Source organism: Ranitomeya imitator, chromosome 6 (genome assembly GCF_032444005.1).
Source record: "Ranitomeya imitator isolate aRanImi1 chromosome 6, aRanImi1.pri, whole genome shotgun sequence".
In the NCBI taxonomy this organism is placed as follows: domain Eukaryota; kingdom Metazoa; phylum Chordata; class Amphibia; order Anura; family Dendrobatidae; genus Ranitomeya; species Ranitomeya imitator.
Genome location: NC_091287.1, coordinates 380,154,847 through 380,299,025, shown reverse-complemented (window position 1 = coordinate 380,299,025; position 144,179 = coordinate 380,154,847). Strand labels below are relative to the sequence as shown.

At 42.3% G+C, this 144,179-nt stretch overlaps 2 protein-coding genes across 2 annotated transcripts; both read right to left on the bottom strand.

Annotated features, from left to right (window-relative positions):
• Positions 1-23,458: 23,458 nt before the first annotated feature.
• APCDD1 (APC down-regulated 1) lies at positions 23,459-138,574 on the bottom strand. The gene is made up of 5 exons (XM_069731042.1): positions 138,327-138,574; positions 70,651-70,834; positions 60,736-61,267; positions 29,407-29,728; positions 23,459-24,453 (listed from the first exon to the last, which is right to left on the bottom strand). The coding sequence occupies exons 1-5, from the start codon at positions 138,388-138,390 to the stop codon at positions 24,005-24,007; spliced, it is 1,551 nt and encodes a 516-aa protein (XP_069587143.1). The 5' UTR covers positions 138,391-138,574; the 3' UTR covers positions 23,459-24,004.
• On the bottom strand, positions 126,354-128,450 carry LOC138641421 (piggyBac transposable element-derived protein 4-like). Its single transcript, XM_069728950.1, has 2 exons — positions 128,351-128,450; positions 126,354-128,273 (listed from the first exon to the last, which is right to left on the bottom strand). The coding sequence occupies exons 1-2, from the start codon at positions 128,407-128,409 to the stop codon at positions 126,455-126,457; spliced, it is 1,878 nt and encodes a 625-aa protein (XP_069585051.1). The 5' UTR covers positions 128,410-128,450; the 3' UTR covers positions 126,354-126,454.
• Positions 138,575-144,179: the final 5,605 nt, after the last annotated feature.

The following is a 144,179-nucleotide window of genomic DNA, read 5'->3' as shown; positions in this document are numbered from 1 at the left end:
GTGTTCAGCCGTCATGTGGTACCGCTCATTAAAGTAATGAATATGGACGCATATTCATTACTGTAATGAGCGGTACCACTTGACCGCTGAACACAGGAAGATGCTGCCGGCTCCCGGAGACCATCTGACAGTGAGACGCTGCCAGGGATCGAGCCGGGAGCAGATGAGTATATCGGGGGAGGTGAGCATTGCGTGATAGTCACCTTCCTCGTTCCACAGAGCAGCGTGCAGCGGTGGAACGAGGAAGGTGACTATCGCAAGTGAGCGAAGAGAGGTGAGTATGTGATTTTTTTTAATTTTAATCGCAGCAACAGCAAATGGGGCAAATGTGTGGAGCATCTCATGGGGCCACAATGTATAGAATATCTCATGGGGCCATAATGTATGTAGCATCTCATGGGGCCACAATGTATGGAGCATTGTATGGGGCCAGAATGTATGGAGCATCGTATGGGGCCAAAATGTATGGAGCATCGTATGGGGCCAGAATGTATGGAGCATCCTATGGAGCATCGTATAGGGCCACAATGTATGGAACATCTCATGGGGCCATAATGTATGGAGCATCTCAGGGGGCCACAATGTATGGAGCATCGTATGGGGCCAGAATGTATGGAGCATCGTATGGGGCCAGAATGTATGGAGCATCGTATGGGGCCACAATGTATGGAGCATCGTATGGGGCCACAATGTATGGAGCATCTCATGGGGCCATAATGTGTGGAGCATCTCATGGGGCCATAATGTATGGAGCATCTCATGGGGCCATAATGTGCGGAGCATCTCATGGGGCCATAATGTATGGAGCATCTCATGGGGCCATAATGTGTGGAGCATCTCATAGGGCCATAATGTATGGAGCATCTCATGGGGCCATAATGTATGGAGCATCTTATGGGGCCATAATGTGCGGAGCATCTTATTGGGCCATAAAGTGTGGAGCATCTTATGGGGCCATAATGTGTGGAGCATCTTATGGGGCCATAATGTGCGGAGCATCTTATGGGGCCATAATGTGCAGAGCATCTTATTGGGCCATAAAATGTGGAGCATCTTATGGGGCCATCAACCTTTATGCAGCATTGTATGGGGAAAATGTTTCTATGGAGCATCTTATGGGGCCATTATTAACCTTTGGGCAGCATTATATGGGGCATATTTTAATATGGAGCATTATATGGGGCATATTTTTTATGGAGCATCTTAGGGACCAATCATGAACTGTATGGAGCATTATATGGGGCTCCTGATTCAATATGGATATTCAAAAACACTTAGCCTGATGTCTCAATTAATTTTACTTTTATTGGTATCTATTTTTATTTTTGACATTTACCGGTAGCTGCTGCATTTTCCCCCCTAGGCCTATACTCGAGTCAATAAGTTTTCCCAGTTTTTCGTCACAAAATTAGGGGGGTCGGCTTATACTCTGGTCGGCTTATACTCGAGTATATATGGTAACCTGATTGATAAATGGCGTAAAGAGAAAAAAATTCAAAACGCCAGAATTATGTTTTTTTGGTTGCCACAACATTGCAATAAAATGCAATAACGGGTGATAAAAACATTATACATACACCAAAATTATATTAATAAAACCGCTAGCTCAGCAACCAAAAAATAAGCCCTCAACCAGCCACATATCACAAAAAATGGAGATGCTACATGTCCTAATATAACCTATACGTGTTTAGTGTCTGTGAACTCTTAATGATCTGGAAAATTATAATAGCCGATCAGTTTTAGTATTTAGTGAACATGGTAAAAAGAAAAAAACAACTGTAGAATTGCACTTTTTTATAATTTCACCGCACTTTGAATTTTTTTCCAGTGTTCCAGAACATGATATGTTAAATGCAATGGAGTCTTTCAAAACTACAACTTGTCCACAAAAAACAAGCCCTCACAAGTCCATATTGACTGAAAAATAAAAAAAGTTATGTTAAAAAGGGAAGCAAGAAATTAAAGGCAAAGAACAGAAAATGGCCCGTGGTTTAAGGGGTTAATGTAAATTGAAACAAGAGCACTTTGATTAGGAAAATTCTGCTATTAAAGAGTAGTGCAGCCAGTGTTCCAGCACCTGAAGATGTGTGGTCAGTTAGAAGGAGTTATTTGACCAGTTCATACTGGGTGGATTTACTCCTTTATGTGGTGAATATAATTATTTTCCACTATTCTTTGAAATTATAGTTCATTATTTATTAAAAGTGTATTTAGGTAACATTTTTTAAACACTTATTTTAATTAAAAAAATTGCATCCTTTTTTGCCCCACATTTTGGCGTCGGTATTTTATTTATTCAAGTAGCATTGAGTAATGGTGTTTGAGTAACCATGAAGCGCATGCTGTAAAGATAATCCTACCTACAGTTAAGCATGGTGGTTGTTTGATGATGCTCTTGGGCTGCTTTGCTTCCTTTGGCACTAAAGCCTTCAGAGTGTGGAGGGCAAGATGGGTTAAATCAAATATTATTAATAAATGTTAGAAAACATCTTACCTTCTGTGAGCAAGCTGAAACTTAGGCATCATTAGACCTTCCAAAAGAACAGTGATCCTAACCACAGTCCTCCAAGGCTTGTTTTCAGTACAAGTTCTGGAAGATTCTGGAGGGGCCATCACTGTCACGTCTTTAAAATCTTTGATGGGATTTGAAGAAGGAGGTTACAGCATAGAAACTCAATTATATTAGTGAACTGTAGATTATGCCACTAAGGCTGGAGTCACACTAGACCGTAATACGTACGAGTGCAATGCGATAAAAAATCGCATAGCACTCGGCCCAATGTTAATCTATGGGGCAGCTCCTATTATCCGTTGTTTTCTCGGCCGTATTCAGGATCCAAGTGAAATTGCAGCATGCTGCGATTGTCAGCGTATCTCGGCTGAAAATCGCCAATGCAAGTCTTTGGGTGCGAGAAAAAAACAAATTACACACAGACCATCAGTGTGACTTGCGAGAAATACGCACCGGTGTCCTATAGAAAAGCTGGCAATTCAGCACGGTGTACAGTAAAATCACACTGACAGGTTAGAATTGAACAGATTAAATTAATGTCTACACATAGTATAGGTATATATATATATATATATATATATATATATATATGTCATTGAGACACATATATATACATATATTTATATTTCATATAGTGCTAGATAGCAGAAAAGCCGGTAATTCAATTGCGTTACAATCAAGTCACACGATGTAAATCCATCAGAAGGGGTTAAATAATTTTACAAGCAGAAGCTCTGCTAATGCAGCTGTGCTCCGGCCTGTAAAAAGTGGGGAATGAATGGAATGCAGGGGAACATAGCATCGTAGACTTGCGGTGCTGTGCTCCCTGCTGGCATAACCTCATATGAACTCGAGTGTGAGAAAATATTCTGAAAAATTCCCACGCTTGATGGCATATGGGTTTATGCCAGCAGGGGGTGCAGCACCACAAGTCTAGGTAGCTATGTTCCCCTGCTTTCCATTCATTCACATGTAAAATTATTTAACCCCTTCTGATGGATTTACATCGTGGGACTTGACTGTAACGCCGGAGAGGTATGGGATATTGTTTTTTTTTTTTTTATTTTAGCTTTGTTTCAGGTGACGAGGGTCTTCAATTGGATTGAGCGTTTAATAAACTATTACAACACCCTGTATCTTTATTTCATTAAAATACTTTATTCCTAATGTGTGCATGTTTTTTTAACCCTTTATGAACATAGGATTATTAATGGATAGGTGTCTTATTGACACCTCACCATTATTAACCTGGCTTAAAGGGAAGGTACCGCGTTTGTAGGTCATTAATAAATCACTGTAATGTTGCATAACATGCTGCTATAAGCAAGTTTGAAATGCATGTGAAACAGATTTCATGTGTTATATGAGTTTAAAGAATGCCCTGGGGGCTGACATCTTGGTTTTGCATCAGTAGCAGGGCACTATCAGTGTCACATTACGGCACCCCATGGACATAGGAGATAATAGACCAGTGCTGACCCTATCTGTAACATTGCAGCAGCATTAGCTGGGCACGCCTCTGTGGGCTGCACAACTCACTGCTGTAGGTGTGACTAGCTGCCATTTTATTATAGCCCAGTGCCATCTGCCGAGCTCCACTTACTCTCTATCGCAGGACAGAAGAAGCCCTCACTGCTCCTCTGTACTCCAGGCAGGCACATCCTTGGCACACATCCTCTGCTCCTCACACGCTTCTCCTGCTCTGTCTCCGCCTCCCACTCACACACAGTCCCATGATCTCCTTCTCCTGCTGTGTCTCTGCTTCCCCCTCACACACAGTCCCTGTGATCTCGGGTAAGCTGCACTCACAGCCTGCAGAGAGGGAGGTGACACCTGGAGAGAGAGAGCAGGGCAGCTGACAGGACAGGGATTAAGGTGAGGGAAGGTGGATGGCAAGAATGTTATTCACAAAAATTGCTGCCGAGTCCACTGTGTTCTGCTCCTCTGTAAACAAGCTGTGCCTCTGATGCAGTAACTGCTGGTGATAGCAGGTCACAGGGCAGTCACACACAAAATGGTGCTGCCCTGTGATGCTGCTCTTCATTCTGCCCCAGGGATATTAGACCACCCAAAAGGGGAGGGAAATGGTGATGTCAGCAGTTACTGCCCCAATTTTCCAGCAAAGAGTAAGCTGCTAAATCTTACTATAGCTGCTTGAGGTCTAAAACGGAAAATGCTCCCCCTAGTGGTAAATATGTATATTTGTAGAAAAATATATAATATTTTTCATATAGAAATGTTTGCAAACAGTGCAAACATTGCATTAATACATTTTAATTACTATTTTAAGCATAATTTCACAAAAAAACAAAATACAAGAAAACTGATGGCACCTTCCCTTTAATGTCACCTTACAATAGCAAGGTGGCATTAACCCTTTATTACCCCATATCCCACCGCTGTCAATTATTCCTGTTTCATTGGTTTATTGCTAACAGCAGAGCTTTGTTGCTAGTAAACCTAAATTTAAAATGAGGTATGACTCATTTTGATTGCAGATATACATACTATACATTTGTAATTATGCATGCAATACTGTAGCAATTCCCAATTAGGAGGTAAAAATCTGTTGAGGGGAAATCTCAGCCTTCTCAAAGATGCTTGGCCTGAAGACAAAGAATACAGTTTTAGGGAGTATCTTATATATTTACATTGTAAACAACTTTACAAATAGTATTAGTTTTATTAACCCCTTCACGACATGCGCCGTACATGTATGGCTCATGTTGGGTCTCCCCCTTTGATGTGGGCTCCGGCGCTGAGCCCACATCTTTTTCGGCACATTTCAGCTGATTTCAACAGCTAACATGTGCCCTTAACAGCTGCGGCTATTGACCTTTTAAATGTGTGAGGAATCTCTGGTAAATAGGTGGACCCTCTGGACCGTGACGACGATCGCCATGGAAGCTGGAGAACAAAGGAGGTAGATGAAAAAGGAAAAATGGAGACAAAGGGCAGGAGAAGCAGAAGAGAGCCTGAACTCGGCGGGAAAGGCAAGGACACAGGACGGACGGAACGCCGCCGGGATTCAGGACGGAAGAGCACAATAGAGACACAGGGAAAACAGGAGCACTAGGACTGCAGGAAGACTGGGACTTGCAGGGACACGGTACCTGTAGAGACACAAGAACACAGGGACTGCAACGAGACTGGGACTGCAGGAAAACGGAACCAGAAGGGACACAGAGACTGCAGGAACACAGGGGCTAAAAGGATACAAGAACTGAAGGAACTGGAACTGCAGGAACTGACGCCGGAACTGACACAGGTACTGCGGAGAAACAACAAAGAACAAGATCAAGGAACAAGAAGATGCACTAAGTATACGTGCGACCAGGAGCACTTGAAAAACACAAGTGATCATCAGGCACAAGGGTGAGGAGCAGACAGGAAGATATAGTAGCACTAAGACTTACTTCCAGGTGGAGAGGGTCCGTCCTCCAAGACAATAGAGAGGCCAGGGCAGGAAGCGCTAGTAGGACCTAGAGGTGTGCACGCCGGGTTCCCGGAACCCGGCGTGCACTCGCACCCGACGATCAGCTGAAGCCGGGAGCGAGCGCTGGAGGGAGGACACCGCAGCAGCAGAGCCGTGCCAGGATGCCGAGGACACGTAAGTATAGCAGGGTGAAGCGGGTGGCAGCGGCGGCGTGACAAAATGCTGCTGTCAATCTCTGACAGCAGCATTTAACATGATCGCGTCGGAAGCGTGTCACTAATCCCACCCATTGGCACCCATATCACATGACTGCGGGTCACCGATGGGTTGGCATGACAACCCTGGGTCTGCAGGAGACCCCTGTGGTTGTCATTGCTGAATACTATGAGCGCCAGACAGCAAGTGAGCATTTCTGCTACACAGAGAAGGGCTGAAGCCCTTCTCTGTGTAGCACAAGCAATGGGATGATCGCAGCTTCTACTTTCCCATGAAGATTATTGAGGCAAGTGTAAAGTAAAAAAAAGTTTTTAAAAATATAAAAAAATAGAAAAATATAAAAGTTTAAATGACCTCTTATTTGCCCTATTCAAAATAAAACAATTAAAATAAATAAAATACACATATTTGGTATCACCACGTTCAGAATCACCCGATATATCAATATACAGTACAGACCAAAAGTTTGGACACACCTCATTTAACCCCTTTCTGACATCGGACGTACTATCCCGTCCATGTGGGGTGGGCCCCTATGACCATGGACGGGATAGTACGTCCAGCGCGATCGGCGGCGCTCACGGGGGGAGCGCCGCCGATCGCGGCCGGGTGTCAGCTGCCTATCGCGGCTGACATCCGGCACTATGTGCCAGGAGCGGTCACGGACCGCCCCCGGCACATTAACCCCTGGCACACTGCGATCAAAGATGATCGCGATGTGCCGGCGGTGCAGGGAAGCACCGCGCAGGGAGGGGGCTCCCTGCGGGCTTCCCTGAGCCCCCCGCAGCAACGCGATGTGATCGCGTTGCTGTGAGGGTCTTACCTCCCTCCCTCCCTGCTCGAGCCCCGGATCCAAGATGGCCGCGGATCCGGGTCCTGCAGGGAGGGAGGTGGCTTCACAGAGCCTGCTCAGAGCAGGCACTGTGAAGGCTGCAGCGCTGCATGTCAGATCAGTGATCTGACAGAGTGCTGTGCAAACTGTCAGATCACTGATCTGTGATGTCCCCCCCTGGGACAAAGTAAAAAAGTAAAAAAAAAAAATATCAAATGTGTAAAAATAAAAATAAAAAAAAATATTCCAAAATAATGAAAAAAAAAAAAAAATATTATTCCCATAAATACATTTCTTTATCTAAATAAAAAAAACAAAACAATAAAAGTACACATATTTAGTATCGCCGCGTCCGTAACGACCCGACCTATAAAACTGGCCCACTAGTTAACCCCTTCAGTAAACACCATAAGAAAAAAAAACAAAAAAACGAGGCAAAAAACAACGCTTTATTATCATACCGCCGAACAAAAAGTGGAATAACACGCGATCAAAAAGACAGATATAAATAACCATGGTACCGCTGAAAACGTCATCTTGTCCAGCAAAAAACGAGCCACCATACAGCATCATCAGCAAAAAAATTAAAAAGTTATAGTCCTGAGAATAAAGCGATGCCAAAATAATTATTTTTTCTATAAAATAGTTTTTATCATATAAAAGCGCCAAAACATAAAAAAATGATATAAATGAGGTGTCACTGTAATCGTACTGACCCGAAGAATAAAACTGCTTTATCAATTTTACCAAACGCGGAACGGTATAAACGCCTCCCCCAAAAGAAATTCATGAATAGCTGGTTTTTGGTCATTCTGCCTCACAAAAATCGGAATAAAAAGCGATCAAAAAATGTCATGTGCCCTAAAATGTTACCAATAAAAACGTCAACTCATCCCGCAAAAAACAAGACCTCACATGACTCTGTGGACCAAAATATAGAAAAATTATAGCTCTCAAAATGTGGTAACGCAAAAAATATTTTTTGCATTAAAAAGCGTCTTTCAGTGTGTGACGGCTGCCAATCATAAAAATCCACTAAAAAACCCGCTATAAAAGTAAATCAAACCCCCCTTCATCACCCCCTTAGTTAGGGAAAAATTAAAAAAATGTATTTATTTCCATTTTCCCATTAGGGCTAGGGTTAGAGTTAGGGCTAGGGTTAGGGCTAGGGTTAGGCTTAGGGCTAGGGCTAGGGTTAGGGTTAGGGCTAGGGTTAGGGCTAGGGCTAGGGTTAGGGTTAGGGCTAGGGTTAGGGCTAGGGTTAGGGCTAGGGTTAGGGCTAGGGTAAGGGCTAGGATTAGGGTTAGGGCTAGGGTTAGGGCTACAGTTTGGGTTGGGGCTAAAGTTACAGTTAGGGTTTGAAATTACATTTACTGTTGGGAATAGGGTTGGGATTAGGGTTAGGGGTGTGTCAGGGTTAGAGGTGTGGTTAGGGTTACTGTTGGGATTAGGGTTAGGGGTGTGTTTGGATTAGGGTTTCAGTTATAATTGGGGGGTTTCCACTGTTTAGGCACATCAGGGGCTCTCCAAATGCGACATGGCGTCCGATCTCAATTTCAGCCAATTCTGCGTTGAAAAAGTAAAACAGTGCTTCTTCCCTTCCGAGCTCTCCCGTGTGCCCAAACAGGGGTTTACCCCAACATATGGGGTATCAGCGTACTCAGAACAAATAGGACAACAACATTTGGGGTCCAATTTCTCCTGCTACCCTTGGGAAAATACAAAACTCGGGGCTAAAACATATTTTTTGTGGGAAAAAAAAAGATTTTTTATTTTCACGGCTCTGCGTTATAAACTGTAGTGAAACACTTGGGGGTTCAAAGTTCTCACAACACATCTAGATTAGTTCCCTGGGGGGTCTAGTTTCCAATATGGGGTCACTTGTGGGGGGTTTCTACTGTTTAGGTACATTAGGGGTTCTGCAAACGCAATGTGACGTCTGCAGACCATTCCATCTAAGTCTGCATTCCAAATGGCGCTCCTTCCCTTCCGAGCTCTGCCATGCGCCCAAACAGTGGTTCCCCCCCACATATGGGGTATCAGCGCACTCAGGACAAATTGGACAACAAATTGTGGGGTCGAATTTCTCCTGTTACCCTCGGGAAAATACAAAACTGGGGGCTAAAAAATAATTTTTGTGGGAAAAAATTTTTGTTTTATTTTTACGGCTCTCCATTATAAACTTCTGTGAAGCCCTTGGTGGGTCAAAGCGCTCAGCACACATCTAGATAAGTTCCTAAGGGGGTCTACTTTCCAAAATGGTGTCACTTGTGGGAGGTTTCTACTGTTTAGGTACATTAGGGGCTCTGCAAACGCAATGTGACACCTGCAGACCATTCCATCTAAGTCTGCATTCAAATGGCACTCCTTCCTTTCTGAGCCCTCCCATGTGCCCAAACAGTGGTTCCCCCCACATATGGTATGTCATCGCACTCAGGACAAATTGGGCAACAAATTTTGGGGTCCAATTTCTCCTGTTACCCTCAGGAAAATACAAAACTGGGGGCTAAAAAAATAATTTTTGTGGGAAAAAAATTTTGTTTTATTTTTACGGCTCTGCATTATAAACTTCTGTGAAGCACTTGGTGGGTCAAAGTGCTCACCACACCTCTAGATAAGTTCCTTAGGGGTCTACTTTCCAAAATGGTGTCATTTGTGGGGGGTTTCAATGTTTAGGCACATCAGTGGCTCTTCAAACGCAACATGGCGTTCTATCTCAATTCCTGTCAATTTTGCTTTGAAAAGTCAAACGGCGCTCCTTCCCTTCCGAGCTCTCCCATCCGCCCAAACAGTGGTTTACCCCCACATATGGGGTATCAGCGTACTCAGGACAAATTGTACAACAACTTTTGGGGTCCAATTTCTTCTCTTACCCTTGGGAAAATAAAAAATTGGGGGCGAAAAGATAATTTTTGTGAAAAAATATGATTTTTTATTTTTACGGTTCTACATTATAAACTTCTGTGAAGCACTTGGTGGGTCAAAGTGCTCACCACACCTCTAGATAAGTTCCTTAGGGGGTCTACTTTCCAAAATGGTGTCACTTGTGGGGGGTTTCAATGTTTAGGCACATCAGTGGCTCTTCAAACGCAACATGGCGTCCCATCTCAATTCCTGTCAATTTTGCATTGAAAAGTCAAACGGCGCTCCTTCCCTTCCGAGCTCTCCCATCCGCCCAAACAGTGGTTTACCCCCACATATGGGCTATCAGCGTACTCAGGACAAATTGTACAACAACTTTTGGGGTCTAATTTCTTCTCTTACCCTTGGAAAAATAAAAAATTGGGGGCGAAAAGATAATTTTTGTGAAAAAATATGATTTTTTATTTTTACGGTTCTACATTATAAACTTCTGTGAAGCACTTGGTGGGTCAAAGTGCTCACCACACCTCTAGATAAGTTCCTTAGGGGGTCTACTTTCCAAAATGGTGTCACTTGTGGGGGGTTTCAATGTTTAGCCACATCAGGGGCTCTCCAAACGAAACATGGCGTCCCATCTCAATTCCAGTCAATTTTGCATTGAAAAGTCAAATGGCACTCCTTCGCTTCCGAGCTCTGCCATGCGCCCAAACAGTGGTTTACCCCCACATGTGGGGTATTGGCATACTCAGGACAAATTGTACAACAATGTTTGGGGTCCATTTTCTCCTGTTACCCTTGGTAAAATAAAACAAATTGGAGCTGAATTAAATTTTTTGTGAAAAAAAGTTAAATGTTCATTTTTATTTAAACATTCAAAAAATTCCTGTGAAGCACCAGAAGGGTTAATAAACTTCTTGAATGTGGTTTTGAGCACCTTGAGGGGTGTAGTTTTTAGAATGGTGTCACACTTGGGTATTTTCTATCATATAGACCCCTCAAAATGACTTCAAATGAGATGTGGTCCCTAAAATAAAATGGTGTTGTAGAAATGAGAAATTGCTGGTCAACTTTTAACCCTTATAACTCCCTAACAAAAAAAAATTTTGGTTCCAAAATTGTGCTGATGTAAAGTAGACATGTGGGAAATGTTACTTATTAAGTATTTTGTGTGACATATCTCTGTGATTTAATTGCATAAAAATTCAAAGTTGGAAAATTGCAAAATTTTCATAATTTTCGCCAAATTTCCGTTTTTTTCACAAATAAACGCAGGTACTATCAAAGAATTTTTACCATTGCATGAAGTACAATATGTCACGAGAAAACAGTGTCAGAATCACTGGGATCCGTTGAAGCGTTCCAGAGTTATAACCTCATAAAGGGACAGTGGTCAGAATTGTAAAAATTGGCCTGGTCATTAACGTGCAAACCACCCTTGGGGGTAAAGGGGTTAAAGATTTTTCTGTATTTTCATGACTATGAAAATTGTAAATTCACACTGAAGACATCAAAACTATGAATTAACACATGGGGAATTATATGCTTAACAAAAAAGTGTGAAACAACTGAAAATATGTCTTATATTCTAGGTTCTTCAAAGTAGCCACCTTTTGCTTTGATGACTGCTTTGTACACTCTTGGCATTCTCTTGAAGAGCTTCAAGAGGTAGTCACCAGGAATGGTTTTCACTTCACAGGTGTGCCCTGTCAGGTTTAGTAAGTGGGATTTCTTGCATTATAAATGGTGTTGGGACCATCAGTTATGTTGTGCAGAAGTCTGGTGGATACACAGCTGATAATCCTACTGGATAGACTGTTAGCTGCTTTTTTTCTTGCCATAATACAAATTCTAAGTAAAGAAAAACGATAATGAGTGGCCATCATTACTTTACGAAATGAAGGTCAGTCAGTCTGAAAAATTGGGAAAACTTTGAAAGTGTCCCCAAGTGCAGTGGCAAAAACCATCAAGCGCTACAAAGAAACTGGCTCACATGAGGATCGCCCCAGGAAAGGAAGACCAAGAGTCACCTCTGCTTCTGAGGATACGTTTATCCGAGTCACCAGCCTCAGAAATCGCAGATTAACAGCAGCTCAGATTAGAGACCAGGTCAATGCCACACAGAGTTCTAGCAGCAGACACATCTCTACAACAACTGTTAAAAGGAGACTTTGTGCAGCAGGCCTTCATGGTAAAATAGCTGCTAGGAAACCACTGCTAAGGACAGGCAACAAGCAGAAGAGACTTGTTTGGGCTAAAGAACACAAGGATTGGACATTAGACCAGTGGAAATCTGTGCTTTGGTCTGATGAGTGCAAATTTGAGATCTTTGGTTCCAACCACCGTGTCTTTGTGTGACACAGAAAAGGTAAACGGATGGACTCTACATGCCTGGTTCCCACCGTGAAGCATGGAGGAGGAGGTGTGATGGTGTGGGGGTGCTTTGCTGGTGACACTGTTGGGGATTTATTCAAAATTGAAGGCATTCTGAACCAGCATGGCTACAAGAGCATCTTGCAGCGGCATGCTATTCCATCTGGTTTGCGTTTAGTTGGACAATTATTTATTTTTCAACAGGACAATGACCCCAAACACACCTCCAGGCTGTGTAAGGGCTATTTGACCAAGAAGGAAAGTGATGGGGTGCTACGCCATTCCTGAACCCAATCGAGATGGTTTGGGGTGAGCTGAGCTGGACAGCAGAGTGAAGGCAAAAGGGCCAAAACGTGCTAAGCATCTCTGGAAACTCCTTCAAGATTGTCGGAAGACCATTCCCGGTGACTACCTCTTGAAGCTCATCAAGAGAATGCCAAGAGTGTGCAAAGCAGTCATCAAAGCAAAAGGTGGCTACTTTGAAGAACCTAGAATATAAGACAAATTTTCAGTTGTTTCACACTTTTTTGTTAAGTATATAATTCCACATGTGTTAATTCACAGTTTTGATGCCTTCAGTGTGAATGTACAATTTTCATAGTCATGAAAATACAGAAAAATCTTTAAATGAGAAGGTGTGTCCAAACTTTTGGTCTGTACTGTATAAAAATAATTAATCTGCTCAATAAATGGCATAACGAGAAAAAAAATCAAAACGTCAGAATTACTTTTTTTGGTCACTGCAGTATTGCATTAAAATGCAATAATGGGCGATGAAAACTTTGTATCTACACTAAAATGTATCAATAAAAATAAGCCCTCACACAGCCACAGATCCAAAAAATGGAGACACTACGGGTTTCAAAAAACGGCACAACTTGTTTTGCTTAACAAACTTTGCATTTTTTTTTACCACTTAAGTAAAAAACCTAGACATGTTTGGTATTTACAAACTCATAATGACCTGGAGAACTTGGTTAAAAAATAAATAAATTGTGGAATAGCACTTTTTTTTTTTTGCAATTTCACCATGCTTGGATTTGTCTTCCCTTTCTCCAGTACACTATATAGTAAAACCAATGGTGTTGTTCAAAAGTACAACTCGTCCAGCAAAAAACAAGCCCTCACATGGCCATATTGACAGAAAACTAAAAAAGTTATGGCTCTGGGAAAAATTCTATAAAGCTGCATATCTGCCCCCAACTTGACCTGCAAGACAAGAAAAAGACTTTTTATTATATTCACCTGCGGGGCGGTCTGGCGCCTCTCTTCTTCTTGCGATGCAGTCCTACTTCTTGCTTCCTATGGATGTCACATCCCTACATCATCCACACACTGTCCCCGTTATCATGCTCCTGCGCAAGCGTACTTCTTTGTCCTGATGAGGGTAGAGCAAAGTATTGCCATTCGCATGCGCCGGGGTTCTTTGACCTTTCCTAGCGCCTGCACACTGCAGTTCTTTGATGATGATCTTATCTCATATCAGTCAAACCTGGTGACAGGTTCCCTTTAAATACATATAAGTAAGTAGAGGAGAAATAATGGCCTCAATTCAACAAGACCAGCAATTTTGGTGCCCCCATTCCTCTCTAGCTCGGCACATTTGGTTATAGCTGGGTGTGAGAATGTCAAAAGTGCCAATACTTTTGAGCAGTTTCACTCTGAGCAAGAAATCAGGCCAATTCCATTTCTCTTCTTCCACGTTGTAGTTTTTTTTTTGTACTTTAACATTTTTGCTGTGCTGGTGGCAACGCATTTCTTTCCTATCTACACAAATTGTTTAATTAATGTTAAGCAAATATTAAAAAAGTGTCACAAATGTATTTATTCTGTAATGTTTAGAATTTATGTTTAAACTGTTTACTGATAATGTGTAAAATGATGAATTACCACATTTTGCTGACTATAAGACACACCAGACCATAATGACACACCCCAAATTTTGGAGTCGAAAATAGGAATTTAAAAAATAAAATAAAATGGTAGTTTGCCTTATAGTCTTTTTTAATGGTAGCTGACTGGGGGAGCGTCGGCTGTGGATCGGGGTCACAGGAGGCAGGGTTGCTGCTTCAGGAGGCCGGTGGCCGTAGGAGTGGGGCAATGCTGTGGGCCCCAGGCTGGGAGGAGGGGGCATCCAGGTAGTGCAAGGCTGCGGGCCCTGAGGTCGCATAAGATGTTGGCGCCGGTGAGCGGAGTCCCCTTACTCATTGATTTCCCTGCAATGCGCTTCAGGAAAATGGACGCCTGGAGGCGACATATGCACAAATTGAGATCTCAGGAGATGAAATCAATGGGAAAGGAGACTCCACTCACCAGCGCCCAGGGAAAAACATCATCGCCTAACACCTGTCTCTAGTGCCACTGGCCTCCTGAAGCAGCGACCTTGCCTTCTGTGACCCCACTCCGCTGCAGCCACTCCCCACCCCTAGTAAGCTACGTTTTGGTTATGAGATGCCCCCATTTTCCTCCCAACTTTTTTGGGGAAAAAGTGTCTTATAATCTGAAAAACGCGGTAAACGGTGTAATTTTTTTGTTATAGCTTTTTAACTATATAATTCTTAAACTATAATAAAAATGCCATAGATACAAGCCATAAGAGACTGCAGTCGGTGTCTGACCCTATGTCCTATACTCTATTTTATTGTTGCCCGGACTATATGTTGGCCTACAATATCCCTATATTGTCACTTTGAGAGTCTGAGAGTAGTCATTGTGTCATTGCAGCGCTCAGATTACAGTATTTACCAGTGAACGATGAACACATGATAGATGAAGATGCCGCAGCAGCCCTAGTGCCTGGAACTGTTGCGTGCTCCCTGGTGATCACTGTGATATGAGAGTTGCATCTGAAATGATGTGACTGCTGTGCTCAGATCACAGTAATTATCAGCTGAACTGTACTCGTATATCTAAACCTATCATGAGCTTAACCATCCTCAGAGCCATGTATCTAATCTTCTAATTGCAGTACAGTTTGCAGAGCCATGTATCTAATCATATCATGTGTGATAGTCTGCTGAGCCGTGTATCTAATATGGTCATATGAGATACAGTCCACAGAGCTGTATATCTAATCCTATCCTGTGTGAGTCTAACTGCTGAACTGTGTATATTAGGGGTGTCAAACTGCATTCCTCGAGGGCCGCAAACCATTCGTGTTTTCAAGATTTCCTTAGCATTGCACAAGGTGCTGCAATCATTATGTGTTTAGGTGATTAAATTATCACCTGTGCAGTACAAGGAAATCCTGAAAACATGACCTGTTTGCAGCCCTTGAGGAATGCAGTTTGACACCCCTGGTGTATATAATCTTATATGTGATACTGCTGAGCTGTGCATTGAATTCAATCATATGTGATACTAATTGCTGAACTATGTATTTATTGAGATCTGAGTACAGCAGTCTCAAAGATATGCTTTGCAAAAAAGAAAAAAAAGAGCATGAACCGCACATCCCAAAATCATACGTTGATCTAAAGCCGCTAGGCAAAAATTAATATAACTGAATATGAGGTTTTCAGTTTAACATTCTGATCAGACTGTATGAAGCCCACTGCCCCTTCACGGCAAACCCACTACGAGGTTTGCCATGAAGTGGCAGTGGGCTTCATACAGTCTGATCAGAATGTTAAACTGAAAACCTCATATTCAGTTATATTAATTTTTGCCTAGCGGCTTTAGATCAACGTGTGATTTTGGGATGTGCGGTTCATGCTCTTTTTTTTTCTTTTTTGCAAAGCATGTTCTTGTCTCCTTCTTGGACCAGCACTCCTCCCATTTGGCACAGGTGATTTTAATTAGCAGGAGACTGCAAAGTTAGGGGTCTAGCCCATTTTGGCTCTCACTGAAGAGCTGGAGGAAGGTGAGTTTAAGTGCTCCTTTCATTTTGGTGTTGGTGCTGTGTGGCGGCCATTGTTGCTGTGGCTTTGTGCTGGTGGGGCGGCGCGGTCTGGAGTCATGGGGGCTCAGTCTCGCAGCATGGGTGCTGTGGGGCAACAGGCCGTCCGCCCTGCTGGTGCATGGCCGCTGTGGCGGTGGGCGCCGCACGGCTCCGCTCCGTTAGGGCGATAGGACCCACTACGAGGTTTGCCGTGAAGTGGCAGTGGGCTTCATACAATCTGATCAGAATGTTAAACTGAAAACCTCATATTCAGTTATATTAATTTTTGCCTAGCGGCTTTAGATCAACGTATGATTTTGGGATGTGCGGTTCATGCTCTTTTTTTTTTTTTTTTTTCTTTTTTGCAAAGCAGTCTCAAAGATATGACTAACTAGCGTGACTACCAGGGTCAGAGTGGATGGTCGCTCCAGGCTACTGACTCAGAGTGTCCTTAATTTAAGTTAATTTTCGTGGTAGAGCAGGGGGACATAATCTCCATACAGTGCTGCTCTCCATTCTGTAGGCTGCAGGTTGCTTTAGGCAGAATGGCAGATATCGGGTGGAGTAATGTGATGATGTTGCCACGCCGTTACATTAACATCTTTTTTTACCTCTCTGTGCGCTTTTGTGATTTCAAGTTCTTTGGTGGTGTGAACAGGTTCCTACAGACTTGTTCGCTATGCAGGTGGCCCATGTGTTTCTGGTTCTATAATTGTTCTCTTGTTTCTACAAGACTGGGGAGTTCACCACTCCTCTGTGGGTCATTTGCATTGTAGCTGTTCCATCTCGCATGTTCAACGTGGATATTTTCTCTCTGAGCCCTGTTCATACAGGTACTATACAGATGATCAGGTTTTTAAATACATCAGATAGGGATTATATACATTAGACAGGACTGCTCTATTATGGGTATACCTTGGCGATTGGTGGAGCAGCTTAACATACTTTTTTTTTTTTTGCAAAAAAACGTATTAACTAAATACCCTGTATTTTTTCATTTTTTGACTAGCACTTGCTTATTTACTGTGACCTTTTTACAACAGAGTATTTTTTGACCTCTCTGTGCGCTTTTGTGTTTTCTAATTGCTGAACTATGTATTTATTGTGATCTGAGTACTGCAGTCTCAAAGATATGACTGACTAGCGTGACTACCAGGGTCAGAGTGGATGGTCGCTCCAGGCTACTGACTCAGAGTGTCGTTAATTTAAGTTAATTTTCGTGGTAGAGCAGGGGGACATGATCTCCATACAGTGCTGCTCTCCATTCTGTAGGCTGCAGGTTGCTTTAGGCAGAATGGCAGATATCGGGTGGAGTAATGTGATGATGTTGTCACGCCGTTACATTAACATCTTGTACATGCACTGGCTTAAATATATCATCACGCCGGTCAGCCTGCGCCTAGTCGCAGGGTTAACTGAGCATACATGTATTTTTCAGTTTAATATTGTGAGGGCCATCATACAGTTCAAGGTCTACTAAGGAGGCCCTCAAACATAGTAGGAGCTACCAAAAGGCCCTCATACAGATGTGGGGCTACTAAGGGGGCCTTGATACAGTGATACAGTGTGGTGGCTATTAATGCAGCCAGCATACAGAGTGGGGACTACTAAGAGGGGCTTCATACAGAGTGTTAGCTACTAAGAGGACCAGTTATACAGAGTAGGAGCTACTAAGGGGCAATGATACAATGTGGTGGCTACTAATGGGGCCATCAAATGAAGTGGGAGCTATTAAGTGGGCCATCATACAGTGTGGGGACTACTGTGGGTGCCATCATACAGTGTGTGGGGCTGCTGTGGTGGACATTGTATAGTGTAGGGGCTACTATGATGCCATTAAACAATATGGGGGTTGCTTTGGTGCCATCACACAGTGTGGGGGCAAGTGCGGAGACCTCATACAGTGTGGGGTTACTGTGGCATCATCACAAAGTGTAGGAGTTACTGTGGAGCCATCATACATCATGGAGGCTGCTGGGAACCCCATCATACAGTGTGGGGACTACTTTGGTGGAATAATACAGTTTGAGGGGCAATATACTGTGTATAGAAGAGCTGTTGGCCCATCATACTATGTATAAGGGAGCTTTGGGGACATTGTACTGCACAAATGGAGCTGTGGTGGCATTATACTGTATAGAGGGAATTTGTGGGGTAATCATACTGTGTTAAGGAGATGTAGGGACATAAAAATGTGCAGAGGGAAGCTGTGGGGACATCATACTGAGTAGAGGGGAGCTGTGGGACCATCTTACTATATAAAGGGGAGCTGTGAACCTATCATACTGTGTATAAAGGAGCTCTGTGGGCATCATACTGTGTAGAGGAGAGTTATGAGGACATCATACCATATAGAGAGGATCTGTGGAAACATCATACTATGAGCTTTGGGCCCATCATACTGTGTATAGGGGAACTATAGATAGGGGGACTCAGGGGACATTATTAAATGTTATGTGGGCACTTATTATTGGGGCACTTAGGGTACTGCGATTACCAATGGTGCATATAGTGCATTATTACTTTTCTAGGGCACTAGTACTTGGCATTAATATTTTCTAGGGAGCAATGTTATCATCTAGAGGGCATATTGGTGGGTATAATTATGTGGGGCACTTTTTAAAAAAACATTGTTTAATTGCATCAAATCAGAAAAATGATTTTAAAAGTTTTTATGTTTTTAACTTTTAAACACTATGGGGGGGAGAAGCTGCAGACATTTGTCGTGAAAAACCTTGTGGACAGCTATCTCGCATTAAGACTAGTAAATGTGGGCAGGATCTGCTCCATGAGGGAAGGAGGGAGAAGGTTTAGGATCACAGATCAGGGACATTTTGTTGGTTACCACAATGTGAGCTTAAAATACATACAGTTGTGGCAAAAAGTATTGACACCCCTGCAATTCTGTCAGATAATACTCAGTTTCTTGCTGAAAATGATTGCAAACACAAATTCTTTGGTATTATTATCTTCATTTAATTTGTCTTAAATGAAAAAACACAAAAGAGAATGAAGAAAAAAAGCAAAACATTGATCATTTCACACAAAACTCCAAAAATGGGCCAGACAAAAGTTTTGTCACCCTCAGCCTAATACTTGGTTGCACAACCTTTAGCCAAAATAACTGCGACCAACCGCTTCCGGTAACCATCAATGAGTTTCTTACAATGCTCTGCTTGAATTTTAGACCATTCTTCTTTGGCAAACTGCTCCAGGTCCCTGATATTTGAAGGGTGCCTTCTCCAAACTGCCATTTTTAGATCTCTCCACAGGTGTTCTATGGGATTCAGGTCTGGACTTATTGCTGGCCACATTAGAAGTCTCCAGTGCTTTCTCTCAAACCATTTTCTAGTGCTTTTTGAAGTGTGTTTTGGGTCATTGTCCTGCTGGAAGACCCATGACCTCTGAGGGAGACCCAGCTTTCTCACACTGGGCCCTACATTATGCTGAAAAAATTGTTGTTAGTCTTCAGACTTCATAATGCCATGCACACGGTCAAGCAGTCCAGTGCCAGAGGCAGCAAAGCAACCCAAAAAAATCAGGGAACCTCCGCCATGTTTCACTGTAGGGACCGTGTTCTTTTTTTTGAATGCCTCTTTTTTTCTCCTGTAAACTCTATGTAGATGCATTTGCCCAAAAAGCTCTACTTTTGTCTCATCTGACCAGAGAACATTCTTCCAAAATGTTTTAGGCTTTTCAGGTAAGTTTTGGCAAACTCCAGCCTGGCTTTTTTATGTCTCGGGGTAAGAAGTGGGGTCTTCCTGGGTCTCCTACCATACAGTCCCTTTTCATTCAGACGCCGACGGATAGTACGAGTTGACACTGTTGTACCCTCGGACTGCAGGGCAGCTTGAACTTGTTTGGATGTTAGTCGAGGTTCTTTATCCAACATCAGCACAATCTTGCATTGAAATCTCTTGTCCGTCCACATCTAGGGAGGTTAGCCACAGTGCCATGGGCTTTAAACTTCTTGATGACACTGCGCACGGTAGACACAGGAACATTTAAGTCTTTGGAGATGGACTTGTAACCTTGAGATTGCTCATGCTTCCTCACAATTTGGTTTCTCAAGTCCTCAGACTGTTCTTTGGTCTTCTTTCTTTTCTCCATGCTCAATGTGGTACACACAAGGACACAGGACAGAGGTTGAGTAAACTTTAATCCATGTCAACTGGCTGCAAGTGTCATTTAGTTATTGCCAACACCTGTTAGATGCCACAGGTAAGTTACAGGTGCTGTTAATTACACAAATTAGAGACGCATCACATGATTTTTTCAAACAGTGCCAATACTTTTTTCCACCCCCTTTTTATGTTTGATGTGGAATTATATCCAATTTGGCTTTAGGACAATTCTTTTTGTGTTTTTTTCATTTAAGACAAATTAAATGAAGATAATAATACCAAATAATTTGTGTTTGCAATCATTTTCAGGAAGAAACTGAGTATTATCTGACTGAATTGCAGGGGTGTCAATACTTTTGGCCACAACTGTAGAAAATGAAGGCTTGAATGTGCCAGAAATATGTGCAGATGCTTCTCCCAAAATTAAAATATCATCAAAAAGTTAATTTATTTAAGTTCTTCAATACAAAAAGTGAAACTCATATTATATTAACATTACAAACACAGTGATCTATTTCAAGTGTTTATTTCTGTTAATGTTGATGATTATGGCTTACAGACAATGAAGCCCAAAAGTCATTAGAATAATTAACAAAAAATACCTGCAAAGGCTTACTAAGTGTTTAAAAAGGTCCCTTAGTCTGTTTCAGTAGGCTCCACAATCATTGAGAAGACTGCTGACTTGACAGATGTCCAGAAGGCAGTCATTGACACACTCCACAAGGAGGGTAAGCCACAAAAGGTCATTGCTAAAGAAGCTGGCTGCATCCAAATATATTAATGGAAAGTTGAGTGGAAGGAAAAAGTATGGTAGAAAAAGGTGCACAAGCAACCGGGATAACCGCAGCCTTGAAAGGCTTGTTAAGAAAAGGCCATTCAAGAATTTGGGGGAGATTCACAAAGAGTGGACTGCTGCTGGAGTAATTGCTTGAAGAGCCACCACACACAGACGTATCCAGGACATGGGTTACAAGTGTCGCATTCCTTGTGTCAAGCCACTGATGACCAATAGACAACGCCAGAAGCATCTTACTTGGGCCAAGGAGAAAAAGAACTGGACTGTCACTCAGCGGTCCAATGTGTTGTTATCAGATGAAAGTAAATTTTGCATTTGGAAATCAAGGTCCCAGAGTCTGGAGGAAGAGTTGAGAGGCACAAAATCCAAGCTGCTTGAGGTCTAGTGTGAAGTTTCCACAATCAGTGATAGTTTGGGGAGCAATGTCATCTGCTGGTGTAGGTCCACTGTGTTTTATCAAGACCAAAGTCGGCGCAGCTGTCTACCAGGAAATTTTAGAGCACTTCAAGCTTCCCTCTGCCGACAAGCTTTTTGGAGATGGAAATTTCATTCTCCACCAGGACTTGGCACCTGTCCACACTGCCAAAAGTGCCAATATCTGGTTTAAAAACAACAGTATCACTGTTCTTGAATGGACAGCAAACTCACCTGATCTTAGCCCCATAGTAAATCTATGGGGTACTGTCAAGAGGAAGATGAGAGACACCAGACCCAACAATGCAGATGAGCTGAAGCCTGCTATCAAAGCAACCTGGGCTTCCATAACACCTCAGCAGTGCCACAGGCTGATCGCCTCCACGCCACGCCGCATTGATGCAGTAATTGATGCAACAGGAACCCTGACAAAATATTGAGTGCATTTACTGAACATACATTTCAGCAGGCCAAGATTTCGGATTTTAAAATCATTTTTCAAGCTGGTGTTATAAAGTATTCAAATTTACTGAGATAATGACTTTTGGGTTTTCATTAGCTGCGAGCCATAATCATTAGTGTTGAGCGATACCGTCCGATACTTGAAAGTATCGGTATCGGATAGTATCGGCCGATACCCGAAAAATATCGGATATCGCCGATACCGATATCCGATACCAATACAAGTCAATGGGACATCAAGTATCGGAATGTATCCTCATGGATCCCAGGGTCTGAAGGAGAGGAAACTCTCCTTCAGGCCCTGGGATCCATATTAAAGTGTAAAATAAAGAATTAAAATAAAAAATATTGATATATTCACCTCTCCGGCGGCCCCTGGACATCAGCGGGAGGATCCGGCGTCCGGCACGGCTTCTTTCTTCAAAATGCGCGCCTTTAGGACCTGTGGAATGACGTCCCGGCTTCTGATTGGTCGCGTGCTGCCCATGTGACCGCCACGCGACCAATCAGAAGCCGCGACGTCATTCCTCAGGTCCTAAAAGGCTCTCATTCTAGGACTTTAGCTGAGGAATGACGTCGCGGCTTCTGATTGGTCGCGTGGCGGTCACATGGGCGGCACGCGACCAATCAGAAGCCGGGACGTCATACCACAGGTCCTAAAGGCGCGCATTTTGAAGAAAGAAGCCGTGCCGGACGCCGGTTCCTCGCGCAGATGTCCAGGGGCCGCCGGAGAGGTGAATATAACAATATTTTTTATTTTAATTCTTTATTTTACACTTCCGATACCGATACCCGATATCACAAAAATATCGGATCTCGGTATCGGAATTCCGATACCGCAAGTATCGGCCGATACCCGATACTTGCGGTATCGGAATGCTCAACACTAATAATCATCAACAGTAACAGAAATAAACACTTGAAATAGATAACTCTGTTTGTAATGACTCTTTATATTATATAGAGTTTCACTTTTTGTTTTGAAGAACTGAAATAAATTAACTTGTTGGTGATATTCTAATTTTGTGAGAAGCACCTGTATGATGCGTTTGTTTAGGAGGGTCTCCCATAGGGTCTTTGGAAATGTTGTATCCTATTAAAAAGTAAATTTATATATGGATCTATGGATCTGATCCATAACCTTTTGACCTTTGGGCAGATCCGCAAAATATATAGTATATCACTCATGGTGAAGTAACTCATGGAGCAACTGGGGGAATATCTGGAGACTGCATGGGTTATGCAGGCTGGTGTCATCAATACTTTGAGGTTGGTTTCAATCATCAAGGTATTAAGGGTGTCTTTTGTACTAGAAGTCCAAATCTGGGACCGTTGGTGGTGAGTTAGAGAGGATTCCAGTTTGGAAACATAAGTTAAGTGTCTTCGAAATGGGGCATGAGACAAATTGGAATATAATTAAGAGATTAGGCCAGGAGGGTGAGGTTGAAGGTGAGTGAAGGTGTGAAATATCCACAATTATTACTTTATCTAGAACTTGTCAAGACTTTATTCTTTGGTGTAAAATGTGGAATATGTTAATATAAATCAAAGTATCTTTCATATACATTTATGTACAGTATGCAGATATATACAACATATTTCCATCATGGAGGGATACATAAACCCTTTCGCCATAAAGGAGTGACAGACTTGAGGGTACAGTCTTTAGGTTAGCGGCACAATACTGCATAAAATATATCCTGATTCATCAACACTGTTAAAAATGGCACAACAGTTTGGAACATAATAGGAGCACAACAGTAATATGGCACAGACGAGACTCAGACTTCAGTGGTGCATAAAATAGTTTTCTCTCTAGAATATATTAATACAAAATGTCTGCTGGCGTAAAGTGCAATTACTGTTGCTCAGTCAAATAAGGCAGGGTAAGGCTTGGTGAAGTCCAGAGATCAAGTTTCAGATGGTTTTGGATTTACAGAAAGGGGTGCCGTAGACTATAGGGAGAAGGAATAGTTATGAGGGTATCAGTTCTCAGGCATCCAAGTGCGTCAAGTAAACAAATACGGTGTCTTCAAATGACAACAGTTCCTTGGTCCCATGATATCAAATACAAAAAATATTTCTTCTGCCTTTCGTTCATCTAATCCACATGTATATAAACGCAAGTAAACACCAATAAGGCATAGGAATCCTCATAAACACAGATATTGAACTTAAGGACGTTCCCGATCTCATGTTCCGACTTTCCTCAATTGAACTTTCTGGTCTTAAGACTGAGGAGGAACATTTGACCAATGGCACTTGGTATGATGTTGCCCTTTTCTCAGGTCTGTCTGGGCTTGAGCCATCGCTTGGTCTTTGGCCATTATAAAGCAAGTATCTTCCTTGTGAATCTTGTTCCATCCTGAAGAGCTCATATTCCGTGTGAGGGAGTCTTATTCCTAAAGCTACGCAGCCATTGGTGTGAGTGACATCTTGCTCCACACCCACTTTCCATGACTTCTCTGCTCCACACTCATTTCCATTGAAAACATTTAGTAGAGATGCTGTAGCATAGTCCATTGGAGTCACCTTCATGTGATTTACTGGAAAAAAAAAGAGTAATTTTAGGATGTTTTAGATCATATAGATATCATGCCAAAATGCATCATAATACAGTAGGAAATGAGTGTAGGCTTAGCAATTGCTATGTGGTTCCCAAGCAAAAAATAGTCATATTTACAAGCAGAAAAGTTATTGATTTTTGTGATATTGTGCTGTTATTAATGGGAAGGAGCCATCCAAAAAAATTTTTTTCAGCAATTGAAAAAATTTAAAGTATTAATGTTTTAATTTTGTCAAAAATATTATCATTTGTTTTAATGAAGTAAAATATGAAAAATAATTTTAAAGAGTTTGGTATTTCCACTTTTAAACACTAGGGGGGCAGCTGCTGAAACTTGCCATAAAAACCTAGAGTACAACTAGCTCACATTACGACTGCAGTAAATGTGGGCAGGGTCTGCTCATATGTGTGTGATGTCACTCCTCTCCTCCCCTTCTGGGTGTTTGCTAAAGGGTAAGAAAGGATGAAGTTTAGAATCATAGCGAGGAGCCATTTTGTTGGTGACTTTCAGCGATACTGACAAGTAGACAGTATCACCGAGGATGGCGGCAGCACGGCTTCTGTTAGTTGGTGCTGCTCACTGTATGATAAGATGGGGTTAAATATGTTTAGTGTATCAGGTGCGTGATTAGATGCGCTTAGGGTAACGCACGCTGGGATTAGATACTGGGCTCAGTGTTGTTTATCACATGATGGGATTAGTTATTGAGCTCAGTGTATCACACAGGAAATGATTAGATAAGCATTATCTAATGTATGTAAGATGTGACCCTACTTTGTCTGCTTTTATGGGAGCAGTGGTGTAATGTGTGGCCCTGCTCCGTCCACTGCATTACTACTCTCATAGAAGTAGACAGAGTGATGTAACATATTACACCATTACTCCCAGTGAAGTAGACAGAGCGGGGACACAAATTACACCACTTCTCCCACAGAAGTGGACGGAGTGAGGTCATGCATTAAACCACTGTTCCCATAGAAGTGGACAGAACGGGGTCACAGTACATCACTGCTCCCATAGAAGTGAACGGAGCAGTCACGCATTACACCACTGCACAATTATAAATGTGTGACGCTGCTCTGTCCACCTCTGTGGGAGCAGTGGTGAAATGTGTGACCCTGCTCTGTCCACTTTTCCACTTTTATGGGAACAGTAGTGTAATGTGGGACCCCGCTCTGTCTACTATATTGCTACTCCCATAGAAGTGAATGGAGAAGGGTCAAACATTACATGACTGCTCCCATAGAAGTAGACAGAGTGGGGTCATGCATGAAATCACTGCTCCAATAGAAGAGGAAGGAGCGGGGTCACACATTACACCACTGATCCAATAGAAGTGGATGGAGCTGGGTCACGCATTACACCAGTCCCGTGCTAACCCAAATACTTGTACCTGTGTTATTTCTGATTTTCTCCACCCTCATTGAACATCCTACTTAAACCTGTCATTGCACTCCCTTCCTTGAGAGATTATTGAGCTACCAATCTCTCGTCAAGTTTCCTTTCACCTGCTCCTTCATTCTAAAATTATACTGCTGCTTCCATGTATCGACTCATTGGCTCTCCCTGAATATGCTATGGGCTGCTCCTTTAAACTACATTGCTGCTCCTGTGTACTGACTCCTTGGCTTTCTCTGACTACGCTATGTGCTTCTCCTTTAAAGTACATTTCTGCACCTGTGTACCGATTCCTTGGCTATCCCTGACCAGGCTGCGTGCTGCTCCTTTAAACTACATTGCTGCTCCTGTGTACTGACTCCTTGGCTTTCCCTGACTACGCTATGTGCTGCTCCTTTAAAGTACATTTCTGCACCTGTGTACAGATTCCTTGGCTATCCCTGACCAGGCTGCGTGCTGCTCCTTTAAACTACATTGCTACTCCTGTGTACCGACTCCTTGGCTATCGCTGATTTCGCTACCTGCCGGTGCTGCCCCTAGAGATTGCAAAACCAGTACTCCAATCCAGGTTAGTCCATAACATCCATCCTGGTATATGGTCCCCCATCCTGGAGTATGGGCCCTCATTCTGGTATATGGCCACTCCATCCTGGTATATGGCCCCATATATTCAAAGTATAGAAAAAACCAAACACTTGTACTTTCCTTCCCTGCTGTCTCACGCAGTGCTGCCTCCTATTCTATCTGTTTAGAGCACAGAAGATGGATGATCTCCCTGCTGTGCTCTAAACAGGTTGGCGGTGAGCGTTAACCTGCGCCTGTACTGTAATACTGATGACAGGCTGCAATCACTGCTTGCCGCCACAGAAACTCACCTCACCCAGGACCTAAGCTCCCCGGCACCTCCTATACCCCAGTAGCTCTTGTCATCGCAAGCACTGAGCAGTGTGGGCAATGACAGGAGGAAAATGCAGCACACAACATACAATGCTGGCTTCACAAAGATGTCCACGATATGCTCTCACAGTTGTGACCTGGGCAGCCCAGGTGGCGTGCCCATGTCCCAGCTAGAGGCAAGATAAGCAGCCCCAATACAAGAGATGTGGTCGGACAGCAACCGCAGGCTCTTATGCCTGGGGGATGCCATATTTGAGGTGTGTAAGTGTTGTGCTCAGAGTCGCTTATACACCCAAAATGCAAATGTCAGTCCTCAGTGGCTGAAATTAAAATGAATATAAAAATATAAAAAAAAACTATTAAAGTAGTAAATTTAATTTTGAATTAAAAATAATTTATTATATAATCAATAATTATTCCTACAAAATTCAAAATGCGACACCTTGACTTTGAGATAAAGTGATTAAGATATATGACTCTACTTTTCATTCTTTGGTGGCTCAGGGAGGGGGATAGTGTCTTGGATAGTGTCTTCCTGAGACAGTAGTGAAATGCAAGATGTCTGCTTATTGTGGAAGATTTAGAGATGTAGAGAAGAAAGTCTATTTCTTGCCTCATGAAGACATCTGTAAAGGTAGCTGCTGCAGCCAGTTTGCAGAATGTAATAAAGAAGAATTCTGCTGTGATGGATCTGTATCATTGTGAGCTTGAATTGAAGAACAAGTGTAAAATGCCTGATGCCTGCTATCTGTTATGTCTTTACAAGCTCATCCACCTCAGTAAAAACACTTTCTGTCGTTTATTGTAGCAGCCTCTAATGCTTCCTTGCCTGTTACTTCCACCACACTACATCTCCTGCCATCGCCACCGGCCTCCAAGAGTGCAGTACAGATAGTATGATGGTAGGAACAGTCTCCACTTCACGTTTATCACTGGTGTTTAGAGTTTCCAAACTTAGGCTATGTGCACACGTTGCCGCTTCATGTGTGGATTTTTCCGCACCGTTTTTGAAAAATGCACTGCGCTTTACCTGCAGATTACCCACGGATTTACTGCGGATTTCGTGCATTTTTTTCTGTGGATTTCACATACAGTTTTACACCTGCGGACTCATATTATGGAGCAGGTGTAAAACGCTGCGGAATCCGCGCAAAGAATTGACATGCTGCGTAAAATACAACACAGCGTTTCCGTGTGATATTTTCTGCACAATGGGCACAGCGGATTTGGTTTTCCATAGGCTTACATGGTACTGTAAAGCACATGGAGAACAGCTGCGAATCCGCAACGTGTGCACATACCCATACAATTCCTTACTTTGTTTTAGAGGCCATTCTATCTATATAATTGTCTACGGGGGAACTTCTGTCTGTCTGTGTGTCTGTCTGTAACTAACTTCCGTAATGGAAATCCCATGTCGCTTATTGGTCGCGGCCGGCAGCGACAGGCTTAGTCCGGCCGCGAATTGGCCCCTCCCTACTCCCCTCCAGTCAGCACCAGTGTGTTGCCCCATTCCGGACCAACTTTTTACTATTGATGCTGCCTATGCAGCATCAATAGTAAAAATATATAATGTTAAAAATAATTAAAAAAAATAAAAAATTGTGCTATTCTCACCTTCCGCCGTACACCAATGCGCGCGATGCTGCCGCCAGCTTCCATTCCCAGTGATGCATTGCGAAATTACCCAGATGACTTAGCGGTCTTGCAAGACCGCTAAGCCATCTGGGTAATTTCGCAATGCATCACTGGGAACAGAAGCTGGCCGAAGCATCGTGTGCATCGGCACAGCTTCGCTGGACGCCGGAGGGTGAGTATATAACTATTTTTAATTTAAATTTTTTTTTTTAACAGGGAAATGGTGCCCACACTGCTATACACTATGTGGACTGTGTTATATACTGCATGGGCTGTGTTATATACTGCATGGGCTGTGTTATATACTATGTGGCCTGTGTTATATACTGTGTGGGCTGTGTTATATACTATGTGGGCTGTGTTATATACTATGTGGGCTGTGCTATATATTACTTGGGCTGTGTCATATACTACGTGGCTGCTATATATTACGTGGCTGTGCTATATACTACGTGGCTGTCTGTGTTACGTGGGCTGTGCTATATACTATGTGGGCTGTGTTATATACTGCATGGGCAGTGTTATATACTACGTGGGCTGTGTTATATACTGCGTGGGCTGTGTTATATACTACGTGGCCTGTGTTATATACTGCGTGGGCTGTGCTATATATTATGTGGGCTGTGCTATATATTAAGTGGGCTGTGTTATATACTATGTGGCTGCTATATACTACGTGGCTGCTGTATACTACGTGGCTGCTATATACTACGTGGCTGTGCTATATACTATGTGGCTGTCTGTGTTACGTGGGTTGCGCTATATACTATGTCGCTGCTATATACTATGTGGCTGTGCTATAGACTACGTGGCTGTGCTATATACTACGTGGCTGTGCTAAGCGCGACGTACATACATGCATATTCTAGAATACCTGATGCGTTAGAATCGGGCCACCATCTAGTAAGAATTATAGTTATGTCTGTATTTTTCTGGCATGCTCAATGCTAAAAAATAAACTATGATCAAATAATGTCCTTTCTCTCAAGGTTTACTCACCTTTGAAAACAAATTCTGTTCCTCCCATGACTTTTGTTGAATGCACGCCTCTGCTGTAGCGACCCTTGGCATAGATGGTGAATGTAGGATGTTTGCATATAGGGTCAGAGTAGTGATAGTAATAGCCTTCCCATGTATGGTTTTTGTCATGGAAGATAAAATGTCTTGTGAGAAATAGGACTTCTGGGCGCACTTCACAACGCTGGCTGACCCATTCTCCATTTAGTCCAATAGTCAAGTCCGCTTTAGGAGGTAATATTGGGGGATGATGCTCGTCTGACCGGAAGATAATTCTACAGGCAATACAGGACTGCTCATGATTCTGAAACATAAAGATAAAAGCTTAGATACACAATATTTAAGGCCTTTTTAAATCAACCTCTCAATCAAATTTTGTAAAATGTAAACATTTAGCGTAGACTACTCATCAGTTCAATGTCACTAATTTTGCCTGCCCCATTTTAGCTAATAGTATATTTTGTTCCCTTTATGTTTCATGTACTATATGTGTAATACATATTTATATAATATATATGTACTAAAGATATTCTGTATTTACTTATATGTTTCTGGATTCTAAAGTATGAAAAGCTCCTTAACCTCTTCAAGACGAAGCCCTTTTTCGTTTTTCCGTGTTAGTTTTTCACTTCCCTCCTTCCCAGAGCCATAACTTTTTTATTTTTCTGTCAATATAGCCATGTGAGGGCTTATTTTTTGCGGGACGAGTTGTACTTTAGAACGACACCATTGGTTTTACCATGTCTTGTACTAGAAAACGGGAAAAAAATTCCAAGTGTGGTGAAATTGCAAAAAAAGTGCAATCCCACACTAGTTTTTTGCTTGGCTTTTTTGCTAGGTTCACTAAATGCTAAACCTGACCTGCCATTGTGATTCTCCAGGTCATTACGAGTTTATAGACACCAAACATGTCTAGGTTATTTTTTATCTGATGAAAAAAAATGCAAAACTTTGCAAAAAACAAAAAAACTAAAAAAAAAAAATTGAGGCATTTTCCGATACCCGTAGTGTCTCCATTTTTTGGGATCTCAGGTCAGGTGAGGGCTTATTTTTTGCGTGCCGAGCTGACGTTTTTAATGATACAACTTTTATGCAGATACGTTCTTTTGATCGCCCGTTATTGCAATGTCGCATCGACCAAAAAGACGTAATTCTGGCGTTATGAATTTTTTTCTCGCTACGCTGTTTAGCGATCAGGTTAATGCTTTTTTTTATTGATAGATCGTGCGATTCTGAATGCGGTGGTACCAGTAGGTGTATGTTTTTTTAATTTTTTTAATTGTTTTATTGTGGATGGGCGAAAGGGGGGTGATTTAAACTTTTATATTTTTTTATTTTTTTCATATTTTTTAAAACATTTTTTTTTAACTTTTGCCATGCTTCGGTAGCCTCCATGGGAGGCCAGAAGCTGGCATAGCCTGATCGGCTCTGCTACATAGTACCGATCATCAGATCGCTCCTATGTAGCTGAATTGCAGGCTTGCTATGAGCGCCGACCACAGGGTGGCGCTCACAGCTACCGGGGATCAGTAACCATAGAGGTCTCAAGGAGACTAAGATACTGAGAAGCGTGCCTCAATTTCTATGAGAGGAAGTCGCATATGGGAATTGGGATGGGACTCATGGAAGCTGCAGAGCCGGATGGAGTATCCCAGGGGCCAAAGATGCCAGACCAGAAAGTGATAGCTCAGGGCGAGCGAACAGCAGACATCAGAACAAGCTGTGTATTTAGCTTTAAAAATGGAAATGTTTGTGCCCAATACTACGTATTTCAAAATGATGAAAATGGACAGTTAAGTAAACTTCTTTATTATAAAACAAATTTGACATCCCCTAATGTGTGTGCGGCGTTTCCTGAAGAACCCAGAAACTGCAGAGGCCTGCGACCAAAACGTGAGCGTTACGCATCAGATGCATAGCACAGGAGAATTGGGACACTATTTATATGTGGGGTCCCATGACTTCCGCCATGTGCACCTTACACTTGCATTCACTTTCTTGTCTTCTTTGCTATCTGACACTGTGATCATTTAGTCACATGAAAAAAACAATATAATATTTCTACAAATCTACTAAAAAGTATCTCACAATGATGATGTCATTTACTGAAACAACCATTAATCAGAAAGAAATCAGCAATAACATGGTTAAGCTTTGTGTGGCCCGATACTGCAGCTTGGCATGTGCTTGTTAGGGCACTTCAGCGCTGAGGAGGTTAAGATTAAGGAAAAGGCTGTGTTTGATGTTGTATCAAAGCCCTCTTTGATCTTGATTAGAATATTGTGCTGCTTTTCCATAAAGGAAATGTTTGTCTGCAAGATCTGTATCAATGTAAGTTGTCACATGTAGCACTCATAGTCCTTTGTGAATTGACGAAGGCAAAAATGTTTCATATACATTAGTCACAAAAATGTTACTATTAATAATGAAAAAAAACATTATAAGAAGCTGTTATGATTATCATTACTGAATTATTAAAAAAAACCTAAACAAAAAAATATACAGTGCTGTGCAAGTTTTAGGCATGTGTGGAAACAATAGTGCAAAGTAATTATCATGCTTTGCTTATATAGCACCATCATTTCTGCAGCACTTCACAGACATTATCATCACTGATTTCCTGACAATATCTGTCAGGAAATCCACTCCCAATCACCAAGTTCAGTGACTCCCATCCCTCCCTGCATTTCCCCTGGCTCACTCTCCACATTCGATCCCATCACAGAAGAAGAAGTCTCCAGGTTCCTCTCCTCTTCTCGTCCGACTACATGCACCACCGACCCCATTCCCTCACATCTCCTCCAGTCTCTCTCTCCAGTCGTCACAACTCACCTAACTACAATCTTTAATCTCTCCCTCTCCTCTGGCATTTCCCCCTCCTCCTTCAAACACTCTATCATTACTCCATTACTAAAGAAACCCACCCTCAACCCATCCTGCACAAACAACTACAGACCAGTCTCCAATCTCCCCTTCATCTCTAAACTCTTGGAGCGCCTGATATACTCCCGCCTTACCCGTTACCTCTCCACTCACTCCCCCCTAGACCCTTCACAGTCCGGTTTCTGCCCCCTACATTCGACAGAAACTGCACTCATCAAAGTGACCAATGACCTTCTGACAGCAAAACGTAACTGTAACCACTCTCTGCTCATTCTTGTCGACCTTTCTGCAGCTTTCGACACTGTTGACCACCCTCTCCTACTCTCCAGGCTCCAGTCACTTGGCATTAAGGACACTGCTCTCTCCTGGTACTCCTCCTATCTTTCTGACCGCTCCTTCAGTGTTCTGTTCTCTGGCTCCACTTCATCTCCTCTTCCTCTCACTGTTGGGGGACCTCAGGGCTCAGTCCTTGGCCCCCTTCTCTTCTCTCTCTACACGGCCCCAATTGGACAGACCATCAGCAGATTTGGCTTTCAGTACCATCTTTATGCCGATGACACACAACTATACACATCCTCCCCTGACCTTACCCCGCTGTACTACAGAACGCCACTGACTGTCTGCAGTCTCCAACATCATGTCTGCTCTCTATCTGAAACTCAACCTCTCCAAAACTGAACTTCTGCTCCCACCATCTAGTAACCTCCCTAAATCTGACATTTCTCTCTCCGTGGGTGGCACCATAATAACACCCCGGCAGCAGGCACGCTGTCTGGGTGTTATGCTTGACTCCGATCTCTCCTTCATCTTCCATATACAATCTCTTGCCCGCTCTTGCCGCTTACACCTAAAGAACATCTCTAGACTCTGCCCTTTTCTCACCATGGAAACAACAAAAACCCTCACTGTCGCCCTGATCCACTCCCGCCTGGACTACTGTAATGCTTTACTAATTGGCCTCCCCCTCACTCGACTTTCCCCTCTCCAGTCTATCCTTAATGCAGCAGTCAGGGTCGTCCATCTGGCTAGTCATTACTTGGACGCGTCCGCTCTTCGCCAGTCATTACACTGGCTGCCCATTCATTACAGGATACAATTCAAAGTACTTGTTCTCACCCACAAAGCTCTCCACAGTGCGGCACCCCCATACATCTCCTCCCTCATTTCGGTCTATCGGCCTAGCCGACCGCTGCGCTCTGCAAATGACTTTCGACTAACCTCTACACTGATCCGTACCTCCCACTCCTGACTCCAAGACTTCTCCGGCACTGCGCCAATCCTCTGGAATGCTCTACCCCAAGATATTAGGACCATCCACAATTTGCATAGTTTTAGGCGCTCTCTCACAACACATTTGTTCAGAGCGGCCTATCACATTCAGTAATCAAAGTCATGTTATGTTTGTGTGTGTGCGTCACTATCTCCATCTATTCCCCACCCCCTGAAGATAGCTGGACCATCATTGTAAATACATCATTGTAAATACACACCTGTACTTTGTTTCTCCCCCACCCCATTGTAGATTGTAAGCTCTCACGAGCAGGGTCGTCTTATTTCGCTTTAATTATTGTATTGTTAACGTTGCTGCTTATGACTGTTGTGTTTGAAACTGTTAAACTGTAAAGCGCTGTGGAATATGTCGGCGCTATATAAATAAAGATTATTATTATTATTATCACTGTCCCCAATGAGGCTCACAATCTAAATTCCCTATTAGTATGTCTTAGGAATGTGGGAGGAAACCCATACAAACACTTCCTTTGTTGGCACATACAATATGTACATACATACATACACATGTCCAAACATACAATATCTGTTTGAACATACAAACTCTTTGCAGATGTTGTCCTTGGTGGGATTTAAACCCAGGACCCCAGCACTGCAAAGCAAAAGTCCTAACCACTGAGCCACCGTACTGCCCAAAGTAAGAATGTTTTGTAAAATAGAAGGGTTAATAGTTCACTTTTATCAATTATCAAAACGCAAAGTGAATTGACTAAAAAAAAAGGCTTCTGGACAGAATTCACTGTAGTTGGGTGTAGCTGTACCACTAGTTGCTGCCAATTCTGAGCTGATGGCACTGCTGGATATCTTCAATTTTTGAAGGGAGGGAAACAAAATGTGTCTTCTATCTGCTGCACTAAGTTTCTTTCTTGAATGCTGAGAAAGATATCCATCATACAACACCATTGTCTGATTCACTCCATATTTATTCCTCAGCAGGATAATGACTCCAAACATACAATTAATGGCGTTAAGAACTATCTTGAGTAAAATGAATCCTAAAACTGATGATATAAATAAATAAATAAAATATGGCTCACTCAGAGCCCTAATCTTAACATCATTAAAAAAACACTATATTGCACTGTGTACTTACAATTGCTTTTTTTGAACTTCTACCCAGCTAATTCTTCTCTTTTCCATTAGGTCTATGACATCATGTGATTAAAAACTGATTAGCTGAATCCTTCTATGCTCTATGTAGAAACAGGAGGTCAATTTTCCCTGCATCAGCCAAAAAGTCAATGGCAGGAGGGGAGGGGTGGAGCAGCTGGGTCAGGAGTTGAAGGGCGGAATGATTAAAGCTGATATAAGAGACTTCCTGTTTCTACATAGAGCAGAGAAAAGAAGAATTAGCTGGGTAGAAAGGCAAAATGAGCCCTTGTAAGTACACAGTGATATATAATATGATAATAAAATATAAAATCACTGCACTCGTACAGTAGAAGGTTTGCTTCAAGTGGATAATTTATTGGTGAAAAGTGAGGCGACAGGAAAAAATTAACGTTTTGGCGAATCAATGGCCTTGATCACAAAGTCGCCTTTCGTAGGTTCTTTTCTAGAATTTGAACATGTAGTATCGTTGAGGTAGATAAATATGATGGTGTATACATGCAATCATTGGTATTTGGTTTTGAAAAAAGGACACGTCCGTGTTTAAATGGAATTACTGCGCTGGTGATACAGTGGAAATGCTGAGATATATATATCCAGGCAAGGAGGATTTATAGCCAAAAGAGGGTTTGGAAACAAGTCCGTTGGTGGCACAGCTGTGCCTGCAAATCAGGCAGTTTCCCTAGAGTTGCTGCAGGAGCCAGCGTTGGTGGCTAAGTGGGAGATGCTGACACAGACATGTCTGAGCAGAAGGAGCAGCTGATATAATATGATGATTGCTATATACTAAGAAGAAGATACAAACTTTGATGGGAGTGTTACTTTAAGTCTGTAAGTGATTACATGAAGAGACAGAATGATTTGCACAACCCAATATCCACAAAAGATCAATGGTTAGTTCTTTAAGATGTTTGGAACAACCTCCCTGCTGAGTGCCTTCAAAAACTATGTGCAATTGAAGAATGTATGTGTGGCGCCCCAGGGTCCTGGTCTTCACAGCAGCATTGCTTTCCTCACGGGGAGAGTAATGTTACGTTTGGAAGCAATGAAGGATAACTCTTATCAGGTAACCACCATACACACAACATGTTCACACTCCAGGCCACAAGGGGGAGCTTTTGATCCTATTTACTAGGTGACTCCCCTATATACATTGTGGTTTGGAGGGAAAGAGAGATCAGATTTTCAGAGAAACAGAAGAGAGCAGACGGACCTAGAGGGTCAGAACGTCTGAAGGGGCCGTGTGGTCTGAAGCACCACAGCTCCTGGAAAGAGACACACAGAAAGCCGAACATTGTTCAATGAGAGTGAAGGAGAGCGAAGCAAAAGGAGAAGGACATCAGGGGAGACCAGCCACGAGCAGGCTACCTCCCTCTGAGGCGCAGATAACCGGTAGCCGGGACACCGAGGTTGTTAGGAACTCTACGACTTACAGCAGAAACCAGCAGGACAGCTGAACTGCAAGTTACCTGTCTGCCTTAATACCCAGGAGGCACGGTGACACCTATAGAGCCTGGGGCGTGCTAGAGTCCCTATAAACCGGCTCAAGTCACCAGTCATACGGGTTATGTCCTATCCTATATGGGGGACAGGGAGAACAACTGTGAGGACCTTATGTGAAGCCATAGGCAGTAAGGGACTGCAACACCACCGTGCTAGAGGAAGGCTTTTAACTCCCACCTGGTAAAGGGGGACTCTGGATTCGCTTCCAAACCGGCTGGACCCTGCCTGCCCTGTGATCTGGTACCCTGGACTGTGGCTGCTGAAGTCTTCAGTAAACCAGGTAAAGAGACTGCAAACCTGTGTCCTCGTTCTTTACTGCGCCATTCACCATCTTCCATTTACATACCGGGAGCCCTGAGGATACACTTCACCTGTGGGAAGGTATACCATCTAGCTGCCATAACATCACCCCAGAAGACCCCTTAAAGCAGCGTCGGTCCCCACTGACAGAATACCACAGGTGGCGTCACGAACATAAACTTTATTCCCTTTTAAAGACCTTCCCCTTTTACATGGGCACCCAGGGCCAGGTCGCAGCCACCGTGACATCCCCCTGTGAACCGCAGGACCCGGTACCGATTACCCCATGGCCCTGGCAGGAAATAATAAGCTTTGATGTGATTTTGAAGGAAAAAGCTTGTCACACCAAATATTAATTTGATTTAGATTTTATTCATTTTCTTTCCACTTTGTTAATTGATAAAAATAAACTTTGCAGCATTTTTCCACATCTGCACAGTACTGTATATTCAACACATTCTCCATATTTCTGACTTTTATGCAGAAAAGTACTTTTGGTTCAGCTACAGTTCAGTGCAGGTGTTCACTGGGATATTTCTCTTCTAAAAGGATATTTTTTTTCATATTTTTTTATATATCTCCAAGGCAGTCTTATGAGTGTCTTTGATTGCAAACTTCAAAGTCTGTGTGTGATCTGAATCTACAAGATGAGCCTATAAAGGAGCTGTATACTTTGAAAAATATTATATATATTATCTTGGCTCAGTTTTTTCATTTTGAATGTACAAAACAAATAAACAAACTGGGTGCAAAATTGTTCTGAACTTTTTTTAAAGAAGATATATCTAATAAATGCTGAAATTTGTTTCTATACTTGTGCATCATGACTCTTTCCTTCATGTAGACGAGCGACTATTTCTAAAATGACAGCCTCATGAAGATGACAACTTTCCCAATACTATCTGATCATCAGATCAAGCTTCCTTAAGGCCCCTTTCACACATCAGTTTTTTACCATCAGTCAAAATCCGCTGGATCGACGGATCCATCGCAGATTGTGAAAAACTGATGCGACGGATCTGTTTTTTGGACGGATCCGACTACCGGATCTGGCTAATTGAATCGAGCTTGCTCAGTTAAAAAAAAAACGGAATCCGCCATAGGCTTCCATTCTAGCAAACTACAGACGGCGACGGATCTGTCGTTGCCCTGTTTTTCGACGTACACAAAAAACATTACTTTGTCCGTTGTCTCCAGCCGCCGGACAAACAATTTTCGATGGATCCGGCGAACGATGGATGAAGCGTGAGGCTATCCGTCGCAATCCATTGCTAATACAAGTCTGAGAAAAAAACGGATTCGGCGGGATCAGTCGCCGGATCTGTTTTTTTCAAAATTCAACGGATTGCGAGTGATGGCAAAAAACTGATGTGTAAAAGAGGCCTAAGGCTCCTAATAACTAGTGCTAATTGATGATATAAGAAATTGTCCGAAGCTCATTTGTTTTCATTTGCATATAACATGAACTATAAGTGGGCTTCTTTTGAAAAACTGTTCATAAATCCTGTGATCAACTTTTGATTCCGGTGAAAGACGCATGTTGCCAGACATTTCCCCTGCATTGATTGACCGTCCATTTAAAACATGGAGGTCAAATTCAGGCTTGTGGGCCAAATCTGGCTCTCATTGTAAATACATATGGCCCATGAGAAAATACCAAATGCATAATAGAGATGGCACGCCAGTAGATAGCGCAGGCACCACTAATACTACAAATCCCCCGTTTCCGGTCTAACACGCTCCCTACTTACTGCAAGGCTGTAGCGCACTCCCCAGCTATGACACTGCCTGACCAACATTCACCTGAGTCGGAAGTTCCCTCCTCTTCTCCCTACATCAGTGCGCACTCCCTTTGTGCTCTCTCACATCTCAGCTCATAGCGCCTAATACCCTCTATGTCCTCCACAAGCTGGAAACAGGTCTGCTATGGAGCTGGTGCGCTCATGCCATGATTTATTATACACATCTATTTGGTCATGTATTCTCCATTTCTTTTTTTTTGTACATTGTTTCCCTATGAATTGAGATCTTTTCCTTTCTGTTCACTCCCCATTATTGTGACTCTGTTAATATTATTGTTTCAGTGCTGTTTAGGTATTTCCGATGTTCTCTACTTCCCTATATTTACTTTTTTTGAGTCACCACACCCTTTTCATTCCCCTGCATACTGTTATCTATGATCCCCACAACCCTAATTTCTACTGCTGTGTTGGGGTTCTCCCAACTGTCACACTGCTGTAATGCAGGTAGGTGCAGGCTCCACTAGATGGCAGTAGAGTGGAAGCAGGACTGTATCTAAACAGAGCTGGCCTGCAGTGCAGCAGTGAGGCTACCACAGGTGGCAGCAGAATAGTCAAATTAGCCGGGTCAAATCCTAGACTATAGCGCAGTACCAAAGGAATAAGCAAACTCATGGTCAGAGACAAGCCAGGGAGTCAGTAACGGTCAGGAGCCGATTAGCCAAAAGACAAAGACAGAAGCAGGTCAGGATACAAGCCAATCAAAACCAGGGAGTCAGAACACTGAAGGGAAACATCGAGTCAAGACGGGAATAGGGGAAAACAGAGACACGGGCTCAGACAGCAATGCAGCAAGACAAATCAGAGCACTCAGAGTCAGCTACAGCAGCACTAGGCAAAAACTATAACTGACATCGCCTGCAGGAAGCAGCAACGATAAATAGCCAACCTGAACTCAAGCAGAGGCTGAGAAAGGTTAACTCTTGACATGACCAGACCAGGAAAAAGGGAAAACAGGACTCAAAACCTGGTCTGGATCATGACACCTACCTTAAGCAGAATCCCTCAACCAATTTTTCCCTTTCCACCTTTATTCTGTCGCGAATAATGTTATAAAAATGAAGGTTGGCGACTTTGTCCAAATTTAAATTTTTGCCCTCTGTGTATTTTAGTTTGACATCTTGAAATGTAATACACTGACATGCATTGTTTGACAGAGGGAAAATCATTCTTACCGTATGACTCCTGACTATTCTGGTTGAGAAAAGTTAATCAGAATGGGGAACTAGGTCTCGATGACCCTCATATTCTCTGATAGCCTATGGACGTGTACGTCTCATAAGAAAACTACCTGTAAAAGGAAGCTATTATGTAAAAAAAATGCTATTATCCTGCAGCTATGGGGTTAATCTGTAAGTTAATAGTATTCTGAAGCTGTGCAGAGGCTGCACTGAAAGCTTGGCTGCCAGGAGCAAATGAAGTGTATTCCTGAAGTGTAACCATGCCCCAAGCACTAACTGATAGTCGGATCAACACTGAAACACTGCTGTTGGCTGTCAATCAGTGCGGGGGGCACAGTTACAGACGGCACTCATTTTGTACCAAGTTGACTGAAGCAGCGTTGGCTGTGCCTCTATGACTGAAAGCCTGAGTCTGCTGGGTGGAATAAAGTTAATTTCTCTCTGGAAGCTGTGCTGTCAGTGTGGTGGCCACATGGCCACGGGACACTACTGACAGGCAAATTAACCCCGTATCTGCATGTTAATAGCATTTTTTTGACATTACAGATTCCCTTTAAGTAATATCTAACCCTTAGCTAAAAGAATGGAAACGGAGTGCTGTATTCATTCTCCTGAAGTAGCAGTAAGAATATGGATATGCTCTGCTGAGTGCTCTGGACACTGCTTGACTAAATATGACAGCTCTGTCCATGAATTGTTGCACAGTAAACCCGTTGGACGGGTCTGCTCTGTATCTGTTGCCTTGGTTGCTTTCAGCAGTTTAAAAAGGTCTTTGTATGATCAGTGGAACATTGCATATTTTTGGCAGCAGTGGATAATATATACAATTTAAGAAGTGCCAGTATTAGAGTTTTTGATGTTCTGTAATGAGAATAGTAGAGTTTTTGATGTTCTGTAATGAGAATAGTATCAGTGAGGATATCCTGTATCCTTAAGAGACAAAACAGTTAGCGGAAGACAAATGAAAAGAGAGCCAGTTATACCAGTCCCAGCGGAAAGCAAATATTTTCTTAGTTAAATGAATGTAGACATAGAATTCAGGTGAATCCTTTCTATCAACCAGTGATCATGTGAGAGTCTAAATTCTGATAAGTCAAACTATTGATTTGCTATGGATCCACAACAATACAGGACATTCTAATTCACAATCAGATAAACAGGTAATCTATTGTATTGACTGTTTACCAGGTACAGACTGGGGCTGAAATTCAGTCCTGGCATTTGAAATCACACAGGCCCATGTTGTCCCCGTCCCCATGAACCAGATGGGATATCTCACTAATATTACCCTGGATGGAGGAAAGGAAGACCAATATTTCTAATGATATCCGTGGGCTACGGGGGTAAGTGACAGAGCAGCAACTTTGTGCTCCATCACAACTCTTAACAGTATGGGTGTCTTGAGAACACCGATTCTGTTAACAAAGTAGCAGACAAGGCAGCCCATGACCAGACAGGCCCTTCTGGCATTTGCCAGAATTGCCAGATGGCCAGTCCAGCCCTGCTGTTTACTATATTAAGTCGACATATACTATATCGAGCTCATAATCAACCATATAAATCCCTACCTGTAATGTCTATCTCCACATATCTGTCACGGGGTTATCACGACAGAGAGGAGCCAGAAAACCACAGCGTCTGGTTGCTCCTACTCCTGCACTGGAAAGAAGCACTTCCCTTTCTTTTTAAACAGTGTAAATATCTTTTGGCTGTTAAGGGGTTACTCGGCCATGTTGGACAATGGGAGCTCTGGGAGTCTGAGCTCTCAGCTGAGCTCGGTGAGCCACTCCTATCCCCTATATAATCTGGGTCCTGACTGACACACATTGTCAGAGCTTTTGCTGCATACCTGGGGGGATAGTAGTTTGGTAGTTATCAGTGGATTTATCAGTGACTGTTGCTTGGATCAGTAAGTGTGATAATTTCCTTTTCTTCTGCTATTTTGGTTTTACCCCATCCTCCACTCCCGATGCATTTCTTTGTTATATCTGTTAATTTCATATGTGAATGATATTTGTATTCCTGGTATTTTCCGTTTCCCCTATTTAATTTACCTTGTTCATCTGATTGGTGCACTACGATGCACAACTACTCCCCTCTTCCGTGGGGGGGGGGGGGGGGAGTGGGAGCGTACAGACAGAGGGCAGATTCAGGAGATAAGGCAAGGTAGGTGGCCCTGCCATCTCCAACTTCAGAAGTAACCCGGGGAACAGGGTGAGCTTATGTTAGGGTACTGTCGCACAGTGGCATTTTGATCGCTACGACGGCACGATCCGTGACGCTCCAGCATCGTAACAATATCGCTCAAGCGTCGTAGACTGCTGTCACACTTTGCAATGTACGACGCTGGAGCGATAATTTCATGACGTATGTGCGATGTAGAAGCCGTTGGTTACTATGCGCACATCGTATACAATATCGTGCACACCTTTGTTACACCATGCAATCATGCCGCCACAGCGGGACACTAGACGACGAAAGAAAGTTTCAAACGATCTGCTACGACGTACGATTCTCAGCGGGGTCCCTGATCGCAGGAGCGTGTCAGACACTAGGAGATCGTAACTATATCGCTGGAACGTCACGAATCGTGCCGTCGTAGTGATCAAAATGCCACTGTGTGACGGTACCCATAGGGACAGGGAAGGAGCCCCTGGGTCAGGGTCACCTGACAACAGAGTTATAACAATATCACTAAAGCTGTGTGTACACATTACACTAACCCCTTAACGACTGCCAATACACCTTTTAACGGTGGCAGTTAAGGGTACTTATACCTCAGCGCCGCTTTTTAGCGGTCCTGAGAAATAAGGTTATAGCGCCCCCCAGCGTCAGAAAATATCCAGGTCTTGGAGAACATGATTTGGGTCAGTTTTTACCATCCCCAGTCTTGTGATCAATGTTATTCACCGAACAATGGTGATCGCAATAAAAAATATCCGATTTCCCATTCATTTCTCTCTCCTCTCATATGATCTAGCATAACAGGAGAGAGAGAAATGAGGTCCCCCAAGCCACCCCCAGTACCTCTGGTAGCTTTGGACCTGGACCCTCCTGCTATGTCCCCCAGCCCTTGGCATCTTATTCCTGGAAGAAAATGGTGGGCGCATGCGCAGTGTGCCCACAGAGATTTGCCAGCCTGCACCCGGCAACAATAGGAGATATTTCCTATTGGTTCATTTTGATCACTGTGATAGAGCTAGGGTTAGTAATGGGGCTAGAGTTAGGATTGGTGCTAGGGTTAGAGCTGGGGTTAGGGTTGGGGTTACGGTTAGGGTTGTGTTGGGGTTAGGGTTGTGCTGGGGTTACGGTTGGGGTTTCGGTTGTGTTGGGGTTATGGATATGTTGGGGTTATGATTAGGGTGTTGGGGTTAGGGTGTTGCTTAAAGCTAGAGTTGGGATTAGGGTTATGGTTGGGATTAAGGCAAAGGGTAGGGCTGTGTTCGGGTTGGAGTTAGAATTTGGGGTTTCCACTGTTTAGGTACATCAGGGGGTCTCCAAACGTGACATGGCACCCGCCATTGATTCCAGCCAGTTTTGCGTTCAAAAAGTCAAGCGGTGCTTCCTCTGAGCCTTCTGAGCCCTGCCATGCACTCAAACAGTGGCTATCCCCCACATATGGGGTATCCCTTGTGAAAATAAAAAAGTTTGGGTCTAAAGTAAATTTTTTATGAAAAAAGTAAAATGTTAATTTTTTCCTTCCACATTGCTTTAGTTCTCGTGAAGCACCTGAAGGGTTAATAAACTACTTGAATGTGATTTTGAGCACCTGGAGGAGTGCAGTTTTTAGAATGGTGTCACTTTGGGGTATTTTCTGTCATATTAACCCCCCCAAACTCACTTCAAATGTGAGGTGGTCCCTAAAAAATGGTTTTGTAAATTTTGTTGGAAAAATGAGAAATCGCTGGTCAAATTTAACCCTTATAACTTCCTAACAAAAAATATTATGTTTTCAAAATTGTGCTGATGTGCTGATGAGACTCACCCATTCAAGTCTACGGGTGCGTGAAAAAAATCAGATGCCATATAGAGCCATTGTACAGAATACGATTTTTAAGAATACATTCCTTTAACATAGGAAACTATAAATGGCCTTTAAATGATTCATTTCTGCTGCTGTAAAAAAACGGACAGGACACAGATGACAAATGAGAAAAAAAATCATCACACTTTTTCTGGATGAAACTCGGAAACTCGAAACTTTTTATATGCCCGTGTGAACCTACCCTTAAAACCATTATTATAGTATAAAAAACACAACAAAACCTGGCAACGAAATGGTATAATCAAAAGAAGCACTGACAAGTAATCAGTATAAGCATATCAAATAAATAATTAGAGGCATCGATAGATATGTCCAGATAGATGTGACCAGCCACAGATATGTCCAGATAGATGTGACCAGCCACATGGGTTCAGTAAAGAAAGGAACCCCAATATATTAGCTTTTTCACTAAAGGTTCTAAAAATAAGAGGAATAGTACTAAAACTATGAAACCCTATTTTATGACACTGCCTGACAGGGAAGATTTGCACCCAGATAATGCAATATGGCGCCACTACTCAACATGGTCTATCTCTAATTGTCCCTAGCGACAAAAATCTTAAATATGATTATCCTGGAGGACTATATTGCACAATAAATCTCCTATTACTAATACAATGTCCCACAGCTAATGGTACATAGAGTATTCAATGTTACACAGTGCGTCAGGGCTTTGTGTGAGTATTCTATATATTTCTATAGGACATGGTTTATTAGGATTATGTGATGAGTATTTTCATTTATTTATCAGGATTACTAGATGGTGGACCGATTCTAACGCATCGGGCATTCTAGAATATGTATGTAGTTTATTTATGAAGATTTTAGAATAATGCAATGAATACACAGGATTCGGCCGGTCGGGCGCGACAAATAAGTGAAGCGTGGTTCAAACCCCGCGCCAATTCGTGGCCGGACTGCGCATGTCGCTGATTGTTTGTGGCCGGCCGGGTGCGACCAACATGTAGTATATAGCACAGCCTACATAGTATATAACACAGCCCATGCAGTATATAACACAGCCCACGTAGTATATTAAACAGCCACATAGTATATAGCACAGCCACGTAGTATATAGCACAGCCCATGCAGTATATAGCACAGCCCATGCAGTATATCACACAGGCCACGTCGCATATTGCACAGCCACATAGTATATAGCACAGCCTATGTAGTATATAGCACAGAGACATAGTATATAACACAGCCCATGCAGTATATAACACAGCCCACACAGTATATAACACAGCCCACGCAGTATATAACACAGCTCACGTAGTATGTAGCACAGCCACGTAGTATAACACAGCCACGTAGTATATTGCACAGCCCATGTAGTATATAGCACAGCCCACATAGTATATAGCACAGCGAGGTAGTATACAACACAGCCCACGTAGTATATAACACAGCCACGTAGTATATAGCACAGGCCATGTAGTAGATAGCACAGCGAGGTAGTATATACCACAGCCCATGCAGTATATTGCACAACCCATGTAGTATATAGCACAGTGAAGTAGTATATAACACAGGCCACGTAGTATATAACACAGCCACATAGTATATTGCACAGCCACGTAGTATATAGCACAGCCCACATAGTATATAGCACAGCGACGTAGTATATAACACAGCCCACGCAGTATATAACACAGCCCATGTAGTTTATAGCACAGCCCACGTAATATATAACACAGCCCACGTAGTATATAGCAATGTGGGCACCATATCCCTGTTAAAAAAAACAATGAAAATAAAAAACTGTTATATACTCACCTTCCGTCGGCCCCCGGATCCAGCCAAGGTCTTTAGTGATGCTCGCCGCGATGCTCTGTTCCCAGTAATGCCTTGCGGAAATAAGACGTGATCATGTAGCGGTCTTGCGAGACCGCCACGTGATCTCGGGTTATTGCCGCAATGCATTCTTGGGACCGGAGCATCGCAAGGAGAGGGAAAGGCTGGTGCGGATGGCGGAAGGTAAAAATATAATATTCGTTTTTTTATTATTTGTACATGATATGTTTTTATTATTGATGCTGCATAGGCAGCGTCAATAGTAAAAAGTGAAGCGGTAAATCCCACCCCAATTTCGCTGATTGGTCGCGGCCGGCCGGGCGCGACCAATCAGCGACCCGGGATTTCCTTTACGGAAGTTAAAGACAAACAGACGGAAGTACCCCTTAGACAGGGGTGGATTAAGGGTAGCCAGGGCCCCGGGCTGTTCAGACACTGTGGTCATGCGACGGGGTCATGCCACGGGGTCATGCGACGGGGTCATCATATACCTGAACCAGATTATTCTAGAAAAATAGTTGCTGTGTGAAACTATAACCTGTCAAATATCCATTGATCTAGTCAATGTACCCTTCAGTTAGGAAGAAAAAAAAAACAAAAAACAAAAAAAACCATCACCATAAGTGCCAGTATTCACAGGAGATCTGCACTTAGTATGCAGTGTCTGTGTAGAGGTAATACAGTGATCACCAGTGACATTATACACAGGACCTCTGTTTATAGTATATAGTGTATAGTGTCAGTGTATAGGTAGCACACTTACTCACCACTGATGTCTCTAGGTGAAGTCCTTCATCTTTCATCCAGCACAGACCGCAATCACTTCTTCCAGCCAGGACTCATCTCTGCAGGAAATAACACAGTTATCTCGAGCTCTACTTGCAGAACACATTACTTAATTTTCCCAACTTCTACATTACACCGCATGAAGAAAAAGAGGCAACATAATGTCACTCTACACAGTAACAGGACCGCCCCCCATTTAAAACAGTGTCCTCAAAAATTAAAATAAAAACATCACTACAGTAATAATATCCCTTAATTAGCCCCTATGGTAATAATAATATCCCCCATCCTGGCCCCGTGTATCTCATTCCTGGCTCCAGCCATATGTTCTCCCATCCTGCCCTCATGAATATCCATTCTGCCCCATATGATCTCCCCATCCTGCCCCATCATCTCCATCGTATCCATCCTGCCCCATGATCCTGCACGATCTGTCTCCAATCCTGCCCCATGTCTTTCATTCTGCACCGTGTCTCCAATCATGCCCTGTATCTACATTCTGCCCATGTCTCCAATCCTGCCCCATCTGTCTCCAGTCCTGCCCCCAGTGTGTCCAGCATCTCTGACCCAGTGTCCAGCATCTCTGCCCCAAGTGTCCAGCATCTCTGCCCCCGATTTCCAGCATCTCTGCCCCCAATGTCCATCATCCTGCCCCAGTGTGTCCAGTATATTGCCCCCAGTGTATTCAGCAATCTACCCCAGTGTCTCCAGAATATTGCCCCCAGTGTGTCCAGCAATCTGCCCCAGTGTGTCCAGCATATTGCCCCCAGTTTGTCCAGCATTCTGCCCCCAGTCTGTTCAGCATTCTGCCCCAGTGTGTCCAACATCCTGCCCCCAGTGTGTCCAGCATCCTGCCCCCAGTGTGTCCAGCATATTGCCCCCAGTTTGTCCAGCATTCTGCCCCCAGTGTGTCCAGCATCCTGCCCCCAGTGTGTCCAACATCCTGCCCCCAGTGTGTCCTGCATCCTGCCCCCAGTGTGTCCAGCATTCTGCCCCATTTGTCCAGAATATTGCCCCCAGTGTGTCCAGCATATCTGCCCCAATGTCTCCAGCATATTGCCCCCAATGTATCCAGCAATCTGCCCCAGTGTGTCCAGCATTCTGCCCCAGTGTCCAGCATATTGCCCCTAGTTTGTCCACCATTGTGCTCCCAGTTTGTCCAGCATTCTGCCCCCAGTGTGTCCAGCATCCTGCCCCCAGTGTGTCCAGCATCCTGCCCCCAGTGTGTCCAGCATCCTGCCCCCAGTGTGTCCAGCATCTCTGCCCCCAGTGTGTCCAGCATATTGCCCCCATTGTGTCCAGCATATTGCCCCCAGTGTGTCCAGCATTCTGCCCTCAGTGTGTCCAGCATCTCTGCCCCCAGTGATCCAGCATATTGCCTCCAGTGTGTCCAGCATATTGCCCCCAGTGTGTCCAGCATCTCTGCCCCAGTGTGTCCAGCATATTGCCCCCAGTGTATCCAGCATCTCTGCCCCAGTGTCCGCAATTAAAAAAAAAAGAGTTCTCCTCACCTGTCCGTGCTCCAGAGGCGAAGCTTCCTCCAGCAGCGCGCACTCGCCGGCGACTGACAATGACGTCAGACGCTGGCAACGTGCGTGCTGCGGCTGATGTCAGCTGCCAGCCTCCGATTGGCTGGCGGCTGTTAACTATTGACGTGCGGGCGTGCGCCCGCACATCAATAGCGTTTAACTGCCGCATCGCCAGTAGGGGCCCGGTGAGCAGATGAGACAGGGCCTGATGCGGGCCCCCTCTACCCACCAGGCCCATACGCCAGTCAGGGCAGTAATGCCCTGATGGTGGCGGGCAATCTGAGCGGTAGCCCAGGGCCCCCCCACACCTCTTGGCCCTGGGCTACCGCCCAGATTGACCCTATCATAATCCGCCCCTGCCCTCAGATAATTATATATATAGATGAGATTTAATGTCTGTTTTAAGGACCTCACAAGAGTGATTTAGGGATAGATCATATTGAGGTAGGCGCCATATCATATCACTTAGAGTACCAAACTCCACGGTCAAGTAGGTCACTCTATAGAGTTTAAGAGGAATAGTTTTTACTACTACTCTTTTTAATTTTTGGACCTTAAAGTGAGTAATGTTTAATATATTTGGATCCCTTTCTTTAATGAACCCCTGTACTTGGTCACATCTGTCTTGGTATACGTATAATTGCCACTAATTATATTTAACCCCTTCATGACCCAGCCTATTTTGACCTTAATGACCTGGCCGTTTTTTGCAATTCTGACCAGTGTCCCTTTATGAGGTAATAACTCGGGAACGCTTCAACGGATCCTAACGGTTCTGAGACTGTTTTTTCATGACATATTGGGATTCATGTTAGTGGTAAATTTAGGTCAATAATTTTTGCGTTTATTTGTGAAAAAAATGGAAATTTGGCTAAAATTTTGAAAATTTCGCAATTTTCAAATTTTGAATTTTTATTTTGTTAAGCCAGAGAGTTATGTGACACACAATAGTTAATAAATAACATTTCCCACACGTCTACTTTACATCAGCACAATTTTGGAAACAATATTTTTTTTTGCTAGGAAGTTATAAGGGTTAAAATTTGACCAGCGATTTCTCATTTTTACAACGAAATTTCCAAAACCATTTTTTTTAGGGACCACCTCACATTTGAAGTCAGTTTGAGGGGTCTATATGGCTGAAAATACCCAAAAGTGACACCATTCTAAAAACTGCACCCCTCAAGGTGCTCAAAACCACATTCAAGAAGTTTATTAACCCTTCAGGTGCTTCACAGCAGCAGAAGGAACATGGAAGGAAAAAATGAACATTTAACTTTTTAGTCACAAAAATGCAACAATTGTTTTATATTTCCAAGAGTAAAAAGAGAAACTGGACCCCAAAAGTTATTGTACAATTTGTCCTGACTACGCCGATACCCCATATGTGGGGGAAAATACTGTTTGGGTGCACAACAAGGCTCGGAAGGGAAGGAGCGCCATTTGACTTTTTCAATGAAAAATTGGCTCCAATCTTTAGCGGACACCATGTCGCGTTTGGAGAGCCCCTGTGTGCCTAAACATTGGAGCTCCCCCACAAGTGACCCCATTTTGGAAACTATACCCCCCAAGGAACTTATCTAGATGCATAGTGAGCACTTTGAACCCCCAGGTGCTTCACAAATTGATCCGTAAAAATGAAAAAGTACTTTTTTTTCACAAAAAATTTATTTTAGCCTCAATTTGTCCATTTCCACATGGGCAACAGGATAAAATGGATCCTAAAATGTGTTGGGCAATTTCTCCTGAGTACACCAATACCTCATATGTAGTCACAAACCACTGTTTGTGCACACGGCAAGGCTCGGAAGGGAAGGAGCGCCATTTGACTTTTGAATGAAAAATTAGCTCCAATCGTTAGCGGTCACCATGTCGCGTTTGGAGAGCCCCTGTGTGCCTAAACATTGGAGCTCCGACACATGTGACCCTATTTTGGAAACTAGACCCCCCAAGGAACTTATCTAGATGCATAGTGAGCACATTGAACCCCCAGGTGCTTCACAAATTGATCCTTAACAATGAAAAAGTACTTTTTTTCACAAAAAATTATTTTGGCCTCAATTTGTTCATTTCCACATGGGCAACAGGATAAAATGGATCCTAAAATTTATTGGACAATTTCTCCTGAGTACAGTGATACCTCACATGTGGGGGTAAACCACTGTTTGGGCACACGGCCGGGCTTGGAAGGGAAGGAGGCCATTTGACTTTTTGAATGAAAAATTAGCTCCAATCGATAGCTGACACCATGTCGCGTTTGGAGAGCCCCTGTGTGCCTAAACATTGGAGCTCCCCCACATGTGACCCCATATTGGAAACTAGGCCTCCCATGGAACTAACCTAGATGTGTGCTGACCACTTTAAACCCCCAAGTGCTTCACAGAAGTTTATAACGCAGAGCCGTGAAAATAAAAAATCATTTTTCTTTCCTCAAAAATTATTTTTTAGCCCGCAATTTTTTATTTTCACAAGGGTAACAGGAGAAATTGGACCCCAATGTTTGTTGCCCAGTTTGCACTGAGTATGCTGGTACCCCATATGTGGGGGTAAACCACTGTTTGGGCACACGTCGGGGCTCGGAAGGGAAGTAGTGATGCTTTGAAATGCAGACTTTGATGGAATGGTCTGCGGGCGTCATGTTGCATTTGCAGAGCCACTGATGTGCCTAAACAGTAGAAACCCCCCACAAGTGACCCCATTTTTGAAACTAGACCCCCAAAAGAACTTATCTAGATATGTGGTGAGTACTTTGAAACCCCAAGTGCTTCACAGAAGTTTACAACGCAGAGCCGTGAAAATAAAAAAAAAATTTTTTCTTTCCTCAAAATGATGTTTTAGCAAGCAATTTTTTATTTTCACAAGGGTAACAGGAAAAATTGGACCCAATAGTTGTTGCCCAGTTTACACTGAGTATGCTGGTACCCCATATGTGGGGGTAAACCACTGTTTGGGCGCACATCGGGGCTCGGAAAGGAAGTAGTGACGTTTTGAAATGCAGACTTTGATGGAATGGTGTGCGGGCGTCATGTTGCATTTGCAGAGCCCCTGATGTGCCTAAACAGTAGAAACCCCCCACAAGTGACCACATTTTGGAAACTAGACCCCCCAAGGAACTTATCTAGATATGTGTTGAGCACTTTAAACCCCCAAGTGCTTCACAGAAGTTTACAACGCAGAGCCATGAAAATAAAAAAATCATTTTTCTTTCCTCAAAAATGATGTTTTAGCAAGCAGTTTTTTATTTTAACAAGGGTAGCAGGAGAAATTGGACCCCAATAGTTGTTGCCCAGTTTGTCCCGAGTATGCTGGTACCCCATATGTGGGGGTAAGCCACTGTTTTGGCGCATGTCGTGGCTCGGAAGGGAGGGAGCACCATTTGACTTTTTGAACGCAAGATTTGGAATCAATGGTGGCGCCATGTTGCGTTTGGAGACCCCTGATGTGCCTAAACAGTGGAAACCCCTCAATTCTAACTCCAACACTAACCCCAACACACCCCTAACCCTAATCTCAACTCTAGCCATAACCCTAATCACAACCCTAACCCCAACACACCCCTAACCACAACCCTAACCCCAACACACCCCTAACCATAACCCTAACCACAAGCCTAATCTTAACCCTATTTCCAACCCTAGCTCTAATTCCAACCCTAACCATAAGGCTATGTGCCCACGTTGCGGATTCGTGTGAGATTTTTCCGCACCATTTTTGAAAAATCCGCGGGTAAAAGGCACTGCATTTTACCTGCGGATTTACCGTGGATTTCCAGTGTTTTTTGTGCAGATTTCACCTATTCCTAGTGAGGAACAGGTGTAAAACGCTGCGGAATCCGCACAAAGAATTGACATGCTGCGGAAAATACAACACAGCGTTCCCGCGCGGGATTTTCCGCACCATGGGCACAGCGGATTTGGTTTTCCATAGGTTTACATGGAACTGTAAAGCTGATGGAAAACTGCTACGAATCCGCAGCGGCCAATCCGCTGCGGATCCGCAGGCAAATCCACTGCGGATCCGCAGCCAAATCCGCACCGTGTGCACATAGCCTAATTCTAAGAGTATGTGCACACGATGCGGAAAACGCTGTGGATCCACAGCGTTTCCGCCGCTGCGGGTCCGCAGCAGTTTCCCATGAGTTTACAAAAGACGCTGCGCACATGCTGCGGAAAAAACTGCGCGGAAACGCAGCGGTTTACATACCGCACATTTCACTTCTTTCTGCGGATTCCGCAGCGGTTTTACAACTGCTCCAATAGAAAACTGCAGTGAAATCCGCAGAAAAACCGCGATAAATCCGCAGCGGTTTTGCACTGCGGATTTATAAAAACCGCTGCGGATAAATCCGCTGAGGACCATAATACGTGTGCACATTCCCTAACCCTAACTAGTGGAAAAAATTTTTTTTTTTCTTTATTTTATTATTGTTCCTACCTGATACAGGGGGGGGGGGTTCATTTACTTTTTTTTATTTTGATCACTGTGATAGGTTTTATCACAGTGATCAAAGTGTACATGGAACGAATCTGCCGGCCGGCAAATTCGGCGGGCGCACTGTGCATGCGCCCGCCATTTTGGAAGATGGCGGTGCCCATGGAGAAGACGGACGGACACCGGGAGCCTCGGTAAGTATAAGGGGGGGGAGATCGGGGCACGGGGGGGGGGGGGTCGGAGCACGGGGGGGTGGCATAGGAGCACGGGGGGAGCGGACAGGAGGACGCGGGTGCGGAGCACAGGACGGAGGGGAGCGGACCACAGATCGGTGGCTTGGGGGGGTGATCGGTGGGGTGGGGGGGGCACATCAGTGTTTCCAGTCATGGCCGATGATATTGCAGCATCGGCCATGGCTGGATTGTAATATTTCACCAGTTTTTTAGGTGAAATATTACAAATCACTGATTGGCAGTTTCACTTTCAACAGCCAAACAGAGCGATCATAGCCACAGGGGGGTGAAGCCACCCCCCCTGGGTGGTAGTACCACTCCCCCTGTCCCTGCAGATTGGGTGAAATTGGAGTGAACCCTTTCACCCGATCTGCAGGGACGCGATCTTTCCTTGACGCCACATAGGCATCATGGGTCGGATTGGCAACGACTTTCATGACGCCTACGTGGCGTCATGGGTCGGGAAGGGGTTAATTAATATGCTCATGTTGGTTAATTGTCACTGGTGCTATTGATTATACCATTTCCCTGCCAAGTTTTATTGTGTCTTTTATACAATAAAAATAGTTTTAATAGTGATGAATTACAGGTATTGTTTTTAGTGGGGTTTTGTTTCTTTGAGTTTTTTAAATAATTTCTCCCCTAAGGTTATTTGTTGTTTGGCTAGTTGATATCTTATATATTCATCCATTACTACAAAATCAAACTTTCATCACATATTTTCTTTTGCCCACTGTAGTAATTTATGGCACTGATGTACAGTGGCTTGCGAAAGTATTCACCCACCGTGGCATTTTTAGTGTTTAGCTACTTCACAACCTGGAATCTCACTCTTTTTTTTTAGGGTTTGCATCAGCTTATGTAAAGAACATTTGTTTTTATTTATTGTGAAACAAACAACAAATAGGACAGGTTTTGCTCAAGAATAGCCATGTATTTCGCACCATCAATCTTTTCATTGACTATGGCCATTTTCCCTGTGCCTGCTGCTGAAAAACATCCTCACAGCATGATGCTGCCACCACGTTTCACTGTGTGGATGGTGTCCTTGGGGTGATGAGCTGTGTTATGGACCATGTTCTTTCCTTTTTTATGATAATGGATTTGATGGTGCTCTGGGGGAATCATCAGAGACTGGGATATTTTTTTATAACCCAGCCTGAATTGCACTTCTCAACAACTTTGTTCCTGACTTGTTTGGAAATCTCCTTGGTCTAAATGATGTTGTTTTGTTAGTGATGCTTCTTGCTTTAATGGTGTTGCAGCCTCTGTGGCCTTTCAGAAAAGGTGTGTATATACTGACAGACCATGTGACACTAACATTGCACACAGGTGGACTTCCTTTCACCAAGCATGTGGCTTATGAAGGTAATTGCTTGCACCAGAAATTTTTTTAAGCGTTTCAAAGCAAAAGGGGTGAATACATATGCACATTCCAATTTTTAGTTATTTGATCCCATAAATTTAATTTATGCCTATATTTTTCTCACTTCAGCGACTTGGACGATTTACTGCTGATGCATCACACACAATACGGATTATAAAAATATTTAAACACAAGTTGTAATGTAACAAAATAATTAAAAAGCCAAGGGGTTGAATATGTTCATATACCAATGTAGGTTAACAAACAATCATGTCTATGATCGATATAGTGGACAATTTATTATTGTTCCTTAATTGACATGAACACCTCTGATGACCAAAGATGACATTCTTCTGTCTTCTAGTCGCATTCTTTTTATTCTTCTTCCTGCGTTGTCATTAGTGACTTTATTTTCTGACAACATAAACCGCACTTTTCATGATTCAGATTTAGTTTTTGTGCTGCTAACTTGTTTTGCAGTTTTAGCATTGGAAGAACCAAATTCACATAACACAGCATTCTTGCTTTTTCGTAAGTATAACTTTTTTTGTTGTATTGCAGATAGTTGAATTGTGTTTTTGCTTTGAAATCTGCATTAATTTTTTTGATTCGATATATAAACACTTATGCTTAGCCACAAATGACGTTATCTATAAACATGAAAAGTTTAAAACGGGACATTTTCAAAAGATATCTATAATTTTTTTCTCCTCCTGCATGTGGATGCAAAAAAACAAGTTTGCCAAAGATAGCACAGCCTTCATTTTAGGCAGTTGAAAGCTTGTCTTGCTTAGGTTAATTAAATGGAAATATTTTTCTTTGTATCCTAAGATCAGTGGCTTATATTAATATACTCTGCTCATGTGGTGAGCTTTTACCAAAAGGGAGAAATGCGGATGTGCTGTCCTGCTGGTGAAGAATTCACAGGATTCAGATGAATTGAAATAGATTGTAGCTTATTCCCAACGTGTTTCTAGGTCAAACAGACCTCTTCCTCTGGGGAATCACAATCATATCTGCATTTTTCCCTTTTCTTAAATAAGGAGAAACAACCGAACGACAAGGTCAAAAGAGATGAAAATTCTGTAATTATGATGGTTAAAACATTATGTTTATTGAGACAAAAAAGAAGGGATATAAGGCAAGAAATCCCACTTATTAAACCTGACAGGGCACACCTGTGAAGTGAAAACAATTCCCGGTGACTACCTCTTAAAGCTCATCAAGAGAATGCCAAGAGTGTGCAAAGCAGTCATCAAAGCAAAAGGTGGCTACTTTGAAGAACCTAGAATATAAGACATAATTTCAGTTGTTTCACACTTTTTTGTTAAGTATATAATTCCACATGTGTTAATTCATAGTTTTGATGCCTTCAGTGTGAATTTACAATTTTCGTAGTCATGAAAATACAGAGAAATCTATGAGAAGGTGTGTCCAAACTTTTGGTCTGTACTGTATGTATATTCTCTTGTGATTACCCATTGTGGTCCTATAACTGTATATACTCATTATCCCTGTTCCTGACAACTATTTTCCCAAGTGCTATTTACACACTAACCATACAACACTTTGATTTCCTATGTAGCATCTTGGATATCCTTTTATTTCCTTACCATTGTCTGTATACGGGCACAGCATATACAGTCAGTTACCATTCATGGACTATCTACTCCACTTTTATAGTGACATACACGCCTTTCATGTTGGAGACAATATCACTTATATATGTTTGACTAATATATATATATATATTATATATACACACTCTCTACAATAGTTGATACATCACTTATAGGTTTTTTACCTTTTATATGCACAGCTTATACTTTGTATTTATACTATATTACTACCATTTTGTACTATATATATTTGATCCATTATTCTTGATTCTTGTTAGTAATACCTGGTCACTTTTGGTGTGCAGGCACTCACTGTATGTTGCCAGTGCCACCCTTTTACCACTTCTTTTTTGTCTCACTAAACGGAATGTTTTACCCTTCATAATTATAGTTTTTTCATCTCTTTTGACCTTGTTGTTCCTCTTTACTTAATGATCTTGTTTCCGAATGGTCTGCCATTTATTTCCATAAGCAAGTATATAAATGTACCTATTACTAACCCTATTCCTTGGTACTCTCCATACAGTAATTTTTCAGCATATACTATTGCTTCACTCAGTGTGTAATTTTTCTTAATTTCTCCGTTCTGGCACATATTGACATTGGTTTTATCCAACTCAGCTATCAAAGTGCTGAGGTTTCACAGGTTCACAATGTGATAAAAAATGCAATAAAACCACATGCTATTTGCTGAATGCAAATGTCAATCCCAAGTGATGTGCTTTTGACGCTGGTCCTGCTGAAACCATGGAAAGGCCCAGATTCATCATGTTTTTGCCAATTTCCTGGTGTCAAATTTTGTGACTTTTGGCATTTTCACATAAGTTCAGGCAAGCTGGGCAAAGTTTTCAAAAAGTGGACGGAGCTCAGTTGGGACAGAGTTCAAGTGGAGCAGGCACTTTCATCATAATTAATGTCACAAAAATGGTGTAAAGTATTACAGAAATTGAACTGTCATGCTATTCCATCCCTGGTGCATGGCAGCTGAAAGATTCACAAAGTCATTAACAGGCACACGTCTCTTATTATTATCTTACTCCACCGCACTGTTCATCAACACTGCTATAAAACTAGACCTCATAGCCAACCTTATACCCGATTAGTGACCCTTTTCCTCTTTATATAAATTTTGTCATGCATTCTTATTGTTTCTATAATGCCTTTATCTTTATTTGATACTACACTTTTAAATATAAGACTTATTTTTCATTTATAACGGTAGCTCACAACAGACATGCGAGTCTATAGAAATAGGGCAAATGTAAGGGACACACTTCAAATGCACATGCCACGCCTCTACCCTAGGTGTAACATCAATGTGCTCCTTTAGCTTATTGCATTATGAACCTTCTCTCCTGTAACATTTTGATCCGCTGCAACACTATAACATGATAATTTGTTTATAAAGTTCATAGAAATACATTTCTATTTATACAGGACTATTTCAGGACTATAGGGTTTCTCTTTTGATTTCAGCTTTCATTTATGACAGAGTCCGATAGCATAAATGTACTTCTGATATCCGTGTATTAAAAAAAAAATAAATTTGGCTTTGAAAGGGGAACTTTAATGCAGCATACAGGGTTATCTTGATCTGAAAGATTCCCGTTGCAACTAGCAAGGACTATCGAATGATTAAAATGTGTAGAGCTGTGAACCCGGCTGACTTCTACATTGCTAAGAGCACAGAGATCAAACAAAATCATTTATATCCAGAACATAAAAGAAAACCTCTACTATGATGGGGATCTCAATCTGTTTCTAAAGAAACATTTGACCTAAATATGGTTAGTAATGTGCTGTACAGAGGAAAAACTTCATTACAAACAATTAGGAAAAAATCACGCGATTGTCTTCAGAAAACCAACAAGATGTATTGAAGAAAGTGAATTCAAGACCATTTCAGAAGCAAAAGAGGTCTGCAAATGAAAAGGTTAGGATTGCTGTGCCTGAAATTGCCCCATAATGCACACAGTGAAGTAACGTTACAGGGATAGAGTGCACAGTGTCATCGTAGTATGAGTGATAGTAGAGTGCAAGAACAATGCTTTTAGCAACTGAAATTATGTCTTCTATTCTAGGTTCTTCAAAGTAGCCACCTTTTGCTTTGATGACTGCTTTGCACACTCTTGGCATTCTCTTGATGAGCTTTAAGAGGTAGTCACCGGGAATTGTTTTCACTTCACAGGTGTGCCCTGTCAGGTTTAATAAGTGGGATTTCTTGCCTTATATCCCTTCTTTTTTGTCTCAATAAACATAATGTTTTAACCATCATAATTACAGTCTTTTCATCTCTTTTGACCTTGTCGTTCGGTTGTTTCTCCTTATTTAAGAAAAGGGAAAAATGCAGATATGATTGTGATTCCCCAGAGGAAGAGGTCTGTTTGACCTAGAAACACGTTGGGAATAAGCTACAATCTATTTCAATTCATCTGAATCCTGTGAATTCTTCACCAGCAGGACAGCACATCCGCATTTCTCCCTTTTGGTAAAAGCTCACCACATGAGCAGACAGACAAGCAGTGAGGTCTTAGCACTGAAATTATGCAGTCATGTCATGGCACACAAGCCCTGATAATAATCTCACCTTCTACCAAAATTACAGATGTGTAATAATAACATCTTGAATATGTTTATCTATATCAGCCCATATTGTCTTTTGTAGTGCCTCCATCTACAAACTGTATTTTGAAGTGCCTCCAGGCTTTGTAGGTATCTTTGAGGGAAAAATATGGCCTGCTGCAATGTATACCTTATTACAGATCAATTTTTTCCTGGACGCAAAGCTTCTGGATGAGAATTTGGTGCCCTGTAAAGACCCACATGATGACACCCGGTATAAGACAATGTAGACAGACTAGCCAAACCCATGGACCCTTAGGCTAGACAGAAGTCTCCATAATGTCTTCCCACCAGAGGTATACAATTAACAAGCACTCAAGATAGTGAAAGAGTTGAAACATCCTCAACGGACAGTGTTGAATTTAATTTATATGTACTAATTAGAAAACCAAGAAATCTACTAATTTGGAATCTTGGAAGGGCGCACAACCTGCTGTGCTACTACTTTATGTTTAGCATGAGAGGTGAATTTATCACCTTGAAGTCAGATCAGGTCTGCGAGAGTCTGGAGCGTGGCCAGTTTTCCTGAAGGCTGATTTTGTGGTTATGGCAGCCTTCCACATCATGGCAAGCCTGGGCCTTTCATTATCACTCATTTGAAGCCAAAGTGAAGCCACAAGCAAGTGGAGAATTAGACACCGCTGATCATTCCCCAGCCCAGCAATCTAAATATTTAGTCTCTATGAGTGCTTGTTGTTTTAATTCCTTCCAATGATTATTTTTGCCTGAATGATATGAATATAATTATTTTAGCAAAGTTAATGAAATGAGAACAGCACAAAGGCAAACAGTGCACCTCACTTCATGCTATGTCTCATCATGTTCACAATACCTGAGGGGGAAGTTAAAAGCTTAAGGAAGCATGTATGTGTCTGAATATTCTCACTAAGATTAGTGTCCAGTTACTAAATGTTGTCTCTGGGGAGCAGCAATTAGACTCAGTACATGGAGACTAGTGGTAGTGAAGGCTACTTTGTAACTGTCTGCTGGTGATGTCTTAAAGGGATTCTGTCACCAGGTTTTTGCTACCCCATCTGAGAGCAGCATGAGGTAGGGACAGAAAACCTGATTTCAATGACATATCACTTATTGGGCTCTCTGCAGTTTTGATAACATCACTGTTTTATCTGCTGCAGATCTACCAGTTCTTATTACCATGCTTTGCTTATATAGCAAGATCTTATTCCGCTGCACTTTACAAATATTATCATCACTGTCCCCATTGGGGCTCACAATCTAAATTCCCTATCAGTATGTTTTTGGATTGTGAGAAGAGACCGAAGGAAACACATGCAAACTCGGGGACAGCATATAAACTCGTTGCAGATGTTGGATGTTGTCCTTGGCGAGATTTGAACCCAGGATCCTAGCGCTGCAAGGCTGCAGTGCTAACCACCACTTATTCCAACTTTCTGGGTACCCTGTGCATAGGCATAAAGCTGCCAGAATCTGTGGTGGGGACAGAGCTCATAAATATGGAACAAGTTTACTAGTCCTCAATGCGTAGCAGGGTCTCTGTTTTCACAGTAAGCTGCTCTGAGATTAGGAGACAAAATGTAATGTGGCGTGTCAAACCCTCTCTATATGGACTATTATGAAATATGGCTGCCCTGAAGGGTAGATCATTTATTCAGAAGTTCTCTTCTATAAGCATCACTCACTGTGGTGGACCTGGGCCTTTCAGTTGTTGGGGGCTTAAGAAGTCAGACCTCTTGCCTTTAGCTGATTGCAAGACATAAAAATAATTTTCTGTATGTGAATCTTAATGCAAAATTAGTAACAAGGCACATCAACCTACCATGTGGACTGCCAAACATTGGAACCTAGGTGCAGCTGTTATCTCGGCACCCTCTTGTCGACATCTATGGTCAGACTGGCTTCTTTTGATTAAGGTGTCCATGTCCGTACTCTTTAAACAGCATGGCGTTTTTTGTACGGATTTCATCTGCGTTTTAACACCTGCATATTCCTATTGAGGAGTAGGTGTAAAACGCTGCTTAATCCGCACAAAGAATTGACATGCTGCGGAAAATAAACCGCAGCGTTTCCACGCGGTATTTTCCGCAACATGTGCACTGCGGATTTTGTTTTCCATAGGTTTACATGGTACTGTAAACCGGATGGAAAATTGCTACGAATCCGCAGCGTCCAATCCGCTGCAGATCCGCAGGCAAATCCGCAACGCGTGAACATACCCTAAGACTACCAATGATCTCAAGAAGAAGCTACTGGAACCCAGAGAACGGGCCTCTATACGTGCTCGTCTTGAATGGATCAGAGGTGCACATGCTCAACCTCAGCTCTATTCATTGTCCCTGGGTCTGCTGGAGAATGACAGGTTCAAAACTTTCTTTCCAGCAGTCACATACACAGCAGTCGGACGCCCTGGTGATTGCAAGTTATTGCCAATCATATTGATAAGAGATAACTTGATATTTTGGGACTAAGCCTTTAACAGAGTGTTTCTTTTGGCTAATTATCTAGGGTGCATCCCTGACTACTTAATGGCTCTTTTTCAATTAGTCAGCTGGGGAAAACATGGTCAACTCTATGGCATCCAAATTGGAGGTTTATTCTTAAACGTTGGCTAAGGCACCTGACACTTTCTATTTTACCTTTTATTTTAATTATGTCTGTCTTCATCACAAAGTCTCCTAAAAACACAGAATAATCTGATCTGAATGATCAAAAAAATGTTGGCTGTATCTATACATGGAGCTTTTGCTGCTTTAGGTTAGTGAAGAAAATGAGTGCAACAAGTGTTACATTTACAATAGTCTAGTATTAATATTTGAAATAAGGAGACATGAGATCTACCTTGGCATTCTGCAGAGCTGGTTGATAGCTGGATGGTCTGTAATACATTCTATGAGTGATGTCCGTGTGAATATCTCCAAGGAACAGTTCCTCCACCAGATGGTCCAGGTTATGATGTAGGTACTGCTTTTCCACACGGATAAGCTGAAGTTCATGCATTGCAAAATTGAGAGCTTCCAAACATTTAATACTGTTGTCTTCTCTCCACAAGTCATAGCTGACATCAGTTTTCCACGGCTTATCTGCAAGTATGATTCCAGGACATGTCTGATTCACCAACCATGTTAGGTTCTCAGCTACGGTTTCACTGTGAGGTACTAGTTGCACATGATGAAGTTGGTAATCAGCCTCAGTCCCACCACGAACAATCCATGATGCTTGGCGAAGACGTATCTTTCCCCGAATAACAAGAGTGTAGGTGGGATTCGTACAGTGGTTTCCTCCATAGTAGAACTGATATGCTTTGAAGGTATTATTGGTATAAAAATTGTAGGATCTTGTGACAAATTCAGGTCCCGACCGAACTTCACATCTGAATTGTTAAAATAATTTAGAATTAATATATATTAAATAACAAAAACTTGCTGTTAGGTTGTTAATACAAATTCCACCAAATTAATTTAGTTTAAATTTAATTTAAAACAAAAAGCCATTACATAGCCAGCTTTGTAGGCTATATCAAAGAAACTTGTGCAAGCTACAGAAAAGCAATTACAGCTAAAAAAAAAGGTAAATTTTCCATCACTTAATACTCCAAAGGCATTAATTAGCATAAAGACTTGCATGGCTGCTCATACTACATGTTTCTATGAAAGAGGGGCAAACAGCACAACATCTTCAGGTCTCTTCATCAACAGGATGGGCAACAATAGATTGGTGACTGGTTTCCAACATGGCTGATCGTCTCCTGATTACAAATGGCCTTACAGTATTCTGCTGAATAAAACTTTGTGGGAGTTATGTGGATTAGTGTGAATTAACTACATCACCACATATAATACCCGCAAATTATTACATAAGTAGAGATAATAACCCATGACCCCAATGTAATGTTACTCCTTTATAAATCCCTCGTAAGGCTAAATCTTGAATATGGGACCAGTTTTGGGCTGCACATTCTAAAAATGATACTGGAAAGCTATAGTCGGTGCAAAGGTGGGCAACTAGGTTATTATGTATAATGGAAGGTCTATCTTATAGGTAGAGAATGGGAAAGTTGGGCATGAACAGCATAGGAAAAAGATGCCTCAGAGGTGATCACATTTATATGTATGGTGGTGACTACAAAGGACTGGCACATGATTTATTCCTTCTACTGACTTACAAAGAATTAGGGAAAATTAATTACGTGAGGAGGAAAGGTGATTCTGGCAGCTAAATAGAATAGGGTTCTTTACAGTAAAGTCTGCTGTACACATTTGTTAGAATAATACATATTACTGTATATATTGCATCAGCTATCATTTACTTCTGTATGGGTTTATCACCTGCGCTATAAAGTGGTACTGCTGGTACGTGCACTGCGTCGACGCTTCCGCCAAAGAAAAATTCAAGGAGTGCTCTGCTTGGAGTATCAAACTCAATAAATTGGCTATTCCTCAGAACTGTATGTACACAAAAACATTGGTGATTCTAGCGGGGTAATCATTCGCTCGATAATAACTGACAGTGCAGGAGTGCTAATTATCATAAAGAAATGCACTTACTGGTTGTAGAGGCGAGGGTAGTTGTGAGGATCAGGGGATGTCGGTCCTCCTTGTAGGTTAACGTGTCGGGCTGCACCGTAGGGCTGCGGGGTGGTGCCCAGACTGGCTTACCCCAGAAGGTCTCTGCTTACTAGGCAGCAAGAATGGGCAGGAACCGCCAACTCTTGCCGCCTAGTGAGCAGAGACCTTCTGGGGTAAGCCAGTCTGGGCACCACCCCGCAGCCCTACGGTGCAGACCGACACATTAACCTACAAGGAGGACCGACATTCCCTGATCCTCGCAACTACCCTCGCCTCTACAACCAGTAAGTGCATTTCTTTATGATAATTAGCACTCCTGCACTGTCAGTTATTATCGGGCGAATGATTACCCCGCTAGAATCACCAATGTTTTTGTGTAAATACAGTTCTGAGGAATAGCCAATTTATTGAGTTTGATACTCCAAGCAAAGCACTCCATGACTTTTTCTTTGGTGGAAGCGTCGACGCAGTGCACGTACCAGCAGTACCACTTTATAGCGCAGGTGATATACCCATAAACTTTTTATTGTTTTATTTTAGACAAGGTTTAGCACGGACCCTGTCATCTAACCAGCAGCTCAGCCCCCCCCCCCCGGACTAGTCCCCCCCTTTCCCTCTTGTTCTGTCAGTGCAGCGCCAGTGTACATTACTTTTATATACTATTTACTTCTGTTTAATAGTGGATGGGTTTCTGTCTTCAGCATTAGCATTCTTGTCACTAAACCACTGTTAAAAAACAGGGGGTTTCTGTTCACAGTGTGTGTAGCTGGAGAACAGTTTTACTTCCACGCTGCAAGGTGACAGAAAAGATGCTAGGATCCTAAGCTATAATGAATACCAGTTGTAAGCTTTGTTATCTTTGTTCCTGAATAAATATATATTCACTTTTGAATGGCAGGACAGTACAGAGATTAAGCTGCTGCCAACTGGTTATGGGCCCAAAAACCCAAAGACCCAGAGAATAGCAGTGCACTAAGAATAAGATGCAAAGATGGCCACCAGCAGCAACTCTGTGAAGTTCACAGTGCCAAATCTGACTAACTAGAACTACCAATCCTGAAAATTCAAGGTAAAGATGCTGCTGATAAAATAAGGCACGTGGAAATGCACACAGAAGTCTAGACGTGACCCTCTACCAGAAAACTGGGTAGAGGATGATCCAAAAGCACAAAACACCATCTCACTCAGTATGGATGATGATCAGATTGAGCATGTGTGTAAATGTGAAACTGCAAAAGACATGTGGGAACAGCTGCAGAAAGTGCATGAAAGTATACATCTCAGAAATAAGCTCTATTTAATGAGAAAGCTGTATCAGTTTAAGATAAATAAGGGCCAAGATATGCAATAAGTGTCAAGATTACATACGATGCAAACAACGAAACTGGGAAAGAAAGAAAGCGCAATAGGGTCTTAACTGGTAGCAAAAATGTGGCAGGAAAGGGGTACACTCACCTTATGACAGTTGCTACAAAGCAACATGTAACTGGCAAGACATAGATATCAGCTGCTACAAGAACATCAGTCTCTAGAAGGACCAAACAATACGAAATGATCGAGAGGGAGATGTCACTCCTGCACTGTCGCTGATGAATCCACAATGGTTTCCAACGGATAAAATGTATTCATAAAAACAAGTTTACAGGGTCAATGTGTTTTGAGGCCGCACAGGACCTCTTCACCAGGACACAAACCTGGTGTCTGTCCTGATGAAGAGGTCCTGAGTGGCCTCGAAACGCATTGACCCTGAAAACCTATTTTTATGAATAATTTTTATCTATTGGAAACCATTGTGGATTCATCTGCAGCAGCGTAGGAGTGACATCTCCCTCTCGTTCGTTTCGTAAGATTACATAGTAAACACTCTAGAAATTGTGGAGTGTCTGCTGGGCATTGATGAAGATCTAAAGGATTTCCATGTTGCTGCACTATTAAGTGGTCTTCCAGAAAGCTATGACACACTTCTAACTACACTAGATTCACAATCAGATTATGAGCTTACATTGGAGTATATCAGGGGAAAGCTTGTAGATGAGTATAAGCGAAAGACAGAAAGGGTAAGTAGTAGTCCAAAGCAGAATCCGCTTTAAAAACCCAATATATAGCCAAAAATAAAAGGAATTTGAAGGAAACACGTGAGTGTTTTGTCTGCAAGAAATAAGGGCACCTAAAGGCTAACTGTAAAGTCTGGAAAGCTAGAATGAATCAGCTGAAAAGCCAAAAAATAATCAAAGGGTAAAAAGTGCCTTTACTGAAGAATACGACACTTCATGTACTGAAGCTGTATTTACTGTTAATGCAAGTACATCAAAGCATGCATGGTCTATAAACTCTGAGACAACTAGTCATATGATTAATGACAGAAGCTTCTTCTCTAACCTTGACCAAAGTAAGTTTGAGCAATTGATCTAGGCTAATGGTCAGTATATGAATTCAGTGGCATATGAGATGGTTACATTAATTGTCAAGTCTCCCCAACACAAAGCAAAAAAATCCCAGTAAAGGATGTGATCTATGTCCCTAGTCTTCAAAGCAATCTATTATCTGTGAAGAAACTCACAAGTCAAAGAAATGAAGTTACATTTAAAGATGACAGCTGTATCGTCTCGAAAGAAGGTCATGCACTAGCTGAAGGAAAAATAAAAAAATGAGTTGTACCATCAAAAATACAAGGAAAGTGTTTACACTGCTAAACATAAACAGCACAAGAAAGGTATCTACTGTATGTATGGCACAGGCATCTTGCACATAGAGGCCCAGAAGCAATAAGAAAGTTAGTTAAAAAACTACTTGCTGATGGTGTTACAGCCAATCTGTGTAATCAGACAATGAAATGTACTAGCTGTTTTAAAGGGAAATGTCAAGAAAATCCTGTCCTAAGAATAGTACTACAAAATCAGAACAACTTCTGGACTTGGCACACACATGTGTTTGTGGTCCAATAAGGACTCAAACTCCTGGAAAGAAGAAATATTTTCTCATATTTATGATTATTCAAGTTATACAGTTGTCTATCTGCTTCACACCAAAGATGAAGTTCCAGAGAAACATGAAATATATCTCACTGAAGTATATAACAAATTTGGGAGAATGCCAACAATTTTGCCTGGAGATAATGGAACTTAAAAGGAACCTGTCACTCCCCCTGGGCGTTTTTAAGTAAAAGAGCCACCTTCAGCAGCACTAAGGCTGCATTCTGTGAAGGTGGCATTCATCAGGACAGACACCAGGTTTGTGAAGGTGGCTCTTATGTTTAGCATCCCTGGAATGCTGAAATGCCATAATCACGTTTATAAATTTGGCGCCATACATCTATTGATTCAGGGAGGTATGATTTCTCCCTGACTCAAGCGCCTCGCAGCCGTCCATGCCAGATAGCAACCCAAAGATAAAAGGGGGTCAGATCAGGAGACCTTGGTGGCCATTCAACTGGCCAACGACGACCAATCAACTTTCCAGGAAACTGATGATGTAGGAATAATCGGACCTGACACCCAAGATGGTGCACCACCACATTATGGGTGGTCCATCTTACCTCTTGAGCCTCCAATGCGGCTGCATAGGTTGCACCAATGGTATGTCCGCCCGCCTCTGATTATCATTCTTTTAGTGCTGTTTGGTTTCCATAGGCAATGTCAGGAAAGTCTGTCTGGTTTAGAAAACAGATTTCCAAAAACCTTTTTAGGAAATTGGAAATCAATGGAGGGTAATCCCTCTCTCAGACCCTTTATAAATTAGTTGGCTACAAATAGTGGCTACAAAAAGAATCTCCCGCTCTGGAAGACACAGCAGGTTTGCTATTTACTTATTTATGTAAATGGCTAAATTGTAGTGCTTCATTTCTTCTGTGGTGACGCTGTAAAGAATTAAATTCTTGCTGTCTGGTTCACCCGGAAATTACAGCTGATTGCCGCAATTTTGGCAACGAGATAAACTATGGGATCAGCTATTTTTTTAATGGATTTTTCCAACAAATGGAAATAATTAACTGAGTGTAAACTATGCAAGTAAATACCAGATGTGACATTAACAATGTATCAATGTATATATTGTTCACCCATAACAAATAATTAAGAATTTGTAATTAAGTAGAGAGGAATTCCTTGGTAGGTATATATAAGAAATTAAATATAAAATAATGAAAAATAAAAAAATAAAATAAATCCGTGTAATAACAGGTAATCTTTGTAAATCATTACTGATCATGACAACCATTGCTGATAGTCTTTGTCTGGGCTTTGAAGTTTTATCATTATTGTTTTGTCTTGTTTCACTGAACCCATAGATTATTTTTTCTCTGAAACATGAACACAATCTCATATTCTTCTATGGAACCACAACATCGAAGTGTTTATATAATCCAATCTGAGCGGTATGTCAATTGTGGGGAATGCAGTTTTTAATGAAAGCGCAGATACATTAAGAGCCACAAAGCATAATAGGACGGGTTGTACATTCCACAAAGAGCCCCCTCTCCAACAACAAAATTGAAACATGTGAGTTACAGCCTCATAAGGAATGAATGTACTTGATTCTAAATATAAATATAGAAGAAACAGAAATGGTTTGCCAAGTTCTTTTAGGGCCAGACAGCAAGGAAACTCTCTATAGACAGGTTTCCCCTAGTGTGCCCAATGCCAGACCACAAGGAAACTGGAGACAGCTTGTTGTGGCTGAAGCCTCCACCACTTCACACGTTGAAGGAATCTTCAAACTAGCACAAGTGCTAAGACAGTGTCATGGGGTTATTTTGGTAGTTGAACTGCAGATGACGCAGGTAAACATTCTGACAGTGACGGGCAGCAGGGATCACTATTTTTGGCTAGTGATGTCATATGTCTGAACAGACATGTTAAAAGCTGTAGAGAAATTATTGGAACATTTTTAGTAGAGAAGAAATACGTGAGCAGACATGTAGCGTATGGCAGAAACGTGTTCATGAAACTTTATTCTGTTGTCACATAAAAGTCCTGGTTGATGTATTTAAGTTCTTTGCATTTTGGGGGTGAAATAGTAGAACGGTGAAGAGAGATCCTTGACCGATAGCTGTTGGTAAGCAATGTATGACAGGCCAGTCAGGTATCAGCAGAGACTGCAGACTTGTGAATTTTTAGAGGTCAGGGGTAAAGTTCCTAATATTCATCAGGCTTAAAGAAGCACTCCCACCTAATTTTTTTTCTAATAAATGTGCGTATATATGTATGTAATATAGTCTGAGTGTATTAACCCATTTCCGACATCAGGCGTAATAGTACGCCGATGTCGGACTCCCCCTGTTTGGTGCGGGCTCCAGTGCTGAGCCCGAACCTTTCTGGGTACGTGTCAGCTGATATATATATACAGCTGAAATGTGCCCACAACAGCCGCGGGTGGAATCACGATCCACCCGTGGCTGTTAACTAGTTAAGTGCATTTAACTCGCGCTTCTGACCATCGAGCCGGAAATCCCGCCCAACGGTGACCCCATCATGTGATCATGGGTCACCAATAGGTTGGCATGACAACCAGAAGTCTCCAGCAGACCTCTATTGTTGTCACTGCCAGATTGCTATTAGTGCTGCCCGATTCAAAAAAACAGGTCCTCACATGGGCATTTTGATCAAAAAATAAAAAAGTTGTGGCCCTGGGAAGAAGAGGAGCAAAAAAATGAAAATGCAAAACCAAAAATACCTCTGGTCATTAAGGGGTGAATATATAAACCTACCACTGCTCTCCGGTGTCCAACGCCATTCTCCTTCGCTTCTCAGTGACATCATTGCAATTTCATTGAGCCAGCTCTCTCTTTGCTCTATGCGTGATCTGCAAGTCTCTCTTAGCCCGGCGTCACACTACCGTAGAATATGGACGAGTGCTATGCGAGAAAATAGCACTCGGACCATTGTTAATCTATGGGGCAGCTCACATCAGCGTTTATTTTCTCGGGCATATTCAGCGTGCGTGTAAAATCGCAGCATGCTGCGATTGTATACGTATATCATCCGGGACTCGCCAATGCAAGCCTATGGGTGCGAGAAAAAATCGGAAACCACACGGACCATCCGTCTAGCTTGTGACAAATATGCACACGACTCTTGGCAGGGAGATTCGGACCGATTTTTCGTACGTTAAGTGTGACCCCGGCCTTACATTAAAAGTCTATGTGGCCTCGTTCTGACGCTCTATAGACTTACATTGTAAAAGTCACTTCCGAATCACACAGAGAGCAAGTAGTATGACCCGGACAGTCTGCAGTGCAGTGACATCACTGAGAAGGACGTCACTGGAACCTGCACATTATTTTACATGTACTGTTATGGACCTGGTGGTTAGGAGCACCCGGAACGACCTGATGGTTAAACTCACACAGGACAAGCTCTGGGAAGTGGGAGCTCTGCTGACCGCAACCCCTAATCCTATCACACAACTAGAAATAGCCGTGGAGCGTACCTAACATGACCTAGACGCCTCTTCACAGCCTAAGAGCTAAGTAGCCCTAAAGATAGAAAATAAAGCCTACCTTGCCTCAGAGAAATTCCCCAAAGGAAAAGGCAGCCCCCCATATATATTGACTGTGAGTTAAGATGAAAGTCACAAACACAGAAATGAAACAGGTTTCAGCAAAGGGAGGCCAGACTTACTAAACAGACTGAGGATAGGAAAGGTATCTTTGCGGTCAGCACAAAACTCTACAAAAAGACCACGCAGAGTGTGCAAAAAGACCTCCGCACCGACTCACGGTGCGGAGGTGCCACTCTGCATCCCAGAGCTTCCAGCTAGCAAGGCAAGATCATCATAGCCAGCTGGACAAGGAAACAATGAACAAATAATTACCAGCAGGGACTTAGCTTCTGCTGGAGTAGACAGGTCACCAGAAAGATCCAAGAGCGAACTGAACCAGTACAAGAACATTGACAGCTGGCATGGAGTAACGATCTGGGTGGAGTTAAATAGAACAGCCAGCCAAAGCATAAACTACGTCACCTGTGGAAGGAACCTCAGAAGCAGCAGCTCCACTCACAGCCACCAGAGGGAGTCCATGGACAGAACTCGCCGAAGTACCATTCATGACCACAGGAGGGAGTTCGATAACAGAATTCACAACAATGTACATACTGTATATACAGATTTAATAAAAAAGTATAGATGTATGGGCCTCTTTAATTTTGATTAAATAATAAATCTAGGAGGACAATAATTCCTTACAACTCTAAATTCAAGACAACATTCCAAACATAAACGTAGCTTGCATTCATAAATGTAATGATATACACCTGTCAGGTGAACATTTATGGTAAGTTCACAATAGGTGTTTTTTCAGAATTTTTTCTGCAGCAAAAAAGTATGTTTTCCTTGGTTTTTCTAGCGGCGTTTTTGATTCATTTTTTGTGACGGTTTTAGCATGCTAGATTTGTCTCTTGTGCATGCTGATAAAGTTTAGTGTTGCAATATTGCATAGAATCAGGCTTTTGGCACAAAAAAAAAACAAAACATGATACCTGCGTTTTTGGTGTGTTTTTTCAGCATTTTTTCACCACCCATTCATGGTAATGGGTAAAAACCGCTGATTTAGGTGCAGAAATGCTGCTCAAAATCTGCCACATCAAATACTCACTGTGGGCACATAGCCTAATACAAAAGGGTGCAAAGAGGTACTTTTTAAATGGCTGCATGCTGTAGGTATGGTGTTTCTGTTAGGGTTTTAACCATATACTCCTATATACTACTTCAAGAACTTAAAACCCGTCATAATAAAAAACACAAGTAAAAATAAATTAAAAAAAAAATCAAAAATAGATCCAAATAGATGAGTCATAGATATGGGATAGATAGGTAAATAGATACTGTTGAAACTAAAAGTTTACATACACTATATAAAAAAGACACATCAGCATGTTTTTTCTCAATATCTGACATGAAATAAGAATAAACGTTTCCTTTTTAGGTCAATTAGGATTACCATAATTATTAATATTTGCTAAATGCCAGAATAATGAGAGAGAGAGAGAGAGAGAGAGAGAGAGAGAATGTTTTAAGGCATTTTTATTACTTACTGTAAAACATGCATATGTGTCTTTTGTGTCTTTTTACATAGTGTATGTAAACTTCTAGTTTCAACTGTAGATAGATAGATATGTGATATATAATGGATAGATAGATAGATAGATAGATAGATAGATAGATAGATAGATAGATAGATAGATGTCTTTACCCTGTAGAAACCCAATGTCCCTCAATTGTTGGGGGCATCTGCACTGTGACTCGGGCTCCATTGTGCAAATGTTTCAACATATGGTGACACTGCGACTCTTTATAAGTCCTCCATGTTGTTTTCTCCAGAGATCTGGGATGCGATCTACTGTCACTTAAGAATACGTTGGATCCGTCACCTACACCTGTGTGCAAAAAGAAAAAGTATGAAACAAAATGAAACAAGTAAATGAATTAATTCAATCATGCATCTGTAAAGTTATATTTCTACATTCTTCTACATCAATACTTCTGAATGAATAAATGATTAATTAGTAAAATCTGTGTCAGGAGATATGGGAATATGGAATATTACAGAGGTAACTGCTATAATTTGATGGTGACTGGAGGCATGATAAGGTCTCAATAATATTGGAATTTGGCTATGTCATAGTCAACTATAAAACAAATATTTACGTATTATCTATATATATAATTGTCTGAGGGGTACTTCCGTCTGTTTGTCTGTCTGTAACGAAAATCCTGCATCGCTGATTGGTTGCGGCTGGTGGGCGTGACCAATCAGCGACAGGCACAGTCTGGCCGCGAATTGGCCCCCCCCTTCTCCCCTCCAGTCAGTGTCCCCTCCATACTCCGCTCCAGTCCCACATAGCATTTTAGCAGTCCGTTAAACAGACTGCATTACACCGCGGCATAACGTGGTGTAACGCAGTCCGTTAACACTGCTATTAACCCTATAAGTGTGACCAACTTTTTACTATTGATGCTAGCTATGCAGCATCAATAGTAAAAACATATAATGCTAAAAATAATAATAAAATAAAAAAATAATTATATTCTCACCTTCTGCCGTCTGTGCCAGCCTTTCTCGCTCCTCGTGATGCTCGGGTACCAAGAATGCATTGCGGCAATGACCGGAGATGATGTAGCGGTCTCGCGAGACTGCTACATGATCACGGGTTACTGCCGCAAGGCATTACTGGGAATGGAGCGTCGCAAGGAGCATTGCTAAAGGCCTGACCTGGATCCGGGAGCCGCAGGAAGGTGAGTATATAACTATTTTTAATTTTAATTCTTTTTTTAGCAGGGATATGGTGCCCACATTGCTTGGCTGTGTTATATACTGCATGGGCTGTGCTATATACTACGTGGCTGTGCAATATACTACGTGGCTGTGCTATATACTATGTGGCTGTGTTATATACTACATGGGCTGTGCTATATACTACGTGGCCTGTGTTGTATACTGTGTGGTCTGTGTTATATACTGCATCGGCTATGTTATATACTATGTGGGCTGTGTTATATACTGCATGGAATGTGTTATATACTGCATGGGCTGTGTTATATACTACAAGGGCTGTTATATACCGCGTGGGCTGTGCTATATACTGCGTGGGCTGTGCTATATACTACATGGCCTGTGTTATATACTATGTGGGCTGTGTTATATACTATGTTGGCTGTGTTACATACTACGTGGGCTGTGTTATATACTGCATGGGCTGTGTTATAGACTGTGCGGGCTGTGTTATATACTTCGTGGTCTGTGCTATATACTACATGGCTCTGCAATATATTATGTGGCTGTGCTATATACTACTTACAGTGGGGCAAAAAAGTATTTAGTCAGTCAGCAATAGTGCAAGTTCCACCACTTAAAAAGATGAGAGGCGTCTGTAATTTACATCATAGGTAGACCTCAACTATGGGAGACAAACTGAGAAAAAAAAATCCAGAAAATCACATTGTCTGTTTTTTTAACATTTTATTTGCATACTATGGTGGAAAATAAGTATTTGGTCAGAAACAAAATTTCATCTCAATACTTTGTAATATATCCTTTGTTGGCAATGACAGAGGTCAAACGTTTTCTGTAAGTCTTCACAAGGTTGCCACACACTGTTGTTGGTATGTTGGCCCATTCCTCCATGCAGATCTCCTCTAGAGCAGTGATGTTTTTGGCTTTTCGCTTGGCAACACGGACTTTCAACTCCCTCCAAAGGTTTTCTATAGGGTTGAGATCTGGAGACTGGCTAGGCCACTCCAGGACCTTGAAATGCTTCTTACAAAGCCACTCCTTCGTTGCCCTGGCGGTGTGCTTTGGATCATTGTCATGTTGAAAGACCCAGCCACGTTTCATCTTCAATGCCCTTTCTGATGGAAGGAGGTTTGCACTCAAAATCTCACGATACATGGCCCCATTCATTCTTTCATGTACCCGGATCAGTCGTCCTGGCCCCTTTGCAGAGAAACAGCCCCAAAGCATGATGTTTCCACCACCATGCTTTACAGTAGGTATGGTGCTTGATGGATGCAACTCAGTATTCTTTTTCCTCTAAACACGACAAGTTGTGTTTCTACCAAACAGTTCCAGTTTGGTTTCATCAGACCATAGGACATTCTCCCAAAACTCCTCTGGATCATCCAAATGCTCTCTAGCAAACTTCAGACGGGCCCGGACATGTACTGGCTTAAGCAGTGGGACACGTCTGGCACTGCAGGATCTGAGTCCATGGTGGCGTAGTGTGTTACTTATGGTAGGCCTTGTTACATTGGTCCCAGCTCTCTGCAGTTCATTCACTAGGTCCCCCCGCGTGGTTCTGGGATTTTTGCTCACCGTTCTTGTGATCATTGTGACCCCACGGGGTGGGATTTTGCGTGGAGCCCCAGATCGAGGGAGATTATCAGTGGTCTTGTATGTCTTCCATTTTCTAATTATTGCTCCCACTGTTGATTTATTCACTCCAAGCTGGTTGGCTATTGCAGATTCAGTCTTCCCAGCCTGGTGCAGGGCTACAATTTTGTTTCTGGTGTCCTTTGACAGCTCTTTGGTCTTCACCATAGTGGAGTTTGGAGTCAGACTGTTTGAGGGTGTGCACAGGTGTCTTTTTATACTGATAACAAGTTTAAACAGGTGCCATTACTACAGGTAATGAGTGGAGGAAAGAGGAGACTCTTAAAGAAGAAGTTACAGGTCTGTGAGAGCCAGAAATCTTGATTGTTTGTTTCTGACCAAATACTTATTTTCCACCATAATATGCAAATAAAATGTTAAAAAAACAGACAATGTGATTTTCTGGATTTTTTTTCTCAGTTTGTCTCCCATAGTTGAGGTCTACCTATGATGTAAATTACAGACGCCTCTCATCTTTTTAAGTGGTGGAACTTGCACTATTGCTGACTGACTAAATACTTTTTTGCCCCACTGTATATACTGTGTTATATATACTAAGTGCCTGTTCTATATACTACGTGGCTGTGCAATATACTACATGGCTGTGTTATATACTGCGTGGACTGTGCTATATACTACATGGCTGCTATATACTACGTGGCTGTGCTATATACTAAGTGGCTGTGTTATATACTACATAGCTGTGCTATATACTACGTGGCTATGTTATATACTACGTGGCTGCTATATACTATGTGGCTGTGCTATATACTATGTGGCTGTGCTATATACTATGTGCCTGTGCTATATACTACGTGGCTGTGCTATATACTACTGTGCTATATGCTATGTGGGCTGTGAGACTCTTTCGCCCGGGGCCCTCAAAAACCTGCAGCTGGCCCTGGTTTCACTGGTTGGTCGCGGCCGGCCGCGAACAATCAGAGACAGGCACAGTCCGGCTGCAAATTGACGCTGGATTTGAACCACCCTTCGCTAATTGGTCGCGCCCGGCCAAATGAATACTGTGTATTCATTGCATTATTCTGAAATCTTCATAAATAAACTACATACATATTCTAGAATACCTGATGCGTTAGAATCGGGCCACCATCTAGTCCTCTATAGTACTGCTACTTTATGGCTTTATTACACTTTTTCTCTGTGTTAACTGATTACTTGGTTTGTTTTATTAGGTAAAAAGATAAAACTGTCACTGCTTGAATACTAATGACACCCAGGGTGGACTCCTGACAGATATTGATAAGCAAGGACCAAACAAATTTAAGTATTTCATCAGTGTTTGTTTGCCAAAACCAGGAGTGAAACTTAAGGTACCGTCACACTAAGCGACGCTGCAGCAATACCGACAACGATGTCGATCGCTTCAGTGTTGCTGTTTGGTCGCTGGAGAGCTGTCACACAGACAGCTCTCCAGCGAACAACGATGCCGGTAACCAGGGCAAACATCGGGTTACTAAGCGCAGGGCCACGCTTAGTAACCCGATGTTTACCCTGGTTACCATCGTAAAAGTAAAAAAACAAACACTACATACTTACCTTCCGCTGTCTGTCCACGGCGCTCTGCTTTCCTGCACTGACTGTGAGCACAGCGGCTGGAAAGCAGAGACTTTCTGCAGCGACCAACGACATCACAGCAGGATCCTGATCGCTGCTGCGTGTCAAACTGAACGATATCGCTAGCCAGGACGCTGCAACATCACGGATCGCTAGCGATATCGTTCAGTGTGACGGTACTTTTAGAGAGTAAAAATGTAATTGAAACATTGTCACTGGTTGTGTGTTTAGGAGACACTCCTGGCTTTGGCATACAAAAACTGATCAAAAATACTGATGTGTGAATGTGACCTAAAGGTTACTCCATGGCTATGTTTTAGAGATAAGCTAGTCAATATGTGAGACTCTTGTCCGCTGGCCACAGTCAGAACGACTTGCTACTTGCTGGCATCCCCAGGAGTCTTCTGATTTCAGGACCTGGCACCCATCCAGTAGCCAAGGAATATTGATGTGACTGCTGGATCAGGGTCCTGCATATTTTTTCACTCTGCTATATAATGCTTGTTGTTATGAGTGAAAATGTATTTGTACTCAATTATAATTGTATTCTAGTGGAGTACAAAATTATATATTTTTTTCACAGTTAAAGCCTAATGTATAACATTTTAATCTTGCAACTTTTAACTTTAAAATGACTTTTATAATGAAAAAAGCCAAAAAAAAGATAATTTAGGATTTTGTGCAAATAATACATCAACCTGTGTGAGCCATTTTTAAGAAATTGGTGCAAAAACCTGCAACAAATGCCACAAGACAACACATAAACGTCACTTAAACACAGTGAATAATAAACAAGACCCATAATTTCAGACCCATAATTTGTAGCTTCATTCTGTGGCAACGTGTTTTCTCATAGCCAAAGAATAGGCTTTTAATTATAAAAAATACATTTTTGGAGAAGAAACCATCCTAGATACAACAAATATGAAAATGACAGCTGGATGTTCATGTGGTTCGAATCTGCAGATAATCACATTAGAAAAGTCCTTCCATAAATGTTCAGAAACACATGTCTATTGTGTTGTTATGTGTTGAAGAATTGGGAACAGCACTGTAATTACGGTAGATTAAATGCAAAATGTCAACGACCACCAATGTCTTGCTGTCGATGTCGTCTTTCCACCGTGTCCTTACACAATTGCTTAATCATGCAGTCACAGAGCTGTTTTATTTGATAGACTGCACGGATGATCATAATGTGTGATTGCATTGTTAACCCCTTCACCCCTCAAGCCACTTTTCACCTTCATGACCAGGCCAAATTTTAAAAATTCTGACCAGTGTCACTTTATGTGGTAATAACTCTTCAATGGATCCCACTGATTCTGAGATTGTTTTTTCATGACATATTATACTCTACGATAGTGGTAAAAAAAATTCAATATGACTTGCACATATTTGTGAAAAAAATAGAAATTTTGTGAACATTTCACAATTTTCAAACTTTTAATTTTTATTCCCTTAGATCACAAAGTTATGATACACACAACATTGTTAATAAATAACATTTCCCACATGTCTACTTTACATCAGCACAATTTTTGAAACATTTTTTTGGGGGGTTAGGAAGTTAGAGGGGTTAAAACATTTACAAAACAATTTTTTTACTGACCAGATCACATTTTAAGTGATTTTGAGGGATCAATATGACAGAAAATACCCAAAAGTGACACCATTCTAAAAACTACACCTCTCAAGGTGATCAAAGCCACATTCAAGAAGTTTATTAACCCTTCAGGTGCTTCACAGCAGCAGAAGCAACATGGAAGGAAAAAAATGAACATTTAACTTTTTCTCACAGGAGAAAATGCATCATATAATTTGTTGAGCAATTTCTCTTGAGTACATCAATACCAATAATGTGGAGGAAAACGACTGCTTGGGCGCACAGCAGAGCTCGGAAGGGAAAGAGCGCCATATGACTTTTTGAATGCAAAATTTACTGGAATAATAAGCGGACGTCATGGCACGTTGCGACAGCTCCTGACATGCCTAAGCAGTGGAAACCCACACAAGTAACAAATTTTAGAAACCAGATACCTCAAGGTACCGATCTAGATGTGTGATGAGCACCTTAAAACCCAGGTGCTTCACAGAAGTTTATAATGTTGAGCCATGAAAATAAAAAAATCACATTTTTCCCACAAAAATGTTCTTTTCGCCCCAATTTCTTTATTTTCACAAGAGTAAATGTAGAAAATGAACTACAACATTTGTTATACAATTGACATGAAACTATAAAAGTCCATGATGAAGCCAGTCTAGCTGGTGAAACATGTTGGGGAGGATTAGGAGCTTGTTTTAGTGGCTAGTCAGTGTGTCTATGGGTTACTTTTAAACTGGATAATACAGGTAGCGGCCGCTCCAATATATCCTTACCCTCAAAAGAATACACAGCTGTTAGGACAGTGAATACCTTTATGACTCTAATAGAATAAGCAGTATACTTATGTTCATAGACATATACTTACTATTCATATTTTAAAAGTTTTTTCCTTTAATAGTCTTATGAAAAGTTAATTCTTTTGGTCTTAGGGTGGTGAGGGTTTATTTGCCTTTTGGCAACTTGTTAATAATCATACGATTACCCTACGCTGGTTATTTGAACTCCATCAGATGTCATTTTGGAAACTAGACCCTTCAAGGAATTTATCTAGATGCAGGGCATGCACCTTGAACCCAGAATTTTACAACGTTGATCTGTGAAAATTAAAAAAATATATATTTTTCCACAAAAGTTATGTTTTAGCCAGACATTTTTTAATTTTCACAAGGTTAGTAGGAGAAAATGCACCCCAAAATTTGTTGTGCAATTTTTCCTGAGTACACCGATACCCCATATGTGGTCAGAAGGAACACCACTGGTATGTCACAAAATTTTATACCATTGGGCAGTGAAGAAAAAATAATTACATTTTTTACCACCAAAATTTAGTTTTAGCCCCAGATGTTACATTGTCACACTGGGAAATGGGAAAAAATGGCACCAAAATTTGTCCACAATTTCTGCTCAATGTGGCAATACCCCATATGTGGCTGTACAGTACTGCTTAGCCATACAGCGAGATCAGGGAAGGACAGAGCGCTGTTTACCTCCTGGAGCACAGATTTTCCTACAATAGTTTGCAGACTCTGTATACAGAGCCACTAAGTGCTAGAAGAGCAGAATCCTCCTTAAGTAACTCCATTTGGGAAATTATACCCCTTTGGGAACTTATCGACAAGTGTAGTAATGATTTTGACTCCATTGTTGTTTTCCAGAAACAAGCAGCAGTGGATGTTGTTAAGTGAAAACTGAAAATGGCCATTGTAGTGCACAATATGTTGTAGTACCCAGTGCGTGGTAGTGCCCAGTACATTGTAGTGCCCATCTCATGCTGTGGAGACACACATCCTTAATTCAGAGAGGCTCTAATTGATACTGTAGTGCCAAACATGTGGAAGCTAAATGTGGTTTAGGCACACTGGGGCTCAAACATTTTTATTTGGGTGTGCAGAATTTGCTGAATTTCTTTTGAGGGGCCATCTATATTTTGGTTAACAGATGAGTGGGGACTAGCTTTTATTTGTGAATTGAGATGAAGTTTTTATTGGGAACAATTTACATAACATTTGGGATTAAAAAAAAATTGTTTTACTTCTTTTTACTTTTTACTTAGTACCTTTATAGGACTTTCACTTTTTTTCATTCTGATCACTTATAAAGCATAGCAACGCACAAGCATTGCTATGCTTTAGAAACTGTAAGTGCTGCACTGACATGAGAGGTTGAGAAACCATGCTCTGAGGATGGTGTAACAAGCTTGCTAGCTCTGGTGACCTGGATGTCGTCATGATGACATCGGGTCACCATGGCAATAATCACTCCGTGATGATGTCGTGGGGGCACTGATCGGAGACCAGAGGGAGCCCCCCCCCATCTACCTGCCTTCTAAATGCTGCAATCAATATCAATTTCAACATTTAGCGGGTTAAACTGTTGAGAGCGGTGCGGGCACCACTCATGGCAGTGTCGGTTGTTAGTTATCAAGTCAGCTGAACACCCTTCGGCAATTGCACAAGCACAGTTCCTGTGAGCGCAAAATTGCCTGGACATATCCATACATTTTTATCCTTTTTATTACTGTAAAATAAAAAATAATAAAACACCACACAATCTAGAAAACACTGAACTGAACGTGAGAATGCAGCTACAATGACTTGCGGTGATGTCACTAAGGTTATTGCCACTATGGTCACAGAAGTTACGTTATCACAATCAGTTTGTTGTCTCCTGGATGCATGGCTGAGCGGTTGCATCATGCCACCGTTCAGCTATGTGCATCTAGATTTAGCTGTGTTGTTCTCTTCGTGGGGCAAATGGATTATCGTCGGAAAGGTGAGGAATATGGTGTTTTATTATTTATTACTTTACAGTAATAAAGTAATAAATAGATAAAAGAGTGTGGGGCGTATTTATTGCAAATAAAGAACTCTGGTTTTTTTTTTCATTTAAAGGACTTTTCTCTGTATTTGTCTTTATTAATTTTGACTAGGAGGTTAGTAATGGGGTTGTCTTATAGATGCCATAAAACAGCTGATATCAACCCCACAACTATTACCCCACTTGCCACCGCACCAGGGCAAGTGGGAAGAGAAGAAGCTAAGTGCCAGATTTGACGCATGTTATAAGAGGTCGCTCACTGTATGTGAGAATGTAAGAGGCCGATCACTGTATGTGGGAATGTCAGAGGCCAATCACTATATGTAGGAATGTAAGAGGCTGATCGCTGTATGTGGAAATGAAAGAGGCCTATCACTGTATGAGGAAATGTAAGAGGCCGATCACTGTATGTGGGAATATAAGAGGCCGATCACTGTATGAGGGAATGTAAGAGACCGATCACTGTATGTGGAAATGAAAGAGGCCGATCACTGTATGTGGGAATGTAAGAGACCGATCACTGTATGAGGGAATGTAAGAGGCCGATCACTGTATGTGGGAATGTCAGAGGCCAATCACTATATGTAGGAATGTAAGAGGCCGATCGCTGTATGTGGAAATGAAAGAGGCCTATCACTGTATGAGGAAATGTAAGAGGCCGATCACTGTATGTGGGAATGTAAGAGGCCGATCACTGTATGAGGGAATGTAAGAGACCGATCACTGTATGTGGAAATGAAAGAGGCCGATCACTGTATGTGGGAATGTAAGAGACCGATCACTGTATGAGGGAATGTAAGAGGCCGATCACTGTATGTGGGAATGTCAGAGGCCAATCACTATATGTAGGAATGTAAGAGGCCGATCGCTGTATGTGGAAATGAAAGAGGCCTATCACTGTATGTGGGAATGTAAGAGGCCGATCACTGTATGTGGGAATGTAAGAGGCCGATCACTGTATGAGGGAATGTAAGAGACCGATCACTGTATGTGGAAATGAAAGAGGCCGATCACTGTATGAGGGAATGTAAGAGACCGATCACTGTATGTGGAAATGTAAGAGGCCGATCACTGTATGTGGGAATGTAAGAGGCCGATCACTGTATGTGGGAATGTAAGAGGCCGATCACTGTATGAGGGAATGTAAGAGGCCGATCACTGTATGTGGGAATGTAAGAGGCCGATCACTGTATGAGGGAATGTAAGAGGCCGATCACTGTATGTGGGAATGTAAGAGGCCGATCACTGTATGAGGGAATGTAAGAGGCCGATCACTGTATGAGGAAATGTAAGAGGCCGATCACTGTATGTGGGAATGTAAGAGGCCGATCACTGTATGAGGGAATGTAAGAGGCCGATCACTGTATGAGGAAATGTAAGAGGCCGATCACTGTATGTGGGAATGTAAGAGGCCGATCACTGTATGTGGGAATGTAAGAGACCGATCACTGTATGTGGGAATGTCAGAGGCCAATCACTATATGTAGGAATGTAAGAGGCCGATCGCTGTATGTGGAAATGAAAGAGGCCTATCACTGTATGAGGAAATGTAAGAGGCCGATCACTGTATGTGGGAATGTAAGAGGCCGATCACTATATGTAGGAATGTAAGAGGCCGATCGCTGTATGTGGAAATGAAAGAGGCCTATCACTGTATGTGGGAATGTAAGAGGCCGATCACTGTATGTGGGAATGTCAGAGGCCAATCACTATATGTAGGAATGTAAGAGGCCGATCGCTGTATGTGGAAATGAAAGAGGCCTATCACTGTATGTGGGAATGTAAGAGGCCGATCACTGTATGTGGGAATGTAAGAGGCCGATCACTGTATGAGGGAATGTAAGAGACCGATCACTGTATGTGGAAATGAAAGAGGCCGATCACTGTATGAGGGAATGTAAGAGACCGATCACTGTATGTGGAAATGGAAGAGGCCGATCACTGTATGTGGGAATGTAAGAGGCCGATCACTGTATGTGGGAATGTAAGAGGCCGATCACTGTATGAGGGAATGTAAGAGGCCGATCACTGTATGTGGGAATGTAAGAGGCCGATCACTGTATGAGGGAATGTAAGAGGCCGATCACTGTATGTGGGAATGTAAGAGGCCGATCACTGTATGAGGGAATGTAAGAGGCCGATCACTGTATGAGGAAATGTAAGAGGCCGATCACTGTATGTGGGAATGTAAGAGGCCGATCACTGTATGAGGGAATGTAAGAGGCCGATCACTGTATGAGGAAATGTAAGAGGCCGATCACTGTATGTGGGAATGTAAGAGGCCGATCACTGTATGAGGGAATGTAAGAGACCGATCACTGTATGTGGAAATGAAAGAGGCCGATCACTGTATGTGGGAATGTAAGAGGCCGATCACTGTATGTGGGAATGTAAGAGGCCGATCACTGTATGAGGGAATGTAAGAGGCCGATCACTGTATGTGGGAATGTAAGAGGCCGATCACTGTATGAGGGAATGTAAGAGGCCGATCACTGTATGTGGGAATGTAAGAGGCCGATCACTGTATGAGGGAATGTAAGAGGCCGATCACTGTATGAGGAAATGTAAGAGGCCGATCACTGTATGTGGGAATGTAAGAGGCCGATCACTGTATGAGGGAATGTAAGAGGCCGATCACTGTATGAGGAAATGTAAGAGGCCGATCACTGTATGTGGGAATGTAAGAGGCCGATCACTGTATGAGGGAATGTAAGAGACCGATCACTGTATGTGGAAATGAAAGAGGCCGATCACTGTATGAGGGAATGTAAGAGGCCGATCACTGTATGTGGGAATGTAAGAGGTCGCTCACTGTATGTGGGAATGTAAGAGGCCGATCACTGTATGTGGAAATGAAAGAGGCCGATCACTGTATGTGGGAATGTAAGAGGCCGATCACTGTATGTGGGAATGTAAGAGGTCACTCTCTGTATGTGGGAATGTAAGAGGCCGATCATTGTATGTGGGAATATAAGAGGCCGATCACTGTATGTGGGAATGTAAGAGGCCGATCACTGTATGTGAGAATGTAAGAGGCCGATCACTGTATGTGGGAATGTCAGAGGCCAATCACTATATGTAGGAATGTAAGAGGCCGATCGCTGTATGTGGAAATGAAAGAGGCCTATCACTGTATGAGGAAATGTAAGAGGCCGATCACTGTATGTGGGAATGTAAGAGGCCGATCACTGTATGAGGGAATGTAAGAGACCGATCACTGTATGTGGAAATGAAAGAGGCCGATCACTGTATGTGGGAATGTAAGAGGCCGATCACTGTATGTGGGAATGTAAGAGGCCGATCACTGTATGAGGGAATGTAAGAGGCTGATCACTGTATGTGGGAATGTAAGAGGCCGATCACTGTATGAGGGAATGTAAGAGGCCGATCACTGTATGTGGGAATGTAAGAGGCCAATCACTGTATGAGGGAATGTAAGAGGCCGATCACTGTATGAGGAAATGTAAGAGGCCGATCACTGTATGTGGGAATGTAAGAGGCCGATCACTGTATGAGGGAATGTAAGAGGCCGATCACTGTATGAGGAAATGTAAGAGGCCGATCACTGTATGTGGGAATGTAAGAGGCCGATCACTGTATGAGGGAATGTAAGAGACCGATCACTGTATGTGGAAATGAAAGAGGCCGATCACTGTATGTGGGAATGTAAGAGGCCGATCACTGTATGTGGGAATGTAAGAGGCCGATCACTGTATGAGGGAATGTAAGAGGCCGATCACTGTATGTGGGAATGTAAGAGGCCGATCACTGTATGAGGGAATGTAAGAGGCCGATCACTGTATGTGGGAATGTAAGAGGCCGATCACTGTATGAGGGAATGTAAGAGGCCGATCACTGTATGAGGAAATGTAAGAGGCCGATCACTGTATGTGGGAATGTAAGAGGCCGATCACTGTATGAGGGAATGTAAGAGGCCGATCACTGTATGAGGAAATGTAAGAGGCCGATTACTGTATGTGGGAATGTAAGAGGCCGATCACTGTATGAGGGAATGTAAGAGACCGATCACTGTATGTGGAAATGAAAGAGGCCGATCACTGTATGAGGGAATGTAAGAGGCCGATCACTGTATGAGGGAATGTAAGAGGCCGATCACTGTATGTGGGAATGTAAGAGGTCGCTCACTGTATGTGGGAATGTAAGAGGCCGATCACTGTATGTGGAAATGAAAGAGGCCGATCACTGTATGTGGGAATGTAAGAGGCCGATCACTGTATGTGGGAATGTAAGAGGTCACTCTCTGTATGTGGGAATGTAAGAGGCCGATCATTGTATGTGGGAATATAAGAGGCCGATCACTGTATGTGGGAATGTAAGAGGCCGATCACTGTATGTGGGAATGTAAGAGGCCGATCGCTGTATGTGGAAATGAAAGAGGCCGATCACTGTATGTGGGAATGTAAGAGGCCGCTCGCTGTATGTGGGTATGTAAGAGGCCGATCACTGTATGTGGGAATGTAAGAGGCCGACCATTGTATGTGGAAATGAAAGAGGCCGATCACTGTATGTGGGAATGTAAGAGGCCGCTCGCTGTATGTGGGAATGTAAGAGGCCGATCACTGTATGTGGGAATGTAAGAGGCCGATCACTATATCTGGGAATGTAAGAGGCTAATCACTGTATGTGGGAATGTAAGAGGCCGATCACTGCATGTGGGAATGTAAGTGGCCGCTCACTGTATGTGGAAATGAAAGAGGCTGATCACTGTATGTGGGAATGTAAGAGGCCGATCACTGTATGTGGAAATGAAAGAGGTCGATCACTGTATGTGGGAATGTAAGAGGCCGATCACTGTATATGGGAATGTAAGAGGCCGATCACTGTATGAGGGAATGTAAGAGGCCGATCACTATATGTGGAAATGTAAGAGGCCGAGCATTGTATGTGAGAATGTAAGAGGCCAATCACTGTATGTGAGAATGTTAGAGGCCGAGCATTGTATGTGGGAATGTCACGTGTCAGCAAAGAGAATATATTAAAATATAACTTTTATTTACTTCTTATAAAAACTACCTATAAGAAAAAGTGATATAGTGCAAGTAAAATCTCACTCATCAACTCTTAGTCCTAGTGGACCAAACATAGGGATACTTCCATACTCTTCTCAAAGAGTACCTATACAATATTACATGACTGATTCCAATTCTGATCAACATTTAAACTGGATACAAATTCATATCATTATTAACTATGATATTATTGCAACAATCCCAGCGTATTCCAAGATGTCCAATCTACAAAAATCACAGTCTGAATGTAGACCTACTTCCTTGGGTGCACATATTAATTCCACACAGTTTTGTATAAAAAATATGGAAGGATCTCACCCATAAAAAGAAATGGCACCGGCCATCAATCCTTCATTTCCAGACAGCCGGGCTCCATGCAGAGGAGTGGGGTATTCTTATCCTATTAAGCCCTGTAAAGGCTAATCCTATCCCCAAAGACTCCCGCCCTGACAAGGGCAGTCCACAACTGACCCTTAAAATATTTGCCCTAATTGTCCCTGTGAGTCCCGACGCATTTCATCAATGCTATGAATCCTCAGGGGACCTCCGCGCACTACTCGGGTACATTGCTATTGCAAGAGAAAAGGGGGGGGGGTTTCGTTACTTCTGGGCTTTCTATAGTCTATATAGTCTATGTGGGAATGTAAGAGGCCACTTGCTGTATGTGGAAATGAAAGAGGCCGATCACTGTATGTGGGAATGTAAGAGGCCAATCACTGTATGTGGGAATGTAAGAGGCCAATCACTGTATGTGGGAATGTAAGAGGCTGATAACTGTATGTGGGAATGTAAGAGGCTGCTCGCTGTATGTGAGAATGTAAAAGGCCGATCACTGTATGTGGGAATGTAAGAGGCCGATCACTGTATGTGAGAATGTAAGAGGTCGCTCGCTGTATGTGAGAATGTAAGAGGTCGCTCACTGTATGTGGGAATGTAAGAGGCCGATCACTGTATGTGGGAATGTAAGAGGCCGATCACTGTATGTGGGAATGTAAGAGGCCGATCACTGTATGTGGAAATGTAAGAGGCCGATCACTGTATGTGGGAATGTAAGAGGCCGATCACTGTATGTGGGAATGTAAGAGGTCGCTCACTGTATGTGGGAATGTAAGAGGTCGCTCACTGTATGTGGGAATGTAAGAGGCCGATCACTGTATGTAGGAATGTAAGAGGTCACTCTGTATGTGGGAATGTAAGAGGCCGATCATTGTATGTGGGAATATAAGAGGCCGATCACTGTATGTGGGAATGTAAGAGGCCGATCACTGTATGTGAGAATGTAAGAGGTCGCTCACTGTATGTGGGAATGTAAGAGGCCGATCACTGTATGTGGAAATGTAAGAGGCTGATCACTGTATATGGGAATGTAAGAGGTCGCTCACTGTATGTGGGAATGTAAGAGGCCGATCACTGTATGTGGGAATGTAAGAGGTCGCTCACTGTATGTGGGAATGTAAGAGGTCGCTCACTGTATGTGGGAATGTAAGAGGCCGATCACTGTATGTGGGAATGTAAGAGGTCGCTCACTGTATGTGGGAATGTAAGAGGCCGATCACTGTATGTGGGAATGTAAGAGGTCGCTCACTGTATGTGGGAATGTAAGAGGTCGCTCACTGTATGTGGGAATGTAAGAGGCCGATCATTGTATGTCGGAATGTAAGAGGCCGATCACTGTATGTGGGAATGTAAGAGGCCGATAACTGTATGTGAGAATGTAAGAGGTCGCTCTCTGTATGTGGGAATGTAAGAGGTCGCTCACTGTATGTGGGAATGTAAGAGGTCGCTCACTGTATGTGGGAATGTAAGAGGTCGCTCACTGTATGTGGTAATGTAAGAGGCCGATCACTGTATGTGGGAATGTAAGAGGTCGCTCACTGTATGTGGGAATGTAAGAGGTCGCTCACTGTATGTGGGAATGTAAGAGGCCGATCATTGTATGTGGGAATGTAAGAGGCCGATCACTGTATGTGGGAATGTAAGAGGCCGATCACTGTATGTGAGAATGTAAGAGGTCGCTCTCTGTATGTGGGAATGTAAGAGGTCACTCACTGTATGTGGGAATGTAAGAGGCCGATCACTGTATGTGGGAATGTAAGAGGTCGCTCACTGTATGTGGGAATGTAAGAGGTCGCTCTCTGTATGTGGGAATGTAAGAGGCCGATCATTGTATGTGGGAATATAAGAGGCCGATCACTGTATGTGGGAATGTAAGAGGCCGATCACTGTATGTGAGAATGTAAGAGGTCGCTCACTGTATGTGGGAATGTAAGAGGCTGATCACTGTATGTGGAAATGTAAGAGGCCAATCACTGTATGTGGGAATGTAAGAGGTCGCTCACTGTATGTGGGAATGTAAGAGGTCGCTCACTGTATGTGGGAATGTAAGAGGCCGATCACTGTATGTGGGAATGTAAGAGGTCGCTCACTGTATGTGGGAATGTAAGAGGCCGATCACTGTATGTGGAAATGTAAGAGGCCGATCACTGTATGTGGGAATGTAAGAGGTCGCTCACTGTATGTGGGAATGTAAGAGGCCGATCACAGTATGTGGGAATGTAAGAGGTCGCTCACTGTATGTGGGAATGTAAGAGGTCGCTCACTGTATGTGGGAATGTAAGAGGCCGATCATTGTATGTCGGAATGTAAGAGGCCGATCACTGTATGTGGGAATGTAAGAGGCCGATCACTGTATGTGAGAATGTAAGAGGTCGCTCTCTGTATGTGGGAATGTAAGAGGTCGCTCACTGTATGTGGGAATGTAAGAGGTCGCTCACTGTATGTGGGAATGTAAGAGGTCGCTCACTGTATGTGGGAATGTAAGAGGCCGATCACTGTATGTGGGAATGTAAGAGGTCGCTCACTGTATGTGGGAATGTAAGAGGTCGCTCACTGTATGTGGGAATGTAAGAGGCCGATCATTGTATGTGGGAATGTAAGAGGCCGATCACTGTATGTGGGAATGTAAGAGGCCGATCACTGTATGTGAGAATGTAAGAGGCCGATCACTGTATGTGAGAATGTAAGAGGTCGCTCTCTGTATGTGGGAATGTAAGAGGTCACTCACTGTATGTGGGAATGTAAGAGGCCGATCACTGTATGTGGGAATGTAAGAGGTCGCTCACTGTATGTGGGAATGTAAGAGGTCGCTCACTGTATGTAGGAATGTAAGAGGCCGATCACTGTATGTGGAAATGTAAGAGGCCGATCACTGTATGTGGGAATGTAAGAGGTCACTCACTGTATGTGGGAATGTAAGAGGTCGCTCACTGTATGTGGGAATGTAAGAGGCCGATCACTGTATGTGGGAATGTAAGAGGTCGCTCACTGTATGTGGGAATGTAAGAGGCCGATCACTGTATGTGGGAATTTAAGAGGTCGCTCACTGTATGTGGGAATGTAAGAGGTCGCTCACTGTATGTGGGAATGTAAGAGGCCGATCATTGTATGTGGGAATGTAAGAGGCCGATCACTGTATGTGGGAATGTAAGAGGCCGATCACTGTATGTGAGAATGTAAGAGGTCGCTCTCTGTATGTGGGAATGTAAGAGGTCGCTCACTGTATGTGGGAATGTAAGAGGTCGCTCACTGTATGTGGGAATGTAAGAGGTCGCTCACTGTATGTGGGAATGTAAGAGGCCGATCACTGTATGTGGGAATGTAAGAGGTCGCTCACTGTATGTGGGAATGTAAGAGGTCGCTCACTGTATGTGGGAATGTAAGAGGCCGATCATTGTATATGGGAATGTAAGAGGCCGATCACTGTATGTGGGAATGTAAGAGGCCGATCACTGTATGTGAGAATGTAAGAGGTCGCTCACTGTATGTGGGAATGTAAGAGGTCACTCACTGTATGTGGGAATGTAAGAGGCCGATCACTGTATGTGGGAATGTAAGAGGTCGCTCACTGTATGTGGGAATGTAAGAGGTCACTCACTGTATGTGGGAATGTAAGAGGCCGATCACTGTATGTGGGAATGTAAGAGACCGATCATTGTATGTGGGAATGTTGTTAAATGACAATGCTAGGAACATAACTATAAAGGGTGCAAGTAGCAGTTACACCAGAGCCCTTCTGGAATTTAATAGGACCCTCTTAACCCCTTCCCGACCTTTGACGCATACGCTGCGTCATGAAAGTCGGTGCCATTCCGACCCATGACGCAGCATATGCGTCATGGAATGATCGCGTCCCTGCAGATCGGGTGAAAGGGTTAACTCCCATTTCACCCGATCTGCAGGGACAGGGGGAGTGGTAGTTTAGCCCAGGGGGGGTGGCTTCACCCCCTCGTGGCTACGATCGCTCTGATTGGCTGTTGAAAGTGAAACTGCCAATCAGAGCGATTTGTAATATTTCACCTAAAAAAATGGTGAAATATTACAATCCAGCCATGGCCGATGCTGCAATATCATCGGCCATGGCTGGACACACTAATGTGCACCCACCCCACCCCACCGATCGCCCCCCCAGCCCCCCGATCTGTGGTCCGCTCTCCTCGGTCCTGTGCTCCGCTCCCCCGTCCTCCTGCCCGCTCCCCCCGTGCTCCAATCACACCCCCCGTGCTCTAATCAAACCCCCCCGCACTCCGATCACCCCCCCCCCGCACAGCGATCACCCCCCCCGCACAGCGATCCCCCCCCCGTGCTCCGATCCGCCTGCCCGCACAGCGTTCCCCCAGTCCGTGCTCCAATCCACCCCCCCCGTGTTCCGATCCACCCCCCCCATGCTCCGACGCCCCCCCCGTTGTCCCCCCCCACCCCATCATACTTACCGATCCAGCCGGGGTCCCGTCCGTCTTCTGCCTGGGCGCCGTCATCTTCCAAAATGGCGGGCGCATGTGCAGTGCGCCCGCCGAATCTGCCGGCCGGCAGATTCGTTCCAGAGTGAATTTTGATCACTGAGATATAATCTATCTCAGTGATCAAAATGAAAAAAAAAGTAAATGACACCCCCCCCTTTGTCACCCCCATAGGTAGGGACAATAAATTTTTTTTTTTTTTTTTCCACTAAGGTTGGGGTAAGAACTAGGGTTAGGGGTAGGGTTAGGGGTAGGGTTAGGGGTAGGGTTAGGGGTAGGGTTAGGGTTAGGGGTAGGGTTAGGGGTAGGGTTAGGGTTAGGGGTAGGGTTAGGGTTAGGGGTAGGGGTAGGGTTTCGGTATGTGCACACGTATTCTGGTCCTCTGCGGATTTTTCCGCTGCGGATTTGATAAATCCGCAGTGCTAAACCGCTGCGGATTTATGGCGGATTTACCATGTTTTTTCTGCGCATTTCAATGCGGTTTTACAACTGCGATTTTCTATTTGAGCAGTTGTAAAACCGCTGCGGAATCCGCAGAAAGAAGCGACATGCTGCGGAATGTAAACCGCTGCGTTTCCGTGCAGTTTTTCCGCAGCATGGGCACAGCGATTTTTGTTTCCCGTAGGTTTACATTGAACTGTAAACTCATGGGAAAATGCTGCGGATCCGCAGCGTTTTCCGCAGCGTGTGCACATACCTTTAGAATTAGGCTATGTGCACACGGTGCGGATTTGGCTGCGGATTGGCCGCTGCGGATTCGCCACTGCGGATTCGCAGCAGTGTTCCATCAGGTTTACAGTACCATGTAAACATATGGAAAACCAAATCCGCTGTGCCCATGTTGCGGAAAATACCGCGCGGAAACGCTGCGTTGTATTTCCCGCAGCATGTCAATTCTTTGTGCGGATTCCGCAGCGTTTTACACCTGTTCCTCAATAGGAATCCGCAGGTGAAATCCGGACAAAAAACACTGGAAATCCGCGGTAAATCCGCAGGTAAAACGCAGTGCCTTTTACCCGCGGATTTTTCAAAAATGGTGCGGAAATATCTCACACGAATCCACAACGGGGGCACATAGCCTTAGGGCTAGGGTTGGGTTGGAATTAGGGTTGTGGTTAGGGTTAGGGGTGTGTTGGGGTTACGGGTGTGTTGGGGTTAGGGTTGTGATTAGGGTTATGGCTACAGTTGGGATAAGGGTTAGGGGTGTGTTGGGGTTAGTGTTGGAGGTAGAATTGAGGGGTTTCCACTGTTTAGGCACATCAGGGGTCTCCAAACGCAACATGGCGCCACCATTGATTCCAGCCAATCTTGTATTCAAAAAGTCAAATGGTGCTCCCTCCCTTCCGAGCCCCGACGTGTGCCCAAACAGTGGTTCACCCCCACATATGGGGTACCAGCATACTCAGGACAAACTGCGCAACAATTACTGGGGTCCAATTTCTACTGTTACCCTTGAGAAAATAAAAAATTGCTTGCTAAAACATCATTTTTGAGGAAAGAAAAATGATTTTTTATTTTCACGGCTCTGCGTTGTAAACGTCTGTGAAGCACTTGGGGGTTCAAAGTGCTCACCACATATCTAGATAAGTTCCTTGGGGGGTCTAGTTTCCAAAATGGGGTCACTTGTGTGGGGTTTCTACTGTTTAGGCACACCAGGGGCTCTGCAAACGCAACGTGACGCCCGCAGACCATTCCATCAAAGTCTGCATTTCAAAAGTCACTACTTCCCTTCTGAGCACCGACGTGTGCCCAAACAGTGGTTTACCCTCACACATGGGGTATCAGCATACTCAGGAGAAACTGGACAACAACTTTTGGGGTCCAATTTCTCCTGTAACCCTTAGGAAAATAAAAAATTCTGGGCTAAAAAATTATTTTTGAGGAAAGAAAACGTATTTATTATTTTCACGGCTCTGCATTATAAACTTCTGTAAAGCACTTGGGGGTTGAAAGTGCTCACCACATATCTAGATAAGTTCCTTTCGGGGTCTAGTTTCCAAAATGGGGTCACTTGTGGGGGGTTTCTACTGTTTAGCAACATCAGGGGCTCTGCAAACGCAACGTGACGCCCGAAGAGCATTCCATCAAAGTCTGCATTTCATAACGTCACTTCTTCACTTCCGAGCCCCAACATGTGCCTAAACAGTGGTTTACCCCCACATATTGGGTATCAGCGTACTCAGGAGAAACTGGACAACAACTTTTGGGGTCAAATTTCTCCTGTTACCCTTGGGAAAATAAAAGATTGCGGGCTAAAAAATCATTTTTGAGAAAAGATTTTTTTTTTTTTTCATGGCTCTGCATTATAAACTTCTGTGAAGCACTTGAGGGTTAAAAGTGCTCACCACACATCTAGATTAGTTCCTTTGGGGGTCTAGTTTCCAAAATGGGGTCATTTGTGGGGGATCTCTAATGTTTAGGCACACAGGGGCTCTCCAAACGCGACATGGTGTCCGCTAATGATTGGAGCTAATTTTCCATTTAAAAAGCCAAATGGCGTGCCTTCCCTTCTGAGCCCTCCCGTGCGCCCAAACAGTGGTTTACCCCCACATATGGGGTATCAGCATACTCAGGACAAACTGGACAACAACATTTGTGGTCCAATTTCTCCTATTACCACTGGCAAAATAGGAAATTCCAGGCTAAAAAATCATTTTTAAAAAAAAGAAAAATTATTTTTTATTTTCATGGCCCTGCATTATAAACTTCTGTGAAGCACTTTGGGGTTTAAAGTGCTCAGTATGCATCTAGATAAGTTCCTTGGGGGGTCTAGTTTCCAAAATGGGGTCACTTGTGGGGGAACTCCATTGCATAGGCACACAGGGGCTCTCCAAATGCGACATGGTGTCCGCTAACAAATGGAGCTAATTCTCCATTCAAAAAGTCAAAAGGCGCGCCTTCCCTTCCGAGCCCTGCCGTGTGCCCAAACAGTGGTTTACCCCCACATATGAGGTATCGGCGTACTCGGGAGAAATTGCTCAACAAATTTTAGGATCCATTTTATCCTATTGCCCATGTGAAAATGAAAAAATTGAGGCGAAAAGAAATTTTTTGTGAAAAAAAAAGCACTTTTTCATTTTTACGGAACAATTTGTGAAGCACCTGAGGGTTTAAAGTGCTCACTAGGCATCTAGATAAGTTCCTTGGGGGGTCCAGTTTCCAAAATGGGGTCACTTGTGGGGGAGCTCCAATGTTTAAGCACACAGGGTCTCTCCAAACGCGACATGGTGTCCGCTAACGATGGAGATAATTTTTCATTCAAAAAGTCAAATGGCGCTCCTTCCCTTCCGAGCCTTACCATGTGCCCAAACAGTGGTTTACCCCCACATGTGAGGTATCGGTGTGCTCAGGAGAAATTGCCAAACAAATTTTAGGATCCATTTTATCCTGTTGTCCATGTGAAAATGAAAAAATTGAGGCTAAAAGAATTTTTTTTGTGAAAAAATAGTACTTTTTCATTTTTACGGATCAATTTGTGAAGCAGCTGGGGGTTTAAAGCGCTCACTATGCATCTAGATAAGTTCCTTGGGGCGTCTAGTTTCCAAAATGGGGTCACTTGTGGGGGAGCTCCAATTTTTAGGCACACGGGGGCTCTCCAAACTTGACATGGTGTCCGCTAAAGAGTGCAGCCAATTTTTCATTCAAAAAGTCAAATGGCGCTCCTTCCCTTCCAAGCCCTGCCGTGTGCCCAAACAGTGGTTTACCCCCACATATGAGGTATCAGCGTACTCAGGACAAATTGGACAACAACTTTCGTGGTTCAGTTTCTCCTTTTACCATTGGGAAAATACAAAAATTGTTGCTGAAAAATCATTTTTGTGACTAAAAAGTTAAATGTTCATTTTTTCCTTCCATGTTGCTTCTGCTGCTGTGAAGCACCTGAAGGGTTAATAAACTTCTTGAATGTGGTTTTGAGCACCTTGAGGGGTGCATTTTTTAGAATGGTGTCACTTTTGGGTATTTTCAGCCATATAGACCTCTCAAACTGACTTCAAATGTGAGGTGGTCCCTAAAAAAAATGGTTTTGTAAATTTCGTTGTAAAAATGAGAAATCGCTGGTCAAATTTTAACCCTTATAACTTCCTAGCAAAAAAAAATTTTGTTTCCAAAATTGTGCTGATGTAAAGTAAACATGTGGGAAATGTTATTTATTAACTATTTTGTGTCACATACCTCTCTGGTTTAACAGAATAAAAATTCAAAATGTGAAAATTGCGAAATTTTCAAAATTTTCGCCAAATTTCCGTTTTTATCACAAATAAACACAGAATTTATTGACCTAAATTTACCACTAACATGAAGCCCAATATGTCACGAAAAAACAATCTCAGAACCGCTAGGATCCATTGAAGCGTTCCTGAGTTATTACCTCATAAAGGGACACTGGTCAGAATTGCAAAAAACGGCAAGGTCTTTAAGGTCAAAATAGGCTGGGTCATGAAGGGGTTAATATAAGTGGCAGAGGCTATGTTGTAGTCACTGTTAGAGATTTTATATTGGGGACCTGAAGCTTCAAGTTACACCCCTGTAAAAGTACTGAAAGAAATCAGCTAAGCACTTATGGCGTGCTGAAGTTTCACCAACAGCCAAGTAGGTCAGATTGGAAATCCGAAAAGGTGTTGTTTGGGACTTTTGTAATAATGGCCTATCCTCAGGTACTCCCATTGCTCCCAGTGCGGCTGGGGGCTGATTGTTCCAAATATGGGAACTGCACAGCACAGCTCCGTCAATGAATAGTGGCCACAGCGGGGTACTGCACATTTGCCCCCTATTGATTTGAATTGTAGTATATTAATTCATTTTTATCTTTAGATGTATTTGAAATATAAATACTTACCGGTTACTAAAATACTTGTATTTCCAAAGATGTCCTGAACTTAAGGTATCTGTTTTGATCACTTCCAGCTTGATCTTAACATTAGAGAGTGTTTCCTGTGTCGGCACATCCTCAGTGCTGTGTGTGAAGTGGCTGGATGACCAGCTCATTGTAATGGCTAAGCCAGTCCCCTTATGTGCCGTGCCTGGTGCAAATGGAACGCCCACCAGGGCCGTGGGGTACTTGGTACCGGGTCCGGTACTTAAAGGGATGTGTCATGCGGCGGTGACCCGGTCTGTGGCCCTGGGTGCCCATGTTAAAGGAAAGGTCTTTAAAGGGATTTGTAAAATAATAAATGTTCATGACGCCACCTGTGGTATTCAGTCAGGGATGACCAACACTGCTTAAAGGGGTTCTTTGGGTGATATTATGGAAGCCAGATGGTATAACTTCCCACAGGTGAAGTAGGTCCCCAGGGCTCCCGGTGAATAGATAGAAGATGGTGAGTGACGCAGTTGTGCAGTCTTTTTACCTGGTTTACTGATGGTAGCAGGCAGCCACAGTCCAGGGCACAAGATCACAGGTACAGGCAGGGTCCGGCCAGCTTGGAAGCGAGTTCAGAGTCCATCTTTACAGGTGGAGTTAAAAGCCTTCCTCATAGCACAGTGGTGTAGTTCCTTACTGCCTATGGCTTCTTAGCAAGGTCCTCTCAGTTATATCTGTCCTTTATTGAAGTGGGACATAAACCCGTATGACAGGTGACTCGAGCCTTTTTACAGGGTCTCTATAATGACCTGGACTCTATGTGTCACTCTGTCTCCTGGGTATTAGGGCGGACAGGTTATGTGTAGTCTAGCTGTCCTACCGATTTCTGCTGTGCCTCCTAGAGTATGACACAAACTCAGTCTTCCAGTTGCCGATATCTGCGCTCTATTAGGGAGGTAGCCCAGTCCCAGCTATTCTCCCCTGTTGTCACACTCCTGTGCCTCACTCTCTGGCACGTTAGCTAAAAGCTGTTCTTTCATCTGTATCTCACCATCTAGGAGCTACAGCACTTCAAGCTGTACGGCCCCTCCCTCGTCCTTCTGTCTCAAAATGCTTCAGTCTGCTGTCCGGCACCAACTGTCTAATGCTTCCTAACTGCCTAGCAACTAACTCCTCCCAACCAGAGAGAGCAGCTCCCCTGAAGTCGGGTGTAGAGCTCCCCCTTCTGGCCTGGAGTCAAAACAGTGTTGTATGTGCCATTTACCTGTTAAGAGGAATCTTCCATCGCTTCCAAGCATGACATCACTCTCTCCATGAGGAAAGCAATGCCACTGTGACAACCAGGACCCTGGGGCGTCACACATAGAGCAGGGGCTGGCTGACCAGCTCATTTTAGTGGCCTTCTCTGCTATGACTGATGCATTGATTGATAATGGGCTGGGTTAGCTAATAAAATAATCCAGTCAGCCAGCCCCCTTCCCACACATTACTGGTCACGTACTGGTAAAGGAAACAGAAGTGGAGCTTGTAGAAAAGTCCTGATATCTGAAAATCATGGCACCTTTGTATATAAGTAAGTTCTATATATTTATATATTGCAAACACATCCAAATATACATTTTTGAAGTGGACAACCTCTTTAAAATTGAAGTTCCTACATGCAGGGAATTTGAAGTCTTCATCTCACACATAACACAAAAGAGCGTGCAGCCAGGTTACATCGTGTAACAAATGGTTACAAGAGCAAAGTCACACATACAGAAAATAGAAGCATTTTTATTTTTAAACCCAAGATACATTTTCAGAAGCGAACCAGAAATCTTTGGTTTAAAGAGTTGTCTGAAGTTAGAATAAAGGGCCCGTCTTTTTTTTCCATCGACATTTGACTGAAAGCTTTGACTAGAACTGAAGCGCCGTCGCTCATTTTAATTCATGATGATTGAAAGTGTTCAGTAAAATCTCCTGACATGTTGTGCAATTCCTGATTTCTCCCTTTTATGAAATGTTATACAAAGTCTTCGTGTTATTATGTGCATATGTTCAGAAACAGATTAGATATGATGATAAGTCTATGACATTATGCACACATACCTGCCAACAATATCAGTAATGGCGCTACTTCAAGATGATCTCACCCTGGGTTTGGATCGTGTCTTGTTATCATAGTGATAAACATTTAGCTACTGAAATCTACATTACATCATCTGTTATTACCTAGAAAATAGTGGCGGAGCAGCATTTAAAAAGATTTTTGTAAAAGAATAATATACTGTATATTGAATACATATATCAATACCCATATTTACAGTACTGGACCCCTAATGTTCTGGGCTTCAACCACTTTTGGATTTCCCCTGCTCAGAGCTCATGATACCTCTCCATAAAAATTCACGTTTGTAGGTCGAATCAGAAGGACACATCTTATTGTTTTAACCTCTCGGGATGGCACAATTTTTAATTTTTGCACTTTCATGTTTTCATCACATTTTTCTAAGAGCCCAAACTTTCTTATATGGCCATTTAAGTTCTTGTGCTTTGCATGTTGAGTTATAGTGTTGAATGACCCCATTCATTTTACCATATCATGTACTGAAAAATGGGAATAAAATTCCAAGAAGAGTGAAATTGTGAAAAAACTGCAAGTCTGCCATTACTTTTTGGCTTTTATTTATACAGTGTTCATTCAGAAAAAATATTATGCCTCAGGTAAGTCTGATTAATGTGATACCGAACTTGTAGTTTTTTTTTTACGGTATATTTTAGCAGTGATCTTAATTCTGAAATTTGTACAAAAAAATTGTATTGGTGTCGCCATTTTTTGAGACCTGTATATTTTTATTTTTCTGTCGATGGAACCGTGCGAGGGTTTGTTTTTAGCTTTCCAAGCTGTAGGTTTCATTGATACCATTTTGGAGTACATACTACATATTAATTAATTAATCACTTTTTATAGACATTTTTGGCGGAACTGCAGAGACTGAAAAAACGCAAGTATATCATTTTTATTTTATTTTCCAGCATATGCTTTAAATAATTTAATGTTATGAAAGGTCAGACTTTTACTGATGCAGTGATATCGATTATGATTATTATTTCTTTACTTCAATATTAGCAAAAGGGGAGCGATTTAAACTCTTTTTTGTTTATTTTTTTTAAAAACATTATATTTTTTGGTTAATTTTTAGCCTCTGTAGGGGACTTTAATCTGTGATTTTTGTTTGATCACTTACACTATTGTACTGCATTACTACACTATTATGATCACCTTTAAATGTCAGCAAATATCTGAGCTTCAGAGGAGTACTAGAGGATAACCCATCAGTCTACAGCAAACATGTTGAAGGAAATCGGTGGACACTAGCTCACGTGTCTTGATTGTGTTAATTGCCGCTGTCAGTGATTGACAATCCCTGCTGTTACCGGCATATGCCAGCATCTTTGCTCTCAAAGCTCCTGACCCCACTTTATACACGCGCACCTTGGCCATAACCGTCATGACGTATATGTACGGCAAGGTGCACCTAAAGGTTACAGACAAAATTCTGTGCGAAATCTGCTGTTTTAACTTGTAGGAATAAGTTCCAACTAAAAAGATGCCCCATTAAGTACATTGAATCAATATTAAAAAATGTTTCTGACAGAAAGCATGGTCACTTTATATGTTTCACAATAATGGAATGCATTGGGAAAGTAAAAACTTCCTAAAATACAAAAGGGAACCCCTAAAGGTGGCCACAGAAATACAATTATACCAACCAAAGCTGCCCGTTTTGGAGGGAGCAGATATCCATCTCATGTATATGGGGTCTCATGCCTCTCTCTTGATAGACTGTGTCATGGAAAAAACATTATCAGGCATGTTAAATTTCAATGGCTAATTTAGCTTCTAGGTGAGATAGAGGACACATGCGAGCTCAGTCGAGCCAAGTATGCATATGCCTTCAGGAGATACTGCTCTCTAATGGTTATGACTACCTTACTATGCATACTGCCATGCTTGAAAGTTTGTGAACCTTTCCGAATTTGTAATATTTCTGCATAAATTTGATCCAAAACTACATTAGATTTTCACCAGGTCTTAAAAGTAGATGATAATTGTTAAAGAGAATAATTTATCTTTAAAGCACCACTCCAGTGGTTTTTTAAATTGCAGCACTGGAGTGGTGCTCTAATGTAAGGTCCCTGCCCCGTGTCCTATGCTTATCAGACAACGTCTTCACCTTTTATTGGCGCTGATCTGGCCATGCTGCGCCATCTTTTCACTGTAACTTCTGATTGCTCAGAAGTCAGAGGCAATGGTTACAAGTTCCCAATGCAAGTCTATGAGAGCAAGAACGAGGCTCTCCGAAACTTGCATTGAAAAGTGACCTCCGGCTCGCTCCATGAAACACTGGAGCGATCCGGCAGGTCACAAACTGCTGGAGATCTATGGGAACGGCGGCAATACATGGTGAAGGTGAAGATGGCAAATGGTAAGTATGGAAGTAGGGGTAGAGACCTTAGATTGGAAGCACCACTCCAGCATTGCAATAAAACAATGCTGGAGTCATGCTTTAAATGATGATTGGAAAATAATCCAATATCAAATGAGTGTTTGGCAAATTGTATGTGAACTTTTAGAATTAACAGGTCATTTTGAAAGTGAAATTAATGGTGACTCATTTGCTTGATTTGGTTTTCTTTATCTACTATTACGACTAGTGTGAAAATCTGATGTAGTTTTAGGTCAATGTATGCAGAAATGTGGAATATTTTGAAGGGCGCACTAACTTTCAAGCGCTATTGTATACATTAACTGCAACATAGACACAAAGGGTTCTGGAAGAGTCACTGTACCAGATTGCAAATTTGCTGAGTTATTAATGAACTTTTCGGGCATTTAAAAGTTTCAGTGAGGAGCAGGAGCTTGTGAAGAAGTATTGTATTCAAGGTGATACATCGGCTTTTGCTTGAGGGGTATCAAATAGGATTTATCTTAGGGCATAGTCAGACGGCCATATAACATGGACGATGATCACATTGCAATCATTGCACTGTCTGGTGTGTTGTGAATTCAGCTTTTGGGATCCCTCCAGTGGTTGTAGAGGGTAATGCAGTTGTGCCTGGACTGCAGGAGTGGACAGGTGTATCTACTAATTGCAAAACTGACTGGGGTATATAGCTTTGCAGGACTCTTTAGTCCCTGCCAGTTGTCCATTGTTTTTGAAGGATTCACTTCCCTGCTGGTCTCTCCAGTTTGCTGTGCTTTTCTACAAAGATAAGTCCTGGCTTTGTTTTTGCTGTCCACCTGCTGTGGACCTTATAGTTCTGTGCATATTCATGTTTTTGTCTTGTCCAGCTTTGTCTGTGAAGGATTTTTTGCAGCCAAGCTGTGTCTCTGGAGATGCAGATATACCCCTCATGTCTTTAGTCAGATGTGGTGATTCGTATTTTCTGTGGCGGATATTTTCTAGTGTTTTTATACTGACCGCATAGTACTCTGTTCTATTCTTTCTTTTTAGCTAGTATGGCCTCCTATGCTAAAATCTGATTTCATATCTGCGTATGTTATTTCCCTCTCCTCTCACAGTCAATATTTGTTCTATTCATTCTTTTTAGCTAGTATGGCCTCCTATGCTAAAAAATCTGATTTCATATCTGCGTATGTTATTTCCCTCTCCTCTCACAGTCAATATTTGTGGGGGGCTATCTATCCTTTGGGGATTTTCTCTGAGGCAAGATAGGTTTCCTGTTTCTGTCTTTAGGGAAAGTTAGATCTTAGGCTGTGCCGAGGGGTCTAGGGAGTGTTAGGTACCCCCCACGGCTACTTCTAGTTGCGCTGCTAGGTTCAGGGTTTGCGGTCAGTACAGGGACCACCTACTCCAGAGTCCTTCTCATGCTGCTCCTAGGCCACCAGATCATAACAGTACAACTGGCCAACAATGAGTTAATTGCATCTCAGAAGAAGGGAGGGAAGCTTTTGAGCCATTTTTTTCCTTAGCCTGTTTGGTATTATCCTCCCTCTTTATCTCTGGGTGGCTACGGAATCTAGTATTAACATGAATGTTCAGGAGTTAGTTTCTCGGGTGGATCAGCTTGCTGCTAGGGTACAGGGTATTTCAGATTATATTGTTCAAACTCCTGCCTTAGAACCTAAGATTCCCACTCCTGATTTATTCTTTGGTGACAGATCCAAATTTTTGAGTTTCAAAAATAACTGTAAACTGTTTTTTGCATTAAGACCCCGGTCTTCTGGTGATCCTATTCAGCAGGTTAAAATCATCATATCTCTGCTGTGTGGTGACCCACAGGATTGGGCATTTTCCCTGGAAACTGGCAATCCTGCTTTGCTTAATGTTGATTCATTCTTTCAGGCATTGGGGTTGTTGTATGATGAGCCTAATTCTGTGGATCAGGCTGAGAAAATCTTGTTAGCCCTGTGTCAAGGTCAAGAAGCGGCAGAATCGTATTGCCAGAAATTTAGAAAATGGTCTGTACTGACTAAATGGAATGAGGATGCCTTGGCGGCAATTTTCAGAAAGGGTCTTTCTGAATCTGATAAAGATGTTATGGTGGGGTTCCCCACGCCTGCTGGTCTGAGTGATTCTATGTCTCTGGCCATTCAGATTGATCGGCACTTGCGCGAGCGCAGAGTTGTGCACACTGTCGCGTTGTCCTCTGAGCGGAGCCCTGAGCCTATGCAGTGTGATAGGATTTTGTCTAGAGCTGAACGTCAAACATACAGGCGTCAGAATAGGTTGTGTTTTTACTGCGGCGATTCTGCTCATGTTATTTCTGATTGCCCTAAGCGTACAAAGCGAATCGCTAGTTCTGTTGCCATCAGTACTATACAACCTAAATTTCTGTTATCTGTGACCTTGATCTGCTCATTATCATCATTTTCTGTCATGGCATTTGTGGATTCAGGCGCCGCTCTGAACTTAATGGACTTAGAATTTGCCAGACGTTGTGGTTTTCCCTTGCAGCCTTTGCAGAACCCTATTCCTTTGAGGGGCATTGATGCTACACCGTTGGCTAAAAATAAACCTCAGTTTTGGACACAGCTGACCATGCGCATGGCGCCGGCCCATCAGGAAGATTGTCGTTTTCTGGTGTTGCATAATTTGGATGATGATATTGTGCTGGGTTTTCCATGGTTGCAGCTACATAATCCGGTGTTAGATTGGAAATCCATGTCTGTGACTAGTTGGGGTTGTCAGGGGGTTCATGATCAGGTTCCTTTGATGTCAATTTCCTCTTCCCCCTCTTCTGAAGTTCCTGAGTTTTTGTCTGACTTCCAGGATGTATTCGATGAGCCCAAATCCAGTTCCCTTCCACCGCATAGGGACTGTGATTGTGCTATTGACTTGATTCTAGGTTGTAAGTTCCCTAAGGGCCGACTTTTCAACCTGTCTGTGCTGAACATACCGCCATGCGGAGCTATATTAAGGAGTCTTTGGAGAAAGGGCATATTCGGCCATCTTCTTCACCGTTGGGAGCGGGGTTCTTTTTTGTTGCCAAGAAGGATGGCTGCTTGAGACCCTGTATTGATTATCGCCTCTTGAATAAGATCACGGTCAAATTTCATACCCCTTGCCTTTGCTTACTGATTTTTTTGCTAGGATTAAGGGGGCTAGCTGGTTTACTAAGATTGACCTTCGAGGGGCATATAATCTTATTCGTATCAAGCAGGGTGACGAATGGAAAACTGCATTTAATACACCCGAAGGCCATTTTGAATACCTTGTGATGCCATTCGGACTCTCTAATGCCCCATCTGTGTTCCAATCCTTCATGCATGATATCTTTCGGAGTTATCTTGATAAATTCATGGTTGTATATTTGGATGATATTTTGACTTTTTCCAATGATTGGGAGTCTCATGTGAAACAGGTCAGGATGCTATTTCAGATCCTCCGTAATAATGCTTTATTTGTGAAGGGGTCAAAGTGCCTCTTTGGAGTGCAGAAGGTTTCTTTTTTGGGTTTCATTTTTTCTCCCTCATCTATAGAAATGGATCCGGTTAAGGTTCAGGCCATTCATGATTGGATTCAGCACACATCTGTGAAGAGCCTTCAAAAACTCTTGGGCTTTGCTAATTTTTATTGTCGTTTCATTGCCAACTTCTCCAGTGTGGTTAAACCTCTGACCGATTTAATGAAGAAAGGCGCTGATGTGACGAATTGGTCCTCCGCGGCTGTTTCTGCCTTTCAGGAGCTTAAACGCCGATTTACTTCTGCCCCTGTGTTGCGTCAGCCACATGTTTCTCTTCCATTTCAGGTTGAGGTTGACGCGTCTGAGATTGGGGCAGGGGCAGTTTTGTCTCAGAGGAATTCTGATGGTTCCTTGATGAAACCGTGTGCCTTCTTTTCTCGGAAGTTTTTGCCTGCGGAACGCAATTATGATGTCGGCAGTCGGGAGTTGTTGGCTATGAAGTGGGCATTTGAGGAGTGGCGACATTGGCTTGAGGGGGCCAAGCACCGTATTCTGGTCCTGACCGATCATAAGAATCTGATTTACCTCGAGTCTGCCAAACGGCTGAATCCTAGACAGGCTCGATGGTCCCTGTTTTTCTCCCATTTTGATTTTGTGGTCTCGTACATTCCTGGTACTAAGAATGTTAAGGCGGATGCCCTCTCTAGGAGTTTTTTCCTGATTCCCCTGGGGTTTTTGAGCCGGTCGGCATTTTGAAGGAAGGAGTGATTCTTTCTGCCATCTCCCCTGATTTGCGACGGGTTCTTCAGGAATTTCAGGCTGATAAGCCTGACTGCTGTCCTGTGGGGAAACTGTTTGTTCCACATGTTTGTAGATGGACTAGTAAAGTGATTTCTGAGGTTCATTGTTCTGTGTTGGCTGGCCATCCTGGGATTTTTGGTACCAGAGATTTGGTTAGTAGGTCCTTTTGGTGGCCTTCTTTGTCGCGGGATGTGCGTTCTTTTGTGCAGTCCTGTGGGATTTGTGCGCGGGCTAAGCCTTGCTGTTCCCACGCTAGTGGGTTACTTTTGCCATTACCGGTCCCCGAGAGGCCCTGGGACACATATTTCTATGGATTTTATTTCCAATCTTCCTGTTTCCCAAAGAATGTCGGTTATCTGGGTTGTCTGTGACCGATTTTCTAAGATGGTTCATTTGGTGCCTTTGCCTAAATTGCCTTCTTCTTCTGATTTGGCAGAAAAAGACCAAATTTAAATGAAAATCAGATTTCTCTACCATGCTCACAAAACTAGTGTGGGAGCTTCACGGAGAGAATCACCAATATCAATTGAACACTCCACAATATAGAAAAATCCATCAAAAATTGGAGTACATGTCCATAAATACTCAAAGAGATTTTTATTACATTGTCAATAAATACAAAACATATTAGCATTAACAGGTCAATACTACAAATTCAGACAGCCAAATGAGGAATGATGGTAGCAATAAGATGGAAAGACACAGCGTGGATAAGCCTAATGCCAAAAAATACTTTTCCAAAGTGCTTAGTGCAATTATTAGCTGGGCCAAGATCACAATACTGGAAAGTTCCAACACGAATCACAACAATAGCATAATCAGGTATACAGAGCCCTGCGCATAGGCTCAAGAAACCCTCTCCACAAAGTATATTAATACATATAGATGTGCTTGTAGGACCTTACCCAGCTATTGGCAATTAGGACGCTCCACGCTGTGGCCCCAACGCGCGTTTCGCGTCAGCTTCGTCAGGGGGCGGTGTTATTGCATATCCTCTGTGTGTCTTATAAAGGTCGCTCTCATTAACTACATTAAACCCACATGTGTCGGCGCATGTCGCTCCGGTCCGGCAGGGAATTACATCCCAGGCGGCCCCCAACATGGCGCCGCGGTCAGTTCCGCCGGAAGTGGCGTCACTGGACCGCACGCGTCATAAGCAGGCGCCGCCCACAATGTCCCACAATCCAAACACAGACAGACATGCGCACTGTGGATCAAGGCGTCAGAAGCATCGGTCGCGTCGTCATAGAGACGAAAATACAAAGGGAGGGGAAATTGGGCCGCATCACAATACTCTATAATACAACGCCAGCGTCAGCCACCATACTGTGGATGCTAAGTTAAAACCGCCGCAGAAAATCAGTGCCAGTTGTGCCGCAAAGTAATTAAAAGTGAAATAGCCTACACTATTATATTGCATGTGAAAAATCGTAACGGCCATCATTCTGAATGATTGCAATATTTATATATCACAAACACCGTGATAGATATGCCGTAAGTGAAAAGGGAAGCTATAAAGCCAAAAAATACATTGGGCCACTAGAATCATAGCAGATAAAAATGTGACACACCATTTAAACACACATATTTCTGCGTGATTGATACATCTAACCATGATATGATACTATTATATATTACAGCAATTCTCTATGAACGTTCCCCTTAGCGTGGAGCGTCCTAATTGCCAATAGCTGGGTAAGGTCCTACAAGCACATCTATATGTATTAATATACTTTGTGGAGAGGGTTTCTTGAGCCTATGCGCAGGGCTCTGTATACCTGATTATGCTATTGTTGTGATTCGTGTTGGAACTTTCCAGTATTGTGATCTTGGCCCAGCTAATAATTGCACTAAGCACTTTGGAAAAGTATTTTTTGGCATTAGGCTTATCCACGCTGTGTCTTTCCATCTTATTGCTACCATCATTCCTCATTTGGCTGTCTGAATTTGTAGTATTGACCTGTTAATGCTAATATGTTTTGTATTTATTGACAATGTAATAAAAATCTCTTTGAGTATTTATGGACATGTACTCCAATTTTTGATGGATTTTTCTTCTGATTTGGTTCCGTTGTTTTTTCAGCATGTGGTACGTTTGCATGGTATTCCGGAGAATATTGTGTCCGACAGAGGTTCCCAGTTTGTTTCTAGGTTTTGGCGGGCCTTTTGTGCCAAGCTGGGCATTGATTTGTCTTTTTCTTCTGCGTTTCATCCTCAGACAAATGGCCAGACTGAGCGAACTAATCAGACCTTGGAGACCTATTTGAGATGATTTGTGTCTGCTGATCAGGATGATTGGGTGGCTTTTTTGCCATTGGCCAAGTTTGCCCTTAATAATCGGGCTAGTTCGGCTACTTTGGTTTCGCCTTTTTTTTGTAATTTTGGTTTTCATCCTCGTTTTTCTTCTGGGCAGGTTGAGCCTTCTGACCTTCCTGGTGTGGATTCTGTGGTCGACAGGTTGCAGCAGATTTGGGCTTATGTGGTGGACAATTTGGTGCTGTCTCAGGAGGAGGCTCAGCGTTTTGCTAATCGTCGTCGGTGTGTTGGTTCCCGGCTTTGGGTTGGTGATCTGGTTTGGTTATCTTCCCGTTATGTTCCTATGAAGGTTTCTTCCCCTAAGTTTAAGCCTCGATTTATTGGTCCTTATAGGATTTCTGAGATTATTAATCCGGTGTCCTTTCGCCTGGCGCTTCCGGCCTCTTTTGCTATTCATAATGTCTTCCATAGATCTTTGTTGCGGAAATATGTGGAGCCCGTTGTTCCCTCTGTTGATCCTCCGGCCCCTGTATTGGTCGATGGGGAGTTGGAATATGTTGTTGAGAAGATTTTGGATTCTCGTTTTTTGAGGCGGAAGCTTCAGTACCTTGTCAAGTGGAAGGGTTATGGCCAGGAGGATAATTCTTGGGTTTCTGCCTCTGATGTCCATGCCGTTGATTTGGTTCGTGCTTTTCATCGGGCTCATCCTGATCGGCCTGGGGGCTCTGGTGAGGGTTCGGTGACCCCCTCCTCAAGGGGGGGTACTGTTGTGAATTCGTGAATTCAGCTTTTGGGCTCCCTCTGGTTGTTGTATAGGGTAATGCAGTTGTGCCTGGACTGCAGGAGTGGACAGGTGTATCTACTAATTGCAAAACTGACTGGGGTATATAGCTTTGCAGGACTCTTTAGTCCCTGCCAGTTGTCCATTGTTTTTGAAGGATTCACTTCCCTGCTGGTCTCTCCTGTTTGCTGTGCTTTTCTACAAAGATAAGTCCTGGCTTTGTTTTTGCTGTCCACCTGCTGTGGACCTTATAGTTCTGTGCATATTCATGTTTTTGTCTTGTCCAGCTTTGTCTGTGAAGGATTTTTTGCAGCCAAGCTGTGTCTCTGGAGATGCAGATATACCCCCCATGTCTTTAGTCAGATGTGGTGATTCGTATTTTCTGTGGTGGATATTTTCTAGTGTTTTATACTGACCGCATAGTACTCTGTTCTATTCTTTCTTTTTAGCTAGTATGGCCTCCTATGCTAAAATCTGATTTCATATCTGCGTATGTCATTTCCCTCTCCTCTCACAGTGAATATTTGTGGTGGGCTATCTATCCTTTGGGGATTTTCTCTGAGGCAAGATAGGTTTCCTGTTTCTGTCTTTAGGGGAAGTTAGATCTTAGGCTGTGCCGAGGGGTCTAGGGAGTGTTAGGTACCCCCCACGGCTACTTCTAGTTGCGCTGCTAGGTTCAGGGTTTGCGGTCAGTACAGGGACCACCTGCTCCAGAGTCCTTCTCATGCTGCTCCTAGGCCACCAGATCATAACACTGGTGATTCTACTGACCCAAGCATGATAGCCTGTATGTTTATGCGGCTGTTAAGCTCCGGTCAGGACAGCCTCCAGCCAATCCGCGCACAGTGATGTGATCATCATAAGTTTTATACAGCTTTCTGACTGTGCCCTTAGGGATAAAAAGGGAGTGCACACGTAACATTGTTCTCAACACTACAGCCATTGCTGATGCCACATCGGAGCTCCTTCACTATATACCAACTTATTTTACTCATGAAAAGCACATGTTATTGACTTTTTAATTTTAGTAACTTTTTTTTAACCACTAAATACACGACAGTTGGATGTTGATTCCAATGTTACAGGTCCGATGATTTTGTATATTTTTCTAATACTGAATTATTTTTAATTAAACTCCCCCCAAAACATAGCAAATATTGCAAGAAAAACAGCGAATGTGAACACAACTTTCAGCACTTATCAATAATCATTTGATGTGGCCTCGATAATATCAGTATGCTATTTATGATGAGAGGTTTTCTACTTTCTTTCGGGGGGGAAGAAGCTTCTCACTTGTTTATTATAAGAACCGGCTCATCTTGAAGATGACAAGAAGTGAAAGATAAAAGGCACATTTCTGTCTCAAGTTCTCTCTAAAGTAGATCTCTACTGATACAAAGAACAAAGGCATGTTTTGTCTCGAAATAACCCACATGTAGCTCAGCACTTGTGACAGTGGAGACTTCTTAAGAGAAGCTTTTATGAAGTAACAAGCATTTGTTTGCTCGTCTTGAAGTCAAGATACAGTAGTACTTAAAACCATATTCTATATCCTCTCGGATATGTCAGTCTGATGACTGGAAGCAAAACTTGCTCAAGTTATCAATGCGACTATTCCAGCTGAGGGTGTGGATTAACAGCTTCAAAGCCTCAAGTGTCTATTCCTTGAGGAGTCAAACGTCCTTAAATACAGCTTTCATGCTAAGTTTTCCAAACGGTCACATTTTTTTGTAATTTTACTACTTCAAAGAGAATTTCTCAGTGAAAACTGGCTCAGTGTTTATAAGGTTATGGAAATATTGCTGAGGTCATTTAAATATATTAGCGAACGCCATAGGGGCATGTATTAATAGCGTCCACTGAAAGAAGGCACTAAAAACGGTACTTTTCTTGTCAGTCAACTATAATGTTACATATAGTTCTTGAGGAGAATTGCGATTTTTCCCTATCTTAAAATCAAGTCGCTGACCAGGGCTGTATTAACCCATGGGCAGACCTCTAGACTTTCATGTACTTTGGGCCCACTCCAGCACCATCTTTTCCTTCACTGTAGGTGACAGTCTTACCATGGTATGGTAAGTACTACATCAGAGAAAATGGCCCTATATCCACTGTGAGGGTCTCCTTCTATCCACAATATTTTTCATATTTAATTGTGTAAGTGGAAGTCTTTTCTCACAGTACAATAATTCCTCTTTTTTCTTTTTGCTTTGGAAATGATGACTTGTTCTTGCATTTGTTGGCTACCATATTTGCGTTTCAAAACATATATATATAACTAATAGCTGTTTTAGCTGGTCCCAAAGGGCCATGGGAATGATCAACTATATATGCTCAAAGTTACAACTAGACTGTAGTGCTCCTGGAGGTCTAATAAGATAAGAAGAGGCATGACGCCACAACCCTTAATCAATCGTGCTACAGGTCTGCTGGAATATATGTGAACAAATCGCTACAGGGTAGAGTGCATAGGGACCTCAATGGGGTTGTCCGGCCGTAGGCTACAAGTCTACTGTCATTCTGTAAGCACTCTGTAAGGATTCTCTGGTGCCAGCTCGGGGAGCAGGTGGTCATGTGACAGCAAGTATGTGATTTGCACACTTTTAGCCTCATTCCGACTAGACGTGTATTGAGCGAGGTTGCACATGTCTAGTCAACACGTAACCACATGTATCTTAATCACATACTTTCGATAACGCATCTGCCACTCCCTGTGCTCCCTGATAGCATGCAGTGACTGTGCCGTGATACAGTATGTGTGCTGTGAAGATTCACAAGTCTGCAGTCACATAGACAGACTGCAAACTTGTAGCCTTAGGCCGGACAACCAATGGAGTCCAAGGGTAAAAGTAATGGATCCTCATCTAAATAAATGACAGGCCCTTGGTGCCTGCAGGACCCCAAGGTTTCAGCCTAGTCATCTTTATGAATCATATGCTGCTATTCCTAACACAGGAAAACAACAGCATGGGTGTTCTCAGAATTTTCAAAACTTTTTGGAAATGGTTTTGTTACAGGCCGGGCGACTGTATTAATGGCTGCTATGGTACACTCTGATGAGAGTATATTATTGCATTTGAAAAAAAGGGAAAAAAATGTAAAAATGGTGCCGCTCACCAGGGATTGCCTGTTTCTTCTTCAGATTATCAAAAAATGGGAGTTTGGTTAAATCCTGTGCATTTTATTTTGCAGTAATAATTTTCAATAAATGTGTGAGACACGTTCAAGAGCTGTTTAATTGTTTTTGTCTTGCACTGACCTACATGAAATGTAGCGAAGAGCTTCAAGGACAAGTGCCATCCAGAAATGCTTTCAAGCAGAAACCACTTATTTAGTGCTCCGTTCTATGTGGGCCTGATGGACACCTGCACTTTCATTTACTCACAAACAGACTGATATGGGAATGACTGGTGCTACAAATATCAAATTACACAAATGAAACCAACTGAACCAGTAAAACTGCCAATAAAACCAATAATGTGTACATATTGTATATAGTAAGTCATGATTTTCTGATATAATATTAGAATATTTAGCTTTATTATTTTAAAACAAAAGTAACTTTATTAAGTAACTGACTATAATAATAATAATTATTTATTGCATTTATTAGAACCAATATTGTATAGCATATCCTAAAAGAGGTTGTCCCATTCCAGAAAATCTTCACCCCCGGCTGAAATTTGGTTTAAAATAAATGACTCTTTATTCCGCGTTCCGGGTCCGTTGCTGGGTCTCTGATGCTGCTCCTAAGTGTCTAGGATTGGTGGAAGTACTGCTGACCTCACTGATTGGCTGCCGTGCTGCCAACATGATGGACACAGTGTGCAGCGGCCAACACTCAGCGCTGGGCCCGGGAATGGTGAGTAAATAGTCCAGAGCCTCTCACCTAGCCAAATTAGTTCTCATGCTTCGCACTGATGAGGGCCAAAAGCCCGAAACAGTTTAAGTCCTCTTTTTCTCAGAAGAGGCAATTTGCATATTAAATAGTGATTTGTCATTATATAACAAACTGCAGGCGGGGAGGAACATTTTCTGAAAGGAAACAACCCCTTTAACATATTTAGTGTTTGTAAGTTTATATATATTCAACCAACTTTGAAAATGTGTTAAATGAGAGTCTACACAATGGAACAGAATGAAAATACATTGACAATTGTAGTTAAACATAAAGGACAATTTTTTTTCCAAATATGTTTAACATCAGATATGTATTGCTCTCTCACTTGATTTCAATGAATAAATTGTGACGCCACCAATATCTTCAATATTGCTAAGACATCGCTATATTATTTTGTAAAATATTAAAAACAGATCATGTAAAATTTAGCTTTTTTTCCATTCTATTTTCTGTACATAATCACGGTGACAACTCATCCTTCTAATCCTTGCACAGAGACCTCTGCACAGATCACATAGCAAGCTGATAAACCTCTTTCATAAAAGTTAAAGCACCACTCCAGCATTTTTTTTAAATTTCACTAATGGAGTGGTGCTTAAAACCCAATTCCCCTCTTTCTTGTCTGATACTCACCTTTTGGCATTTTCAGCTGTTTTCGCTGTAGCTCCGGTCTGTCTCCTGCAGCTTGTGACCTGCCACATGCACCAGTGTTTCATGGAGGTCACTAATCAAGTGTATGAGAACCTCGTTCTGGCCTCATTCTGGCTCTCATAGACTTGCATTGAGAGCTTGTGTATAGGTTTTGAGTTCTGGTCAGTCAGAAGGTGCGCTCACAAGATAGCGCTGTGGGACAGAACTGGTGTCGAAAAACGGTGAAGACACCAGAGGGTGAGTATATGACTGGGGGCAGGGGTCTTACGTTTAAAGCACCACTCCAGCGGTGAAACGAAAACCGCTGGAGTGGTGCTTACGTACTATGGAATAATATTATCAGCTTGATCTGTGCAGAGGCTGAAAGAAGTGACATGCTGCAGTTTTCAAAAACTCAGCAGTTTTCCAAATTATTAAGGAAACTAAAACCAACTTCGCTGGTACTATAAAACGCAGCTTAATAATAATAATAATAATAATAATCTTTATTTTTATATAGCGCTAACATATTCCGCAGCGCTTTACAGTTTGCACATATTATCATCACTGTCCCCGATTGGGCTCACAATCTAGAATTCCTATCAGTATGTCTTTGGAATGTGGGAGGAAACCGGAGTGCCCGGAGGAAACCCACGCAAACACGGAGAGAACATACAAACTCTTTGCAGATGTTGTCCTGGGTGGGATTAGAACCCAGGACCCCAGCGCTGCAAGGCTGTAGTGCTAACCACTGCGCCACCGTGCTACCCTATTTGCACTAAAAAAACGCAGCAAGAACGCAACATGTGAACATAGCAATAAGAATGCATCATTGCGAAACAACCTGCGTCCTGGGCCAAAACCTGGCAATAGGATGTAACTCATATGACTGGCAAGATAACCAAGAGAGCCATATAAATATAATGAATATCTAAAATAGGTATGAATAGACTTTCCCCTAAAGAAAAAAAGTGAGATGCACAGAATAGTTGTGCATGTATTTCGGTTAGCTCTCCATTAATATACAAGAGGTCCCCGCTACCTTGTTTCTTTTTGGATTCTCTGTTATCTATATAAAGGTAATAACTTTTATTGTAATCCTGCCTGGGATGATAATGTGATAACTCATGTCAGAGTGAAAAAAGAAAAATGTAAGATTTTTTTAATTTCAGTACAGTAAGTGAATCACCAAAAATGCTTAAAGGGAACCTGTCACCCCGTTTTTTCAGATTGAGCTATAAATACTGTTAAATAGGGCCTGCGCTGTGCGTTACTATAGTGTATGTAGTGTACCCTGATTCCCCATGTATGCTGAGAAATACATTACCAAAGTCGCCGTTTTCGCCTGTCAATCAGGCTGGTCTGGTCAGGTGGGAGTGTTCACAGCGCTCTTTTCTTCCCCAGCTTTCCGTTGGTGGCGTAGTGGTGTGCGCATGTCCAAGGTCCGAATTCCCTGCGCCCACGTGAAGACACAGCGCGCGATCTGCGCTGTCATCCCTTTCATCGGTGGGGGCGGCCACCTTCCTGGGGCCGCGCGTGCGCAGTTGGAGTGCTCTGCTGCACGGGGCTTCAGGAAAATGGCCGCGGGATGCCGCGCGTGCGCAGAAGAGATCGCGGTGGCCATTTTCCCAAAGCCGAGTTTGCATCTGGTGGGTGCCTGAGCTGGATTCTGGTGGGTGCCTACAGGTTTCACATCATTTTTTTATGCTCCAAGCCACTAGTGAATTTTTCATTTTACGTACCCAACCCCTATAAACAATACTTTCTGATGGCACATTACTTTCATAAGAAATGCATTTACAGCCTTTTTTAGACCAAGCGAGCTATTCTGCTACTGACACATCTAGTGCCAGCTGCTTCGTGGCTTCAGCCTGATAGAAATGGTGGTCATCATAAGAAACAATTTTCTTCAATGCAAATATGCTGTTGTAGTTGCATTGATGAATATGATCCTTTATGTGAATGGAAAGTCATATTTTTCATTTATGAGCTTGGAGGACTTGACATTTGCAGCTTTACTCATGTAAAAATGCAAATCAGGAACTTTGCATGATAGCGTCTGAATAGAAAACTTGTGTTACACAGTGTCTAAGCAACAAAATAGTTAGCATAAATGATTTTCATGGTTGACTTTTAAGATAGAATTTCACATAAGCAATAGAAATGGGTGATAATGGACACGTTCCAGCTGAAATTCTCTGACACGATGCAGGATCTATCATATTTTTTCTTGGAACCTTTCCCCAAAGGAGACCATGTTGAACATTAAGGGGCTGTCTGCATTATTGCACACAGGTTTGCTTTTTATAAAAGGCAGGTTCATGAATGTGGGAGAGCTGCTTCCAATCAAGTGTTTTTTTTCGTCTACATTTCATAGTATGAATACATAAGTTTACTTAATCAAATAAAGAAATGGCCTGAAGATGTCTGAATTTTCAAAGTATAGAACTATTCCTGTTGGCATAGTTAGTGCACACAAAAGGTCAGGGAAAGTTATCATTCTCTTGTTTCTCCTGCCAAATTTTTGGGTGGGCTTGGATTAAATTTCATTATTATGTGGTGTAATTACTGTATTGATGAAAAAAAAAGTAAGATTTTATATGTGCAAAATTCTACAACTGATGATGTTGACTTCTAAGTCAAGCTTCAACTCACAGCTGATAAATGATGTAGTAGGGAATGGCATAATGAGTTATTTCCTATAAATAACAGCACAAGCTCCTTGGATAGCTGGGTATCGGAAATTCAGTGTGGTTCTTTGGCAGATCCATCAGCAATTTTAGTCTGTTTTTTGACAGCTTGTATTGTGGAATCTATTGATCCCACAAATTGCTCTAAAATGCAGCCTGCAGTCTGCTAATGTATCAGCAGAATAATAACGAGAAATGCAAAACCAGGGCTGATAATTTGTGAAATATTTAAAGCAGAATCAAAATAAGCATCCACAAATGAAAAAAATAAAATATCACTAAGCCACTAAACAGACTACTGAGCTGTGGTTTTCTGCTCCATACACCTTTTCCAACCAGCCACCACTGGAATAGAGTGTTGGACCCCCATCTTGTAGTGATGAACTATACTAAGGGTAGGTCTTCAGTATAAAAGTACTGGACAACTTGTTAGACAACTTGTTTAACATCTAACTGTAGCCCTCCAGCATCGGTCATTCATGGTAGTCATTCTATATACACCACAACTTCTTTAACATCTGACTGTAGTCCTCCAGCAATGGTCGTTCCTGGTAGTCACTGTATATAGACCACAACTTCTTTAACATCTGACTGTAGCACTCCAGCATCGGTCATTCCTGGTAGTCATTCTATATACACCACAACTTCTTTAACATCTGACTGTAGTCCTCCAGCAATGGTCATTCCTGGTAGTCATTCTATATACACCACAACTTCTTTAACATCTGACTGTAGTCCTCCAGCAATGGTCATTCCTGGTAGTTACTGTATATAGACCTCAACTTCTTTAACATCTGACTGTAGCACTCCAGTATCGGTCATTCCTGGTAGTCATTCTATATACACCACAACTTCTTTAACATCTGACTGTAGCACTCCGGCATCGGTCATTCCTGGTAGCCATTCTATATAGACCGCAACTTCTTTAACATCTTACTGTAGCCCTCCAGCATCGGTCATTCCTGGTAGTCATTCTATATACACCACTTCTTTAACATCTTACTGTAGCCCTCCAGCATCAGTCATTCCTGGTAGTCATTCTATATACACCACTTCTTTAACATCTGACTGTAGCCCTCCAGCATCGGTCATTCCTGGTAGTCATTCTATATACACCACAACTTCTTTAACATCTGACTGTAGTCCTCCAGCAATGGTCATTCCTGTTAGTCATTCTATATACACCACTTCTTTAACATCTTACTGTAGCCCTCCAGCAATGGTCATTCCTGTTAGTCACTGTATATAGACCACAACTTCTTTAACATTTGACTGTAGCACTCCAGCATTGGTCATTCCTGATAGTCATTCTATATAGACTGCAACTTCTTTAACATCTTACTGTAGCCCTCCAGCATCGGTCATTCCTGGTAGTCATTCTATATATAAACCAAAATCAAAAATAATACCCCTAAAAAATAACTTTTGAAACTTAAGAATAATAAAAATTATGTTTTTGGGGTATTATTTTTTTTAATTTTGGTTTATACCTGATTTATACTCCAGTATTAATTAGTTTTGGTACAAATAGTCAGTCTGTATACACCACAAGCTCCATTTATAGAACAGTCTACAGCCATCATGAAGAAAATGGACAAACTACTGAATAAGGGGTTCATAAATGCCAAATTGTTTGATATTTTATAACCTACTTTGTATTAAACTTTCCATATAAGCAGTAGAATTGTAAGTATTTTCCATATTATTATATATATATATATATATATATTCAATCTGTATTCCATTTTTAGGAAGCCAAACCCAAGCTGCAATAAAAGTAACAGCTGTTATAGAAGCTGTGTGGCATTTGAGCTTCTACAGTGTAGGCCATTTATATGGATACACCTGGGTGAGCCATTTATACAGTTGAATCCAATTGTTGACTTCAAAATGGCCGCCATGGACACCACCCATCTTGAAAAGTTTTCTCCCTCCCATATACTAATGTGCCACAAACAGGAAGTTGATATCACAACTATTCCCATTTTATTTAGGCATATCCATATACATGGCCCACCCGAGTGTATCCATATAAATGGGCCACACTGTATTAATAATCCCATTAAAGGTATATCTTTAATAAAAGTAATTGCTTTATATGGAAGCTGAAAGGCATTTGAGCTCCAATAATAAGTCTATTATAGGTATATATTTTAATTGAATGTATCAAGTTATAAATCTAAGTACACCCACTCTATGGCTTCACTGTGACATGACATTAGGCAGAAACACAGTTAATCATGGTTGTGAAAAAGTAATTTTTCATTATCCAGAAAATAAACTTCAAGTGATCTTGTGCCTATTGGAATCTTGTGTCTTGCGAAAGACTCGCAAGCTCTTTTTTCCATAGAGAATGAGTGAAGTGGCGACCGCCATGTAGGGTCCTGACCACAGCGCTCTAAAAGAATCTATTTTTGGGCTGGTAAGATGAGTCTCCATTCACATATCTGCTGTCATTTTCTCTTGGTGTTGATACATAAGGTTACACAACCTCTAACCGTGTAGGTGTTGCATTAGTGCACTCTCCAGGAGAAACGGCCAAGAGCTTGTCGAACAATATAGTATATTAGATTAGTATATCCCAATTCCCAGAGGTAGAACTGGACTTTTGATGGGAAATGAAAACGTACAACAAATCACTGAAAAAATATACTTCTGAGTTAAAATCATATTCACTAAGAAAATGTTTAGCTGGAGGTGAACTGGCTGCAGATGTTCCAGGGATGTAAAATGTGGGTAATATTAAAGCAATGCACATGTGACAGCATGATAAAATGACACGCCTAGCCTCAAAGTAAATGAATTCTGTCCTATCTACTTCATTGTATAATCTACTCTTGTGGAACACGGGATTACATGGCAGGCAGAACTGCAAGCCAAGATCCATTGCTGGTAGAAAATATACAGATGTATCATAAGAACTTTGGTTTTCTGCATCTTTACTAGTTATAAGACATTAGACCCCATCCCAGAGAAGAAAGCAATGTCTAAGATAAGAGTTTGCCTTCAGAACTCATATTTTAGCTGAACACTGAATAGTTTAACCATTTCATCTATTTGGCAGCTGTTGTTTTGATCTATCTGCGGGCTCCGAATTGTCTCAAGGTTATGCTGGGGATTAAAAACTTCTCTGAAATTCTAAGCAGATGGACCCAAGCCAGAGCAGCCCTATAATTATTCTCCATACCCTCTAACCACAGACTCTTCATCTCGAATCCCAGGCGGGTGATCACAGAGGTACCTAGGCATCTTGAAAGTCTAGCAAGGGCTAATTGAGCAATCTACAGCTTTAATATGAGTGACATATGTCAGATAGATGCTGTTACATTGACATGGTAGAGAACACATTTTATTCATTATTATATTATCTGTAGTATTACACTGCTGGTAGGACCTAGGGTGCCGATTATTATGACAGCATGAACCTTTCATAAACAGGACATCATAGACATATTTGTGTGTAGATGGAAAGAAAACCTAATCCCCTTAATAAGCCATTAACTGCTGACATCATCTTGTGTTCTCATACCCCCAAATGTAGCACTTTAATCCTGTGCTTGTGATACTTGAAGGACTTAATGGTTTAGAATAGGTTTGGATATTTCATGGTGACAATTTATAGCATGTTGGCTCAGTGGTTAGCACTGTTGCCGTGCAGTGCTGGGTTCCTGGGTTCAAATCCCACCAAGGACAACATCTGTATTTTTTCCCCAGGTACTCCGATTTCCTCCCACACTCCAAAGACATACTGAATTTAGGGAATGTAGATTGTGAGCCTCAATGGGGACAGGGATGATGGAGGGGTAGAGCACTGAAAGCCAAAAAAGCTGTGAGCATTATGATAAAAAAGCACCAGTTTGGTAGAATATGATGGCGCTATTTAAGCAAGTAAAGTATATAAATCTATTTACAATACTCACCCCAAATAGCCAGTAACAGCTTAGTATTCAACAGTTCATAATTTTCCACTTGCACTTTAGTAGAGAGATATAATACAGGGCAGTTGAGATGGGAATACATGATACATGGTGCCCACAGAACCAAGCGCGTACATGCTTTTTTTTTAACACCAACCTTTTACTTTTTAGGTAGCCTAAATTTGGCCAACCAGATCATTATTTATGCTTTTAGATATTGCTTTTAGTTACTTGTTATTGTGCTCCCTTCTGTTCTTTTTGTTACTTTCTCAGAACAACCACTAAAGTGCTAGTGCTGGTTAGAAGATGTTTGTAATGCACTGGTCTGATTGTCAGTGACTTGCCCAGTAGCAGAAATCATTTGGTTTTACTTGTAAGAGGATCTGGCAAAAATGTACAAGTTCCTTCTTTCAGCCAATTTTGCACTTTGGGGCAGTTGAGTGGATGTAATTCCACTCATTAGTATAATATATAGTAGCTCTATTAAGATATCATACTAAATTTCTATGATAAAGGCTGTATTCACTTCTAAGGTTGTGTTCCCACAATGAGCTTTTGGTGAGTTTTTGATGCTGGATATTTTTGCTGAGTCAAAAACACGGCGTCTTACAGTTCCAGCAAAGTGGATGGGATTTATAGAGATCTCATGCCCACTGTGCTTATTTTTTTTACTCAGCATAAACTGACCTGCATTGTGTGATTCAAATCCGCAGCATTTCAATGTCTCTTGCAGGTACGCTGAGTGGATTTTCCCCACAGACCTGCATTAGGTGCAGAAATTCCGCCGGTAATAAATACACATGCGTTTTAAGTGCGTTTCTGTGGGGGACACCCATCAAAAACGCATGTAATCCTCACCTAAGAATGTCAATAAAGTTTCATCAAAGCCAAATACTAGGAAGTTTCAAAAATAAAGCAGCTTTACGTAAAGCATGACACACCAACAAGACACAAAAAACACAGCGCCAAAAGCGCAATATGCAAACTGCATCTTCAGAGAGGAAGAGAACTTGAACTCTATTACCATCTACTAGAAGTAGCAATCCTACAAGTCAATATTGACACTTTAATGAGCCTTGCAATATGTCTTAGGATAAAATCAGCCAAATCAGAATCTCAATTTGCAGACACGATGTTTTGGGGTATTGCCTCTAGTCTTAGCCTCTCCCCTAGCCAAATCAGGTCTCATACTTTGCACTTACGAGGGGCAATACCCCGAAACACCGTGACTGCAAATTGAGATTCTGATTTGGCTGATTTTATCCTAAGTCATATTGCAAGGCTCATTAAAGGGTCGATATTGACTTGTAGGATCGCTACTTCCAATAGATGGCAGTAGAGTTCTAGTCCTCTTCCTCTTTGAAGAGACAATTTGCATTTTAAATTCTAAGAGGAGCATGCAAGACATTTAAGTCTCTTCATACTTTCATGCCAGACCTGGCATCTCACTCTCCATAAGGAGAAAATGTACCCCTTAAAAACGCGCTAAAAATGCACGTTAAAAAAACACACACAAAAACGCAATGAAAAACGACAAGTAACTTAATTTAAATAACAGGTGCAGAAATGGTGCAGAAATTCTGCAGCGTCAAATAATCACTAAATACTCATCATGGGGACGTAGCCAAAGGGTGTGATCACGCTGAGTTTTTTCAGGAGTTTTTGTAGCAGAAATTCTCCGAATATCCAATGAAAACCTGTAGTTTTCAAACTCTTCATGGTTTTTTTTTTTTAGAGTTTCTGCATCAAAAAGTCCTGAAAAGGAAAACAGTGTAGACATACCCTTTGCTTTCTAAATGCAAAATTAAGCTAATTTTAACTATTATTCATTTAATTCTTACTATTTTCCAGCATTAGTGTTTGAGTATCTTTTTCCCATAGCTGGTAATTCTGGTCCTTTTGATAATTTTTTTGGTTTTCAGTGCTCTATCCCTCCATGATTTCTAAGTAGCTCATTGTCAGAGGTACCAAAAGGGAAAATAAAGAGATTGTACAGACAAAATATATGAGTGTGGAGAGGGAAGAAAGTATCTAAGTCTTCATGGAAGGCAGATCACACAAGTTGTTCTGTGTCAGAGCTCAGATAAGGGAGAATAGCAAAATCAGAAGTCTGCAGTGGAGGAATAAATTGCACACAGTGTTTTTCTGTGTACAGAGGGGAAATGACATCATTGCCAGACACTGCAGGGCAAGTGAGGTGCAGTCCAGGTAAAAGTAGTGAAGAAATTAATCTTTACTATTACATGGCAGCTAGAAAAGCCAACTGAATGTTAGAAAAACATTGCTCACATTCATCTGTATTACCCGGGATATGTGGATTTCCTAATAAGTACTCCAGTTTCCACTACAAAAAATTGGGATGGTTTAGGGAACTTAGATTGTGCGCACAGAGGGGTACAGTAAGTGACGGCCATGTCTGTACGGCACTGCGGAATATGTTGGCACTATACTGTAAGAGCCAAAATAAATCCTAAAAAGAAGATTGCATAGTGAAACTTATAATAACAACTTACATAAGTAAAAATCAATGATGTTCATAGTATTTAAGGAGCGCAATTATAGTAACAACAAGTTTTCAATAAAGGGATGTATTAATTAAAACCAAATACTGAAGCACATTCTCTTTTTTTCCTAATCCTATGGGAGAGTTTCGTGGTCTTACTGTGTGACCTTCACAGAGGTATTAGGGAGTGGAAGAATATATGTTGTGTCCCTCACCTACTGACATTGATGAATTCTCTGCCTTTAGCTTTATAATATTGATGCTACCTTTAATTATAATCCTCCCTGTGAAATTGGTGAGACGACTGCAAGAAACTAAAATGACAAGCACCTCCTATCCAAATGTCATGAAATATATGAGGCCATCTACCAGTGACAAGGCTCATAAATTTAGATGGGCACTTACACTAACTGACTTACCCTCTGTTATAAATGTAAAGGGTTGGTAGGATCCTAGTTAAAAACAGTTCTAGACAGATAGGAGGAACGTTCAGCCAAATATAGAGGCAGTCACTTATTCTCAAATGGTACAGTGCAAAAAAAAACAAAAAAAAACCTGACAAGTAACTTATAGCAAAATGAAATCAATTAGGTTGCTGTGACTGCAGATAATGAGAAGACTGCCTGGGAATATATCCATACTGCAGGACAAGAAATGCAAACTCTTCAGGACCCACATTTTTATTTTTTTATTTTACATTTCTAGATGCTTGACTGCAAGTTTAATAAACGAAAGAGATGTAGAAAACTTTTGGGCATATAACGCACTTTACGCACTTCCTCATCAATGGCCAGGTATAGAGACCGCCAGACCCTGAGCCGATATAGACTCAGCGCCCACAGTCTGGCCATCGAATGTGGCCGACACAGGCAGAGCTACAAGCCCAGGGAGGAAAGACTGTGCCAACACTGATCAGGAGGCCATAGAGGATGAAACCCACTTCCTGCTACACTGCTCCAAATACTCAGCAGTGAGGGACACTCACTTCAGGAGACTCTCACATCTCTTCCCAGACTTCATCACCATGAAGGAGGAAGAGAAAACATATATCCTGCTGGGAGAAGAAGAGAGAGCAGTGGAGATAGCAGCGCGGTATGTGAGCGAATGCCATAGACTGCGAGAAAGAGAACTATGATGCCATGGACTATAGCCCCCAACCTGGACCTGCCCCATCCACCTCCCCTATGCCATGGACTATAGCCCCCAACCTGGACCTGCCCCATCCACCTCCCCTATGCCATGGACTATAGCCCCCAACCTGGACCTGCCCCATCCACCTCCCCTATGCCATGGACTATAGCCCCCACCCTGGATCTGCCCCATCCACCTCCCCTATGCCATGGACTATAGCCCCCAACCTGGACCTGCCCCATCCACCTCCCCTATGCCATGGACTATAACCCCCACAATGGATCTGCCCCATCCACATTCCCTACAGCTCCTACCCAACATCCCCACAGTCCCTATCCCTATTGCCTTTATACACTTGCTTTGGCAAAACTGATGTGTATTTGGTCCTGCCAATAAAGCTTCTTTGAATCTTGAATCTATATTACATCTGTTCAGAAGATATATGAAACTTTGAATAAAAAGTAAAACATTTGTTTAATTCGTAGTGATATATGACTGTCTGTTCCACTTTACATTTGCTGTTAGTTCCCCTCTAAGAGCAGTGTAAACGCTGTCTCTGTAGCATGTCACCCATAATCATAGAGCCCATGAATACACAGATTGTTCAGCTCTCGGTATACCTATATTGAGGTGCTGGCATATGTGTCACTGTCACTTGACAGGTTTTTAATGAACAGAAATATGTCACTAGCATTGCTTCTATGTATTAATATAAGCAGATCTCCACTTATAAACCATTCTAGCAAGTGTTTACACTGAGAAATCATTGGCATCTAGATGTGACTGGCCATAAAGGATACTTTACAATTAGTTTTTACTGTAAATATACTGCCGTAGTTACTGTATGTGACATCTAACCGAATGATTCTTCCAACTCATTACTGTCTACTAGTTGAGATATTGGGCTGATTTAGTGAAACTTCCTAAATTGTAGTCATTTAAACATAGACTAGACCAGGGGTGTCAAACTGCATTCCTCGAGGGCCGCAAACCATGCGTGTTTCCAAGATTTCCTTAGCATTGCACAAGGTGCTGCAATCATTATGTGTGTAGGTGATTAAATTATCACCTGTGCAGTACAAGGAAATCCTGAAAACATGACCTGTTTGCAGCCCTCGAGGAATGCAGTTTGACACCCCTGGCCTAGACAGTCTTAAGTTGCACCAAATTTTTCAAAGTAGCTCATACTGGTTGATAAATGTTGCGCATATTTAGACTGTTTAGACTAAGTTTACACAATTTGTTGGCACACTTTGATCCACACTTTGATTATGACAAATTTTGGCACCATTTTCTACGTTGGTTCAAATGTTGCAAAAAATATGTTCCTTTGTATTTTAGGAAAAAAAGAATAAACTGTAATTTTTTAATTTTAAAATTTACAAAAGATAACTTTGACCAAGGTTTCAGACCTTAATTAACCTGTTAGGGTTATGGCTTGTTCGCCATCATCATTATTAAAGGCCAGGTGATTTCCCAGCTTTATAAAAGCCCAGCCTCCTCTAACATTGTTCCAAAAAACAGCAGCCATGGGTTCTTCTTAGGATTTGCGTAGGACTCCGAAAATGAAAATGATGGAGGCCCACAAAGCCGCAGGAGGCTATAAGATAACAAAGTTACGTTACATTGTTCTACTGTTCAGAGATATCTGCACAAATATGACCATCATGTAACCATCATGGAAGAGTCATTAGACGAAAACCTCTCCTGCATCTGCAGCAAACAAGCCAAATGCATTAACATACTATAGCAGAAACAAGTGGACCGATGAGGTTAAAATAGAACCCTTTGATCACAATGATCAACGGTATGTATGGAGAAAAAAGGGCAAAGAATCTCAGGAAAAGAACTTCTCACCAACCATTAAGCATGGAGGTGAATCAAGCTTTGTATTGCAACCAATGGCATGGGGAACATGTCACAAGGGAAAAATGGATTAAACAGAATTTCAACAAATTCTTGACACAAACATAACACCATCTGTAAAAAGCTGCAGTTAAAAAGAAGATGGCTTTTACAAATGGATAATGATTGACCAGGTTGATTTTTCTGAAATTGCCTGTGCCCCCAACAACCAATGTGCGAAAATGTTGGGCCAACTAGTCTGTGTTAAAAAAAAATCTAAATTTTGCAGTTTTCACATTGGCCACTAGGTGCTAGCGGGGATCTCACCGAGATCACAGCAGTTCAGCCCAGCTGGGAACACAGCCTCAGTGACCGGAGGTAACTTTGATGATGTCACCGCCGGTCACTGACGCTGTGCTCACAGCAGTGGAATAGGCGTTAGGTCAGTATAACTGTGTTTGTTATTTTTAAATGTAAAAGTGTGTTTTGTTTTATTTCTAATAAAGGACTTTATACTGCCTTTATACTGTCTTTATTTACCATATAACTATAGTATTAGTAGTGGATAGGTGCCTTATAGACACCTCTCCATTATTAAGCCGTGAGCTTGATGTCACCTGACAATACAAAGGTGACATCAACTCCACAAATATTAACCCCACTTGCCACCGCTACAGGGCATGTGGGACGAGCCTGGCAATGTGCCGGGATTGGCGCATCTAATAGGTGTGCCTTTTCTGGGCATCTGCAGGCTGCTCTTTTGAGGCTGGGGGCAATATCCATGGCCCTTTACCATCCTAAGAATACCAGCCCGCAGCTGACTGCTTTAGTAAGGCTGGTTTTCAAAAATGGGGGGGACCCCAAGTCGTGTTTGTAAATTATTTATTTAAATAATTAACAAATATGGCGTGGGGAACCCTCTATTCTAGATAACCATCTTTGCTGAAGCTGACAGCTGAGGGTTGCACCCCCCAGCTGTGAGTTTGCCTGAATGGTTATCAAAAATACAGAGGAACCCACGCTTTTAAAAAAAAAAATTATTTATTTACAGTGCAAGAGCAGGCTAATGAATACACCCATCAGCTGCTCCTGCCCTCGCTGTTATTAGCGGCAGCAGGTGCCGGATGATGGGAGCTGTAGTCCCATCAGCTGACACCAGTGACCAGAGGTAAACTTTATAAGTCCGATTACAGCTGAGTGCTCACACTGTCTTTTGACAGCGAGGGAACTGCAGCTCTCTGACCGGCAGGGATGATTTCACCACTGATCAGAAACGGTGTTTGCCGTGCTGTCATGCACATGACAGCGTGAGAAACACCCGGTGTTTGGGCAGCCGCACCTGAACAGTAACACAAACTTCCTGGTGAAGTCTGTGTTCAGTGTCTGTGCCCGAACGGTAGGTGTTCGGTATGGATGCTGAACTTTACTGTTCGGGGTCGCCCATCTCTAATAGTGAATAATGGTATTACATTAAAATATGGCACAATCAGAACACAGTAATACAAAATGTATATGCACACTGTTCTTTATTTTTACAATTAAGACACTGCTATTGTAAGTATTGTCTAGTCCTAAAGCCACCACGCTAACAGGCATAATAACAATATAATAATAATACATTTTAATTTGTATACCGCCAACATATTCCGCAGCACTTTACATTATAGAGGGGATTTGTACAGACAATAGACATTACAGCATAACAATAAACACAGATCAAAACAGATACCAAGAGGAGTGAGGGCCCTGCTCGCAAGCTTACAATCTATGAGGAAAAAGGGGAGACACGAGAGGTGGATGGTAACAATTGTTTTCGTTGTTCAGACCAGCCATAGTGTAAGGATCGGGTGTTCATGTAATGCTGCATGAACCAGTTAACTGCCTAAGTATGTAACAGTACAGATACAGAGAGCTATTAAATACATAAAGTGTATGAGAAACATGATGCGAGGAACCTGATTATGGTTTATGTTTTTTGAATGGGCAACACAGGGATAGTTAGGTTAATGTGTTGAGACGGTAGGCCAGTCTGAACAAATGCATTTTTAGGGCATGCTTAAAACTGTGGGAATTGGGGATTCATTGTATTAACCTGGGTATTGCATTCCAAAGAATTGGCACAGCACGTGAAAAGTCTTGGAGACAGGAGTGGGAGGTTCTAATTATTGAGGATGTTAACCTCAGGTTATTAGCAGAAGGGAGGGCATGGGTAGGGTGATAGGCTGAGACCAGGGAGGAGATGTAGGGTGGAGCTGAGCCATGGAGGGCTTTGTGGGTGAGGGTAATAATTTTGTACTGGATTCCGGAGTGGATGGGTAGCCAGTGTAATGACTGGCACAAGATAGAAGCATCGGAAAAACGGTTGGTGAGGAATATGATCCTGGCTGCAGCATTCAGGACAGATTGGAGCGGGGAGAGTTTGGTAAGAGGGAGGCCGATTAGTAAAGAGTTACAATAGCCCAGACGAGAATGAATAAGAGAAACAGTAAGAGTTTTTGCAGAGTCAAAAGTAAGAAAAGGTCCAATTCTAGAAATGTTTTTGAGTTGCAGATAACAAGAGCGAGCCAGTGATCAGATGTGAGGGGTGAATGAAAGCTCAAAATCAAGTATGACCCAAAGGCAGAGGGCATGTTGCTTGGGAGTAATGATGGAGCCACACACGGAAATGGCAATGTCGGGCAAAGGTAGGTTTGTAGAGGGAGTAAACACGAGGAGTTCAAAAACCAGTTTTTGACAGGTTCAGTTTCAGACAGAGGGAGGATATGATGTTAGTGATAGCGGTAAGACAATCACTGGTGTTTTCTAAAAAGGCAGGCAAGATATCAGAAACAGAAGTGTATAATAGGGTGTCATCAGCATAGAGATGGTACTGGAACCCAAATCTACAATTAGTTATTCTCTCTAATGGGCCCATCACCATTGTGTTTCTTCTATGTGGCTCAAAACGTCACACAGGCCCTAACCGGGGTTGACAATACTACCCACTAGGCCACATGTTCCAGATAGGTTAGTTGCTTTGTATACAGTATGCTCTATGCTCTTCACACTGGCTGCCTTTGTTCCCTGAAGCATGACCCTGGTCTCCATTTTATTCCATATGTCTTGGCACACTCAGCTCGGATCTCCCGGATCTGGTCTCTTGTCTCTGGCTTCGGCACCGCCCCCTTGGCTCTGTTCTTCCGGATCTGGTCTCTAGTCTCGACCCCCTTGACTATGATCTCCCGGATCTGGTTTCTCGTCTCGACTCCCTCAGCTATGATCTCCCAGATCTGGTCTTTCATCTCTGGCCTCGGTTAGGCCCACTCAACTTGGATCTCCCAGATCTGGTCTCTCGTCTCTGGCCTCTGATCACCCGGATTTAGTCCCTCAGTTCTTCACTCACATCTGATGGCTCTGCACTAGCATTTGGTCTCTCATACTCACAGCTATAAGCCAGCTCGCTGTACTGCACATCCGTCCTGCCACAGGGTTGTGCGCCAACCCCTCCCCTTCACTGTTCTCCAGGGCCTTTTGTAATTACTAACTGAGCCACAAGTGTCACCTAACCTGGTGTCTTCACCAATCTCTTCCCCGAGGGGCCATGCACTTCACTATTGGGTTCCTACTAATGCAATTCTCTCTGCTTTCACTTTATCGCCTTTGATCAGGAGATGACGATTTTTACTTGCAGATACTTGAATTAAGCACTATTGTGTATGTCTCTTTCTTCCTTCATTCCATTGCACAAGCTCCAATGGCCAGTGTAAAAATTGCAAGATTGCTATCTTTTTTTTAACTTTTAACCCTTATCCGGCTGAATAGGTACAATTGTAACTATTCCGTTTTAAAATTGCAATAACTTTTTTTTGAAAAGACGTAGAGGGCTGAAATTTCGTGACATCTCTACATTTTTGGTCCAGAATATATTGGCCAAATTTCAATAAAATATCTCCACCCGCTTCCGAGATAAGGGGTCGAGATCTTTTTGCATCCATAACAAGCTGCATAGGTACAAATGTACCTCATATATTTTGAATGAAGATAATGCAAGGGAAAAAGCATAAATTTTTTTTTAATGATAATGCTATTTAACTATTATAAACAAGTAAAAAACTGTTCATTTACATTATAAAAGAAAATGTAAGAAACTTTTTTTTATTGATTTTCTTTGCAAGTAATGCATGTTGGCTTTGCTACAGAGTGTTCATCGCAAATGGGTTTCACACAAACCACACAAGACTTTCTAGTCTTGCGTTGTTTTCGCCTCAGGTCTCTGCAGACATAGCAACTACCAACAACAGGGGAGGGTCCACGACTACCATGAGGTATTTTGGGGCCAGCTGCTGGCTGCGATGCTACCACAATGCATCGTCCAAGCACCATTTCTACTGCACCTCGAAGAAAATGGTTTCTCATTATCATTTTGTTTGTACTACGATCTTCAATTGCAATCATACACAGCTGATTTGCGAGATCTTTCAGGAACTTTCTTCGTTGATCCTTTGCCCTGAAGCTTGGATTGTGTTCTCTGTAGATGATGTAGGATGCTAACCCACTGACATCAATCATATTGTAGAAAAATGCCAAAGTCCAACGTGATGTTCGTCGTTTCACAGTGTACTCTCCCAACATTTTATCCATAACATCAACGCCACCTTTTGTTATGTTGTAGTATTTTATTATCTCTGGCTTGGCTGCTAGTGTCTCTTCAACTTCTCCCGTCATGTGCATAGATGATAGAAGCACGACTGATTTGTTCTTCTTTGGTACATATGAACAGACTGTTGCATCATGATTGTAGGCAAAATTTGTCGAGTATACAGGCCTTTCTTTGGCAGGCTGCATGTTGTTAGGTAGGAACCTTTTGTTTTTTCTCACTGTACCAACTAGTGTCATGTTCCAGGAGTTCAATACCTTAGCTAGTTCCATGGTTGTAAAGAAGTTATCGGTGGTGACATTTCTTCCAGAGCCTTTATACGAGCTCACTAGGTCCAATACTGTTCGTTCTCCAATGTTTACTTGTCGAGGACCATCAGTTGGTTTCCCAGTGTAGAGCTGACCTTGTAAAGGGTAGGCATTTGATGAGTCACAAGCCCAGAAAATCTTTATGCCATATTTAGCTGGTTTTGAAGGTATATACTGGGTAAATTTAGTATGACCTCTAAATGGAAATAATTGCTCGTCGACGGTGATACAATGATATGGCTTGTAGGCTCTCTCCAGATTACTGTTCAGCATTGTCCAGATGTCCCGTATTGGTGCAGCTTTATCTGTTTGCACACGTTCTGCACGTGTATTTTCGTTGTCAAACCTGATAAATCTGAGTATCATCTTGAAGCGGTCACGAGACATGGCTGCACGTATAAGAGGCAGAGCAGCAACATTCCACATTTCCTCCAGATTCTCTTTGTTGGCTCTGTGCACACCAGCAGCAATCAGTATGCCCAAAAATGCATGAAGTTCAGTTTCAGTAAATTGCTTGAATGTTTTTTGTGGTGGCCGTTTGGAAGAATCAGGAAAACGTTGTACCAGTTCGTTGTTGTAAGCATCACAAACTCTCTTGGCCTTTCGATTCGTTTCCCGTAATATGATGTCACACATCTCGGGAGTCATGATGGACTTGAATAGCTCTTTTGCTGTATATAGGTTGCTGATTGCTGCAGGGCCACCTCTTTGTCGTAGGACATTACGAGATTTTGTTTGTGCATTTGGCAGTGGATTACTGCACCATTGAGTTTCATCCTTAGCAGTCCAAATGTCGCCTGCACTTTGAGGCACAGAATCATCCTCAACACTTTCGTCTGATTCGTATTCATTTTCATGCTCTATGACCATTTCTTGTTCAATGTCTGAATCTTCTTCAGTAACATCCACTTGTGGTACATAGTTTTCATCATCAGATGGAACATATGGTTCATCCTCATGCTCAGAATCAGATTCTTCTAGCATTCGCATTATTTCGTCAGACGTAAATCTGTAAATATGAAAAAATGTAAAATAAATAATTTTCCGAAATACTACATTATTGGCTTTTCACAAAATTATACTAACCTGCAAACACGTTTTCTTGGATTATGGCGGAAACTAGATCCAGCATTACTATCACTCATGATGACTTGCTAGATGAATTTTGGCTTCGTATTTTGTGCTGAATATAAATAAAACATCGTAAAACAATATGTAGATACTAATTATTATCCATTTTTCGTATAAAAATTATACCTATAGTGATAAGTTTCATACAAAATATATGTAAGCCAAGTCCAGGCTGAAAGACAATTTGACTGTTCTGTCCCCACATAATGAGAATAAAGGTATAACTGGCTGTTAGATGCTGTGAGACTTTCCTACCTTCGTTTCCAAGAAATTGAAGACTTCACAAGCCTAGAAATGTGTGCTCACAGCAATGAGATGAACAGCAAAATGGCTAATGAGAGGAGGGAGGCAGGAAGACAAGTAGAAGCCACTCCCAGTTTGAATTAACTTAATTGACAGCAACATAAGTGACCAGTAACAACACTGAACAATAGATATCAGCATAACATTTGTAGCTGAATGAACTTTAGTTTCTGAAACCAAGTAAAGTCTTCCCACAGTGGAGGTATATGTGAAGGTACAATTGTACCTATGCAGCCTGTTAAGGTTGTAAAATTATGCAGCCTGACAAGGGTTAAATACAGAACATGATGTAAAAATGGTTAAAGATAAAAGAAAGACATTTTCTAATTATAAATTCCTTTTAAAGCATAGAGTTCTAAGCTGCAGAATGTGTAAAACAGGAGATGCACAATGTGTCTATAGGCATTGTCCTCAAGTGCAGTACAGTGTGTATTGCTGATCATGAAAAACTTATATAATTTTTTTGTTTTTTAGCTTACACACAAACATGAAGAAAAGCTGCCATATTAGTAACATAGTAATATAGTTATTAAGGTTGAAGGAAGACTTTAAGTCCATCTAGTTCAACCCATAGCCTAACCTAACATGCCCTAACATGTTGATCCAGAGGAAGTCAAAAACAACCCATGTGGCAAAGAATAAGCTCCACATTGGTGAAAAAAATTCCTTCCCGACTCCACATACGGCAATCAGACTAGTTCCCTGGATCAACGCCCTATCAAGGAATCTAGTGTATATATCCTGTAACATTATACTTTTCCAGAAATGTATCCAGTCCCCTCTTAAATTTAAGTAATGAATCACCCTGTCAAAGGTCTATGATTAAAAAGATTATCAGAAAGGTCTTTGTACTGTCCCCTCATATATTTATACATTAAAATAAGATCACCCCTTAGCCTTTGTTTTTCCAAACTAAATAGCCCAAAGTGTAATAACCTATCTTGATGTTGCAGACCCCCCAGTCCTCTAATAACCTTGGTCGCTCTTCTCTGCACCCGCTCTAGTTCAGCTATGTCTTTCTTATACACCGGAGACCAGAGCTGTACACAGTATTCTAAGCGTGGTCGAACTAGTGACTTGTATAGAGGTAAAATTATGGTATACAGAAATCACAAGGGTGTGAACAAATGAAAATTCTCTGAAAACACGTTTTTTTATCTGGCCTTCTTCTGAGAACAACAAGGGGACAGCAGACATCACTAGGTTATAAATCTGACATAGTTCCCGAGTGCACATCTGATCTTTTTCAGACAACTTTCTGGATAGTTTCTCAAAATAACTTTTCTTCAGAGTAAAAGAAAAACAAAATGTGAGACCTGAATTAGCTAAATGCACAGATGAAAACTTCACAAAGTTCAGAAAAAAAAGATTTGGAACCGGTTTCTGGCAAGCAGGTTCCTGCTAGATTGATTCGATATCACAAAGCAGAGAATAAACAGCCGGGATTAATGCACAAGTGAAGTCAAACAGCATGCTCCTGGCAAGCCGCAATTCTCATGGCTCGCTCTGAAATCATATTCTTCATTCAAACACTACTAAATATGTGTTGACTGAACCCAATGACTACAAAGAAAACCCTGCAAACAAACTGTCACAGGGAACTTTACCTTTAGACTCATGTGAGAAATGCTTGACTTGTTTTGTAAGATACTGAGACAAAATTTCTTTCACTCTACTAAACACTGAGGGAAATCAAGTTATTGTGGAATGACAAAGGGAGCAATGCTGCGGCTCAACCCAGGGTTTCCTAAGAAAACATTATTAAGGGTCTGTAAGCCTGCTCTTACCCAAGGAATACTAATGCAGCAAGCGAGGGGATTATGCTCAAGTTTTTCATCAATCAATCTATCGTGAGCTCAGTATTTACATCATGAAAATGTGCTATTACATTGTGAGGTGGAGAGAATTTCTGAGAGCTACCCTGGATGTTGTCTACTTTCTAAATGATACGATACGTCTATAGATAAATGCAGGCACAAATGTCTTCTAAAGACTAAGCAGTGAGCTGGTTGGGAAAGAGTCTCTGAAGATACTAACTAGGATATCAATGGGACAATAAACCTTCTCAAAGACCCTACATAACTGTCCACCGACCGCAATCTCTTCCGACTCCCCCATAGACATGAACACTTGGCAAAGCGGGTCATGCAAGTGTTTTCCATAAGGAGAGTGGAGTAAAGGTACCGTTACACTAAACGACTTACCAACGATCACGACCAGCGATACGACCTGGCCGTGATCGTTGGTAAGTCGTTGTGTGATCACTGGGGAGCTGTCACACAGACAGCTCTCTCCAGCGACCAACGATCAGGGGAACGACTTCGGCATCATTGAAACTGTCTTCAACGATGCCGAAGTCCCCGGGTAACCAGGGTAAACATCGGGTTACTAAGTGCAGGGCCGCGCTTAGTAACCCGATATTTATCCTGGTTACCATTGTAAAAGTAAAAAAAAAAAACACTACATTCTCATGTTCCGATGTCTGTCACCGCTGTGCTCTGCTTTACCGCCAGCGCTGACAGTCAGTGCAGGAAAGCTGACGGGGGGGACGTGACAGACATCAGAATGTGAGTATGTACTGTTTTTTTTTTTACTTTTACAATGGTAACCAGGGTAAATATCGGGTTACTAAGCGTGGCCCTGCGCTTAGTAACCCGATATTTACCCTGGTTACAAGTGAACACATAGCTGTATCGGCGTCACACACACCGATCCAGCGATGACAGTGGGCGATCAGCGACCAAAAAAAGGTACTGATCATTCCCCAACGACCAATGATCTCCCAGCAGGGGCCTGATCGTTGGTCGCTGTCACACATAACGAGATCGTTAGCGGGATCGTTGCTACGTCACAAAAAGCGTGACGTTGCAACGATATCGTTAATGAAATCGTTATGTGTGAAGGTACCTTAAGCCTCTAATTGACACCTCTGTCAGTGCCCTGTCTCTTAGAAGAACAAAAGGATCAGGAGTGGAAAAAATTTAACAAGCTTGTTCCTTATCTTCCCCAACACTACATTATCTGTTGGAGGAGAGCTGTGAGACTCCCAAATACATTGATTGAATAGTTGACTGGAATAGTCAATGCTTTTGATCTGCCTGGATATAAGTCGCTGCTAGAGGCATCTCATAGAGAATACAGGAGAGATCAGATAAGTTGAGTGTTCCTGTGTATGGGTTAGTCAGGAGAGATAGCTGTTTATTATGTATGGGGGCCTTTAAAGCACCACTTCAGTGTTTTTGTTTAATTTCAGTGCTGGAGTGGTGCTACTAACTTAAGATCCCTCCATCTGATATTGTATTCACCACATGCCGTCTTCAGCTCTTCGCGGTACCTCGCCACTCCTGCCCCGCCATATTGTGACCACAACTTCTGACTGACTGGAAGTAATGGTGAAAACTAAAGCTCTCAGTGTAAGTCTATGAGGGCCACGTTTTTGCCTTGTTCCTGATCTCATAGACTTACATTGAGTAGTGACTTCCGGATTACTCAAGCAAACACTAAAGCGATCCAGCGGGTCACAAACTGCTGAAGACTGATGGGAGTGGCAGTGATAAAAATGAAGGTGGCGACTGGAAAGCATAATACTAGGAGGCAAGGACCTTAGATTACAAGCATCACTCTAGCTCTGCAATAATCTCTATTTACTGTATAGTTGAATGACATCTATTTGTGCCTGGACGCTGTCATTTTAGGAAGGGTTGACCAAATTGTTCCTCCATTAAGGTTAGTGACAGTAAGTCTAGAAAAATGTCTGCCCCCATGATATCTACTCTATGAAACATATTTTTAGTTGTTAACCTTCCTGAAAGTTGTACATAAATGTACAGGTGCTTCTAACAAAATTAGAATATCATCAAAAAGTTAATTTATTTCAGTTCTTCAATGCAAAATGTGAAACTCACATATTATATAGAGTCATTACAAACAGAGTGATCTATTTCAAGTGTTTATTTCTGTTGATGATTATGGCTGACAGCCAATAAAAAATCCAAAGTCATTATCTCAGTAAATTAGAATAACTAACCAAAAACACCAGCAAAGGCTTCCTAAGCTTTTAAAAAGTCCCCTTAGTCTGTTTCAGTAGGCTCCATTATCATGGGGAAGACTGCTGACTTGACAGATGTCCAGAATGCATTCATTGACACACTCCACAAGGAGGGTAAGCCACAAAAGGTCATTGCTAGAGAAGCTGGCTGTTCACAGAGTACTGTATCCAAGCATATTAAAGGAAAGTTGAGTGGAAGGTAAAAGCGTGGTAGAAAAATGTGCACAAGCAACCAGGATACCCGCAGCCTTGAAACGATTAAGAAAAGGTCATTCAAAAGTTTGGGGGAGATTCACAAGGAGTGGACTGCTGCTGGAGTCATTGCTTCAAGAGCCATCACACAAAGACATATCCAGGACATGGGCTACAAGTGTCGCATTCCTTGTGTCAAATCACTCATGACCAATAGACAACGCCAGAAGCATCTTACCTGGGCCAAGGAGAATAAGAACTGGACTGCTCAGTGGTCCAAGGTGTTGTTTCAGATGAAAGTAAATTTTGCATGTCATTTGAAATCAAGGTCCCAGAGTCTGGAGGAAGAGTGGAGAGGCCACAATCCAAGCTGCTTGAGGTCTAGTGTGGAGTTTCCACAATCAGTGATGGTTTGGGGAGCCATGTCATCTGCTGGTGTAGGTCCACTGTGTTTTATCAAGACCAAAGTCAGCGCAGCCGTCCGTCTACCAGGAAATTTTAGAACACTTCATGCTTCCCTCTGCTGACAAGCTTTTTGGAGATGGAAATGTCATTCTCCAGCAGGACTTTGCACCTGTACAGCCAAAAGTACCAATACCTGGTTTAAAAATGACAGTATCACTGTGCTTGATTGGCTCGCAAACTCGTCTGACACTTTTTTTTCTGTAAGCCATAATCATCAGCATTAACAGAAATAAAAACTTGAAATAGATCACTCTGTTTTTAATGACTCCATGTAATATATGAGTTTCACTTTTTGTATTGAAGAACTGACATAAATTAACTTTTTGATGATATTCTAATTTTGCAAGAAGCACCTGTATGTGAATTATATTAGTACATAATGGCTTTTTACTTAAAGCCTTTCCACAAATTAGCTGCTGACTTTCTGCTTTAATATTTGTCCCCCATGTACTGATGTGAGGGTCTAAGGGTAACTCTAAAAGAGAAAATATTTCTTAGTAAGTCAAAGCACTAGATATCAGTCCTTTAAAGAGGTTCTACCCGAATTGACATTTATCACCTATCCACCTAATAAGGCTGTAAACATTACCGCCTATAGGGCTGATAAAAATATCTGACAGTTTTAATCCATCAGTATCACAGACCTTGAATAGAACTCCTCACTGTGGATGTGCAGTTGGGGCCCCCAGTGATCAGACACTCATCACCTGGGTATAGGTAAATGTCTCTTTAAGAATATTCTAAAGAGAGACATGTCATTCACATGTACAAGCTGTCTTTTTATAAGATCTTCAATATTTCAAAGCAAATTATTGTCATATATTATTGTTTTTTTGGATATCAACTTATTGCTTCACCTTAGCAGTGTTTGCATGTAGATCACTTTTCTGATTTACTTCTGGTATAAATATTACAAGTGGTGATTTGTGTGCAATTCCTAGTCTAATGATCAGTTTACTGGATAGCTTACTTATGGAATTTAATGACTTATTCATTGATATAATACATTGTTAATAGTGATGAGCGAGTATACTCGTTGCTCGGGTTTTCCAGAGCACGCTCGGGTGGTCTCCAAGTATTTGTTAATGCTCGAAGATTTAGTTTTTGTTGACGCAGCTGCATGATTTACAGCTGCTAGCCAGCCTGAGTACATGTGGGGGTTGCCTGGTTGCTAGGGAATTCCCACAGGTAATCAAGCTGTCTAGTAGCCGCAAATCATTCAGCTGCAGAAAGGAAAACTAAATCTCCTAGCACTCACAAATACTCGGAGACCACCCGAGCGTGCTCAGGAAAACCAGAGCAACGAGTATATTCACTCATCACTAATTGTTAACTGAAAAGCCATAATCAAAGGCAAATATTACTAGGACCAGTGGGTGGACAAACATGAACAAGGACTAACGCCATGGTAATTCTGCATTACATCAATATTCTATCTATCTATCTATCTATCTATCTATCTATCTATCTATCTATCTATCTATCTATCCTATATGTTTCTATTTCATATCTATCTTATATCTATCGATCGATCGATCTATTATCTATCTATCTATCTATCTATCTATCTATCTATCTATCTATCCCATATCGATCTATATATTCCACATCTATCTATCCATCTATCCACCCATCTATCTATCTATCTATCTATCTATCTATCTATCTATCTATCTATCTCATATCTATCTAACTATTTATCTATCTATCTATTTATCTATCTATCCATCGCTATCTATTATCTATCTATCCATCTATCTATCCTATACGTATCTACTTCATATCTATCTATCCAATCAGGGCCGGCGTCAGCACCCGCCGTAGCCGGGGAAGTGCCAGGGCCCTGAGCAGGCGGGTTTGCAACTCGTCATCGGGGACACCTGCGCTTCATCAGGGTCCCGTCACTTGTGATACTTACCTCTCCCAGCTCCACCGCTGCATTTAATGACTGTGACGTTCAGGTCAGAGGGCGCGATGATGTCGCCTATGTGCGCCCTCTGCCTGAGCAGTCATAGTTCAGAGAACTGGAAGACGACAATAGTGAGGAGACTGAGCAGAGCAGCAGCCAGCGATGATAGGTGAGTATTTAATTTTTTTTTATGTTTGGAGCATTATCTATGGGGACCATCATACTCTGGAGAATCATATATGGGGCAAATTATATATGGAGCATTATATGGGAACTATTCTATATGGAGCATTACATGGAGCCCATCATATACTGTATGGAGCATTATGTGAGGCTTACTGCATTATACTATATGGACCATTATTTGGGGCTCATTATACTGTATGGAGCAATATATGGGGCACTTTATTCTGCATGTAGCATTATGTGATGCCCATAATACTGTATGGAGGACTACACTTTCCGGTTTCTGACCTACTGAAGAATTTACAATCACTCATGTAATGTAAGAGGTGAAATCTTTGGCAATCCACTATACCTTTATTTCTCTGATTTAACTGTGCATTATGAATTGTGGTATGTGTTAAAGGGGCCCCCTGAGACTCTTTCGCCCAGGACCCACAAAAAACCTGGAGCCGACCCTGTATCCCTTATCTATCTATCTATCTATCTATCTATCTATCTATCTATCTATCTATCTATCTATCTATCTATCCTATATGTATCTATCCCATATCTATCTATCTATCTATCTATCTATCTATCTATCTATCTATCTATCTATCTATCTATCTATCTATCTATCTATATCTATCCCATATCTATCTATCTATCTATCTATCTATCTATCTATCTATCTATCTATCTATCTATCTATCTATCTATCTATCTATCCTATATGTATCTACCTCATATCTATCTATCCCATATCTATCTATCTATCTATCTATCTATCTATCTCATATCTATCTATCTATCTATCTATCTATCTATCTATCTATCTATCCCATATCTATCTATCTATCTATCTATCTATCTATCTATCTATCTATCTATCTATCTATCCTATATGTATCTACCTCATATCTATCTATCTATCTATCTATCTATCTATCTATCTATCTATCTATCTATCTATCTATCTATCTATCTATCCTATATGTATCTACCTCATATCTATCTATCTATCTATCTATCTATCTATCTATCTATCTATCTATCTATCTATCTATCCCGTATCTATCTATCTATCCATCCATCTATCTACCTCATATCTATCTATCTATCTATCTATCTATCTATCTATCTATCTATCTATCTATCTATCTAACTAACTATCTATCTATCTATCTATCCTATATCTATCTATCTTTTATATGGCTTTAGTTTGCGTTTTATAAAGCTGCAGACCATTTCACCCTATTAATCCTGGATATGATTGCATACAGCTCAAGTCAACAACTAACCGACAATAATGTTCTAAATGCAACTTCAAAGCTGCCTTCCTGGGCCAATGACTACATCATGAGTAATAAGCCCTAATAAAACTAGCATCATCTATTATAAGTAGAATGTACTAAGAACACTGAGAGACGGATCATCTTTCAAACATGATAATCTGAAATAGCCAAAACAGATGCAGCAATGACCTAATAATGGTTGGAAAAGGTCATTCTAAGGAAGGATAATTTCTGATCATCTGTCCTAGGTATACTCTTCTACAGTGCTGTATTCCTTCCCAAATCTCTCTGCTCCATTATGTCTTCTAGGACCTGGCATATATGGATGTATGGATGCTCCGTTTTAGATTACTCATTGCAACACAATAGAATATAGATAGATCTGTAGCCAAATAAAAACAGAGATAGATCAATTTCTTGAGAAAGCCTTCATTACTTTGAACCAAAATGTTGCTGCTTATACTAAGTAAAGTCTGCATTTTTGTTACTTCATTTTGGAAAGCTGTCCCTATTTTTGGTTTGTTATGTGTATAGAGGTGTTTGGTGACAACCATAGAGGCCTTGTACCCATCAAGGTATGTTCACACATTGCAGGAAAAATGGTGCATGCAATACGCGTGTTTTTAAAGTATCTTTACATGCGTTTTTGCAGCATTTTTACTTACCTTTTATTACGCATTCATTTCAGTGGGTGAAGAGTTCTGCAAAAACGCGGAAAGGATTGACAAGCTGTGTTGTGGAAAAAATGCAGCAGGACTCAAAATACGTACAGAAAAAATGAAGCGTGCGCATGAGATTTCAGTAATGACACTGATCACGCTGGTACTGTAAAACGCTGCGTATTTTAAAAACCAAATACACTGGTTAAAATACGCAGCAAAATCGCCACATGTGAACATGCCCTTAGTGTTTGGAAAAGTGCGGCTTCGTTTTTAGATAGAAAGATGCAAACACAAAATTGAGGTTTCAATATAGATATTGGTGAATCGGATAGATACACTGATAATTTAGATAGATACAAAAAGATGACATTGATCGGGTGAAGCAAGGTTGAAACTTTAGGTTCCCATCTACAATGGGGTCACACAGAAACTGGGCAACTTGTAGTCCAGTAATTGAGATTATTTATCCAGTAAAATTGTGACTACACAAACCTTCACATGATCACCTAGCTGTAAGACTTTATGTGTGATGATAATAATATGGCAATCCCCCTGATAAAAGGTCTTTATAAAAAAATGTCATAAGATGGGAAGAACATTTTTGGATATTACTGTGATAACCACATGGTGAGATAGTGCACTTTATCAGAACCTGTCCTGATCTATCTTAATTGTAAAGCGCTGCGGAATATGTTGGCGCTATATAAACAAAAATTATTATTATTATCATCATGACCACTAGTAGCACCAGTGTCTTCTGCACCACTGACGGTATTGTCTGAGCCATGGTACATGTAGCAAGATATTGGGATACATATATGAAAAGTCAAACAATATTTGTAATGTACAACAAAGTATCACAAGTGCATCAGCCAGGAATACACAGACATACCAGACACGATGAGCGCTGGGAGCAAACAGACGAGCGCTGCAAGACATAGACATGGGATCTCCATGGCCCCTCACAGTCACTGAGCTGGGGACACTTTACAATCCAAGCATGTAGATGATAATCCAGCAGTGCAGCCCCCTGGATGAGAGAAATCAATATCCAGGGCTCAGGGCAGATCACTCACAGCCATCCATACAGTCTATTCCTCCCTGTGTGCTCAGGGATGAGCTGGTCTCCTCTCACTGACTGAGCTCCTTCCTAGTCACTGCTATATAAATGGAGGGGCGTATAGGGGGAGGGGAGTCTGACATCTCAGCCCTGTGATCATGTCTACAGGAGAGCCCTGGTAAACTGCTGTGCTGCTCTTCCCTGTGTGATAGAGGAGATGCCAATGTGAAGTTGTTCTTTTACAGAACACACATTTCCACAGGTTGCCCGCAGATATGATGATTTGTGTGTTTCCAATTCATATAGTACATAATAGTAGTAGTTATCTATCGATCTACAGCAGAGGCGTAGGGGGGCGAAGCTTCTGAGTGGTCCCCTAACCAGGTAACCTTGATTACAACTCGGTGACGCCCCCTAATAGTGGAGGAGAACCTCAGCAGATGACCGCGCTATTACTGAAAATAATCTCTATATAACGACCAACATGGATATTACCGCCATATGGTCAGTGGTAGATACCAGCCCTACAGAACATATAAGAGATCACAGCACAGTTACAGATGGTGACTTACCACTGACGTTCTTTCTGATGGAGTCGTCACTTTTCCCGTCTTTTCCATCTGGCCCAGACCGACATGACAACTTCTTCCAGCAACGACTCGGCTGCAGAGAAAACAACAAAGACACGTTTCACTTCTCACATTCCAGCCCCATCACCATCTATTCCCAACCTGCACAAACCCCTCATCCTGCTGATAGCCCAATACTGAGCCCCTGCTGCCGTATGTGTCCCTATTACTGCCCCTGATACCCCAATACTGAGCCACTACTGGCATATGTGTCCCTATTATTGCACCTGATATCCCAATACTGAGCCGCTACTGCGGTATGTGTCCCTGTTACTGCACCTGATATCCCAGTACTGAGCCGCTGCTGCCGTATGTGACCCTATTACTGCACCTGATACCCCAATACTGAGCCGCTGCTGTCGTATGTGACCCTATTACTGCACCTGATACCCCAATCCTGAGCCGCTGCTGCCATATGTGTCCCTATTATTGCACCTGATATCCCAATACTGAGCCGCTACTGCGGTATGTGTCCCTGTTACTGCACCTGATATCCCAGTACTGAGCCGCTGCTGCCGTATGTGACCCTATTACTGCACCTGATACCCCAATACTGAGCCGCTGCTGCCGTATGTGACCCTATTACTGCACCTGATACCCCAATACTGAGCCTCTGCTGCCGTATGTGACCCTATTACTGCACCTGATACCCCAATACTGAGCCGCTGCTGCCGTATGTGACCGTATTACTGCACCTGATACCCCAATACTGAGCCTCTGCTGCCGTATGTGACCCTATTACTGCACCTGATACCCCAATACTGAGCCGCTGCTGCCGTATGTGACCGTATTACTGCACCTGATATCCCAGTACTGAGCCTCTGCTGCCGTATGTGTCCCTATTACTGCACCTGAGACCCCGATACTGAGCCGCTGCTGCCGTATTTGACCCTGTTACTCCACCTACTCTGTGGTTCTCTGCACCCTCTAAATTCTAAAGCACCCCTCTATAATAAAGTAATGCCGGGTGCAAGTGCCCTAGAAAACAGAGCCCACATTTTGCCCCCTAGAAAGTAATAATGCCCTTTGTGTGCCCCTTTGATAGCCCCTGAGTTCCTCTATTACAATAAGTGTCACTTTAGATTTAATAATGTCCCGAGTCTCCCCCCGTACAGCTCCCCTATACACAGTATAATGCCCCTAACTGTATAGTACCACCCACACAGTATACTGACCCCTTAGTAGCCTTCAAACTGTTTGATGGCTCCAACACTGTAATCCCCACACTGTATGATGGCCCCATAGATAACCTCCATATAGTATAATGTGCCAGATAGTCCTCAACATAGCACAAGGCAGCACCCCCGTAGGCAGACTCTGTAGTATAAGGCAGCACCCCCCATAGGCAGATCCTGTAGAATAAGGCAGCACCCCCCATAGGCAGATCCTGTAGAATAAGACAGCACTCCAACATAGGCAGATCCTGTAGAATAAGGCAGCACTCCCCCCATAGGCAGATCCTGTATATAAGGCAGCACTCCCCCCCATAGGCAGATCCTGTAGAATAAGGCAGCACTCCAACATAGGCAGATCCTGTAGAATAAGGCAGCACTCCCCCCATAGGCAGATCCTGTAGAATAAGGCAGCACTCCCCCCATAGGCAATTCCTGTATATAAGGCAGCACTCCCCCCCATAGGCAGATCCTGTAGAATAAGGCAGCACTCCCCCATAGGCAGATCCTGTAGAATAAGGCAGCACTCCCCCATAGGCAGATCCTGTAGAATAAGGCAGCACTCCCCCCATAGGCAGATCCTGTATATAAGGCAGCACTCCCCCCATAAGCAGATCCTGTAGAATAAGGCAGCACTCCCCCCCCATAGGCAGATCCTGTAGAATAAGGCAGCACTCCCCCATAAGCAGATCCTGTAGAATAAGCCAGCACTCCCCCATAGGCAGATCCTGTAGAATAAGGCAGCACTCCCCCCATAGGCAGATCCTGTATATAAGGCAGCACCCCCCAGAGGCAGATCCTGTAGAATAAGGCAGCACTCCCCCCATAGGCAGATCCTGTAGAATAAGGCAGCACTCCCCCTATAGGCAGATCCTGTATATAAGGCAGCACTCCCCCCCGTATAGGCAGATCCTGTATATAAGGCAGCACTCCCCCCATAGGCAGATCCTGTAGAATAAGACAGCACTCCCCCCATAGGCAGATACTGTAGAATAAGGCAGCACTCCCCCCTATAGGCAGATACTGTAGAATAAGGCAGCACTCCTGCAGCGCTCCTTCCCTCATCACTGCAGTGAGCTATACAGCTCACCGTGCGATGACGGGCACCGGGCCCCCTGCCTGCTCAGGGGCCCCATAACGGCAGAGCAGGGAGATCGATTCTCCCTGCTCTTCCTCAGAATGTAACTGCATCGGCGTGCCGCGCGCGCCAAAACAGTTACAGTAGCGTACTCCGGGTGGTGATGGCCCCCTCTGCCCCCCCAGTAGCTACGCTACTGATCTACAGTCTTGGCTGGAAGTTTTGACATGGACACAAACTTTTGGTTCTCACATAGTTTGCTGATTCTATGTTTGAAATCTATTAGTTGGGTGTTTCTATGGTTACTGAAGTACAATTATCAGCATTTCATAAGTTTTTACATTTTTATTGACAAATGCATCAAGTTTATGGAAAGACTCAATATTTGCCATGTTGTTCCTGAGTTTTCAAGACTCTGGATATCAGCTTCTGGGCCAGATCCTGACTGATGACACCCATTCTTGTCTAATCAGTGTTTGGAGTCTATCACAATTTCTCTGTCTTTGTCCATCAGATTTTTGAGAATTGACCATATGTCTCATTGAGATTGAGGTCTGGGTGGTTTCCTGGACATGGACTCAAAATTATTTGTTCACTGAGCAACTTATTTATCACTTTTGCCTTGGTCGCCATCATGTTGGAGACAAAGCATTGTTCATCATCAAATTGCTCCTGGTTTGTTGAGAGATGTTCCTCTTGGAGGCTGTTTAGATCTCATTCTTTATTTTTGGTATTGTTATAAGGCAAAATAAATATTGGCGTGCACACTGAGGTATTTCACTAATGGAGGTGCCAATGGAGGGGATTGGTGAGATCCCTTGTGGACTATGAAGAATAAATATCAATTGCACACTCCTTTTGAATGCAAAAAAGATTACCTTTATTAAAGTTCAAGACATAAGAGCAACCTTTGAGTGTCAACGTATTTTGGTCAAATAGGCCTTTTTCACAACAGTTGCATTCAGTAGGTATTCTCTTCTAGACAGGGATTTTCTCTTCCCTGGTGTGCAATTTGTTAAGTCTGGAGAGTGTTGTTCAAGAGATATCCTTGAGTAGGTTGATGAATATGAAAAGCCTGTATTTCACATGTCCCAGACCCGGTGGTTGCTTTAGTGTCTTTTCCCAGATTTTCATTATAAGCCCTCATCCATGGGCTTTACCTCTGCCAGTTATGAAAATTGCGTGGGAGCTTATGTCATTATTTTTATTTAATTTTTGTATTTTACACAGGAGGGACACGGCGGTTGCTGAGTTGGCTCCCATCATTGTCGCCTGGTCGCGCTGATCTTAGAGAGACCAAGCGACAATGATAAGAGCTACCTTCAGCAGCTGGTGCCTGGAATCAGCGCAAATTGTGCTGCTTCTTTCCAGGTGCCGGTACGTGTCACGCTGATGTCATCCACGTGTTATCAGTGCATGGGCTGCTTGCATTTTGTCCATGCAGCTGATAAAAAACTGACATGTCTGCAGGTTTTTCACATGGACACACGGTCCATGTGAAAAACCTGACATGTGTGCACCACCTCTGAATACAATGGGTGCGCATGTGTTTGTATTTGCTGCCCTTAAAAAAGAACAGCATACAGACACAATAAACAGACGTGTGAAGGAGGCATTACAGGCCTAAATGCCTGAGAATCCCCCACTGTCCCCTAAATTGGCCCCTACATCCATGAAGGTAGTTAATAATACCATGGCTTGCTGGATTGCAGACGTGATTTATCTCAAGGAGAAAAACCTGGGTCTGAGTGAATTTGGAGGAAGACCAGTTAAGAGAAAAACAGAAAGTCGGAAGCTTGAAGAGCTCACATTGTGCTCATTGCACCCCATGATCAGAACAGTTCAAGATTTCTGAGAGTCGAGATCCAGCGGATCTATAGTCCACATATCCAGGACTCCGCCACATTGATGACCACACATGGCTGAAATTTTTGTCCCCCCCTCTTTTGTTGCACTTCCCCTGCTGGATTGATAGGCGTTGCAGTGGCTGGAGGGTCCTACACCCTCAGGTAAGGACTAAGCCCAATCCAGGATGGATGTTGCTCTTAATAGACTGTGTTACTATCTTGTGGACAGGTGTAAGTTAAAAGACTATGTCCCTGTCTTAAGGACTGATAGGGGACAATGGATTCTGCCTTGTCGTGTGGGCTGTTTGCAAAGAGACAGACATTGCCAAGTGTTTGTTCAAGGGCTGTTGTCAAGAAGGACCAGATCAACACGACAGACTGATGCCTGGTTAAAAGGACTTGGATGGTCAGAGTTTCAGGGTCCTAACCAAGTAGGACCGGGTGTGTGTTGCTCTATGAGGAAAAGAGGATTCCATGTTGTTTAACATATGTTGTGTGTGGTGAGATGATTGGTCTCTTACAGGTTTCGATTAGCCGAGGACAGCCATCATTAAAGAAGGAGGAAATGTAAAGAGATGGAAATACTGTTCACCTTCTGTTTGAATGAATACATGCATATTGTTGTAATGTGTATTGTGACATGAGTTATTAATGACAGTGTTGCATTCTGCCTAACAGTAGGGAAAGTCAGGGTTAATGTTTGGGACTATCCCAGAGTTAGAGGGGATAAAGTGATGTGATAAAGATATTTTCCTGTCAAAATGTCAAACAGATCTCAGCCTGCAGTTTTAACAGACCTAATGTCTGACTAGTCAGCAGTGCCATGTGACATGGGTGTCCTTGATGTGAGTGGAGACCAAGGCAGTGGATAACGAGATCTGTACTAGAGACAAAAAAGAGACCGAAAGACTGAGTGGTGCACAGGAGACGCATCCTGAGACAGGACAACTAGCAGTACG

Bases quoted from the DNA above. Each gene is read 5' to 3' on its own strand.
- LOC138641421 (XM_069728950.1), bottom strand. From the start codon at position 128,409: ATGAGTGATAGTAATGCTGGATCTAGTTTCCGCCATAATCCAAGAAAA. The intron at 128,274-128,350 runs GTTAGTATAATT...TCATATTTACAG, and splicing joins CCAAGAAAACGTGTTTGCAG to ATTTACGTCTGACGAAATAA.
- APCDD1 (XM_069731042.1), bottom strand. From the start codon at position 138,390: ATGGAGATCCCATGTCTATGTCTTGCAGCGCTCGTCTGTTTGCTCCCA. The intron at 61,268-70,650 runs GTAAAGACATCT...TTAACAATTCAG, and splicing joins GGACATTGGGTTTCTACAGG to ATGTGAAGTTCGGTCGGGAC. The intron at 29,729-60,735 runs GTAGATCTCATG...TTTATGTTTCAG, and splicing joins CAGCTCTGCAGAATGCCAAG to AATCATGAGCAGTCCTGTAT.